Source organism: Drosophila grimshawi, unplaced genomic scaffold (assembly GCF_018153295.1).
Source record: "Drosophila grimshawi isolate 15287-2541.00 unplaced genomic scaffold, ASM1815329v1 contig_44, whole genome shotgun sequence".
NCBI lineage: Eukaryota > Metazoa > Arthropoda > Insecta > Diptera > Drosophilidae > Drosophila > Drosophila grimshawi.
In genome coordinates, this window is record NW_025063240.1 from 15,173,429 (window position 1) to 15,317,204 (window position 143,776).

General features: G+C 41.0%; 9 protein-coding genes across 12 annotated transcripts; 5 read left to right on the forward strand and 4 right to left on the reverse strand.

Annotated features, from left to right (window-relative positions):
* The first annotated feature begins 10,416 nt into the window (after window positions 1-10,416).
* On the forward strand, window positions 10,417-32,731 carry LOC6557577 (bifunctional heparan sulfate N-deacetylase/N-sulfotransferase). The gene is made up of 6 exons (XM_043215378.1): window positions 10,417-10,442; window positions 10,485-11,126; window positions 18,227-18,436; window positions 28,187-30,071; window positions 30,955-31,307; window positions 32,410-32,731. The coding sequence occupies exons 1-6, from the start codon at window positions 10,417-10,419 to the stop codon at window positions 32,510-32,512; spliced, it is 3,219 nt and encodes a 1,072-aa protein (XP_043071313.1). The 3' UTR covers window positions 32,513-32,731.
* A 1,631-nt stretch (window positions 32,732-34,362) lies between these two features.
* LOC6557423 (calcium uniporter protein, mitochondrial) lies at window positions 34,363-76,555 on the forward strand. 3 transcript variants are annotated; one of them, XM_043215622.1, is made up of 9 exons: window positions 34,403-34,724; window positions 35,257-35,534; window positions 46,316-46,436; window positions 71,259-71,576; window positions 74,862-75,093; window positions 75,160-75,265; window positions 75,325-75,426; window positions 75,490-75,693; window positions 75,765-76,555. In XM_043215622.1, the coding sequence occupies exons 2-9, from the start codon at window positions 35,412-35,414 to the stop codon at window positions 76,017-76,019; spliced, it is 1,461 nt and encodes a 486-aa protein (XP_043071557.1). In that variant the 5' UTR covers window positions 34,403-34,724; window positions 35,257-35,411; the 3' UTR covers window positions 76,020-76,555. The 3 variants fall into 3 exon arrangements, with proteins under 3 accessions (XP_032599192.1, XP_043071557.1, XP_043071558.1); XM_032743301.1 differs by lacking the exon at window positions 71,259-71,576 and having other exon boundaries at window positions 34,363-34,724; XM_043215623.1 differs by lacking the exons at window positions 34,403-34,724; window positions 35,257-35,534; window positions 46,316-46,436 and adding an exon at window positions 65,772-65,788.
* On the reverse strand, window positions 47,485-61,082 carry LOC6557574 (protein javelin). The gene is made up of 7 exons (XM_043215587.1): window positions 61,050-61,082; window positions 60,569-60,774; window positions 55,275-55,798; window positions 54,866-55,199; window positions 49,200-53,007; window positions 48,798-49,074; window positions 47,485-48,735 (listed from the first exon to the last, which is right to left on the reverse strand). The coding sequence occupies exons 1-7, from the start codon at window positions 61,080-61,082 to the stop codon at window positions 47,786-47,788; spliced, it is 6,132 nt and encodes a 2,043-aa protein (XP_043071522.1). The 3' UTR covers window positions 47,485-47,785.
* A 2,155-nt stretch (window positions 76,556-78,710) lies between the features above and the next one.
* Window positions 78,711-88,346, reverse strand: LOC6557583 (serine protease nudel). The gene is made up of 15 exons (XM_001984105.2): window positions 88,280-88,346; window positions 87,603-87,749; window positions 85,670-87,541; window positions 84,528-85,606; window positions 83,993-84,469; window positions 83,599-83,932; window positions 82,233-83,541; window positions 81,817-81,986; window positions 81,648-81,761; window positions 80,799-81,588; window positions 80,543-80,734; window positions 80,014-80,483; window positions 79,605-79,896; window positions 79,442-79,549; window positions 78,711-79,384 (listed from the first exon to the last, which is right to left on the reverse strand). The coding sequence occupies exons 1-15, from the start codon at window positions 88,296-88,298 to the stop codon at window positions 78,823-78,825; spliced, it is 7,935 nt and encodes a 2,644-aa protein (XP_001984141.2). The 5' UTR covers window positions 88,299-88,346; the 3' UTR covers window positions 78,711-78,822.
* A 601-nt stretch (window positions 88,347-88,947) lies between these two features.
* Window positions 88,948-93,904, forward strand: LOC6557584. The gene is made up of 4 exons (XM_001984103.2): window positions 88,948-89,101; window positions 89,160-89,282; window positions 91,289-92,069; window positions 92,177-93,904. The coding sequence occupies exons 1-4, from the start codon at window positions 89,043-89,045 to the stop codon at window positions 93,509-93,511; spliced, it is 2,298 nt and encodes a 765-aa protein (XP_001984139.2). The 5' UTR covers window positions 88,948-89,042; the 3' UTR covers window positions 93,512-93,904.
* On the reverse strand, window positions 89,122-90,876 carry LOC6557007 (innexin inx4). Its single transcript, XM_001984104.2, has 2 exons — window positions 90,139-90,876; window positions 89,122-90,082 (listed from the first exon to the last, which is right to left on the reverse strand). Exons 1-2 carry the CDS (start codon window positions 90,781-90,783, stop codon window positions 89,552-89,554), a joined length of 1,176 nt encoding a protein of 391 aa, XP_001984140.1. The 5' UTR covers window positions 90,784-90,876; the 3' UTR covers window positions 89,122-89,551.
* A 1,245-nt stretch (window positions 93,905-95,149) lies between the features above and the next one.
* Window positions 95,150-104,127, forward strand: LOC6571814. 2 transcript variants are annotated; one of them, XM_043215516.1, is made up of 4 exons: window positions 95,150-95,221; window positions 102,250-102,957; window positions 103,095-103,740; window positions 103,810-104,127. In XM_043215516.1, exons 1-4 carry the CDS (start codon window positions 95,183-95,185, stop codon window positions 104,034-104,036), a joined length of 1,620 nt encoding a protein of 539 aa, XP_043071451.1. In that variant the 5' UTR covers window positions 95,150-95,182; the 3' UTR covers window positions 104,037-104,127. The 2 variants fall into 2 exon arrangements, with proteins under 2 accessions (XP_043071451.1, XP_043071452.1); XM_043215517.1 differs by lacking the exon at window positions 95,150-95,221 and adding an exon at window positions 101,907-101,957.
* A 6,946-nt stretch (window positions 104,128-111,073) lies between these two features.
* Window positions 111,074-123,983, forward strand: LOC6556732 (glutamate receptor 1). Its single transcript, XM_001984101.3, has 14 exons — window positions 111,074-111,499; window positions 112,767-112,919; window positions 113,398-113,525; window positions 116,009-116,138; window positions 119,829-120,082; window positions 120,310-120,486; window positions 120,605-120,841; window positions 121,436-121,805; window positions 121,873-121,967; window positions 122,054-122,221; window positions 122,296-122,751; window positions 122,875-123,119; window positions 123,194-123,584; window positions 123,655-123,983. Exons 1-14 carry the CDS (start codon window positions 111,355-111,357, stop codon window positions 123,688-123,690), a joined length of 2,985 nt encoding a protein of 994 aa, XP_001984137.1. The 5' UTR covers window positions 111,074-111,354; the 3' UTR covers window positions 123,691-123,983.
* An 18,136-nt stretch (window positions 123,984-142,119) lies between these two features.
* LOC6557491 lies at window positions 142,120-143,300 on the reverse strand. The gene has a single exon (XM_032742445.1). It carries the CDS (start codon window positions 142,997-142,999, stop codon window positions 142,151-142,153), a length of 849 nt encoding a protein of 282 aa, XP_032598336.1. The 5' UTR covers window positions 143,000-143,300; the 3' UTR covers window positions 142,120-142,150.
* Window positions 143,301-143,776: the final 476 nt, after the last annotated feature.

A 143,776-nucleotide genomic window follows, 5' to 3' on the forward strand; every position in this document is an offset into this window, starting at 1 on the left:
ATCTTTTCTTGGAGTCTCATTTGTCCTTGTTGTAGATGGTAACTGCTAGTCGAGCTCTTCACGGGAGCACTTTCAGTGTGTTCATTTACACTGTCCACCCGCTAGTTGCCCCCTTGCCTGCATGTTTGCTGTTGCCGCAGTGTCAACAACGCTCTATTGTTTGGCGTTGGTGGAATAAACAACGCGGCGTGTCCAGCGCAGGCAAAACGAAAAGTGCAGAGTGCTTCTGTGGGAGCGGTTACGGCAGATCGGGTGGAGGGGTTGACGTAGACAGTCAAAACCCGCAAAGTTTTAGTTCAGCCTGTGCAGCGAGTGCTGGCGAGTTCCGCGCTACCATCGCCTCCCTCGTTATGCACGCGCATAAATCAAAACAATAAAGTTCAAGCGAAAACAATGATGTTGAGCAGCATGATGACGATAATGATGATGATGATGGGGATCAACATCAAAATATATAATGACGTTGTTGACGTGGATGCCTGGGACAAACGTGGATACCATTGGAGGAGCTTCTGGTGCTGCACCGGTATCCTGTTGTTGGCTCTGTCCACTCTATTGATGGCACTGCGACAAATTATGTCATTGAACTATGTTGTTTGCTGCTCCAATTGTTGTTGTTGCTTTTTATATTGCTGCTGGTGAAAATGAAATATGGGTGTGTGTGGCAACAGTTCGTGAATGATGATGTTGGCTTGCTCATGAATAATATTTATTTGATGTATTTGTTTACTTGATTTGCACACTGCATTCAATTTGATTTGAAAAAGTCTTAAAATGAGGGCAGCAAAAGAGGCGAGAATTACCAGACGCTCGAACAATTTTCAGTCAAGATTGTTTGAAAATTGTGCGTGTTGTTTAGATTGATATAATTCCGAAATTTGGGTTACAAAATTACTTTATAAATCATAATGAGTTGAATGTTTATTTTTGAAAATGAAAAGTCTATTTAAGAGAATTTTCAAAAATGTGCAACCAAAATAGTTGAACATTGATAAAAATTATGCTTGCAAATGAAAAATAATTATTTGTAGATATTGAAGCTTAAAATAAATACACATAATACATATTTATTTGCTTTTAAAAAAGGAATTAATTAAAATAAATGCACCATATTTATGATACGCAATTAAAGAGCTTAAGCTGCAGCCTCTATATAGACCACGACTACATTTATCAAGTATACGCCGCATTGTACGCTATTCTATAGAACTTTGAACCGCTTCACAGTTAACATAAATTTAACGATTATTAATGGCCATTAAACAAGGCCACAAGCCAACTAAAATGAGACAATAGCTAATGGATAAAATATTTTTATGTGATAGACAGTGCCGCACGACGACAACGACAACGGCGACTCTGTCATGGCTTTGGGCTAGTGTATTTAATGAAGGCGTATCGTGGCCAGGCCTCGACGTAAACTGGGCCATTATTTATTGCTTTTACATGAGTGAAAGGCCAAAGGCCGTATAATATACGTGGTGGTTGCGCTGAGCATAAAGCAGGACCAACTCACAGAAAGCATGAAATGCCCCCAAAATAAGAGATGGAACAGAACAGGACGACGACTAGCGCTGCGGCCAGCGCATGACGAACACTTTGCTAGTGGCCCAGGCCCGCATTCAATTTCAGGCTGTTTCTTTTCTCTTTTTTTTTTTTGCTGTATTAATGAGATGGGAGGCAAATGTATGGTAGTGGGGGCTGGAGGGGTGCGATGGACTAAAATACAGTCATGCTCCCGATTATGCGGCGTGTCGTGGACAAACAGATGGACAGACGAGACGCACGGACCACTTAACCAGCTAGTGGCCTGGACCCTGTGGGTGGCTTAGGGTTGGTTTTGGTTTATCTTTACTCACACTACTTGGCCATCGTGTCATTAAAGTCGCGTCGTTGGCGTTGATGTTGATGTTCATTATGATAATAAGATTGTTGTTGTTGCCTGTTGGCTTGTTGCCTGTCCGGCATTGTTGGGTTAACGTTGCGTGCTGAAATGTCGCCAATTGCGTGTATCTCAATGTTTGCCACAACATGTGTGTGTGTGTGCGATACACACATAGTATATATTTGCGCCCAACTGCAGGTGTGTGTGGGTGTGTGCATGTTGCTGTGGCTATCATAATTATGCAGCTGGCTTAATTATAAAATGTTGCTCTGTAGTTAATCTGGGGAATTAATTTATACACACACGACAACAACAAAGAGAACCACACGGGTACTTTGTAAGTCTTGCCAGTTCAATCACAACTCGCTGTACAGTTAACTGGGCAACGTGTTGGGGATTTGTGGGGCCTTTGGCTTGGGTTCATTAACTAATTTTATCGCAGACACACACACACTAACACACATAAACAACATAATAAATTGATGATATAGGAGGCGAGTGTGTGTGTTACTGGCGCTGGGAATTACTTGGGGAGCTAAACTCTGGGAATTGCATTGGAATCCATTCCTCGGGGCGTTGTATGTAAACTATGTAGGTGTGTTGGTTAAATGATACAAACAGTGGCTGTGGAAAGCTGCAGCTTTTGGGTTAGAAGGATGCATGTAATAAATGAATGTCAGAAGCGCATCAGTTTGAATGCAAGCTGTCCAAAACTGGACAGAAAGAGAGAGAGAGAAGCAGTCAGTCAAATTGATGGAATGCTGTGGGATTTGCAGGTTGATGCAATGACATGTTGAAATTCCAAATATTTCTGTTCGTTATTTGATTCGTGTACAGAGAATGTTTCCCTACAGAAATCATTAGACAAAAGCAATTTCAGTTTGTATCTACATAATTGATTTAAGACTCGCATTTCCCAAGCAACCCAACAACGCAATCGTCATCCAGTAAAGCTCTTTTAAATGACAGATAACGTAAATTGTATTTGAGTTGACGAACCCATGTGGCACAATGGAAATGACAATAGATAAACCAGACAGCTCATGCCACAACATTTCGGATAGATTATTTGTAAATGCTTAGTCACAAATTGAATGAATACCAATGAGTACATTCACATTACCTACTAATGTGCACTAGCTTGACAAACTCTGCTTGCGTTAAGAATTTAATATAAATTCTTGCAATATTAAAGCAACAATGTATTCACACATGAGTACTATGCAATACTACTGTTCGTATGAGCACTTTTTAAAACACTCATTCATAGTTTCAGTTTAAGCTCACTCCCTCGCTCTCTCTCTCTCTCTCCCTCTCTCTGTATTGTGATAGTATTTTCAAAGAATGAATGCACGAGTGTATTCCATGAAAACATTCACAACAAGCACAGATGTTGGATATAAATAAGCTCCCATCATCTTTAAACCAGACGCACAAGCACATTCAAACCGCATTGCTGCAACAGCTCATCCTTTTAACAGCCAGCTGAGTGTCCATACTACAAATACTCCAGTACCATTGGTATGTTCTCTCCTCCTTAACTATCCTCTGGCATGGAAATGCTTTTGTAGGTCAGATATGAAAGCAACTTTTACGTTACACAATTGTTTGTTGTATTTTGCATTTACTGGCCCCCATAATCGGTAACTACAATATATGCAATGGCAACCACTGAGCGCTCAGCTGGGACTGCAACAACAATTCAAAACCAGTTACACGCCTAGTCAATTACACAAAGAACCAGCAACGTAAGGCAACACCAACGCATCGTTAGCATCAGCAGCAGCAGCAACAGCAACAGAATCATGACTTTGGGTTGCCCTCCCACTGAAATTACCCTTAACTGCACGCTTGTCTGCAATTTGAGGCTTTACTGTCACTCACCAAAGCAAACAACAAAAACAATATACGTGGGCAGCCCCAGCTAGACACTGGAGCTCATACACTTGGAAAAATTGGCAGACACTGATACACGTATCAAATACAAATATTGTCAAATCTTTATGTACTTGAGTCAAGAATGATGTACACATTTTCAGGAAGGGATTGTGGCTTAATGAGAAAACTTTTGTGAATTGTTGTTTTTTTTTTTTCTGAGTGCTCACCAAAATGCCCACGCGAAAATCTTAACCAAATGGTTTGGCTGCACTTGCCCTCCTGTCCTGTCGGGGTGTGGCAATTGCAAGTTGCAAGCCACAAGACGCCAAGCAATCTGCCAAGGCAATGCCTTGTGGTCGAAAAACAAAAAATCGGTTCAGTCAGCCAGAATCATATACAGAGACAAAGCCGCACAGCTGCAGTTAGTCGAGATAGTCGACATTGACACAGACCATGACAATAGCAACAACAACAGCAGCAGCTGAAGCAGCTGGAGCAACTGGAGCCGAAGTAGATGTGAATGTGGAGGTGAATTTACAGATAGCGTGGCAACTGTGGCAACGTGGGCGTCCATTTAAATGTAGCGTTGGCCCAATTTGTGCGCCGCTGGAGACTTGACGAGTTGTCTGGCAAATGTTGCTCCGTCATCTAAATAAACATATATATAAATATATATATATAAATATATATATATATATATATATATATATGTGTGTATATATTACGGCATAATTATAAACATTGAATACTCGCTGCGCAATCAACTGGAACTCGAGATAAGCGTTCAACGGCTTAGAAATAAAATTCAATGCCATGCCGTGACTTTGTGGCAATATTACCTTGCCCCTTGTGGTGGTAGCTGGCCCCCACTGTGACTTTAATTGAATTTATTATTGAAGCGCACAGAATTGTATATAGAATATGGTTTCCATTGTCAGCACATCAAACAGCGGCGCTGCTCTTCTTAACTCATCCTCCATCGACTGGCAAACTGTTTACCACATGTCAGCGAATTGCAGTCTGCTGCCTCAAGTGGCAAGCCCCGTCCCCGCTACCCCAATCCATTGAATCCCTTACCTCACTTGAGGGCCCAAATGAAATAAAATCAAAGTGATGTAAAATAAAATTCAAACACTTTGGCACTGCTTTATTGCTACTACTGCTGCAGTATTTTTAGAAACTGGGTCACTCTGACGAGACCGAAACAGGGGCCACCTGTCCGCCCCTAACCATAGACTATCCTTCAGTTCGCCCTCCCCTCGCTGAAATCAGCAGAGAAAAATCTACAAATGAACACTTTGCTAGTGTCTCCTTGAACTGAGCTGACTGAAGCAATTGGCAAACCATACACGATTTCTGTTTTAAGCACGCTTCGAACTGGAGTGGCAAATGTGGAATGTGTGTTTGGGGTAACCGAGAAGGGGGGGCAGAGAGGGCGGATTCGAACTGTCTGTAGTGCATAAAAGTTTTTGTTGCGTTCATAGTCTAGTGGTTTAATTAATCAACCAAAATGGAACAAATATATTTGTATATGCCATTTTAATGGAAATCTTGTGGTTATATTGAAATATATATATCTGAAATTGAAATATATACATCCAATTAAGAATATTTTCGCAAATTGCGGCTGATGTTAACCAGGGCACTAAAAACAACATTAGAAGAACCACAGCACAAGTATTCAGCCATTCCATTATAAAGTCGCAGCGTGTAATTGACAGCAACAGCAGGAATAAATGCCAGTGTGACATCTCTTAAGTGATATGTGTCTCATCTATAGAAAAGTTCAGGCAGTTTCAACAACAACAACAACAACAACAACAACAGCAGCAGCCATTCAGACACACTTTGTAAAACACTTTAAAAAACACTTCGTATTGCATGCATCTAGGGAATTGTCGAGCAACTCCCAAACACGAAATGTTTTTGGAGATATGTAATTTCTAATTGCCACAGAAATTTTCTAATGTGCTTGTAATTGTTCCAAATTGGAGTTCACAAAACTTTTATAGAGACTTCTTAATGCTGATTAGCTGGAAATGTGCAATAATAATGCTTAAAAGCAAAATACTCAGGAGAAAACTTCAGAGAGGGGCTTCTAATCTTATCTTTGCTTCACATGAAGAGTTTCGGTTTTCTGATATGGATAAATGTTTGAAATAACTTTAAATTATCAGAAAGAGTTTTCCCATGAGCTATCTGACAATAATTGAAAACTTGTGCTCCTCGGAAATTATTCCAAACAGAAACTCAATCACCTGGTAGCCGCCCACGAACTTTGAGTTCTAATATAAATGTAGACAAACCTCAGCACATGCAGCGATCGATGTCAGTCCAATTGATTTATGACAACATAAAAGATGAGAGACAAACACACAAAAAGCAAATAGGGGGGCATTAGAAAGACCCCGCAAGTCTTAAAGAGAAGACAGACGCAGGCGTTAAAGTGTGAAAACTCATTAGATGCACACAAATTGTTTATAGAGGCAACATTGACTCCGAATCGTGCAACATGGGAAAATTCCGCCGCAGCCGCCTGCAGCCGACGCCTACGCAAAGTAAAAGACAAAATAGATTCTCGGATTCCGGGGAATCAACAGTGCATGGCATATGTGTGGCAAATAGTGCATAATGCTCAAGACACATTCATCAGTCAAATGGTTTGGGGGACACACCAGTCCAGACACTCGTCTGGCCAATGAGTCGCTCGCTTGGGCGTCAGTGGGTTAGGTTAAATGATTTGTGCAAGTCATTGGAGTGGGGGGAAAGGGGGCAAAATAACTCTCGGAAAATGTTGGTGCTGCATTCAATTTACTATAGACAATTGATTGTTTTCCCGTTTACCCATTTTTCCCCACTTTTGTTTGTTGTTGTTGCCGTGGCAGCAGCAACAAAAACAACACAAATTGAAAACGATTATCAATATGTCTGGCCTGACAGGCGGCTCTCTGGGACTGGCATCTACTATATATATTTATATATATATATATATATATATATATTTATCTATATATATATATGTTCATTCAGTGGGTTTGGCAGCTCGTGACGCGAACGCGCGAAAAGCTAACAAAAAAGACAAAGGGCCAGACAAACAAACATCACATAACAAAGCATACAACAACTAAAAAACAATAACAAGAACAACAAATGCTGACTGATAAATGGGCAACCAACAGAAAAAAAACACCAGTAAAATCCAAAAAAAATATAGACAACAACAACAAAGAATGATGAGGGTGGCCGTGGGGGGCGTGTAGGTTACTAGGCATCTCTGGGGCACACTTCAATGTTGTTATTGCTGCAATTGTTGTTTATACACTTCTACACATGGGGTATAATCGATTTTTCTTTTGTTTTTGTAAAGTCTTCTTTTTTTTTTTTGTTTTGTGGGTCACTCTCATTAAGTTGGAAATATTATGCAATCTTTCTCTGGATAAATATTTATAAAAATTATTTAACTTTTATGGGTAGGGTTGAAAGATGATATATATTGGGAATAATAAATATTTAAATTAAAAACATTTTCTTTATAGTAGGCCTTATTGATGATTGGTAATTAATGCGTTCCGAACTTAACACACAATGTAGTTGGTCTTTTTGAAATAATAATTTAAAGTAAATACATTGTAATCTGATTCTTAATCAAATTTAAACGTATATAATTGTTTCTACGTAATGGTAGAGCTCCAGCATCAGCTGCTATTGTAGTTGTTGTTGCACCGTCAGCAACACGCCTCGATGCAATTTAGAGAAATATGCTGAGGGTGTGCCCCAGGGTGTTGGGTGGCAAATTGCCGAGTGCGACGGGGATAGAGAGCGAGTGAGTGAGCACCGTAAACGATGCCCCAGCAGAACTCAAACAATGTAAACAAAATGTATCGTAAAATAAATAGTTTTCAAAACCATTAACAGTAGCGGAAAAAGGCCAAGAACAAAACTTGGATGCCATGTGAAGCTGCGATGAGGTCTGGGGTCTTAAAGAGCCAGGCGCGAAGTTTGTGGCATTAAGTTTTCAACATGCTCAGCAAATTGTTTAATGGCCGTGCATACACCTATCTCCTGCTGTTGCTGCCCCAGTCCCCATGCTATTTAGGAGAAACACGATGCCGTATAAATGCATACATACGTATAAACATCGGTATAAACAGAAATGCCAGAAAATGAATTTTTGTCGGTGCAAGCAAATTGAAAGCTAGCAAACAGAAATAACTCAACGTGAAACTTTAGAGACATGTGTTATTAGCCAGAATATACATGACCATTACAATAGTGTGAGTGACTGGGAAGAAAATAGAGACCTGCATAAATATTTGATGCAAATTGAAAAGTGCAAGCCACATGCATTGTTATTGCTGGCAACCTGCAGAGAGACAAAGATACAAGAGCTTAAATATATATATATATAAATGCAGACAGAGTCAGAGATAGAAAGATCGAGTTGTAGGACAAGCAAATCAGCAACAACAACAAGCAGCAGCAACAAAAACTGATGCAAAAGTTTAGATAAGGTATTTATGCCACAGAAACGAAAGCAGTCGAGCGGGCCGAATCAGTCGTTGCTGTTGCTGCTGCTGCTGCTGCGGGTGAGTGGGTAAGGAGAAGGAAATTAAACAAGTTTGTCTAACGAAGAAAGCAAAGTTTCGAGCGCGCCTTAAAGTATGCAGCCAGCAAACAGCCACACAAACAAACAGCAGCCGCACAAGCACCACCAAAAAAAAAATGAAAGAAATAAATAAATGAAAAAAAAACAAACTTCTGCCTAAGCGACAATGCAACCAACTGCGAGTGGTAAAAGCAAGAGGCAGAAGGCAGGAGTAGGAGTGGCTGCGGTAAGTGGCAGGGCGGAGCATGGCATTGTCGTGACATTGCTAGCTTGCCCCATAGCTAAGGGAAGTTGCGATGCGGTCGCCCACCGCCACCGACAGCCATTTGCACACTTCCTTTGCGAACGCCGGCTAAACTTTTTGAATCAATTTAAGTTCTGACATTTTAATGATAAATTTGTAAGAGAGCCAACAAACGAGGCCAAAAATGTGCAGAGACTGCGTTGTTGTTAGCCTGTCTAACAGCATTCTGCTGCTAGTCGGCCCATAACTGATGCTGTTTATACGTCATTGCTGTTATGGCTGAGTTAGAAAAATGATCTGTGTAAGTTATTGCAAGTGTCCTAAAGTGGTTTCTGATGCCCAGCTGTTCGAGAAAATTTAAACCACAGTCAAATACGCTCTCGGACTATCTATCAGCAAGCTGTGGCCCATTTTCCTCCAGTAGATAGTAATAATTGTCGCTGAAGAAATATGATTACGATGATAGGATAATATTTCTAATAAAGTATAAGTAATATTTTGCAAGTCTGTATATCACAATGCTGTCTTCGGGGAAACGCTTTAAAATAGTTGCATATTAAAGATATGATAGATAAAACTGAACTCACCAATCCGAAATACCAACTATTTCTTGTTCTTGCTAAATAATAAAGTATCTTTTGCAAAGCTTATGTTTTTCCTTTTTTTCTTTTTACGCTTGCCTGCTTTCCAGCGCACACGTGTCGACAAATGTTTATGTAGACAAGAAAAAGAGCTTGGCAAATATTGTTGCTCATCTAAACCTCATTATTGACTCATTTGGCTTGGCCATAAAGCGCCTGAAAGCATGTTGTCATTATGTGGCTGACAGCCGCAGCCATTTGCAATTAAAGTAATCCACATATGCAGTCAATGGCAAAGCTTACGCACACATATATAGAGAGAGCGCATTTTGTATCTATGAGCAAATGTTTGCGGCTTATATTGCCGAATTATCAGCATTGTATTTATTTTTATATTCAAGTTGCCAACCAAATGAAATAACATCTTATCATGGGCTTATAGAGAGCAGTAGACTGTTATTTATTGTCCCCAAGGGCACATTCGCAAAGCTTTCATAAATGTCAATAGAATGTAAACTGAACGAGTCATCAATTAGTTTTGAAAGTTTGCCAGCTACATATAAAATTATTAAATCATAGAGTTATAGTCTCATGAATACTCTACAATATAGTGTGTTTGACTTCTCATATTTAAGTTAACAAACCAAAGAGCATTTATTAGCTGCAACATCCATAAGACTGTTATTACTATTTGTTTACTATTTATTTATTCAATGTGTTTTCATTTAATTATTGCAGATAAGACGACCCAGTCAATGCCTGATAATGTACAGCAACTGAAAGTGGGTCTGTTGTCATCTAACTGATAATGGCAGTCAACACAGTCAGCTACAGCAACAACAACAGGAACAGCACTTGTAGCCACAATGGCCCAACAAAATGAATATTTGAAAATTTGGAAACATATCAAATGGCGAATTGAATAGTGAGCACTAAACAATTCAAACTCAATGAAATTATAGAAAAAACATTTATTCGCGACTAAGAAATTGTAACAAGTGCCATAACAAAATAGAAAAACGCGAGTGTTGACTTCATATATAAAGACATAGTTCCAACTAACGAATAACACATATCCCCAAAGTAACGCTGCCAATTAGAGAGCAATCTTTACACAAGCATACATATATATTCATATATATATACCTAAATATATATATATATATATATAAATATAGACAACTTGTAGTCGCACACCACCGAGCGGAAGTCCAACAACAATATGACAATATCAGCAGCAGCCGCAGCAGCAAGAACAACAACAACAGCAGCGGCAGCAGCAACAACAACAACAACAACAATTGGATTAACAACATCAACAACAACAACAACAATACACAACAATATTGCAAATCGCTTGCCAGGCAAATCGCTGAAATATGAAAAACTCATTAAACAGCCGCAAATGCAGTCGGGCACGACGAGCGTGACCGGCACCCAAACGGATGGGGATGCGGATGCGAATGCGGATGCTGATGCATACTCGAATGGGGATGTGGATGCGGATGGGGATGGAGACGCAGGCTTCGTCGATTGCGGCCATCTCAGCAAGCATTTCGACAATGACCATGCAACGTCCCCCGACCTGCTTGCAACAACAAATACAACCATTATCACAGACCACAGTCCGCTGCTGCCGTTCGAGCACACATCCAACGGGTTTTTGGCTAGCGGCATTGTCACGTACAAGGCCAAAACAAATGGCAGCAACTACGACTTCAACTCTACCTCATCAGCGACCATTGGCAGCAGCAGTTCTGGCAATGGAAATGGCAGCTCGTCCATTTCTAATTCGCTGTGCCATTGTTGTAATTTAATTGCACGCCGCTGCATTGGCATCAATGTACGACGATGTGTCCTCGCCCTGTTTGCCATCACCGTGATTAGCATTTTCTACTACACGCATTACGTGGGCACCGATGTGTTCGATGGGTGAGTAGCCAAACAGTGATTAAAAATATACACAAAAAAACACAACCCCAAAGTCTGCTCGTGTCTGCCACACGGTGTTACGGATGTGGCACCGTATGTAAATGCGCTTCATTCGCAGCGCTCTTTTTTTTCTTGCTTATTTGCTCGGAATTTTCTGCTTTTTTAAAGAAGTCATAACGTTTTTTTTTTTTCAATATGCTGCACATTTGATTAACAGGTGCAGCCAAGTTGCAAACAACAGCAGGGTGCTTGAGAACTGTTTATTTTTTCCTCCTTTCCTGTTGTTGCTTTATTTATATATATTTTTTGTCCCATTTCGTTCATGATGCATTGTGTGTCGCGTGAAGTTGTTGCACAACAAAAGAAATAAATTGTGCAAAAATATTCATGAATGCATTCCTTGGCATTGCTTCACCAATTTTATAAGGGTGTCACCCTCAAACAAATAGGAATTTAAGCAACTAAGTCGACTTTAAGTAATGATTTTATCTAGGATTTGTTATGTTTTTGCCTGCAAATTTCTGTTAAGCTTATGAATCATGAAAGTGACGAATAGCTTAACTAGCTTATGTTCCCAAGGTATTTATTCATATTAAATAAATATTATATTTAACTAAAAAGTACAATATTTTACACAGTCTGTAGATCAATTTGTAAACGTTTTCAAAGCTGGGAAAACAATATTTGATGGCCTTTCATATTTAAACTTGAACAATAAATATAAAATTCAGCTTGAGCTCTTTGTATCAATTTTCAATTTCATACAGCCCAGGAAATAAAATAATTCGTATTAAATCTGTCATCCTTTATTGATTACATTTGTGTCTAATCTCCTTTAAATTATTTTTAGCTGGGTAATTTCTCGAAAGGTTTGCAGCCGAAGCTATTGAGAACTGAGGCCAGCCCTGCTCAGCTCATACCCCTAATCTGGTTAGATTTTAAAGCTTTTTGGGTCTCTTAAGATGTGTTCAACTGTTTTATTTATAAACTTCCTGGAAGTTTAATTCAGCTTGCGTGTATCATTCAATGCTTTTCAAAGTTTTACGACTATTTAGTTCGTCTTTTATTTATTTGGCAAAATCATCGACGATGTTTCTGTGACTTGTTTTTAAAGTTTGCTCCCCAAAATGACCTGCCGAAGACACGACACACGGAAGTTTACACCTTTTGTTAGCTTGCACCAAAAAGTTGCGTCCTGCGTGGGTGGAGCACGTAGTTATTTTGGGATTACACGTACCGGATAAAAATACTTTATATTGCTCATAATCTATAATTTTGCGCGTAACTACAAATAAGGAATGTGAGAAGTTTTTTTTTTTTTATTTTTGCTTTGCGCACAGTTTTTTTCGTCAATTTTTCCTTTGTGTATTTTAATTTGTGCATTTTTCGCACAGTTGGTGGGCGTGGCATTTGCCGGCCCTTTATATGCTTGTATTCTCGGAATTCTAATTAACAAACATTTGAGGCGAGATTCCCGCCCCGCACAGCTCTCCCCTTTTCTAGTGTAACAACAAAGTGCAACACGACTGCAGTTGCACAAATAACGCACAAAGTTTTGATTACTTTCATCAGTTACTAAAGCAGCAGCAGGAGGAGCTGCAGTAGTTGCAGCCAGCAGCAGGTGCTGGTGAGGCCTTGACTTGATTTTTGGATGCCAACTCATCGGTCTTGTTACCAAATAAACTTATTTATTTAGCCCAGAAAGCCAAGTTGATTATTAAATATTTACTTGGCTAGTGCACTTTAAATTTAATTTACGAGCTTAGCAAGGCCAAAGTTCATCAATTATTTAACTCCCAGTCATCCATCAGATAGTCAAAACAGTATGCAGAGCAGCAGCACCACCACAACAGCAGCGCAGCAGCTGCACATGGGATGTGGCAATTTAAGGGGTTCAAGTCAAATTACTTGTGCGTCAAATCTGTTGAATTTTAATGAATTCAAACACTTGTCCCTCCTCTCTCTCTCTCTGTGTCTCTCGCTCTTTCTCTGCTGTTCTGTGCATGTGCGTATATCCTGCATGTCCTGCCCATGTCCATAAGCCCCGTTACGTGCTAAAGGCGGAAACATGTGACGTGTCAGCCGCTGTCGACGTCAACGCCGACGCAGACGCAGACGCCGCTGTCTTTCTTCTGCCTCGATGAACCTGCTGCCTTTTGTGGTTAGCACACAGCGATAGGCAGCCGTCAGTTGCTGATGTGCGTGTTTGCTTATGCTCTCTGTCATTATTTGCACTAACACAAACACACACACACACACAGTGGTACACACACACACATGCACAGTGGTACACACACACATGCACAGTGATACACACACACACACGCACAGTGGTACACACAAACGCATATGCAGCAATTACTTGATTCATTTGTTGTTGCTGTAGTTGCAGCTGTCGTTGTAGGTGCAAAATGTATTTTGCCAAAATGCAAAGCAACGTGATTTGCATGCAGTCATAACACGAACTCGCACTAACACAACAACAACAACACACACACACTCACGCACACACATAGACATACAACATCGTCTGACAGGCTGCAATAATTGATATGTAATGCTAAACATGCAATAAACACGACAAAAATGTCAAAATCGTTATGTCGCTTTATATGCGCCTACGCTGACTTTATATTACATATTTCATTTATTACCATAACAGCTCATTTGATATTTATTTAAGCATAATAAAATTGATTATAAAAGTTGCAATCTTGCAACTGATCTAAATTCTTATAAATTATATTTTCATATTTATCGCCTGCACATTTATTATGGATGTTTGTTTATTAAGTTGAATGCGTTATTTGCTTTGCGTGTTGTGGGCGATAAATGCAATTTGATGTTTGAGTTTTTGCAGCATACAAGAGTGCTGGGCCTAAGGGGGCACGTTGCATGTCAGCGCTTATAACATTAACTAACTGAAACACTAAATGCGCGTCTGCCTTACTCGATAATGAACACATAAATTACTTTACCATTTCTGTGCACTGAGCAAATATTTGTGCTGTATGTGACTGCGTGTTGAGTGCGCAACATGATGTATACGTCATGCTATTCACATTGCGTGCATTAATTGACTAAACATTTAAATTGAAAATGCGATTATAAATAACAATTGCCGCCAGGCTCTCAATAATGCATTATTTATAATTTTGAAAATGTGATTATATGCCTGATGCCGCCAGGTAAAAGCAACAACAGCAAACATCTGCATCGCTGTCCGAAGCGCTTCCTGAATAACTTTCATTGAGCCAGAGCGCCAAAGTGCTGGTCCAGTGGTTGAAACGCGTGTCAACTGGCGCCCAACTGCAATAAATAATTACATTTATTTGCTTTAAATGTAATTACAAACAAACAAACAGACGCAGGTCTTGTTGGTGCCGCTGATGCTGCTGGTACCTGTACAGCTGCTGATGCCGATGCTGCTGCACGTGCAGGCATGCCCTTTGCATATCCTGACACATCCTGTGCGCCGTTCACACTGTCGTCGTCACGCAGTCGGCCATTTCTCTCCACTGGACGCGTTCACAGTTCATTTGGTCTGCACAACTTGCCACACAGCCAGCACAGGCCTCTGCTGGGATTTTCCCTCTCATTTCCGCTGCAATCCCATTGAACTTGGTTTGCTTGATTTATTTAATTAACATTTTCTTTTTTTACCCATCTCTGTGGATGTTGTCGTAGCAAGCGAATGGCGAATGCCAATAAAATTGGTAGCATCTGCACCGCAAACGCTTTTTTTTTTTGTTTTTTATTTCAGATTAATCAAGTGCTTGAGCTGCGGCTTTCTTTGTGATTCTCATTGTGCTTAAGTGGCGGCAATTTCCTTTTATTGCGTACTATAATATGGCCCGAGCAGAGCGCTTCAGCACATTGCATTTTAATTTATGCGACAAAAAAAAAGCACACTTAAAGTCTCTTGCTGATATATGGAGTATTATTTGTATCCTGGCCGATGGACATAAGCCAAAATTTTGCATTAAATTTTAGCTAAAGCTAGATGTATCTTTAATAGCTTTTTAGTTATTTTTAGCCATTTCTATTTAAAATGTGTCCGAGATACAAACTATTTGCCTTTTAAATCCCCCAAGAACTTTGGTAATACTTTTCTGTGTCTTCGCGCGCTTTTCAATTTAAGCAACTGACTCGCATTGTCTTTCGTTTGCTATTTTGCATTTGCCTCGCTGCCTTTGCTTTTGTTATATTTTAGTTTTTTTTTTTTTCTAGCCCAGCGTATTCCTTGATAGCGATGGCACCACAAATCCATGTAGTACTTTTTTTTTTTTATTATTTTTGGTATGCTACGTTATCCCAGCTGCATTACGTATGCGCTCCGTTGTCTGCGTCGCACTTTGTGGCTGCTGCATTTGCTGCTTTGCAAATTTATTACAAATTCTTACATACGATTTATTGTTGGAGCGTGCCGCCCATTCCCAATTGGGCGGGGGGCAGGTTGCGGGCGGTTTTTCTATTATGCCCTAGGCTAGCTACATAAACTGTTACTGAACTGTGAGTCCCTGAGTAGGAGGAGTGTGTGTGGTTTTATGCGATCACGGATTTCAATAAAAGTTGCCCGCATAGCGTCTTCGACTTGACTAATAAGCTTTGGCCACGATGATTGTGGCCGCCAGTTGTTGTTGTAGCTGCAGCAACTCCTTCGTTGACAGTGCAACATTTGCGTGTTTGGCGCTTCTGGGCAAGTTTGTTGCACGCCCGCATATATAACACGTCGCAAATGCATAAAATCACTTTTTGTTGCCTAATTTATGCGGCACAAAATACGAAAAGACCACACCCAAACAACTCACAACCTCCTCCTACTACAAATAGCACACGGCCAAAGATGGAAACGGAAACGGAAATTTTGTGCTGTGCACAAATAAATCAGCGAGTACACCAACAACGTCTCAAAATACAGGCCAGGTTGAGCGCCGACTGTTTGGGCTGTCTGTTGCTTGCCTCGCCTTGCCTTCTGGCATGCCACGCAAATGTTGCACGGAATGCAAACAAGCCTGTTTGCAACAACAACAACTACAATTTCTTCATCATCGTTGTTTGCTGCTCGAGGCAAATGAAAGAGAGCCCACAGACAAAAAGCGCTTAACAAGTAAAAAGTAGCATGAGTTTTTGATTTTACATATTAGCTAGCATCTGGATTGCCCTGCAAAACTTGCATACACTACTGAAATATTTCAGCTGAAGAGATTTAAAAGTGGTATTAAGTGAATACAACTTGAATGCTGAAATTTAAAGAGCAACCTCAAAAAACTGTATGCAACTTAAAATCACAAATAAGTTTTTAACAGTATTAAATATATTAATAAAGAAATTAAATTAAGCTTTAAAGCTAAACTTGTATGTGTATTTTTCATCGAAGGCAAAAGATTTGCTGTTTAAACAAGCAACATGATTAAGTACTCAAAGCTTATACCACAAATCCAATAGATGTTTTTGTTTTTTCATGCCAACTTGGACAAAAGTTTAGTGAAACTGATATCGGTTATAGTCGCATATCCCTCGGGCATTTGGAAAATGCTTTGCTTGATTTATAGCTTCTAAAACGACTTGTGTTCCAAATGTAGATATTCAAGGATTACAGGGTATTTCCGAAAAATAAAAGTTTTGGTCGATTATTTCGTGTGGGAGACTCTTATATTTGTTCACTCTATAAGTGTGTGTTTGCGTATGTGTGGGTGTGGGTATTTCTGGGTGTGTTTGCAATCTAAATATTTTGTTTTGGCAGCGCCAAAGTTTTGCCAGTTGAGGTCCTGCAATGGGGCCATCCCTGTTGTTTATGCCAGTTTCGGTTTGTCCTTCCACTTTGCAGCATGCTAAAAGTATTTACATTTTTCATTGCATCAAGAAGGAGGGCGGAGGCAGGCAGGCGGACAGGAGCTATGAAAAGCGAGCCTGTTGGCCAGAAAGGATACTGGACCAAAAGCCTTTACATTGCATTTGTACGCTTGGCCTATTAGGTTTTTGTTAATTTTTGGGCATTGTTACTTGAAACGGGCTTAAAGGGGCTTCAGCACATGTTTTAGTTGGTTGTTGTTGTTGTTGTTGTGGTGGCTGCACCTCGTAAATGAATTGGAGGCAGGTTGCAGGATATGAGAAAATTGCACAAGTCCCCATATACATTATAAAATAGTTTACCGGTCGACAAAATGGCTTAAAATCGTGAAAGGAAAAGTTGTACAGGTCAAAGGTGAGGCAAGGCTTGAACTATGAGTTAGTTAGAGAGTAGAAAACTTTTTGCCGAATGAGTAAAGTTTCGCCTACACTCGTACTTTATCTTACTTAACTACTGACAACTCAACTCAGATGGCAGTTTGCTGTTGTTGCCGTTGTTGTTGCTGTTGTTGCTGGCTTGCTAATGAGCCGCATTGGTACCACAAAGCGAACAACGCAGCGAAAACAATGCAAATGAAGATATGAACGATATGACACAACAGCAGCCGCTACAAGAACAACAACAGCTGCAGCAGCCAAGAACAACAAAAGGAGTAACAACAGTAACATTGCTGGCTTGGCTCATTGTATTGGCAGCAGCAGTAGCAACAGCAACAGCAGCAGCAGCAGCTGCTTTTGTTTCTTTGTCGCAGTTTTGCATATTGCGCATACGCAACGTTGCTGCGGCTTTCAATTTGGCTGACTGCCTGCAAGAGCAACGTGGCACAAATTATTTGTGTCTTGTTCATGCCGTTGCTGCTGCTGCTGCTGCTTCTGCTGTTGCGGCTTCTTACGTTTGCGGTTGTGGCATATTTTGCCGATTCCTTGCCTCAGTAAATACAAGAACTGAATGCCGCGAAGTTTGTCTTATGCTTTTCAATGGGTTTATTTCTTTTTTTCTTCCTTATCGCCACATAATGTGTGTGTGGCAGCCTTTGGCTTATATTTGCAAGTAAATGTTGTGGAAATTCTTAGTTTTCCCTTGTAGCTTGAGGCATTCAACATATATTTCATCTTGGAGTAATTTAAATTTGACTTTAATAAATCTCATACTTTTCCAGCTATTTCATGTTTAAGCTGAACGCATTTATGTATAGCATACTTCTCAGGATAACTCAATTACTCACATTACTGACTTTCTTTTACAGCCTCATACAGCGCGATACGCATCCGGCGCCCATTGTCAACTGTCGTATGATGAACGCAGCTGGGAAACACATAAGGGATGCATCGCCAGCACCAGATCATCGGTCGGAGGCGCGTCTACGCATCGATCCCAAGGTGCTGGTTTTTGTGGAGACAACGTATTCGGGTCTGGGGCGGGACATTGCCGAGCTGCTCGTATACAATCGAATCAAGTAAGTTGCCTTAAAGAGGAACCATAGACAATTATATCCGACAAATTTGCATAATTGCAAAAGGCAACGATGCAATTATTACGCGCAAAGTAACTGCAAACGGAAGTGCCAGCGTAACCGACACCAGAAATGAATTGTGAATGCAGCCAAGTGCCAAGTTGCCCAAGCGGCTGTCCTTGTTGGGGCAGGATGCCAGTCAGCCAACCAGCCAGCCAAGCTGCCATATATATCAGCTCACTCGCTTCCTCCCCCCCGTCTCGCTGTCTCTCTCTCACCCTCTGTCTGTCTCCCGCTCTGGCTATTGTCAATGTTGACCCAATTTGGGCAGCTGGCCATAAAAAGGCAGGTTATGAAATTAATGCAGCTCTCTGACCGTCTGCTGTCTGTTGGCGACTGGCGACTGGCGAGCTGCAGCAAGCTAAGGATTCCAGTTTAATTGGCAACTTATGCTTTTGTGGTCGAGTGTTCTTCACCCGCCGCCAGCGCCACTCTTAGCATCCTCTTTTTCTATCTTCACATTTTACCTGCATCAGTGGTGCTAGCCTAATATTTTATACTCTATCCGAGGGAGGCATTTGAGCTAGATTTTATCTTAAAATCATTGTTTATGGCTTGAGTGTTTCTCTCGCATATAAAGTGCTTTCAAAATTCCAATTTTCAATTGCTTTTAATCCTAATTTTATTGCAGAAACCCAATTTAAAATATGAACTGCATATTTTAAAGAGCATTTCTTATGCAAGTCCGACATGAATTCATATAAATTACTTTGAAAAGCATTCGGTTACTTTTCTAATTAATCGTATTTCAACAAACTGAGCTGAAACCGTTGTTATAATAAGCTTGGCATGTTGAGCAAGCTGTGATTATGTGTGATTACTTCTGTTTGGACACTGTCAAAAGGAGAAGTGAAGCTTAACTATTTGTAATCCCATTGTTCAGAGCATGTAAGCTTCGTTCTGCACCATTATTCCAATTATGACACTCAGCAGCCCCATCTCCATCGTCATTCCCATGGTCATCGCCATCACCATTCAGCATCCCCGTTCGCTTACTCCCCTTTGTAGTTACTCACACTTGTGCGCTGGCTGCCTTTTGCCTGACAGGCACAAAAAGCAATTCTTTTGCCATGGCATGCTTTGTGTATCCTGGCCACAATGACCGCAGGATGCAGCCTCCTGCAAAACCGCAATTATAAAACACGAGTGGGCAGCATCAGCAGCAGCAGCAGCAACAACCACATCGATGGCAGTTGAAGAGGATGAAAGGTGTGGCGGATAGCGTCAGGTTTCTTTACCAACTTTTCAATAACATTTTATTTTATTTTTATACAGTACACATATGTTTTTTTTCTTCGTTACGTTCACACTCTCCAGTTGAACATGAGAAATTAAGGGCACGTGTGCAAATTGCGGTTATAAGGTAAAACTAGGTAAGCTAAATTGTAGCTGATCTTATTGCCCGCTTTGACTGGATTCCTTGTGGCCGGAAGGAGGTTACAAAAGTCAAAAGGCCAAAAGAATTTTCAATTTGCCGTTGGCTCTTGTTGATGTTTTCGGTGCTCTTGGATACTTGGGCACTGTGAACCCAGCTCGAGCTTTGCTTTGTGTTATATAATTAAATTTTCGTCGTTATGCCAAACTAGCAAGGATGGGAATGTGCCGATTCTGCTGCATGCTGCTGCTGCTGCTGTTGCTGTTGCTTTTCTTGCTCTGCAGCTGTCAGGCAAGTGCTTCAACTCTAATGAGATTTCAAGTACAAATAGCTAGAGTCACAGACAAAGTCACTCAGTTAGTTAGTTGTGTGGGCGTCGAAGGGTGCAAAAGCGGAGTTGCGCCACACAAATGTCTCGCCATCTCTGTCTCAACCATTGTCATTGTAACAGAATATATGCAACTGACTCGATGCTTCAAAAGCTAATCAGTGCGCTCATGTGTGTGCTACTACATACGTCTATGTGTGTATGTGTGTGTGTGGTGTGTGTGTGTGTGTGTGTGCCTTGTTGTGCGCTTATCAATGACTTCATTAGAGCACTTGACTTGACTTGCAGAGCCAAGTACATGCCACGACTTGCCAGCAAAACTTTGCTAAAGCAGCTAACAAATTTCATTAACATTACCATCTCATTATAGTTGATGGCTTCAGTGTATCTCTCTCTGTGTGTGTGCTGTGTGTGTGTGTGGTGTATTTGTCTGAAGTGGCTGTGGTATGTTGTATATGCATTACTGAAACAGCCTGAAATCAGAGCTGTGTCCAAACGCAGACTGCATTGTCATATTTTATGCGCAGGTGCTGCATTGACTCCACTTAATTATCAATTATTTATGCTGCACATACGCGTGTCGCTGCTGCCAGCAAATTGCGCCCAAGTTGCCACTCAATTAGCCATGAAAAATTCACTTGCTGAATATCAAGCGTGTGTGTGTGTGTGTGAGTGTGTGTGTGTGTCATACAATAGATGTAACTTTTATATGAGCTAGAATCTACCTACGAGAGTTGCCAGCTCTAACTCTTTCTCTCATTGTCTCTCTCTTTCTCTCTCTCTCTCGCTCTGTCTCTCTACATACTGCTTCAATTAGCTGTTGGCCAAAAACCTGATGTTGACTCAATTGATTGATTGCCAACTTTTGCCCGACTATGCCCATTTTCTCTCTCTTTCTGTCTCTCCTTCTCTCTTTCTCTCTCTCTCTGTCTCTGACATTGCCTCATGCCACGCAATTTTGTGCTTGAGCAGCGCAGACAAATGGCATTTTGCCCCCAGCAAAATGGCTGCCAGCTGCAAAAAGTATGCAAAACTTTTGCAAAGTTTTTACGCCCGAAAGGTCGGCTTTGGCCGGCTATAACGCAGCCTCGGCTCCACCATTTTGTCCGGTCTTTAAGTTGCCCAAAAAGAATTAACACGCCAAGTTGGCTGCCGCTGCTGCTGTCAATGTTGGCATCTAATGCGCCGTGAAATTCTAATGGAATTTCCAACGTAATTACGCGATACCAGAGTACAAAACAAAATAGAATAAAAAAAAAACACACACACACACACACAGAGGCGTCGTCGTTGTGCGTTTATTAAATTGGCATAGCCACGCCCGCGTCTACTAGTGCTGGCATGCCACACGCTGACTCCGCATTATGCGGGTAATAGCTACTTAACCTTATTTTCAATTTTTGATTTGGCTTTGTACTGGAGTGCTAATAAAATCAGTCAGTGAGTCGAACCGAGCCGAATCAGCTGGCGCCAACTCAGCTGGCAAACGGCAGCCGGAACGGCAGCAGTAGCAACAGCAGCGGGAGTCAGCCAACTTAGCACACGGAAGTCATCAGCAGCCTTGTTATCATTGGGCTGCATGCTCTTGCCACACCCACCCACACACTCACTCATGCACGTGTGTGTGTGTTTGTGTGTGTGTGTCCTAGTCTGAATAAAATAGCATGCTTTGTGGCGCTGGCAACCTTCGCTCATGCTTTGGTTGGGGTTCCGTTTTGGCGCTGATTGCGCCACTGGGAGCCCCTAAAACTTTTAAAACGCGAAATGGCGAAAAGCAGCAGCAGCAGCTGGAGCTGGAGCAGGAGTAGCCAAAAACAACAATAACAACTACTACACCTACAACACCGCATCCCCGTAGCTTCTTCTATGCGCTGACGTCAATTTACAGACACATGGCAAACGCCATAAACAGCCACCACAATTGGATGCTTGCCATGGCAACAACACGCGACTTGGTCTGCAGACTGCTGTGTTGCCTGCCTGGCAGCTACTGCCTCCCCTTCCTTCCTGCTCTTGTCTTCATCCTGGCTTTCTTTCGCGATGGCAGCTGCCAGAACTCCTTGGCTCGTCATAATCACACCCTTTTGCGCCAATGTTTACTTTAATAATGTCGCGGAAAATTTTTATTTTCAATATTTCACAAGTCAATGGAGTTAACCTGCCACATTTTATGGCACCGTGGCACAGCAGATTCTATTTTTCAAATCCAGCAAACTGCCTAAGTAGATGGGTGGAAGAAAAGCTCGACTAACCTTTTAATAAGTTTCTGGTTCAATTAATTGTAAAATATTTATTTATTAATATCTATTCTATATCTGGAAAACTATACTCAGTATAAGGTGAGCACACACAGCCTTTAAAGCGTTGAGTCAATCACTAATAATATTGATATATAAATAAATTGACAGCTATCTAAAAGTACATTCTATTCCACTGTGGCATGTCGCAGTGGCAACGACAATGTAGCGCTAAAGGTCGACTCTAGCAAATATGGCTATACAATATAGTCCATACAGTGCACACATACTTATGTATATATATGTCTGTGTGTGTGTGTGTGTGTGTGTGTCGTATAAATAAAAAATATTTTTGCTCTAGTGCTCGGTACGTGTTGGAGCATCATTGGCTGCTACTGCCACTGTTGCTGCAGCTTGTGTTGCTGTCGCAGCTATTCTCAGATTGTTGCCTCATCCTTGTTGACTGCGAACCCTTGCCCCATCCTTGTTCGGTGTGACAAGTTGGCTGGGCTGACTTTTGTGCGCTGTTGCCGCTTGTTGTTATTTTTCAACAAATTGGTTATTTTATTGAATTACTCAAGCAGCAGGCAGTCTGCCCCACTCAACCCCTCTATATACCTCTACCTATGCCCCGCCAGTTGCCCACGCCCACGTCCTTGACTTGTGTGATTATATTGGCCCAAGCAGGCGGCGCTGTGGGGAAGTCACAAAGTCGCGACTCTAGCTCGAACCTAGGGATGCCACAATGCCAGGACATTGCCTTTGCGTGTCCTGGCTGACTTTCTGCTTGCCTGACAGCCAGCCTTGCCTGCCTGCCTGCCTGCCTTCTTGCCTAACTGCTATGTATGCTTTGGGTTCTGCCGTTCACTTAAGTAGTTTTGCCGCGTATAATAAATTTTCTAGTTTAAACTCATTTATTGCCCACGACTGGCTGCGCTCCTTCTTCAACTCTCTCCCGTGTATGTATATAAATGTGAAGGCGACGAGACGCCGCCCCAAACCAGCCGATCCCCATATAATGGCCATTTGTTGTATAATTTTCACATTGTTTAGTGTCCTGGGCAAAAGTAAATGTAGCTGCCTTTGGGGGTCTACTTTTATTTATGACATATAGATTGCCAGCAAAGTTGCCACGGATAAAACGTGGCAAGGAAGGAGTGCATTGCGGGTGAGCAGGAATAGGAACTGATTAACCAAGCTTAATAACAAAAGGGGGGAAATTGTATACCATGTTAATAGCCAAAATGTCTTAATTCGTGCTACGAGCTAAGGCTACAATGTGGCTTAAAGGTGAAACGGCATTTACCTGGCTACACACAAAAGTTGCCATTGATTTTTGGTTTTATAGGCAAACAGTGCGCCAGCAAAAATATACTAATTGTCGGACATTACTGCGTTTCCATTCGCGCCTTATAAATTGCTTAATTACAAGAATTAATTAGGATTTGTTTGTTGCTTGGCCATTTCAACAAATAATTGAGACAAATACTATACATAAAAGCGGCATTGATTTTTTATTTGAGATGCAACTCGCACACATTTTTGTATTTATCAGGCAATCAATGCCCAATTGTATCTTTCTTGAAATGAAAATGAAGCCTATCGAAAGTTGAATACCATATTTATATCGATTTCCCCTGCGGCTACGTGTTGAAATTGGCTGATGTTCGCTTGGTACATTTATTGAGGTTAAAGTTGTGCGGCTCAGCAGCTGCCAGATGTGTTCACAACTATTTGCAACACGTGTCGTGTGACCCCCAAAAGTGTGTGCGGACAATTAGCAAAGTTGCTCGAACTACGCTATATTCCCAAGAACTATGCCAAAATATTCAAGCTAATTGCGACATTTCTCGCAGCTAATCAGCTGAACTTTTGGGCCAAAGTTTCATGGGCAGCATTTGAGGCTTTTGATGCACCAGTTTATGCGGCAAAGATCAAATCTGCTGCGTTGGCCACATTGAAGCTGGTGGCAAGAAAAGTCATCAAGGACATTATGCTAAGGATACGACATTGTGTCAGCTAAAGTAAATATTGCGGATTTTTCGATTAGCGAGAACGTTCTCCATCTCAAGCCCTGCAGCTTAATTTCCTGACGCAAATATCAACAAGGCGGCAAGCCAACGAAGATGCCAAACAAACTGAAGCTTTGCCCCTAAAGCGCTCTAATGAAATTACAACATGAATGGAACGAAACTGGGAGACAGAGATCGAGGGGAGGGGGTCAGGGAAGCTGGGCGGTTGTGAAGTTGTGGCCATGGGGCGGGACACTCAGTTGGCTAGAAAGTGTAAGCCAAAGTGGCAGTGGGAAGTCAACTAAAACTAAGCTCATTTAATGCGCTGCATAAGCGACAGTCAGCGAGCGAGACTGTGAACTGCAGACAGAGACAGGGGCAGAGGTAGCGTTGGGGCATGGGCATGGCAATGGGGTAATGTTGTATGCAGGAAGGTGACACGTTCAACACCTACAACAGAAAATAACTGCTGCAACAACTGGAACAACAACAGCAGCGAACAACAAACAAGCAGCTCATGACGGCATTTGCCGGTTTACGTGCATCCTGAGGATAATTTAACGCCTCGTACAAATGCAAACAAATGAGCGGGAGCTCCACAGCACAGCACACACGACACGCACACACAAACAGACACACACACACACAAACACATACACATTTGCTTCAAAAAAAAACACAACATTTATTTACTTGCAAGTAATACTCGTTAATGGGTTTTTAAAACAAATCCGCTGCGGGCCTGTAAATTAAGTTCCAACACATTCTGAAATCTTCTCAGCTTGTCTCTTTTTCACATTCATATCCGGTCTCTGACTCTCTCTCTTTCGCTCTGTTTCTTTGCCTGTTCAGTTTATCTCGTCAGGCAATTAAATTTCAAGTTTTAACACACCCAAAAAAAAAAAAAGAGTGTAAGATAAGCAGAGTGCGAGAAGCATAAACAGAAAGCGATAGAGAGAGATATATATATAGAGAGAGAGAGAGAGGGAGATACAGAGACAGCTAACGGCAAGTGTCATTTTATAGTTAATTAAACAAACATTTACTGTTAATAAAACGTTTTAATTAATGTTGCTGGTGCTGGCTAACGAGGCAACGTTTAAAGTGCCACCACCTTAAAAGCATGCAAGCAAAATATTTTTAATACTCTAATAAAAAGGACACCAATGAGTTTGTAATTAAGTTAGTAACATGACAGAGAGAGAGAGAGAGAGTCAATGAAAATGTAAATAGAAGAAATTGTTGAATATTTTCATTAAGCTTTCATACTTGTTGTGGAGGACTATATAATTATGTGCCAGACAATTTTAAATGGTAAAATATCGTGCAATGCAATAATTAATTCATTCTGTGCTTTCGATAGAGTTTTGATAAATATTTATAAGCTGAAATAAAGCAACATATAAACATTTATCGATATACTCTCGCTCAATATGGTAATTCCATTTAATTTATGGAGTACCTATTAAGAGCAACCCATGCGAATATGTGCTCCATATTCAATTTATTATAGAAGTTAATTTACGTTTAACCCTGTATAGCAATATAAATTGATTATGTCGTCGGTGCATTCATCTAGTGTATTTCTATTTGGGTCTATCCGAATCCCGGCGCGCTTCAGTTAATTTTTCATTATTTTTCTTTGCGTGGCGAGCGCTCAGCGTGTGATTTTTCAATATCCCGTTGGACAAACGCCCCGTTTTGAACGGTGAATCTGCCGATGAGCTCCGGTCCGGCTGGGTTCCTTTGCCATGTGACACATGGTCTCGTGTTGACGCGCCATAAAATATGCAATGCATGCAGTATGTCAGCGCTGTTCGCATTTTTCATTCAGCCATAACCGACAGTACCACCAGACTCACCTCCAGCTCCCATCCCTCCCCAATCCAGTCAAATATAGTTTACTCTACGGGTGGTGGAGAGAAGTCATTCCGCTCTTCTTTTTTTTTATCCCTTACTTCTTTTTTTTTTTTCGTTAAGCCCATCGTACGTAAAAACTATCAATAATGTGTCACACCCACACGCAGAGCCAACCACACAGCCACCCACAGAAGCATATACATATAGATGAGCATAAAATGTTTCGCCTTATGACTTTTTATGCAGAGTCGCGCACATCGAACATCGGGCCACCTGCAAATATTTTAATATGCTTCGCCGAATGCGCTCGCCCAAATAAAATACAAGCAATAAACCAAAAAAAAAAAAAAATAATACACAAATTTTTTTTTGAGAATTCAGAACAAAAAATGTTTACAACATGAACCCGCAGCGGGTTTCAAGCAATGTCAGCCATCACCGTCATTCCCCATTCGCTGTGCCCCTAACCCTTCAGTCGATATGTTTTTACGGTTTTACTGGGATTTTTACGTGGTTTCGCATATTCCATAAAGTGGCCAAGTTTTTTAGCTCTTCACTTTTTTTTTTGGTAGACGGCTGTTTAGCTTTAAGGTGAAATCAAGCTGTGGCATATAGAATACAGGTTAAGCTTTAGATAGCTGGCTTGTTCAGCTCTGGCCAGGTATACCATAACCAGGACTAAAAAGTATCAACTACACACACACACACACAAAGAGCTATTCAATCAATTGGAATTTCCATATCACTGGAAATATTTTAATATGTACGCAAAACCAAAACGTGGCCCAGAGCCAAATTAAGCAGACGGGTTTGGGAATGCATTTGGGATTTTACGTGGAATTGCAGATCAGCACATTGACCAAATGTGGCGGTTTTAGCCAGGTCGCATGTGACACATAAAGAGGATACAGGTGGATAAATAATAAAATTGAAAATTCACATTATTTGTATATTTATTTTATGTCTGTCGGTTGTTTGCCGAAAATGTGCAATGCAATTATTGTTGAGTTTTTTTTTCTCCATTCAATGCAATATGTAAATGCCAATGAACTAAAACAAGTGAGCGACTGGCAGATACCCTGCAAGCAAGCCAGACAATACTTGCACAATAAATGAATAACTTCTATTTTTTTGCTATTGATGTCAAGGCACATTACATATTATATCTTACAGAGTTCTAAATAAATTCGAAATGTGTTCATCTTTTCTTAGGGTATACCAGTAATTGAGAATTATTGTGAATGAGTGCAATATTTATGAATATAATTTTTGTGAATGCCTTGAAATCAATGCAAATATTTGCCCAAAGTACTTAATCGATTATGATGCTTGGAATATTTATTTAGATGTACAGCACTTACAAACATTTTATTATTTATTTTGCTGATCGATTTGCTTGTAATATATATTCTATGTATTTTTATTTGCTTTTGTGGAGTTTCAAACAGACACTTTCACATATTCACATATTCATGGCTCAAATGCGACTTGATTGCCGCTCTGCGGGTTGCGTGCAGTAGCAAACAGCTTTTGACAGCTGGTGTCAAAGGCAACACTGACTGGCAACATTTTACACTTTCTCTCTCCCTTTCCCTTTCCATCTCCATCTCTTGTCTTTGTATTGGAGTCAGTCTTGAAGCACAGCTGGGCAACCTTCTATGGCGTCCCTGCTTTTGACAGCTTCTGACAGAGTTGATCCAACAAATTCCAGCAGATTGAGTTTCCCTTTCTCTCACTTCTGATTGTCATGTTAGTTTGCTGTATACACACACACACTCACACACACACACACACACTCAGAGACATACATTTGTGCATCTCAAGTTTATCAAGCATTTTTGCTGTTATCTAAAACTTGAACTTGTCTTTTGCCATTTGCAGATACAAAATCGAAGTAGCTGGCAAAAGTTTGCCGGTGCTGACAAATCTGGACAAGGGTCGCTATGGCGTAATTGTCTTTGAGAATCTGGACAAGTACCTCAATATGGACAAGTGGAATCGTGAACTGCTGGACAAATACTGTCGCGAGTACTCCGTGGGCATTGTGGGCTTTGTCAGTCCCAGCGAGGAGACCCTTGTCGGTGCCCAGCTGCGCGACTTTCCGCTCTTCGTGCACACCAATCTGCGACTGCGAGATGCCAGTCTCAATCCCGGCTCGTCGGTGCTGCGACTGACGCGTGCCGGGGAAACGGCTTGGGGTGCCTTGCCCGGCGATGATTGGGCCGTATTCCAGCACAATCACAGCACCTATGAGCCGGTGGAGTGGGCACAGCGCAACACGCAGGAGTATCCAGCGGATAGTGTGGGCCAGGTGCAGCTGCCACTGACCACAGTGCTTCAGGATCGGGGTCAACTGGATGGCATACAGCGTGTGTTGTTTGGCAGCAGTCTGCGCTTTTGGTTGCATCGTTTGGTCTTTCTGGATGCGCTCAGCTATCTCAGTCATGGTCAGCTGAGTCTCAGTTTGGAGCGCATGATCCTGGTGGACATTGACGACATCTTTGTGGGTGAGAAGAGCACGCGCCTGCGGCCGGACGATGTGCGTGCTCTGATTGCCACACAGAAGATTATTGCCGGCATGGTGCCCGGTTTCCGTTTCAATTTGGGCTTCTCCGGCAAGTATTATCACCATGGCACTCGCGAGGAGAATCTGGGCGATGATTTTCTGCTGCAGAATGTGCAGGAGTTCAACTGGTTCTCGCACATGTGGAAGCACCAGCAGCCGCATCTGTACGACAATCTCACCATGCTCACCGCCGAGATGCAGCTAAATTTTGCCTTCGCCAAGGAGCATAATATACCCACCAATTCGGGGTATTCCATATCGCCGCATCACTCGGGTGTCTATCCGGCCCATGAGCTGCTGTATCTTGCCTGGAAGCAGGTGTGGAACGTGAAGGTCACCTCGACGGAGGAGTATCCACATTTGCGACCCGCACGCCTGCGTCATGGCTTCATCCATCGGAACATTATGGTACTGCCCAGGCAGACATGTGGCCTATTTACCCATACGATGTATATAGATCGCTATCCGGGCGGACGGGACAAACTGGATGAGTCGATACAGGGCGGCGAACTGTTCCAGACTATCGTCTATAATCCCATCAACATATTTATGACGCACATGTCCAACTATGGCTCCGATCGCCTGGCGCTGTACACATTCCAATCGGTCATCAAGTTCCTGCAGTGCTGGACCAATCTGAAGCTGGCCTCCGCACCGCCCATTCAATTGGCCGAAATGTACTTTCGCCTACATCCTGAGGAGGTTGATCCCGTCTGGGGCAATCCCTGTGACGATCTGCGTCACAGGAAGATCTGGTCCAAGAACAAGAACTGTGACTCTCTGCCCAAATTCCTGGTGATCGGGCCACAGAAAACGGGCACCACCGCCCTCTACACATTCCTCTCCATGCACGGCAGCATTGCCAGCAATATTCCCAGTCCCGACACCTTCGAGGAGGTGCAGTTCTTCAATGGCAACAACTACTATCGTGGCCTCGACTGGTACATGGACTTCTTTCCAGCGGACACGCTGCCCAACACCAGCTCCCCGATGCCAACCACAGTGGGCTCCCCGCGCTACATGTTCGAGAAGAGCGCCACCTATTTCGATGGCGAGGCGGTGCCAAAGCGGGCTCATGCCCTGCTCCCCCATGCCAAAATCGTCACCATACTGATATCGCCAGCGAAGCGTGCCTATTCCTGGTATCAGCATCAGCGCGCTCATGGCGATGTCATTGCCAACAACTACAGTTTCTATCAGGTGAGTGAAATGTGCTAAACTGTTATCGGTTTAGAAGTATAAAGTATATATATTCTTGATCAGTCGAGTCGATATGTGTCGTGTTCCTCTGTCTATCTGTTGCTGTGCGAAATTTAATAATAATCTGATTTTTGCTTAAGCTTTCTAGACTTTCTACGAATCCAAACATAATCCCATTTTATTCAAGCTTTACTTGGAATTACTCGTATTTTCCATTCACACTTATTGCCAACTTTAAACAGTTTGTCGAGAATTGTTATCTATGCTTTTGGCACAATTTGTGTTCAATTCATTAGTCAATCAGCAACTGCAACTGCAACTGAATTACAAATCTAATGAACTGTCCAATCCAACCGAATTCACTTAGAGCAAAGACAAAAAACAAAAAAGTATAACAAAAAACAGATTATTCAATCCATCAACTTGACAACCACATTCAGATATATGTACTGTGTTTAATAGCTCTTAAAACTGGTTGCTGTTGACGGCATTCATTCCATGCAGCAATTGCAAAAATGAAAGCACATTTTGAATTGCATGCCACCACCACACCCCCCACACCCCCAATCCACACTTGTGGCAGCAAGTGGTGAGCCTTTAATAAACAACTTGTCGATGCATCGATTTGCATACAGATTCCTTTTCTTTTTTCAAAATTGCATTCATTGTGCATTTAGCTCAATGCCAAATTGCAGCATATTTAGTTGCACCTGCAGCTGAACACGTGTTTGTCTCGTTGTTCTTTGTGCCCCAAATCATGCTTTTAAGCTCCGCAGACTCGACGCAACTTTTCAAATGTAGATTGGATTCGTTTCTGGTGTGTTTCTCTAACTTTTGACATTTGTGTGTTTGTTTTATTCATTTTTTGTTTCCATTCGCATAGGTCATCACGGCTAGCGATTCGGCGCCGCGTGCATTGAAGGATTTGAGGAATAGGTGCTTGAATCCGGGTAAATATGCACAGCATTTGGAGCACTGGCTGGCTTACTATCCAGCCCAGCAGCTGCATATCATCGATGGCGACCAATTGCGGCTGAATCCCATCGATGTGATGAACGAGCTGCAGCGCTTCCTGAAAATCCAACCACTGCTCGACTATTCGAATCACCTTCGCTACGATGTGAAGAAGGGCTTCTACTGTCAGGCTGTCAGCGAGAAGCGCAATAAATGCCTCGGCAAGTCCAAGGGGCGACAATATCCTCAAATGGATGAGCGCAGTGCCAAGCTGTTGCAGCGGTAAGTAAAACTACTGCCACGACAGACACAAAAAATACAGCAACAGAAACAACAGCACCAAAATCCAAATCCATCCAACTCAAAAGAAGAAAAAAAAGAAAATGAAAGAAAAAAACGGGTCGTATGAGTGATTTGGGTTGGTTTTGGGGCGACAGACAGATGACGACGTCGACAACGGAACGATGCTTTGAGTGAAGGATTAATGAACACACAAGTGTGTGTCTGTGTGGGTGTGTGTATGTGTTTGTGTGCCACACGGCAGATAGAATAGTTGTGTGAATTGTGCTGAATTTGAGCTACAACAAGGGGTAGAGACTGGAGAGAAGCGGGCAGGCAGGCAGGCAGGCTTGTGGTGGGTGGGTGGTTGCTTGGCATCGTGTGGCATTTTGTGGCCGTGGCAAGTGCACTTTGCTGTACTACGATTTTCGAATGGGAATGGAAAAAAAATATATATGGATATGGAAATAGGGTGGGGCTGGCAGCTGTCAGTTGCGTCGGTTAGTAGTAGTAGTAGTCAGTCAGCCCCGTTTTACATTTCGAGTTAAACGAGCCTGTTTTATTAGACATCGAAATGAACAGTTGCGGATGGTTGGGGGCGGAGGATGCGGGTGATATGCGTATGAATATGGACCAGCAAATATGAAAAGCAACTTGATGCTAGCAACGGCTGCTGCCACAGTTGGAAGCAGCTTAGGCAAGTTTATTATGCTGCTGCAAGAGGATGCAGCAATAAACCACTCAAGCATCTTTCAAAAAGTGAACAGTTTTGCTTAATTAAAAATTAAACAATAATTTAACGAGAAGCACTAATAGGCATTAAGAGTGTTTCTAATAAAGGTAGCAGAGCAAAAAGAGCTATAATTAACAAGTTAAAATAAGTAAAAGGCTGCTAGAGTTTGCTCACACAAATATTTACCAGAATTTCATACGAAATGTGCAATTTTCAGACGCATTCAATCGAAAGCAAAGCAGCCGAAGCCAATTTGAATGAAACCCTTCAAAACGCAAATGTCAAATTTGAATTTCATATTCATTTTCAACATAACCAAACTTATTTCTCTCTCTCTCTCTCTCTCTCTCTCTCTCTCTCTCGCTCTTGCAGATATTATATGAATCACAATACGGCGCTGGTGAAGCTGCTGAAGAAGCTCGGCTCGCGTCCAATACCGCAATGGCTCAAGGATGATTTGTCAACGGGCACGTGATAGCAGCTGTTTGGGGGCGTAGCCATTGGAATTGGCATTGGGATTGGCATCGGCAACAGCAAATATCGCAAATTACGTGCGAAACTCAGGAAACAAATGTATTGCCTGCAATTGGCGGCGACAGCAGCAGCGACGTTGACAGCGACAGCGACAACAACAGCACCTCAAACTATGCCAAGCAGTAAAGCAAGCAGTGCAACTGGCAGCAGCAGCAGCAGCAGCAACAGAATAAATGACAGCAGCAGGCAGCGACGTCAGCGTCAGCGTCAACGTCAACGTTAACATGCACAGTTAAATGGCAATGGAACAAAAGCAAAAGCCGAAGCAAAAATGAAATTGAAAAGAGGAAAACACACACATTTGAACATAATTAGCAGCTTTGAACATGCATAAATCTTATTTGTTTGTGGTTTTTGTTGTTGTTCTTTTTGTTGTTGCAGCTGTTTAATGATGTCGCTGCAGTTGTCAGCTGAATACAAAAACGGTTAACTAACGTGTGCATGCGTGTGTCTGTGTGTGTGTGAGGATAATATTGTGTAAATAATATAATGGCATGTTACAAAATATGTGTTTGTGGATGTATGTATTTGTGGATGTATGTGGATGTGTGTGTGCGTGTGCTTTATAATATATGGGGCAAGCATAATAAATAAATGCATAAATAAATGCGTAAATGCATTCAGGCGCTTTGTTAGTTGTTTAAATGTTAAAAAGAAACGAAAAACGAGAAATTACAATATTTAATGAGAGAAAAAAAGCAATAAAAATCACAGCCAATTATTATTATTATTATTATGCATGTCCATTTTGACACTGGTGACAAATTAGCTTTCGACTTGATTCATTTTCGTTTTTACCTCGAGAGAAAAAAATAACTGTTATGTAAAATTCATTTTGTGTGTTACTAAAAACTACTCCACGCAATTGCAGCAATAACTATCATATTAATTAATATTATAATCTGATTGTATTTTCAGTTGAATATTTAATTAGCCTTTCTCAATCCATGCCAAAACTGTAAAGCCTGTTTTTTTTTTTTTTGTATTTTTTCTTTTTGCAGTTGCGAGTGCTATAAATATGTTACATATATTTAATATATAGAAATATATGAATAAGGCTGCTATTTGTATTAAGTGTATGATAAATGTTTTTATGTGTAAAACGATAAAACAATAGAAAACAAAAAAACCGCAGCGAACGAAGAGAAAAATGCTTAAAAATGAAACCTTCTAATTTAAATGTATGTTTACACTAAGCACTAAGCAAAGCTCTACATATATAGTATATAGTTATATTGTATAGTTGGACATATATATATAAACTAGTTAAAGTTTAGATTCGTAATGCGACAATAATAAAAGCGAAAAACTTAAATGCACTCGACCAATGATTTTTTATTCGAAATTTCGTTGAATGCAGCTAGTACACCAATCATGGTGTGTGTCTTGAATAATCCCATAGAGCTGCCATATTTTGCGACACGAGAGTTCTCATTCAACGAAAGTATCAACTCAACGAACCCACTCACTTAACGACGTGTTAACAGTTTGCTCACCTAACTACATGTTATGCTCAAGTTCTCTGCTACATAACATTTTGAATGTTTAATTTAAAGTGCATATCACATATATTCATATTTTTGTTGTAGGCTATACAGATTTACTTATATAGCTTTGAAAGTATGTGCTTACAATATGCTCTTCGAAAATTGTGCCTGCATACTAGCCCTGGTGGATTAGCAGCCCAGACAGCACAGCTGATTTCGAATTTTCGAACTGCCTGCATGCGTTTGCGCCAAAAGGGGTTCTAACAGCACGAGTGAATGTTAACAGCAGTCTGTTATCAAACTTAATCGCGCGCGGTTCGGTGTTCGGCGTTCGGCGTGTTGCGGCTGCTTTCCTTTAGACATTAAGCTTTATATTTAGAACTCTCTAATAAATCAAATAAATCTATGAAGTGAAGCGAAAATCCGCCGCCCATCTCACATTTGTGTATTTGTCTCATTCGCAAGTGCAACTCAAGCCGAGAGCAAAGTCTGATTGGAAACGACGCCGCTTAACAGCTTCATCAAATTACATACAAAATTGTATATGTAAAGAGAGAAAAGAAAAGCAAAAAAAAAGAAAAAAAACATCTGTGTTTTTAGCAGTGTTTAACATGTGCCGCGCGTAAAAAGAGAACCCCAGTGAAGTTTAGCAAACAACAACAACCGGTAAATCTCTTTTTTAACCTTTGCGCATTCTCATCCCATTCTCGTCTTTCCACCTTTTATTTTATTTTTTGGCGCCGCCGTTGCTGTTGTTGTTACTGTTGTTGTTGACACTGTTGCATTTTGCTTAAGCACAAGCAACTTAAATGTTACATTTCATTTCATTTCATTTCGTTTTTCGTTTCGGCAGCAGCAAAATGTGTAATTGTTTCAAGTCAAAATTCAAATAAATTTAGACTAAATTCGCTTGTTTTAATTTTTCGCGTAATTTTCACCAACATATTTGATTTGTCATAATTTCGGTTAGCAAAATTAAGCATAGAAGCTCGTCTCACGGCACATACGAAGAACGACAAGAAATTCGAATTTTCTGTGATATTGTTGACAACCAATAAAAAATGAGATTTTAGGCAGTGTTTGCTTTGCTTTTGTCAGCTGAGCAAAATAACAACAACAACAGCAACAACAACCTTAACAGTAACAAGTGCAACATACTCATTACTCATTGGCCGGCTTGTTTTATTGTCTTTCGCAGCTGTGATTCACAAGTAGCGAATTGTTTTTCTTGCCGTTGTTGTTGTTGTTGTTGCTGTGCTCTCGCGTTCGGCAAGTTCGCGTGTGTTTTTGCCACCAACTTCAGCTCCAGCTCCAGCTACGACTCAAGCAGCTAATCCGCACTTCATCAGCAGAATGTCCAAACACGGCGCTGTCATTCTGAGCATTCGCAACATGCTCCAGGGCCGCTCCAATGTGCGTCAGTTTGAGCGCTGCGGACTGCGCTTAACGCCGACGTCGACGTCATTTGCAAGGCGGGTAAGTGGAACGTCCTCCAACTAAGTATATATATATATATGTATGTATTTGTGTATGCGTGTGTCGCTCCGGGAGGGAAAATGCCAGCTGCCGGTGGCAATGTGGAATTTATAAAAATATACACACTTATTCTTATACGAATTGAGCAGCATAGCAAATAACATAAATACATAAATACAAATATATATAGCATATGTTATATATGCCTGAGTTGGTTAACGCGTGTGGGCATTTTTTTTTAACTTATTAAAATTTATGCGGCAACAGAAACAAAAAACACAAATACAATTTTATATATATATATATATACATACATACACATACACACTTGTGCATAAATACATAGTTTACATTCTACTTTGTTATTCTAAGCTTTCTTATTGGCAGCCCTTTTTGTTTGCTGTTTCTTTTCTTTGTTTTTGTTTTACCTTGCTTACTTTTCCGCACAGCAGCCGCTCTCTGAACGAACATATTTGCTGCCTGTCCAAATCTCCCACTCTCTCTCTCTCTCTCTGTCCTCTCCCTGCCTAGAACTTCAGCTGAAGTTCGCTCTCAATGAGTCACATGTACAGGTAATGTTAAATTACATTTGTGCTTGTATGTGTAATAAGTACACATTGTTCGAATCAAGCACCTGTGAGCCGTCACCCTCCCTCCTCCTTAACAGAGCCACAACAGCTGTCAATAATTGTTTATCATTTTGTATATCTGTCAGTAGGAAACGATGGGAAATGAAACACAGTTTGTTGCTGTGTGAAAGCAATTAATTAAATAGACAGTGAGAGAACATTAGTCGGCTTTAAGAGGCGATTATCTACACACGCTCTCTGTCTCTCTGTAGTGACACAAAAACCGTGCGACTCGCTTGAATTGCCAATTTTGCCAATAATATTAATGTCTCAAGTGAAAGAAGCAGTCAGCTGTGAATCATCTTGTGACCCCTTGACCGCACAATTGTGTGTGTGTGTTTGTGTGTGTGGCAGCTTTATCAGCTGATTGTCTCAGGTGAGACATTTTGGTCCCCAAACGCAACAATGGGAAGAGTCAAGAATAAAATTGCTAACAACTCTGAGGACTAACAATAACATGTTCCTTTTTTATGGCAAACGCGATTTGCATACGAAATGATAAAATTCCCTGCTATTTGAAGGATAAGAGGAAGGAAGAGCGACGAGGCCATACACAACAAAATATATGGATATAGAATGAGAGAGAGAGAGAGAGAGAGAGGCACAAAGAGTAGCTTTTGTTTGGCTTGCCTATGTAAATGGGAGAGAAGAAGAAGAATGCAAACAAACCAAGACAGTAAAAAATGTTGAAAAAAAAAGTTTTTATCTGACAATGCGAGGGGCGAGGGTCGCACACCCTCTTTAAATGTCAACGTCAATTGATACACATGCCACACAGAAGGCACTTTATTTGTTGTTGTTTCTCTCACATTCCACCTTGCCACTCAATTCTCACTTGCTTTGCACTCGCCGAGTGCTGATTAAAGTCAGAAAGGCAAATGCAACAAAATCAAATTTAACATTTTATTGCATTGAAGAAATTTGGCACACTCCTCGTCCCCCTTTTCCCCATTCTCCTACTGCAGTGTGTGTCTGTCATAAGTCTGCTTGGGGCACGTTCTTGTTGCCATTTTCGGCTGCTGCTGCTTTCCGCACATATTGACAGCCTTGTCCCCCAAAAACAGTAACTAAAGTCGTTTTCCTGTACAAAATTTTTTGTTTGTTTTTTTTTGAGTAAAGTTTTATTGGCGCCATTCGGTCTGCAGCACAACACAAAATGTGTGTTAAAGAGGACATCCCAACACCATTTCCTGCGTGTCTGTGTGTGTGTGTGTGTAAGTGGACTATTGGTTTTGTTATTTTGCACATTTGTTGTAGCATTGTTATTGTCTCTCTGGGTGTTGTGGGTCATAGCAGATGCGGTTCTGACCTCGGTCAGATTCTTTTATTTATTTTTTGCTGGGCCGCATATAAATTTTGCACATGCAACCGCAGAGAAAGCGTTGAAATTGATATGTGATTATGGCACCGCTCGGCACGGACTGTTTGCCCAATTTTGTTTTCATTTTTGCACAAATTCAAAAAACAAAGGCAGGTTGAGCGGAAAACAAAATCGAAAAACAACAAAATGTATGCAAATTTCATTCAAGGCATTGTTTTGGCACTTCAAATTTATGTGTGCTTAATTAATGATACTTGAAACCAATCAATATATACTATACCATATATATACCAAACGCTTATCAGTTGCTATGAACACGAAGCTTCTCAGTTTTGAAGAGCTTTTCGCTGTTGATGCTTAGCCAGTGATTAGAAGACTCGAGATATCGAACGTGTGAAGGAAATGTGTTGAGAAGCTTTCACATTTGCTATCTTAATATTTATATATTGATGGTACTACAAAAATGCATAGATAGCTTGTCTAATCTAAGTTTTAATCCACAGCCTTTGAGCATTTGCTTTGTTTTTGTAGACTTGTTATAATTACAAAAGAGTAATCGAGAAACCTATATAATTTTTAATTATGATTCATAAGTCACAATATTTTACTTCATGGGAATTTTTCCCGCAAAACATATATATAATTTTTGCGTATGATTCATAATTAAGAATATTTTTGTTTTATGGGAATCGAGTCCATAAAAATGTTTGTTTTTCGGGAGCGGCATAGATAAAATTTTATATGATTAAATTTGATTATTTGCACTCTTATTTTGTTTGTTTTTAAGCATAGAGTGTTATAATTAACAAAAAAAAAAAGGTGTCCAGAAAAACATATTATTTTATCTTGACAATTTAACTCACACCTTATGATAACCACATATTTTTTGTGTATATATAAATATATTGTACATATTTTAAGTGCATTTAAACTTTGACAATTTGAAAATAACTCGTAGCTACTTTTTAAACTATTTATCTAAGAGAGACAGAATAGTTTTACGCATTTGCTCAGCTATTATCTGTTGAAGTTTGTCTTTTTATCTGCACAACTCAAACACGTTGCAGACGAGCGATAAGTGTACCAATTAGCAAATTTGTTAGGTTGACTGCAACTTTTTCATAATCTTCTGCAACGCGACGCTTTTTCATTTGTTTGGATCATCAAGTTTCGGCTTTACTGCTCCTCTCTATCCGCGGAAAGCTTTTGGCTTAACCAGTTCACAAACAGCAGCCACAGCATATTTGAATTTTATACGACCTACCTCATACCATAGACCTACCTCTCCTCCACCCACTCCACCCTCGAATGCTCTCCTGAGTATCCTGACCTCAAGCGGATTGCTTGTTGCAAACTTCTGCACGTTTTCCCACATTTATCAGAACACCAAAATCTTTCACGTGGCTGTACCAAAGGGATGTATTTGCAGGTTGTTTGCATATGCTGAAATGGATGTGGCAGGAATATATGTGTATAAATACCACTGCGCTATATACTATCTACCTGCAGCCTGAGCATACGTTTCCAATTAACACTAACCAGAACTGTCTGGGCCATTAGTATCATTAGAAAATGTGGAACAACATCCCCTATTGGTTAGCTGAATATCTGACATATATTTAAATATATATATATTTGAATATATTTTGTTCGCTCTCATTTCAATTTACCTTTTGGCCAATTGTTTTAGCTCAGTTTATCCTTACGAGTTATCGCCATTGCTTTTGCTCTTGACATTCGCTACGCGTCAAACACCCAACACCCAACAAGAACCACAGCCCCAACAACAACTTGTCTGACCCGCATGAAATGGTATTTCTACTGTTAACTACCAGCACCACCAGCCAAGCCACCCACCCACAAAACTAGTTCGTTTGGTTTTTATTCGTACTTGACTTGTTTATCCTGCCCTCCATCGGGTGGGAGGGGGTCTATAAAAACACATGTTGAACTAACTATAATTGTGCGAGTATCCGACAGATGGACAAGCCCATTTGTAGCTCGTTGCAGTGCTTGTTAAACTGCAAAGAGCTTTGTGTCAGCTGCTTCTGATAAGTGTTATCAACAAATGCTATTTCTTGAATTCTTTATGATTTATACTTTGCGCAGCAAATGCAAATATTTTTCCACTTGATGAATTGAGGGTAATTAAATTCTGAGCTCTGAGTGGCCAATAGCTAACCTCGACATTTAATACCATGCATAATTTATAACCCCTATCACAAATGTTCCCCCTTTAGGGCACCCTTTGAGCACTTGGCTGTGATTTAAAGTCAATTTATTGGTTCGCTGCTGATAATGCATTGTCCAAACAAACAGCGCACAACACAACAAAACACCCAAGAATTGTGCCACTGGTCTTTAATTCATATAGCAAATATTTAGATTGTGAGTTCGACGCGAGGGACCAGACAAACAACTTGTGGCCCCCTCTCTCTTTTCAAGAGCTACTGCTTGAGACAGAAATCTTTGCATAAATTTTCCAACAATTTAAAAGGTTATACACCAGAAAGAAACAGCCCAAAGTTAACTGCATAAAATGCCTGTTAATAATTCAGGGCGTGTCTTAAGACACTCAACCCCCTTCATTGGTATGTGCTGATGGCCTGGCCAGTGTACCCGAAAAGCTCTGCACCCAGATCCCAGCAGTGTCAGCTACTCTGTTTCCCCGTGTCAGGCGTGCAAATTTTGCTATTATATGCAAATGTTTTACTCTAAAAGTAACTTGCCACAAAATGAGCAACATAAATTGTTCTGGCGCTGCTGTGGTTTTTCTTTCGTGGCTCCCTTCTTGTTTATCAAGTTTGGCTACATGAGATAAGGCAGTCAATTTGGCGTGGGCTTTGACTGCATTAGTACTACTAATATTAAAATTACGGCTGCTTTTAAGAAGTGGAGTGTTATTTTTTTAATTAGATATTGTGTCTTAAGAAGTCAATTGCAACAAAGTTCGGCAAATTTAGTAACAAAAGATTTCAAATTACCAAGTTGTCCATGTGCAGAAGATACAAATTCCATAATGCTAATTAATTAGTGTATTCAGAATAAATTTGAAATATAAACATTATGAATGGGTTAGCAAAATAAATATGAAAGGTTAAACATTGCTCATAATTGCTAAATTTAGTATTTGATTAAAATTTAAATGACTACTACATTTATTGATTTTGTTGCAATGCATAATTGGAAATGATGGACAAATTTGTTTTTGCAATAGCAACGTTAATATTATTTGTTGGCGAGTGCATATGTTATTAAGAGCATTTCGGAAGCGTTCTCAACATTTTTGGCCCCAGACTGTTTATTACGTTAAACTCCCTGAATTATGTCGTTTGCATGTCCTTTTAGGCGACATCGCAGCTTGAGGGCCACTTAACGCAGCCACGTCGCAGTTTTGCTGGCATCTTCGGTTTTTATTTTTATTAGAATTTCGTTTTTTTTTTCTCTTTGCCTGTCGTTAATAATCACGCGCTGTTGACTGCCTTGAGAAGCTGTAGGGCGTGTCCTTTCTTTTGGCTAGCGTTTCGTGTGGAAATTCAAGGTCCCGAGTGTGCCTAATGCTGCCCTTTCTAATTGTAAGCAAATTAAAATCGTTCGTGCTTCCCGAGCAGCTGCCTGTGCCAACTTCGCATGCATATCCCAAGACGAGGACAAAAAGAAAAGTCAAAGGTTTTATGTGGCTACACATATTTTTTGCTTCGCTTTTGGCTGCCACAAAGCTGCACATATTTTTCGTACAGATTTTCAAGGCGTTGGCAGCTGGCTTTTGCGGTATTTTCTTATCTTTTTCTCGTAGTAAAAATTGAATCATTTTATACACATACAAAAATATTTTTACTCAGTCAAGGTTTTTTAATGCGAATTTTTTATGCTCTGCTTTCAAGATAAAGTATGATTTTTTATTTGTTATAATTGTTATCCGGCAAACTTTAGAGAATGCAAATTTTGCTGGCACTTCGTTATAGCTTCACATAGCTAAACTTTGACGAGTATTTGAGTGATTAATGCTATTACCCAGTTCATCTTATGGTTATCGTATAAATGGATACTCTGGAGGCAGAATGTTTGCTATGTTTGTGTTACTTGGTACGCAGTTGCTATTTTATCCCGTATCATGTGCCGAGCGTCGAGTTTATGTTGCTCCCTTTTTAACATCCTTCAAATTGTTGGCAAGTTTAATGCCTCAATTTGCTTGGCGCTCTCCTATTGCAGAGCACTTAGTTTCACTCGTAATTCATCCACACAGTTACTCAGTTGAGGGCTTAACGCTTTTTATTTGGCCATGGACAGGGCGCTAGGAAAATTATATTGACATTTGCCACTGGCCAAGTTGTGCCTTTACACACACACTCAGACACGCACACAACCAAACTTGGGTCAAAACATAAAACGAGTGGTCTTCATCACGTCTGCGTCTCGTCTCTAATTAGAATTTGACTTTAATTAACTTGCATTTCCAATTAGTTGAATATTTAATTAATCAGGGCTTTTTTCCCCCGCTCTCTCTCTCTATCTCTCTCTCTCTAGCTGCTTAACTCTATAAATAATTTGCATTTAAACGCCTTTATTGCAATAGTTGAGTTATCAATGACCACGTGACGTATGCGTAACTTTGTGTATTATTACGCATACGTAGCGCTGGCCATGAGACACTTCATTAGAACAATAATTCAAATGTGCTTAGCTGAATGCGTCGCACAATTCCCATAACGTGCATTCTGGCCCGAAACATTCCAAAATGGGCCATAAAACATGCCCTACATAACAATATACAAAGGGGCGAAGAGGGTAGAGAGGAATGGGTTTCTCTGAGCATAGCTTAACTTTCGTAGAGTCTGTGCTTTTTGCATACTTGCTGCCCGCCAGCCATATGGGACATCCGTAATGCTAGCCATGTTTGTAACTTGTAACACAGACAGCCAAATGGCCATTTTATCTAGCCCAACCCTTTCCTCCGCACACACAGCCAACGAACTGTTTTTCCATCTATGTAAAATATGAGTTTGCGACAAATTGTGGAAGCATATTGCTCTTTTTCATTTTTGTTCTTTTTGATTTGTTCTCAGAAATCCATTTCAATTTCAAATACCTATCTGCGTACATGAGTTTCTATATCTACACGCCTGTCAATATATATAGTTATATATATGTACATATGTGCGTTGGTGTATATCGCATACTAATTTTAGTCTGTCTGCTTTTCGTATTTCGTTGCTTTTTATCTGCTGTTTGCTTTTGGTTGTTGGTGCAAAACATTTCTCTAACATTTTCGTTGATATTTTTGATAGTCGCGTCTGGCGAATTTGGCTGCCTCTTTTCTTCTTCTACTGCCACATCTTGATGTTTACCCATTTCATTTACCTGCTCTGTAGACACAGAAATGTTTACTCGTTAGCTAATGTTTTCTTGTATTTTTATTTACCCATTGCATGAAAGCAACAACAATTATTTTTTCCCACTGTGCTCATGATTCTAATTTATTATATTTTTTGTCGGTTTTTTTTGCGGCAAACATATTTATAGATTTTGATAGACACAGCTTTCATTATGCCGATGTATATATACGACTGATATCGTATTTTTATTTGGGCTATAGCTTCAAGTTTAATTTTTATCGCAGAATGCTGTTTGATATCTCAGCTTAAATGAATAATCGCTTATGTGATTTATTATACTCAATTCGTAGGAGAGCGTGAAAATGTGCCATTTAATCGGGGAAAGTCCAAGGTCATTTTAATGAAATTTCATATCATGACGTACACGTGTTTACATTACGTATACGTATCGTTTTTATTGCACAATATTTTCATGTCTCAATTTTTATAGCTCATAAATGTACGGTTTGAAGCTCATTTAAGCTTTGTTGACGTAGAGTGTTATTCGCGAATTATTGAATTATGTTTTCTTTATTTGTTGACATTAAGTACGTACATTCAATGGCAATCAGAAGCGTTAACATCAACAACAATGGCTGCCTGATCAACAATGACTCTCGGCCAGAGTTCTTCCCTCGCATGAGACACTTGACACGCGACTTTGTCAGCGACAAATGAAACAAAGGCAAGTCGTCGAGCTATGCAAATTGCAAGAGCCGGTTGGCACATGACTGTGTTGGATGGCAGAGGGAGGCATAAGTGATGCAGTGAACCGAGCTATGCAGTTTTAATTCAAACGCTGCCTGCAGCCCCTCGACTAACGTTTATTGTATTCCATGAAAGAAAGTCGCCATCTCGCTTGGCAAACTTTTCAATGGTTAATGAAAACTTGAGCTTACGTCTAAAGAACTCTTAAGCTCAAGCATAAAATTCTGCAAATAAGTAAATAGTTTATAAAATTACTAAAGCATTAAAAAAATATTTATGATAAAAGAGGGAAAATTAAAATTGAAATTTATACGATGATGAAAGTTTTATCAAGAATATCTTGTTTTATATGCGACTTGAAAAATGATTTCTCTGAGTAGAGTAAAATAAATGCTGAGGGTGACTAAATTGTGGCGAAAAAGTTTGTGGGAACATATACCTAACTTTGTATGTTTATTATTATAGTCTAAACTCTTTGGCAGCGCAATTTCTGTGATGGGCTCTCCCTGCTCCGCTTACCCTCTCGCAGCCCCTAGCGAGAAGCTCTTTTGTCAGCTCGTCTCAGTTGAGTTAGTTCTTCTATGCCGCTTATTTGTGTGTTGCTTGTTTGTATGTTTTGCTTGGTTAGTCCTGAATTAGCTCATCTCCTTGCCAAAGGGGGCGCACGTGGCCGCATTGTTGTGCTCATTATGAAGCGATTCCTGCAACATGTCGCAGCACTCGGATAAGACAACGCCCCATGCTGCCTTAGTCGGTTTTTGCCTTTGTGACTGCTCTCGACATTTGCTGGCCTTTAAAGCTGCCCCTGAACACGAATTAATTTTAAGTGAGTAGCTCAAGTTGCGAAAGATGGCGCCACCAGGCAGGTGTATTTTATGAAATAACATTTTCATTTACGTTTTCATTTTCATTTAAAGCCATAAGATGAGCAGACGGCACCGCTTCCTTCGCATTCTCGGCGCGCCTGTGATTTCAATTTACTTGGATGATCATAAAAACTTTTGGCATTCTGCTTCAGCCAGCAACAGAAGTAGAAGTCAAAATGTGTGGCATACTTTTGGGGTGTGTAGTATCTGGCTGTGGGTCGTTGCCATTCAGAGCTTGTTAAATTTATGCCCCTCGAACGAGCGTTTCATTTGTTCACTTCAAATATTGGCTGACAGTTGCGGCCACACTTGCTAACTCAATTTGCCAACTTTGGAATTTTATTAAGGCATCCGGGTGGTATTTGAAATTAGAAAGTTAGCTGCCACCTTTAGTCATTGCTCATGCTGTCATTTATTGAATGGATGTGTCGCAGTTGTCAGACCGTTCTATCAAAATGGCATTCCGCTCCCAATCGCAGCTGTATCGGTTCTTCATATATATAGTCCACACAGACCAGACACCAAATAATCTCAAATCATAAAAATAGAGCGAAATATGGTGCATGCGAATGTGATTTATGTTGCCGTTGCTGGCATCTGAGATACTTTCACTTTAATATATGCCTCACGCACTTGTCTTCCACCATGTCCCATTTATTTACTATTTAAATTTCAATTACTTAGCCCTGCCTCCCCTAAATTGCTAGCCTGCTGAATTATTGAAACGCTTGATTGAAGCTGAGCGCAAAATCCAATCAAAACACACACACGCTGCACACACCCACCCACATTTATACACTGCCATATACGAACCGCAGTGGGATGCATTCGATTTTTAGTATTATGCAACAGCATTCATTAAAAGCAGACGAGCAAACGCGACACGAGCATGGCTTTCGAGCATAAGTCATGTGCAAGAGTTTTAAATAGAATTGGAATTTCTCAAACTACACTTTGCAGCAAAAAATGTGTACCATTCAACTTATTGTCAGGCTTAAGGTGATTTAAGAAAACATCATTGTTTTTTATGTCTTCCGTGATGGCTATTATTTTTCTTGTTATCTTGATTTGCGCTCTCAGTACGGCTCTGTGTCCTGAGTCCGTTGTGAGTAGAGTTCGGTAGTCTTTCGCTGCTTAAATTTGAATGTGTTTGTGTCTGTTTATGAGTGTGTGTGTGTGGCACAATGACAAGGTAAACAGTTTCAGTTTCGATTTGGATTGCGCATTTTATTTCCCAGGTGAATTGAAATGAAAAATAAAACTTTTCATTTGAGCTTCCCGACCAGTGTGCGTGAGATTGCTCATACGCAACGTTGGCCGCCGTCAAACGCAAGTTGTGAGCGTGTGGCAGGGAAACTGGGCGTGAACATGATGCGTTGTTGCTGCTGTAGTTGTTGTTGTTGCCTATCCCCTGACCCATAAAAGCCATTTACTCTTTTGCCATACCTGGAATAACGCATGGAATGGCATGGAATTGGAACGGTTTCTTCATTTTGTGGCATTTGCTCCCTCTCTGAAACCCATTTGATGTTCGTTATGACAGGCACGTGATTTCGCTGGGGAGCATTTTAACTTAATTAGGAACGCTTTTGGCATGCAAGACAGACATCACTCGCCATATATATTTTTATATATATATTTATATATATATATTTATATATATATATATTAATATAGGTAGATATTAATGTAATCCACATTATAAAAATATACTAAAGTTATATATATGTGCATTACTAATGAATGCTTTTGACAGCCGGCAGATGGATGGCCAATTTAATTCACATTCAATAAGCCGACCTATCATCATTAATGTTCATTTAACCTTTTGTTCTTTTTCTTATCTTCTTTCTCTCTTTCTGTTTGTCTCTTTGGCCTGCAGCATTTTTGGCCTGGCCTTTTATTACAACACCATCACAGAACTTTCGCCTCGTCGACGCCTTGGAATGATGACGGGAGTCCGCAGAGCACGAGCAACAAGCACAAAAACCAACCGGCCACGGGTAAGTAAATTCCTTAAATATTTAGTCAATGGCAATTTTAGGAAATAATTGGCATAAGTACAAAAATTAATTCGAGGGCTCTGCTTGTTAGCATAGTTGCGTGAACATTTAATCAATTTTATTCAGTAGCCGCAAATCAAGAATGCTTTGCGAATATTAGATCAAAAAGGTGTTCACTTTACCAAAGAAACGCAACCATTTGGGCAAATATAATAATATCCCTATCGAACAACAAAGGGAACGACAATTATCTGGCACATACAACACATACAGAGTTCCGAAGAAACAGAGAGCTTCTAAAAAGAGTACAAAATCGCGTTGCCTATAATATGCTGAAAGATAAAGAACGCAAAAATCACGTAATCAACACGAATCTGCATTGTAAATTAGATGATTGTTTCAACGGAAATGGCGGTAAAAGAACTAAAATGGACCTAGCTACCCTTGCAGCCGCTATTCAAACAACTAAGCGTCAACAAATGCAGCTCAAAAAGATTCCCTCAAAGTTATACAAATTACAAATATCGAAGAATGTGAAATCAGGTTGGAATGCAGAGAAACAGAAACCAAACTACTAAACCAGATAAGTCAGATGACGTTTAATATGGCAACCAGCAATTGCCAAGAAGAAAATGGGAGAGTTAGATTCTATTCAGATTGAATAACTATAGATGAATTAAATTATGAAGCCTAATTAAATATCAGTTTAACTTAGTTGAATTGCTTTCATTTCTTTTCTTTCATTCAGTCTTAGTCAGCTCTTAAACTCCACTCCAGTCAAAATTGTGCTCGCATCTTTCAATTCGAAAATGTTTCTAATGAAAAGTGATAATTGGTTATGGTATTTTAAATAGAAATTGCCAAAAGTTGTCATTTAGCTTAGCTCATTTGTAATTTATAACCAGCACCAGTCTACGCAGCTTCCAACAGATAACCGCAATGCCAGCTATAATTATTAAACCCACCCACTCGCTGCTTGACAGTTTCCAACTTTTACAGCGTGAATAAATTATAAATAAATTTTGCAGCTGGCAGCTGACAAAGCTCATTAAATAAATGGTATATTTATTTGGCCATTAAATGGTAAACTACAAGTAGAGTGGTCCATAGAATTTGAGCTCAAATTGATTAACATATTGTTGCAGTGTATAACATAATTTTTGGATAGTTCAATTCTTTTCTTTGCGTGTGTGTGTGTGTGTGTGTTTTTTTGGCTTTACCTGTAAAGCTATGGGGGACTTACAAAATGTCTAGTTGTATAGATTATAGATATTTATATATTTTTAGCTTATGCGTGTCGATAACCCGAACCACAAAAAGTCGTTGATTGGATTCCATTGAGCATTGTTCTACATTCTATCATCCAGGCTGTCATAGAGCTCCCCATCTGTATGCCGTTTATCTATAGAGTCACTGGACTGCTCCGTGTGCTCGTTTGATTGCTCCTGTTCCTGCTGCTGGCGCTCCAACTCTTTGGCCGGATCGTATATCTCGAATTCCTCGAACTCGATATCATCGTATTTGCGTCGCTCGTAGATACTCTTGTCATTGGCCACATAGTGTCGCACCACGGTCTTGTCTACAATGGACGCACTGCTGCTGGCATTGCTCAGACGACGTTCCTGGCTAGCTGCAGGATGTTGTTGCTGCTGCTGCTGCTGCTGATTTGTTTGATGTATCTCAATGGGCACTATGATTTGCTCACGACCATTAATTTCTGGCTGTCGCATCAGCTTTTTGGTCTCAATTTGCTGCTCATCCGGAGCTTTCAGTTGTGACCACTGATTGGCATTGGGCGTGCCTGGATTGACAATGGACTTGGCTTCGGAATGTGGCAACTGTTTGACCAGCGTATAAGCTAGATCCACATTCTTATTGCGACACACTTTTCCGTTATTGCTGGGCTTATCAGCGCTGCTGCCACGCCCCGTACTTAAATCAAGGCGTATGTTCATGGCTTGGCTTTGATAAGTTTTCGTTGTTGCCACATCATTCGGATTATCATGCACATCTTGGCTTTCACCCGGTTCCCGGAGCACATTGATGTGATTATTTACTGTCACTTGTCGTCGAGCTGTTGCTTGGTCAATTTTGGCAGCGGTACTTTGACTGTTGATGGTCAGATTGATATCGTTGGTCGTTGCCATTGGCTGATTGCACTCAAAATGATGAACCATTTTGCGGACCATTTCACTGTCCCCATGCAGCATGGAGTCGCCATCTCCATCACCATCGTTGGCCCCTGCCAGCTCCAGTCGACTGCTGCAGCTGTTCGACTTGACCAGCTTAAATTTAATACCTGTAAAAACCACAAAATACGAGTCATGATTTGCATGTTTGTCACTAGGAATTAATGCTTACCCTGATACGAGTCCTGTTGCTCCTGCATCTGCTGCTGCTTCTGTTGCTCGGTTTGTTCATGCTCACAGCCCTGTATTGTGGGCGGGCAGACGTTGCAGGATTCAATTTGACGCACACGTGAGCGTGTGGAGAGGGCGTTGCCTGCATTGCCATTAATCAGCTGCTGATTCGTCTGCATTGTTGCTGCCGCCATTCTCTCGGGCGTCTGTCGCTCCAGTACTCTGCCACCATAGTAGGTGACCGTGGAACCACATTCGCGTATTTTGGCCAGTACATCCTGTCAAATATACATCAAAAGAGAGAGAGAGAGAAAGAGAGTTGGGTTGTAGTTGCGGGCAGCTTAATGGGATGCCATCAAAGCGTAATGGTCCATAAAGCAGTTGGACATTTGCTTCAACTTACATTGCTCACATAATACGACTCGCACATGTCCGCCTCCACATCGTCGTCATCATCATCATCCACATCCCTATCGTCATCATCATCATCAGCATGATTATGATCATGGGCATCATCTCCACTGTTATGTGGCTGCCCCAAATTGTGCTCATAAATTTGTCGGTAGCGTGAATCAGCAGCTGCTATTGCTCCACCCACGCACCAGGTGCGTCGGCTGGCAAGCTTGGCTCTGGCCTTGGCATTTGCCGCATTGCTATTGTGTCGTCGCACCACATCGAGCACATGAACACCCTTGCAGGCCAGAACTGGTGATTTCTTTATTATGCTTTCCGGCTGGTTGTGACACTCGCCGCAGGGCGATGATAAATCACCGCTTGAGATACCGCTCGATAAACTCGCATTGTCCCAGTGCTTGATCTTGTGCTCCTCGAGCAGCTCCATGCCCTTAGGCTGCTCTTCAACAGCAGCAGCAGCTGCTTCGCCATAACTCGTGTCAATAGTCAGATAGCGGTAGCCACGTGCTCGTCGACTCTTCGGACTCAGCTGGCAAGCGGAGCCGCCAAACTTCTGCTGCGATTGCACGAGAATGCCCTGGCCAGGCGTGGGAAGAATGTGCTGCTCAAAGAAGCGACGAACATTACGCACCGTATCCGGATCCGGCAGCTCATCCTCATACAGCTCCCGGTTGACTCTCACTGGCTGATAGAAGAAGTGTCGCTTTGCTCCAGTTCCACCCACTTGGCGCTGTCGTACCTTCTTCGGCGCTGCTGTCGTCTTCTGTACTGTGCTTGCCAGCCTGGGAGGTTTTGTTGGGGCCGTATTTACACCGACTGTGAGGGGTCGCTCAATTTTGGTTCTAACCGGCTCTACAATGACCACATTGTTATTGCTCAGCAGCTCCTGAAAACTGTAGTCCTGCAGGTATTGTATGAGTCCATCGAATTGTGCCTCCTTCTTGTTGCGTGTCGTCAGAATACTGTTGCGAATGAGCTGCTGTGACTTTAATACCTTGTAGCGTATATGATCAAACTGTGCACCATCCTCATCATCATCATCGTCTCCCCCATTCGCAGGCAGCTCCTGCTGTGCAGCACTCACAATTGTTGCCTTCTGGGACCCATCGCCCAGCTCGACAATTTCAATGGAGGGCGGCATTATGCTACAGTAGTCCAAACTGTTGCTAGCAGGTTTCTCGCCATTGCTTGGCGTCACTTTATTGCCCAGCTGGAAGTGCAGACGCGACACCTTGTCCGGCTCCTCGTCTGGCTTTTCAGCTGGCTCATTGCCGGCCAGCTTATTCCAGTAGCACTTTACAGCGTCCACTTTTTGTAGATATTCGGTGGCAACTTCACCGCTCACATTGCTAGCAATGCTGCGCGCACTGCTGCGGCGCCGCAAGTTGCTGTTGCTGTTGTTGCTACTACCGCTGCTGCTGCTGGTGCTGCTATCCACAACATGCAAAATCTGTGGACGTGACATCTTTTGGCGTCCAAGCGAATCGCTGCCTGCTGTTGCTAGCACCTTAATGGGTCGAGCTTTGTAAATTGATGCTCCCGCACTGAGCACGCGACGTTCCGGCGGTTTGCCACACGCTGAGCTATTCGAGCGTCTCAACGAACGCTGCGAATGAGTGTGTCCGAAATTTGTAAGCACTTTTGATGCTGCTGAGCTGCTGCTGCTGACGGAAGTTGTTGTTGACGTTGGTGTAACTGGCTTCGTTTGCTCCTCGTGAATTGCTTCCGTTTGGATGATGTTGTTGTGCGCGTCAGTGACAATAATACGAAATGATTGAGTCTGTTGCTGATGCTGCTGCTGCTTTTCCAGCTCCTCTGTTTGCTCTTTTGTGCGTTGCCTTAACTCCTGTGCGCGTCGCTCGATTAGTTTGCTAAAGTTTGCTATCTCGATGACAGGCGCTTCCCTTGGCTGTTCCGGATGTGATAGGGACACTGATTGGTTATCGTTGGCGTTACCGTTATCGTTATCGTTTTGGCTATCGTTAAACTCGTCCTCTGTGATGGGAGGCGGCGGTGGTGGTAGAGGTTGCTCTTCCTCCTCTTCCTCGTTCTCCTCCTCTTTCCCTTCCTGTACTTCCACTTGGATAACAACTACTTCCGATTCAATCGACTCAGATTTTTCCGTTTTCTTTTTCGCCACTTGATTTTGCTCCGGCTGCTGTTTAGTTTCCTTTTCCACCACTTGAGTGGCCTCTTCCTTTTCGCGCTGCTTCTCACGCTCCTCGTTTTCCTTCTGCCTGGCCTTCTGATGGGCACGTCCAAAGCGTCTTATTGAGTCGTAGGTCTCCGCTCGGGTTACTTCGCCTTTTTGTCGCTTGGATTCCTTGCGCTGCTGCTGTCGCTGCAAATTATAGGAAGTCCTCAGCTCCTTGTCAATGGTCTCGCTCGCCTTGAGGCTAACGCTAATGTTCACATCTGGCAAACTGTGATATTGGTTCTCTGTGAGATTTGATTTGTGTGACGATGAATCCACAAAGATGTCGGTTGCCTGTCGCTTTAGTTCCGGCGGCGCAGGTTGCTTCAGTTCCTCCTGCCTCAGTTTCCGTTTCTCAACCACAGTCAGAATTCGCGGCTTGCTGGCTACACTGGACGTTACGCCCACATTTATGTGGCTACTGGACGTGGCAGGCTCGATTTTCAGAACCTGTGTAAAGACCTGTGTGTCTACTTTCGCGGAGGTCAGCAGCTGCTCTTTCTCCTTCTGCCGCTCCTCTTCCTCCTTTTTGTGCTGCTTGGGCTGTGGTTCGTAAACCGTGTCCTCAATGGAAATTTGCAGTAGACTTCGTGCTTCCAGCTCTCCGCTATCCGTGCAGCTGTTGAATGTGTGCTGCTCAAAGGACTCGCTGCTCTCACCAACCAAGGTGCATTCGGAGCTATCCTCGGAGGATAAATAAACGGAATCGTAGGCAATAAACTTATCTAGCTGCTCGCTGTGTGTCCGCTTCAAAGTGGCATCACTATCGCTGGCTGTTGTCTCAGTGAGCGTGGTCAGACTATCCTCGGCGCCAGCTAAAACATCCACAGCTTGCTCAACGCCCACCTCTTCGTCGTCCTCGCTGCTCTCGAAACGTGTCCGTGTTGTTGTTGTTAAGCTGATCAACTCGTAACTCTCCTCAACTTCACCAGCGTCGCTCTGCTGGAAGATCTGCTCAATATGTGTTAGATCGTATTCCTGTTCCGACAGTGATGGTGTGTCCGTCTGATCGTCCGAGTTGCTGGTCGTCGTCTCCGGGAAGACGCTGCTCTGGCTGTGCTCCGGACAGGATTCACCGCCCAGATCAATGTGTCGCTGCTGCTGCTGTTGACAGTAATGATGTGATCTATGCTGATGGTTTTGCTGTTGCTGTCGTCGCGACTGATAGATTCGTGGCCTTTCGCTCAGCAGGGTGACCGCCTGTTCGAGTGCATCAAACTCTAGTGAGGAATGCTGTTGCTCCGTGTGATTCTGATGCAGCGAGTTCTTAAAGTAGTCCGAGTTTAAACTCTCCAAGTCACTTTTGTCGTTGTGCCACGGATGCAATTGCTCGCTGAGGCCCAATGCCAAGGCGTCCAAGCGTTTTAGATTATCGTAGTAGACGTCAAAGTCATGTGAGTCACGTTGAAGTCGCTGTGGGCAATGATGATGTCTGTGTTGTTGTTTTTGCAATTGCTGCTGCTGTTGTTGTTGCTTCTGCAACTGTTGCTGCTGCTGCTCATGCGAATCGCAAGTTTTTACACCGCTACTAGTGCTCTGTGTGTCCTCCGTCGGCTCAGTTGGCTGCTCACTGTGCACTTGTTGCTGCTGTTTGCTGTTTAGTCTGTTTTAGTGGGAGTAAATGGGAGATTGAGTTTATAATTATGCTATTGTTATGCATTTGTGTCGGCAGTTATCAAAAGTAAATTATAGCCAAGCTCATCGTTTGTGTGTTTGTTTGTGTATTTGTTGGTTTGGCCTTGTTTGGGCATAACGATAGACTTGCCAGCTAAACAATTGCATTGACATTGGCAACAACTGTGCATGCAATCAATATGCACAAAGCATGTGATTTGTCTGTCAGTAAAGCAATTAAACAAAACTGAAAGGGAGGCAAGGGATTTAGTATTCAAATGGCAGCTTAAGTTGCTGCCATTTACGGCAGGATATTGTCAACCCACTGAGCTCGGCTGAGCTGAGCTTAGCTATTGTATGTTTGTAAAAACAGATTTGATTCTTAATTGCAATCCGTTTCAATTGATACTATTTTGTCTAGCCTTAACACTTAATCTGGAATTAATTACGGTTCTGATCGATTACGACTCTAACTTCCAGACGATTCGTATAATTTGTAGCTATAATTTCAGAGCAGCAACAGCAAAAAGTGTTTACTATTCAAGCTCGACCACTAACAAATTAGTTTAATAGCTTTAACTTTTTATCGGAGTTGAGCTTAACTCGACAACTGTGATGCAAGTCAGGCGTCTATCTAATCTTCCATTCCGACACATTTAACGGATTCGAAACGTGCAAAACGCTGTTGCCTGGCTTATCGCTTCAAGTGCTTAACCTTCGATCTTAACAATGACACAAGCGCTCTCCTCGTGCCCCGTCTCTATGTACGCCTCACATTGCACTTTGTCGGTTGTTTACGCAATCACTTGGCGCGACAATTTGCGGCAAGTTAAATGTAAGACGAGCACTAAGCAGCGATGTGACTGTCGGACAGAAAGTTGGAGTAGAATCAGGAGCTCAGCTCAGCTGAGCAGAGCTGTCATCGGCAGGACGAGCTTCAGCCATAATGGATGTTCTGGCTAAAAGCATCTGGCTGCGCCATAAATCAAAGAACATGTTGTTAACTGTTGAACGTGACCAGATTCCCTGGAGCTAGTGCGCCAGCTTTGAGCAGGCAAACTGAAGTTAACTTTTGTTTGATTTTTTGACTTTTCGATTTTTGTTTAGCACATTGAACACAATTTGTTATGCAATAGTTTTGCGGTTCTGCAAAACAGACACATAAGCCACAGAAACTCAGTGCGCATAAATCATTGGTAATGTTTGCACGCAGGGCCATAACAACATCAATAACCACAACACCAACGAATATCCCCTAGACAATAACAATGCCCAACAATAGGCAGACAAAAGCCGCCATTAAAATCGACCACAACACAATTGCCAAGCCAACAAATTAAATTGCGCCAACCTGTTGAGCTGGCCGCGAGCGTCGCGTTACAACTGAAAAGATGCCTGACTCAAATGTTGTCTTGACTTGGCGTTTACGTGGCGTATGCGTGTTGTGCTTTCTAGCTATACACTAGGCAACACAATAATTAAGTCGTCGTCATTATGCGATGTAATTATGAGATGGCTCTGAGGCTGAGGCACTATTATAGATTTTGACATAATAATAATTACTGTGTCACGGGGCTTCAGTTCACACGTGCCAGTTAACTGGGAAAATAATAGTATTGAATTTGATTATGGGAAATACTAGTTTGTGTATCATCAGTATTTAAGTAAGCTTCAGCTTGTATTTCTTTGAATATTTTCCTCAAATATTCGTTTTAGTTAAACGAAACAAATCAATTGAATCTAATTGTGAGAGTTTCATTGAGCTATATACGTAGACACTAAGCTTTTCCCTCACTTTTGCTGTCAAGTGTAGTGAGTTTTTGTTTTTGGCAATGTGTCTCACTTACCGGGGCGATTCGCGGAAAAAACCGTGATTAACTAGTCGCGCACGCGGAATTAGCTGCGATCGTCGCCGACTGCTGTTTGCCGAGCCAATTTGCAGATCGCTAAATGTCTCCTCACGTATCACGGCCAAACTGCGCGATCTTCGCAAGCTGCATGAGTCGCTGCCAAAGTCAAGGAACGTGGCAGTAACTGTGCCGCCCACTGCTGCCGCTACTGCTGCTGCTGCTGTCGAAGTTGTGCCAGCTGCTGTAGCTGTTGCTGCTACTGGCGCTGTGGCAGTTGATGATGTTGCTTTTGCTGCTGCAGCTGCTGCTGCTGGCTCAAAGTTATCATTAACTGAAAGCAATTCAATAATTGCAATGTTTATGCTTCAGTGCATCCGACTCAAGGCTGCCAAGGCAGCTAACTCACCCGCGTAGTTGTCGAGCTGCTCAAGCGGCGCTTCCGCATCGAAACGCCAATAGAACTCGGCTATGTCCAAAGCGTTCTCCTCACGCTCCAGCTGCGTGTAGTCCAAGGAGCGAGCGTTTCTCAGCTGACCCTGTCCGCCAGCTGGTGCCGTTGCAATCCCAACGCGACACTGCGTCCAATGGGGCTGTGCGTGTGGTGTCAGCGGCGGCTGTGGATGATGCTGCGGGTGGTGGTGCGTCTGGTGGTGATGATGATGCAGTTGCACTTGCAGTTGCCTGCGTTGCCGATCTATGCCAGCGCCAGCTGCACCATGGCAGCTGGTGGCCAAATCGAGATGCGATACGGATTTGTGCGTGTGCCGCCAGCCAGCGGCTCGCAGCTGTGGACAGTGCGGATCGTGTGTGGTTTTCGGATAGTGGTGCGCCGGTTGCTGGTGCTGCTGCTGCTTATAATGATTACCATTCGTATCTTCAAGACGCACGCGGTCCACGTAATTGTGCTGATAGCTATAGCTGTCCTTGCCACTGTGGATTAAAGAGGAACTTAAGCTCTCAAGCAATACCATTTCATTTAATTTAATCAGAGACTGAAAGTGTCCTGCTCCAGTGATTATTAATTATCTAATTAACCCTTCAACTAAATGCCATTTGTGACATTCCTTGTGTAGAATTTGCTTTAAAATTACTTCATTTTTTTAGCTACCAAATAGCCAACTTTGTTTTTATCAACACGTTTTCATATTAGCAAATACACTTAAGCGTTCCCCTATTATCCGTTATGGCCACCTGACCGCTAAATGAATTAAGCCTAAAATGTCTGGGCCGATAATCGTAAATTGTAGCCATTCAGTTGAGTACTTAAGTCCACACACGAATACACACAGAAGAGTCAAAGTGCCTTACGAATGGACAGAAACAGCAGCAGCAGAAACACTTTGCTCATCGAAGCATTTAAGCCAAGCAATTTCTTATTGCCTCTTTGCCTTTTGCTCGGTTTACCCCGGTATTTTAGCCAGCTTTTGCTTGCAGCTTTGCGCTGACTTAAAAAGGTTGCGGCACTTTGACGCACATAGTCACCCCTTCTGCAGTCGTTGTTAAATGAAGCGTGGGATCTGCAGCAACCTGCGGGGCAATCATTGCAAAAACTGAATTGTTTTTGTAGTTCTGGGAAAACCAATGGCATTTGCTAGCTGTAAATGTTGGATTCAGCTGCGAATTGCATGATTGATTGCTGGAAGTTCGCTTAACCATGAACTACAAAATGAAATGCCTCTGCTTTGAAATTGAACAGAAGGCTAAACTAATAATTGCTTAACATTTAATACTTTTCTTGTTTATGCCACAAGCATCTATCATTCACCTTGATCAACACAAAGTTATTTCCAGTGTGGAAATATTTTCTTTCACGTTGTAAACTTTTTAAATACATCTCAATGAGCTTTTCGCAAACAGACTTTGCACTTCGACAAACCATTTGCATAGAGAGCAAGCTATTTGCAATAACAACAACTTGAACTGGCAATCAACCCGTTTAATTTCCAGTATTTGCTTTAGTTTTACCTGAATACTATAAGTAAATTCTTTTGAATCGACAACGCTTGCGTTTATGCAACATTTTGATGGTGTAAGTATGTTAATTGTCTCAACCCGCAAAAGTTTAGTTGCCCTGACCTTAATGCCTCTACTAGCAGATAAACTAGGGTGACAGACTGCTTATGTATGGGGATGCTGCCAACTTAGGCCGGTTCCATTACAATTGCAAATGTTGCCATCCAAATGCTTAACTATGTGAAATGCCAACGTCAGGATTCTGGCGCGACATCCTGGCGACGCCTGCCGTTGACTGTCTGCTGGTGCTGCTGCTGCTGCTGCAGCTGTTGCCCTTGTTTTATGCTCGACACTCTACATTTTACGAGTGCTGGTGCGAAAGCAAGATGCCGACGCCTGGCTAAAAGTTTCTGTAACAGCCACACACAAATATGTCAGCAAATTGCATGAGGCTCGACTCTGAGATAACTTATATAGAAATTCACTATATACCATATAAATTATATACATATATATCTGGGCGAACTGACCTAGAAGAACTTATGTACATTATGCCCAAAAGTGTGCAACAAAACTTTCCTTTCTTTCGTTCTTAAACAATTATCACAATATCACCCAGAATTGTTTCTCTGTTCTCTTTAATGTTGACTATTAGAATAACTTACCACACAACCAACCTCAATTATCGTTGGTTTTACATACAATTACGCTAGGGGCATAGTAGTCGGGGTTGTGGCAAAGGCTAATGTATAAACATAATACTTGCCTTTGCAATTTGTAACGTTTTTGAGACGCGTTTTTGTTGCGCAATTCAATGAAAATTTAATTAGGTGACTTGTCATTAGCGGTGCCAGCCCACGCAGTCATCTCTGCCACCCTTCACCTCTTTCATTTGCCATTTTCCAGCTTTTTGCCTCTAAGAAGCATCTTTCACATTTCGCACATTTCACTTCTGTTTGTCTAGCTATTATTATGTGCCTAATATCTACATAAGACGCTGTTCATGATTTTTTTTTGCTTATATACATATATTTATTTTGTGGTTGCGGTTTGATACCTCGTAACTATGGGTTAGGATTGGGTATAATGCGGGGAAGAGTAGGTGACAATCAAAAGATGACATATATGACACAATTAAGTATATCTATTCTTGTTTCTTTATTAAATGTTTCTTATGGTTCTCTAAACCGGACAGGGTAGCTGCTTGTCGAGCAGACTCATCAAGCACATTATCATTTTATTTATCTAATGACTTTGCAGCTGTATTTTTTTAGATGTATTTATTTTCTGCGCTGTTTGCTTGCAGCTTTGTGTTTTAATTGCTCTCGAATACAACAAATACTACGAATGTTTATAGATGTATATAATGTAAGAGTGTTCATATAGATAGATATAAAGTATCTTTGTATACCTAGTTGAGATAATTACATTTTTGGCGTTTTATGATTGCCGCTGTCAGCATTTGAGATACTTAGCAGCTGTTAAATCGTCAATTAAATTCGGTCTCAAGTCACGTGTTTGCCGTTATTGGCATTTTACACGCAATTTAACTTATTTTAATACGTGTGCAGCATTTCAATTTATCACTTTTAGCACGTAAATAAAAATGATCTGAACTGTTTTTACCGGAGCGTATGTAAATTTTATCTATAAGTGACAAAAAATGTGAATTGAACTTAATTCGAATGGAAATTTAATTAAAAATGCAAACGCCGTCAGCAGCTAATTGAAATGGAATAATTTATGCAGCTGTGAGCAGTAAAAATAATCAATAAATAAGAAAAAAGTAAATATGACAATCGATAAGTAAAATAAAGTCAATGAAAATGTAAAACAATTGAATGCCACTCATCATTCTGCCTTAATACAAATGGCACACGAAAGACACGCACAAAAAATGAAGTAACGCTCATCATTAAAGAGAGGCTAATTTAATTATATGCCACACACTAGAAAAAAAAACATAACATGTTGGCGGAAAAGTTTCGTGCCAAAATGTAAATGGGCAACTCGCATGGCAGCCTTAAATTAATTAGCACAGAAAACTATTGGGCGAATAAAAAAAAATTCCAAAAAACAATAAGCAACAGCAAACAATTTACATGAAAAGCAACAATAAACGAAGCATAAACTCAAAAAAAAAAAATATATATATATATATGTATATATATAACTATATATAATATGCAGCCAGAAAAAATAGAACTGTTAAAACTAAGATAAAATATTTGCAATGGCGCTTTTCACATTGCATTTTTTTTCGAATTACACAACTAGAATTAATATTGAAGAAAAAAAAACTGAACGCGCAACTTGAACAATCAACAATCAGAGCATACACATTGAAGTGCAGAAAAGCCGCAGCACTCTAAGCGCCACCATCGGAGAGAGAACGGTAGTCGCTGCGAGGTGGCAGCAGCGCCAGGGGCAAGTCTGTCAGAAATGAATTGGCTAAAGCGTAGCTGCCAAAAATCTGATGACAACACCGCAGGCAACCGAGCAACAGCAACAGCAACAACAGCCACAAGCGACATTTGGAATGGCATTTTCGAAAATTTGGCAATTTCCACGATGAACTCCATCGGCGAGGCAAAGCCAAACAGGCGCATGCTTCCCATGGCGCCATAAAGCCACCAAATTGGGAATATATAAAGATCGAGATAGAATTAGAGAGGGAGGGAAAGAGGACGCTGGTATAGTACAGTTAGTAATAGTTGGCGCACGTCGCTCACTAATAAATGCTAAATCACTTTACTTGCCTTCACCCCACAGCCACATAAATCGCGATTGCAGTTTAGCCATGACACAAATCCCATGGCAACTCAGTTGCAATTGCTGTCATATATATATTATATAGAAATCGTTGCAACTGCCAAAAACACAAAAAGAATAATTATTGTGCAACTGTCAGGAGAACAGTGAAAGCTGCTGCACAGTCGACCACAAATAGCAAACCATTCCAACTAGCCATAAATGTCAACTAAGAAATAATAAACAGTACCGATTGCAGCAACTATAAGTTACCAAATGCCAAATCTTTTTATATATTGCTGCGAAAAATACGCTGTTTCTCTCATGCAGGATGCAGGTGGCACGCAAATGAGCTTCCCCATCCACCAGCTTCATCCATCCACTTGCCTCAATCATTTTCACATTATGCTAGCCGTAATTAATGAGCGCCAGAATGAGGCTAATGCTTGTTCACAATTACCTTTATCTAAGCGTTAATCCTTAAAGTTGGCCTTATGCGCAGGCTAATGACCGCATTAATCCACTCATTGATTACTGCAGAGGCGAAGATGATGACGCTGGGAATATTGTTAATGATGCTGCGGGGCTGTTTGCCATAAACGCAAATATTGACTAATTGTGTATGTGTGTGTGCGTGTGTGCGTATGTTAACTTGTATTGTGGTTGGCCCACATTGAGGCCGGCTTCGTGGCCAAGTGCAAATAAATAAACAATTGAGCTTCTTCTTTTTTTTATTTGCACAAGCCCACATCCATACAGATCTGTTGATTGTTTAAGGGGAATGGATTGGATGCGAGGGAGCGGTGGGGCAGGCTGGCTGCCTGCAGCTTTCTATTGGTGGCGCCGCCTCTTGCACAGTTTGTTGATTTTTGTGGTTAAGACTAAAAATGCTTTTATTGTGCATGAAATTGGCCAAAAAGCAACAGAAACAACAGAAACAACAAACACACAAACACGTCAAGTGGCAGTAATAACAGAAAAAATCAAGCAACGCACACTTTGAATTTCTCTCCCTGTCCCGCTCTTGCTCTCTCTCTCTCTCTCTTTCTCTCTTGTACACTTATTTGTATGTCGCCGTCTCGCTTCGCGGCGCGTTCGTTGTTTGTGTTGTGCGCGCTTTTGCGTCCCGCGATAGACTGACGCCAAGCGACGGCGTCTGCTGAGCGCAAGCTCCGCGGCCAACTCCGATGCGGCGACTGCGACTGCGCGGCGTCAGCGTCAGCGTTGTCGCTTCAAACTTTGCAGCTCTGCTTTTTTCACTGCCAAGCACTCATCTCTCTCCCTCTCTCTCTGTCTCTCGTGCTTGCCCCTTGGGTGCTGCTGCTGCTGCTTAAGGTTAACAAAATTACATGCCACAGTTGCCACAGCAACAACGTAAACAACAACAGCAACAAACAATGAAGTAATTTTGTTTGGTTCGGTTTTCAGAAATTTCTCAAGATTTACGATTATTTTGTACAATTTTGCCGTTTCGCACTCTTAATGCAATTTTTGAACTTAGGCGCGACATTTTGCTGTTGCTGTGATTTTCTCACATTTTTTTTTATCTTCATTGAATTTATTGCATTAATTGAGTTTCGCTCGTGGAGCACAATTGAAAAGTAAAAGTTATTTAGAGACCAATTACACTGGCGCAACTGTTATTGCCCATTAAAATGCTCTTAACGCTTTCAGAATTGCCAGCAGCAGCAGCGTTTCACATTTGTTGCCAAAAAGTTCCGATTTACTGGCACTCAAAACCCAATTTGAACCCACATGCAACCAAACACAACGTCCAGTGAAAGGTTTGCCCCAAAAATACTGTGGTCGGTCCACTGCCAGCTAAAATTTAACTTTAGATGAATCTGTTGTTGGGATTAGTTTTGCAGCTCGAATTTCATATTTCGTAAGTGCTCTTCGATGTGCTAGTTTTGGAATACCAATTAGAATGTATGGTTGTTGAGCTTTACTGTGCAAAGTGCTGCAGATAACGTAGTAAATGTAAAATATTTGGCAAATATCAGCGGTTTGTGTACGACTTGAATTGTTATTTGGTTTGGGTTTACTTTAAACTAGCATTTAGATGGGTCCTGGACAGAAATGTACTGCGTGAATTTACTTTTAATAAGCACAAACATATAAGCGAAAATAAAATAAACTGACAGTTTAATATAAATTAGCCCTATTTAGTTTCGAGCCACTGCAATGTAGTAATGCGAAAAATGCTTGAAAATGAAATGAAATTATGGTTAAGTAAAAAGTCGGGTTAGGTTGCCTATGCCAATGGGTCGCTCTGTTGGGTGCCAAGCGATGAACTCGTCTGAACTGTTCGGAGCACAACAACAAACACGTTAATTGAACTCTTGACGTTGGTTTGTTGAATATTTCGTCATCAGACACAACGTCACCTAGTTAAATATTGTGCCGCGAGTGTCAGTGTGTGAGTGTGCGAGTCTTTTGTGCCCGACCTGGCGCACAGCAACAATAGCAACGGAAATGCGTTACTCACACAAGTGCAGCGCTGCCGGAAGTGCGGGAACAGCTCATAAAACCTTATGAAAAACTAGCATGCAACACTTGTAGTCGCACTCAGTGCTGTGGCAGCTCTATGCGCGCTGTGGTGTGTGTGTGTGTGGAGTGTGTGTGTCGCCAGATGAAAAGAGTTTTCGGATGCACTGAAGCGTGAACACATTAAAATGACGCAAAACTGAACTACCAAAGGCAGCCGCGAGACCACCTATACATATATGGGTCTCAAAAGTCAGTGCTCCATCCCATCCATATGTTTGGTCAGCGAGTTGACTGGAAATTCAGTTTGGGTACTATGCGAAATGAGTTGAAAATGTTTTGACGTGTGACGACGCATGAATATGGCATGAAAAGCATTTTGGACACCCGCTGCGAAGGTCGGTCTCCAGGGATGGCAGACTGGACTGGTGCTGGTGGGGTCTTTGAAGTGGGGGGGTTTGGTCCCAATTTTGTGAGCTTTTTGTGTGTGCCTTTTGTTTTCTCAATGCTCTCATTCTCTCAGCAGCTCAGCAGAGCATATCGAATGAAGTGGTTGCTTTTTGCTCTTCGGGCCATTTTCAGTTTTTAATGCTCCCAAACGGCAACACAAGAATATTTATAAATATATTTTTACGACAAAAATAAAAAACAAGTCAACTGTGACCAGTTTTTTTTTCTTCAAAAATTTGTATACAGTTAAGTATTTATTTGCATGTGCGACGCGGAGTGGGTTGGTTGTCACAGCGTGGACACATTTGGAGCTATCAGATAAAGAGGACGGCAATACAGATTTATAGCGTGCAGGATTTGCCAGGCAGACTGCAGCAGGAACAGAAAAGGACAACAGCACAGAGATACTCAAAAGCGCTTTAAGCTAAAGAACTTTACTACCACCTATAATCTCAACAGGAAAACAGTTTAAGATTAAAATAATTGGATACTAAACTAAGAGAGCAAACATTTTAATTTGTTAAACTGACAGACAAAACGGTTGAGTGTGAGTGAAATGCTGATTAAAGATACGCTTTAAAATAGAAAAGGAAGTCTGCTGCTGGCAGTGGCATATAATGCCCAAATTTAATATGAATTATGCACCCAGTACGCTTGGGGCATCAAAAACGAATATTTCAACATGAAAACTGTTAAACTGAGCTGCGTTTTTTAGTTTTATCTGTGGCTATCAAATGAGACTTTCCCCCAGTGACTTTTAATGCTTGCACGTGTGGAAATGTGTTAGGATCTCAACACTGTCCAGATGAGACAGTCTGTCGCCCAGGTCTGCACCTGGTGCTGTGTACTTTCAGGCGCTCGACAATGTTTCAGTCTGCTCGGGTGATTGGTGTGCATATAATGTGAAAACTACTTAGAACTGTAAGTGTTTTTCTTGCCCGGCGCACGTAAGTCTGCAAGTATTTTTTTTATTAAACAAAAAAACTCTGAACAAATGTCTGAGAGTGCACATTGTAAATGCAACCAGCCGGAAAGAATTTTGCACTGCTCAAATCTTACAAATGTTGCGCCAATTTTCATCTTACAATGCAGCAGTCAGTCTTGCATATCCTCTTCCCTCCCCTCGCCCCTTCCCGTTGCTGACTATCTTTAAATATTGAATGCTAAGCAAATTATGCCGCATGCCTCCTCAAGGCTTATTCCTTGCCTTGACTCCATTCGCTTTTATTCCTTAGTTGGCCTGTTATGTATAGGTAATGGTGCATCAGATCTACGTGGCAGTGTCTTGGGCAACTATTGCATTTTTCACTTCAGACACAAAACACACCACCCTGCTCTGACGTGTTTTTTCCTTTCAAGTTGCGAGTAGCAAGTTGCAACAACGAACAACGAAGTGGAATATTCCAATAAAGCGGCAAACTGAGCACATTACGAAAAGAGGAATGTGAAACAAAGCAACAACAAATATACTAAATTCTCTTCTGTACTCTTCTTCACGACTAACGAGTAACTAAATAAAAAATAAAGCAGGAAAAATACCAAACATCAACATCACGCCCAACCTTTGTCAGACTTTTCAAACCACCTTTTTTGCACTGTCCATATGCATGTGAAGGGAGACTTTTTGCTGGTCTTTGTTTTTCTTGTTTGCCATGGAGTGATTCAAAATGATGGCAAAGTTATTTACCATGGTTTTTTTTTCATTTCTCTTTGAGGTCTTGGGTGTTAACTACAAACAGGATACCATTTCTTTAACACAAACTCTTTTGGACAATTGGTTGCGGTTCATATAAAGTACTAAGTACTAAACTTTTATCAACGCAATATTTCATCTGAAAAGTCTTAAGGGGAAAATGTTGTTAAGCTGTAAAGTGTGTCAAGAGTTGGGGAATCAATTAGTAAATTTGCAAATCAAGTTAAAATCAAGATATTCTGAAATTTTGTATATAAATTGTAGTTTCACTCAGTTTTCATATAGAATAGCAGACAAAGTCGCTCTTTTATTAAAAAGCTAGTTTGTCTAAAAACATTTGCAACATATGTCGGCCAAGTTTCGCTACTGGCAAATATGGTTGAGTATTTACTTATGTTTTTTTTATTTTTCATATAAATGCAGTCTCTGTCTCTGTATCTGTTGGCCCGCCGGCAACTTATGAATATAAATAAGGCAGACAACCCAATGAAGGATGTGAATGCAAGTGGAGAAAGACAGACACGAAAAAAGTAAAATATTTACGTATGAAAAACTGTGCACGTATCTGTGTGAGTGTGTGTGTGTGTGTGTGTGTGTGTGTGTGTGTGTGTTACCATCGTGCTGACTCACATTAAATTATGAATGAACGAAATTGATTTTCAATTTGAAAGTCGCAACGATAATCAAGCATTGAAAGGAAATGGCAGACAGCGAAATTGAGACAAGGGAAACTGTCAACCGAAAGGAAACAAGTGTTGACAAGGAGACTCGAGCAATGTAATGCGCTTCGTTGGCATTGACATTGTGGATGGGGAGGGGGGTGTGAATATATTTTGTGGGGTGACGATAACTAGTTACGCCTTTTGTCTGTTGTAGACAATTTGTGAAGCATGCTTTCAGGCATTTCGTCACTAAACGGAAATTGTTGCAAGAGATGTTCTTTTACGGAGTGTGTTTTTCTTTCGCTTTTTATCGCTGCCTGGCAGGCAATTTGTAGGAACAACTTGTCCAACCGTCCTACGCTGCTTCATTTGAGCTTGTCTCTCTTGGCTTGGTTCATTTCTCCCTCTGTTTCTGTCTCTCTCGGTCTGCTTCTCACCATAAACGACTGGCAAATGCAATTATTTTCTGTTTTTGCGGCAATTTGCATAACATTTTGTTTATGTGTGCTCGTAAAAGTTTTCTATCCGCAACTAATTGGGAAAGTTTCCGTTGGCCCCTTTTTACTCCTTTGAATACACTTTGTGCTCATTCGTGCTAGTATTCCGTTTGTCAACATTTATTATTTCTAAGCCTTATTACCAGATTCACAAAGTTTCGGAGCCGGCTGTTGCATTATTGATATTTCAAAATTAATTCTGGTCCATTGCAAACTTTTTTTTTAATGAATATCGATTGTTGAGCTTTTGAGCATTTACAAAATTTGTGCACACATTTGTTACATTCATTTATGCCAATTGCCATTTCGACAATTGCCTCTTAAATACATACATATCTAATACACAATTTTCTCCTTCTGCCTTCACATTTCTTTGCAGGTAAGTTGACACATAAAACAAAGCTGCGAAACACACATAACATGATAAGTATGTACACATTCTAAATATTTCACACTCTGGAGAGAGGGATCTTTCACACACACACACACGCACACGCACACACAAACACACACCTCTTTTAAGCAGACATTTCAGATATTTCAAGATATTTTTTTGCCAATTTCGATATACATTTTCGGAACGTGACAAAATATCTGAGAAATGCCACTGTCACTGCCTCTGTCTCCTAACCAACCTAACCCAACACAATCCAACCCCAACCCACCCACAGAGCTGAGCCTGTGCTCATCTGTGGCTGTAGTTGTTGATGTAGATGTGAATGTTGATGTAGATGTAGATGTATATGTATTTTATATGCATAAATCGATTTGTTTATGTCATACCCAGTGCCCCAGAAGTACTAGTCACCAATATATCGTATCTAACATCTCTATGTTCACCATAAATATGCTCCACATACTTCACATTCCCAATTTGGCCCATATCGTTAACAGTCTGTCAGTAAAAAGACAAACTGCTTACTTCATTGCCAACACCGTATATCTATGCAAATGAAGCGTTTCTGGTTGCCGGTTGCCGTGAAGCGGATAAAATAACGAACAATTCAATTTTCGGGAGTCAAACAGAACTAAATTTGTGGTCAAATGCCTGCATGACAGAAACCAGTTGACTTGTTTTCCACGCTTTTGACGGATATTGCAAAAATTGCATTACTTTGCGGCGCTTCCATTACAAATTTCAGGAGTGTGAGCTGTGCTGTGTGGTTAATAAAGTGCGAATGCAGAATGCAGCTTATTAGAAATAACTAGGGCAATATTACAATAAAGTTACCCCAATAAATGTCCCCAATCTTAATAAAAATTAATATTCATTTTTGTTGCAACTTAGTCGAACATGTCTTCCATTTTGAATTAGAATGCAAGCAAAAGCACATTCATTAAAGTGCTGTGTAATCATTATGAATGTGGAACTCAGACAACAGAAAATTGCCATATGAAACTGTTTCGAATGAAAATAGTACACAAACTAAAGCAAATTCTTGATTAGCATTTAACATTTGGATTCCAATTTCACAACGAACAGAATTTCTGTAGAATGCAGAGCTGCAGTCCATCAGATAAGTAATCCATAACTTTATTATTATAATATTATACTGTGATAGATGTTTGAAGCAATCCTTTAAGTTATTTAAGCCCGATTGGTATTTGAGCTTTGCCAGTGGCGGGGCAGTTAGTAAATGGCTTCTGCTCCGATAGTGGTTCATGTTACGGGCACGCCTCAATCATCTGTGTCAGACAATATCTCTCTTGTATGGGTGAGCGCGCTGTAAGCCATTTTAATTGTCATTCTTGCGATTGTGTTCCATATTGCAGAGCCGCCTCCCATGGCGCCCCAATTTGCTAGCACTTTATTAATTGGAAAAATGTTCCAAGCCCTCCACATCTAAGGCATCTTCGGTGTTTAAATGAAATTGACAGCCGCTAAGTGTAGCTACGGCAAAAAAATACTCAACGGATTTAATTGGCTTGCCTTCTGTTTCAATTTGGAGTTCGTCGCATGTTTGTGGTCCAGGCAATTTAATTTCACAGCACATGGCTCTCAAATGAACGCAAAGAAAGTGGTAAAGTTTCCCCTTTGGCCCTACTCAGTGTCCGAAAACTGGACCTCTTCAAAGTTTTGTTCTTCCGGCATTCAAATTTTTTTCTTCGGCTCAATTTACACGCTCAACACACATGGAGAGCCTTTAAAGTGAATGTAAAACGGAAGCCAAAGAAGTTTTGACCGATGAACTTTATCAAATTATTTTTAATTAGGTATTTTTGACCTAAGGCGTTAAAAGTGCCCTGATGCCTTTAACAAATTTAAAGACTCAAGTCTAATTTAGTGGCTTATGAAACTTGTTCGATGCAAAGTTACGAACAAAATGTTGTCAACTTAAATCTATCTAGCTTATTTTCTATTATCTTGGTTTATAAATTTATATTGGTTTCACTTGGATTAGAAATGAAATTCACACTTAATTAAGGGTGCTACTGTTTGACCTTAGGGTATGAAATCAGTTTTCAGATGGCTTCTCGCCTTGTTACCCGTTTTGCGTTGGTCAATCTCTTAAATTGGTTGGGCAAACTTTAGACCCTGCCATAAATATTGATGGCCAGTTGAAGCTTATTATCTGAAGGTGACTTTTATTCGACTTGCTGCATACGTCATTGACTTTTATAGCCTACATCTGTCGGAGGGCTAAAAAAGGGTCACTCGAAGATTCAATACATATACTTAAATGTTGACCCAGTGCCGGAGTTATACAAAGTTTGGACTTACCGCTTGTCCCGTTGGCGCGAGGTTGTGGAAGTTTGTGACGTTCGAAAATATCCGTTGCCCATCGTGCCGCCATAGCAGAGGCTGTGACTCTGTCCGGAGCCTATTTTGACGCGCAAAATTTGCCGGACTCAGCGTCAAACCAATATATTAAAAACGACGCCCTCTTCCGGCGCAGCCAACAACAATTTCAAATGATGATGTTGATGAGGTTGAGCAGCGTCTGCAAGTGGTAGATATAATATGCTTGAAAATTTTCTTTGACAAAGTTGGCGCAATTAATTTAACGGGTGGCAGCCCTCTCAGCAAACACACACACACACACATGAGCTGCATACACGCTGAGGGTTTGGGTCTGTAGATCGTATAATGGGCGCCCAAGAGGAGCACTTCAGGGCAACACTTGAGGCAATCACAAGCACCGCAACACAGCTGCTGCTGTTGAAAATGTCGTGGCCAGGTGAAGTGCTTAACAGGTTTCTCACGAGCTTACACTTTGTTGCCTTGTTTGTTTTTCACTGGGCCAGTTAAAAAGGAAGCGCATCCAAATGGGATTACACATTGTGCAATTTCCGCTGTGTGCACACTTCAAGGCCAAGTGAAGCATGCACCTCACTCAGATCGATTATGGATATTATAAGGCACTGCAAGTGATGCAAGCATACTGTAAAATTCTGAAGCAGAATTCCGAGAAAATAAAGAAAATTCAGTTTGTGGGATTAACAGCAGCTCAACAGTATTTTAAGTACTGCACATGAAGTTGAATATGTGTACATAATACACACACACATATATACATATATGCATGTATGCTTGGGTATTATATTTCAAGTGCTTCAAGCAGCAAATTAATTTCCTGCTGTTGAAGAAGACTTTGAGCCAACAGATCTATGCGCAAAATTGCCTGCTAGCATGTCTATAATGTAATAATGGCCAAGTCTCTAACCAAACTTTCAGCTTCCCTATGTGTATGGGTTGAATTTACAATTTAACAGCTGTAAGAGTATATAATTAAAGCGATTCCCTGGAAATTCAAACCGTGACTCCAAAATGTGTACAAAGTAAACATGCAACGCACAGTTGACCTACACTCCAAACTCTGTCCGCTGTGGTTGCATTCTCTAAGCCAGACGGAAAGAAAAGCAAAAACATTGCCTACTTTTGCGCGCATTCAATTTTTGTTTAGCTTTGTTTACATTTTTTAGCTCGCTTTAATTTAAGTTTATTGTGCCAATGGCGTAGTTGCTCTGACTGTTTGCGCAAACACACGCGATGCTTGCGAGTAGATGAAGAAAAGAAGTACACAGAAGTAAAGCCCTCAACACGAAAAGCCAACGCAACTAAAATATTAAAAGCCTAAGCAGAATGGATAATACAATGGCCAGCGCTGCGGTTGCTGCGGCTTTGCTGCAAACACACCCAAACAGAAGCAGCAGCAACCCTCAAACACACACACAAAGAGGAAAAGTGGTCGTTTCTCTTGCTGCATTTTCCCACATCTTTGAAAGACATGCGGTTTAAATGCTCTCTCTCTCTCTGTGTGTATGTGGCCAACTCAGAATTTTTCATTAATTAAATGCATTTTTCGATCTGTATTTAAAATTAGTTTGCGAAAATTAAAATTTGCTGTCAGAGTTTGGCCGTGATTTATGTTGCCACAAACTGATTTCAACTTGATAGCATCATAAAATGCGATTTATTTAATGCCCTCGGTCTTCAAAATCTGCCCAGAAATTTATTTCCACGCATGTAATAAATAAATAAACAAAAAGAAAAAACTTGCATAAATTTATTCAAGAGCTCTTATAAAAGGTTGTTTATATTTTGCGTAGCTATATTAAAGAATAAAGCATGAAAAACCTCTGCAATTTCATAAATATTTGATTAACTTAAGGGCATATTGGAAATATATTTTACTGCTGTTTTTGCCAGTTGTGATTTTCTGTTCTAAAGTTGTCTTTCAGCTGCTTTGGTGCGTAGCGCTTGCAGATTTGTTGCCGTGATTAAATTCAAAGCATTTTAAGAGCTCTTTTAAATGGGCTAACGAACTGCTCTCATTTTACTGAATTTAAACAGATTAAAGTATTTCAACAAGCTATATCTAAAGCAAAAGGCTTTTGAGGGAAACCAATATAAGAAAATCAAGCGGATTATGGACCAAATTCAGAAGCAGACCTAATTCAAGTAAAGGTTTTTATTACGCAAATAAAATATACTTGCCAAAGTTGGAATAAATACAAATCATCAGTTTGAAAACAAAAGAGAACATTTCTAAATGATGAATCAGAAACAGATTAACTAAGCATTCAATCGACAAATTACTTAAGGCAATAAATTGTTAAATGCCAACAAAAAAAAATGGTGAATCAAGATTTATATATTCATGCTCAAACAAAAATAAACAAAACAACCAACTTAACTCCATTGAAATTTCCATTTTTATTTCTGAAAATATTCGTGACATATTTTGAGGCCGACAACTTAACAACTTGTCGTCCTTCAATGTGGAGCTCATAATGTGGCTGACAAAGGCATTAGAACCGCCTGCCACATCGCCAACAGAGTCCGTCAGCAAACACCCACACAACACAACACCCACTTTTCATCTCTCCTCTGCATTAATGTGTCGCGTTGTGCGTGTCATTTCCAGGTTTTGATAAAACACAAAACCAGAAATGCCATAGGCCTTTGGTCCTGCCATCGTCCACGACGCGTGTCTTCATCAACATTTTTTGTACATTCACATTTTTTTTTCTGTTCTTTTTTTTTTAACACATTTCCTTGAGTTTGTTGATGTTTTTTATGTGCATTTTGCGTGGCGTTAACTGCACGTGCCATCAATTTTAACTGCGCTTTTTGTCTCTCCTGCTGCTGCATACTCTATTTAACGCTTTCCCCCTTTATGATTCTTTTTTTTTTTGTTTTTTACTTTGCACGCTGTTTGTTTTTGATTCATTATGCAGAAGCCAAGAAGGTGCCGTCGAGGAGCAGCAGAAGCTGCTCCTGCATTTTTTGCTTTAGTGCTTTACCTTTAACTCCTTTTTTTCTCTTTGGCCTCTGCTAACACCTTTCAATGGAAAATTTTAATTTTGTTTTACTTATTTTCTGGCACGCCTATTTTTCTTTTTTATATATTTTTCTTTGGGTTTGTGTTTTTATTGCTGCGCTCCGTAACCAGGCGAAGACATTGGGAGCCTCAATTTGAGCGATTTGAAGGCGCGTCTCCGAGCTCGTGGACTTAGTGTGACGGGCAAAAAGCAGACTCTAGTTGAACGTTTAATGAATACAACAACAGCAACAGCAGCAAACGCAACAACAATAGCAGCAGCAGAAGCTACAACACCAACAACAACAAGAGCAACCACAGAAGCAGCAACAACAAGCTCCAATTTGTCGTCGTGTAACCCTTGGGAGCAGCCCTCGCTCGTTAATCAAATTGCCACCAACGAGTCACCGTCGTCGTGTGGCAACTCCGAGACCCTGTCGCCACACAATGGTAGGTAGCCATCCAGTTGGTCAGGTGTACAAATAAAGGAGTCACAGTCGCTCGCAGCAACCTTTGTCGTCGGTTCGCGTATTCGTCATTCAAAGCAGATATCGTTTTATTGCTGCCCTGCCTCTTTTACACCCAAATAAACCGCTTGGGAACAGAACTTTCCACGCTAATAGCTCTTGTAAATTGCATTTGCTGGGCTACGCGCTTTTCTTTTTTGTGTGTTTTTCACTCTTTTTCACAGATTTGTGCATAACGAGAAAAGCGTGTTTTTAAATGTTTAATGCATGAAATTGTTTGTTTTTTTTTTGTGATTTTTTTCCTCTGCGCTTTGGCCAAATTTTTATAATTTAATTTAAATGTTGAATCGTTAAACACGCACACTGAAAATGTATTCAAAACGAAATCACAGGAAAATTGCACAGCGCGGAATTATAAATAATGCATCAGAGGACTTTTTACATGATGAGAATGTTGGTTTATTTGAAACTGCCAAACAAATGAAAATTTGCACAGACGCCACTCTCTTATAATCATAAAATGCTCATACGCCACGTTGCAACGTTGAAATGCGAACAGCCTCTAGGTATGCAACACAATTTCGCAGCTATTTTGATTGGCTGCACCAGCTGACAAGAACTGGACGGAGCAGAACGTAACTGACATCAAATTTAATATCCCTGCATCAATAAATATGCTTATTAGCATTTAAAGCACGTATTTGAAAATTTGGAGCGAATCCGAACTTCATTTTTTGGTATACAGTTTTCACATGAACTCCATCCACAGATCGTGTTGCAGCATAAATCAAAATGCCAAACCATTACTAAAAGTGTATTCATTTTTTAAATCAATGTAGTTTTGAGGATTATTTCTGTGATCGTAGCGAGTAATTTGATCATTATCAAGTGAACTTTTGAATATTAACTTCACACTGCGAAGGTCATTCAAGGTCCTGTCGGCCTAAACCAACAAATGCCTTACACAGAATTGTTGTTTTGTTAGCGCTGCTCGCATAGTAAATTTATATAACAGTTAATTGCACGTGTCAACTAGCAACACACAGCGAACATCAGATACAAACACACACACACACACACAAGCACAACACAACAACATAGACACAACAGCAACAAAAGCTGATTGTTACAAATTTGTGGGCTGATTGCTGCATTGCATTTCCGCTTGCTACGCTTTGACCTCATTTCGTTATCCAGCCTCGAGTAAGGTGGTGTGTGTGTGTGTGTGTGTGTGTGTGTGTGTCTGTGTTTGGCACTGGTTAACCTTGGAATGGAGGAAACCGCACGTTAAGTTTTGATGAGACCAAAGCCCCAAAAGTTATGGGCAAAGACCTGACACACTCCTTGCTGGAAAACATGAATTTAATCAATGTTTGCACGTTTGCTCTCTTGCTGCGGCTTCTGATGTGGTGTCGAAAACTCTTATAGTGTGTGTGTGTGTGTGTGAGTGTGTGTGTGTGTGTGTGTATATTTAAGTAACACCAATATAAATAGCACGGGTGACAACAACAAATTCAATGACAGCACAGCCAACGTATGTATGAGTGTGTGGCATGTGTGCTTGTGTCATGTTTCCTGTGGTCTGGTTATCTACAACCGACTGCCGCTCGCCGCTTGTCAAAATACAACTTTTTGCGCAGGTAGGCCAAGTTATCAGCATAGAAATGCATATGTGAGCACATGTGTGTGTGTGTGTGATTGTGGCAGGCAGCAAACATGGTAATTGCGAATGATAAAAACGACGTAATATGGCAGCACTTTGACACGACAGCAGGAACACAAGCAAAAGTTCATAGAACTTTTGTTTTGGCCATTTTCTTATTGTGGCTTATTTAGTTTGTTAGTTAGTTGAGTATATCTTATATCACATATGGTTTTTATTATTTTTAGTTTTTTTTAGTTTTTTTTTTTTTGTTTTTTCTTTTATAGCTTCTTGCCACGTACACGTACAACAAACAACAAAGCACAATTACAGAGTGTGTGTGTGTGTGTGTTTGTGTGTGCGTTTAATACTCAAGTCGGCGACCAACAAACCGAGACACACGTCTGCAAGCGCGAAAATCTGAAAGTTAACTGAAAATTAACACAAAAGTCTTAAACTATCAATAATCAAGCAGAAGCCGCAAACAGCAAAAATAAAATAGAAGAGGCAAAAGAAGTAGAAAACAAAAAACAAAAAAGAAAACATAAAACATAAAACACACACAGTACACATCAAATGTGTTTAAAATCCCAAAAAATCAAAGTGCATGAAAATAATAATCACAACAACAGCTAGCATCGAGCTATATGGTCGATGGTTGGGCGCAGTTAGCGAACCAACAGCAACAACACTAGTTACCCACATTTCAGTGGCGCCGCCAACAACAACAACAACAACAGCAACTAATAATCTCTAACTCCAACTAAGACCCAGTAAACGCGCTTAAACAGAGGCAAATCTCTTATTAGAAGCTGCTCAGTAGTTTGTTACTTGCTTCGTTGGCCACTTGGCGTGTTGCATGTGCCACACCGATACATATATACATATAATATACATATACGATATGCATTTAAGTTTTGTGCTACTTCAGAGCTGCTGCACAAAATTGCAGCCCACACATGCGACAAAGTGAAAACTTCAACACGCAAGCTCACAACAAATTTTTTAGAGTTGTGTGTAAACACACACAGAGTATGTAGCTGCAGCAGCAGCAGCAGCAGCAGCAACAGTTGCAGCAGTAGCAGCTAATTGAAATGTTGCCACTGTCATTTGTGTGTCATCGTACGCTTATTTGTAGTAGTTGGCAGTCTTTGCCACAACAAACGTTAGGTGCAGCATGCGTCAGTGCGTCATGCATCAGCGATTAATTCGTACGACTAACTGCATTCAACAACCTTGAGTAGCTCTGCGGGCAATTAAAATATAATAGAAATAACTGCAACGCAATCTGGCACAAAATTACTTACTACAACCACTACTTGGAAGCCAAAGCAAAAGAAAACAACTTTTGCGTTAGGTTAGAATTGTTTTCACAACATGACTCGACACGTTAAACAAATTTGTGCTGAGTGTTGAGCTAAGTACTCGTAATCTTTTCAAAAATAAAAAGATAATAGTAATTTTCAGCATTTTCTCAAAAGCATCAGTTTATAAAAGTCACTTTTACTCATAGTTTCAGCAGACTCTTTATGTAGTACTTCTATGTATATGAAACTTAAAGACAACATTTAAGAAAATTGAAGGTTTGCACTTATTTGAATTTCCCTGTCTTTCCTATGTCTGTAGATGATGTTAGTCTGGAGTATGTGAATGGTATGCCCCATTTGACAGTTCGCCTGCCCAGTCGCAATGAGCTGTGCCAGTTCGCACTGAAGCCAATATCGCACACCGTGGGGCATCTGCTGGCGATGCTGAGGGAGGAGGATCGTGGCATAGATCGCGCTGCGATTATCAACAAGCATGGCGTGCGTATTGCCTCTTCCTGCACCATCGAAAGATTGCTGGACGATAAATTTAGGTGGCTGCCTAGCATAGCAGAATATTCCAAATTGATATCAAACTAACCTAATCAACTCTTTGACAGCATACAAATTAACAATCGTAGTTTGGATGTGAGGCCGCCGGAACGTGAAAAGATTACGCTGGAAAAGATTGACAAGATGGACGATGTGCGCAAGATCATAGCGCAGGTGAGTGAATTTCTTCAAATTGAAAACAATCTTTTTATCGCATACCTCAATTCATGCAGCTCTACGAGGCCTTCAATGTGGGCGAGTATCAGCTGGAGAAGAGCAATCAATTGGCCAAGGAACTGGAAAACCTGCGTTACGAGCTGGAACCGCTCGAGGAGGTTGGTTCTACAGTGAATATAGATAACTTCAAATAACATTAAAAATTATTTTCATTCTGTTAGAGAAAAATGGAGCTCACCAAAAAGGCGGAACGTCGAACCAATATGATGACTTGGGTAGGCCTGGGTCTAATGTCCGTGCAGTTTGGCATTCTGGCTCGTCTAACTTGGTGGGAGTACTCCTGGGATATCATGGAGCCGGTGACTTATTTCGTAACATATGGCACGACAATGGCCATGTACGCCTACTATTGTGTGACCAAACGCGTAAGTTCAAAGATAATATAATTGCAATGTGAACTACATATTTGATATGCCTGCAAATCCATCTCCTTTAGGAATACATCATGGAGAACGTGTATAATCGCGAGTACTCGCTAAACCTCTACAAAAATGCCAAGAAAGTGCAGTTTGATGTGGAGCACTATAATCGTCTGAAGCGCAAATCGGCGGAATTAGAATACAATCTGAGCCGACTGAATGATCCCATCAATATGCAGCTGCCAGCTCATTTGGTGCGCACCCAACTTGACTCGCCACCCATTGATGAGAACAACAATGCGCTCGAAAAGAGTAAAGACAAAAGTACTTAAGAACCTCGTGGCCTCCACACCACTCCTCCCACCAGACGTCGTAGCAAGCAGTTGCGAGAAGATTGTGCAGGGAGGGGGGGATGAGGAACAGCTAACGTTGCCACCTATTTAAAATGAAACTCAAATCTACACTTAAAAACTCGCACGCTCTCAATCAATCAACTCGTCATTAAGCCAATGTTATCGTAAAGTGATCGAAATTATAGTCAAACTTTTTATGTATATTTAAATATGATTTTTATACGTTTTGGCTAACTTAATGTTGCATTCTTTTGTTGAATGCAGTGTGTTTTTCTGTTAAATGAATGTTTAGTTAGTGATGTTAAATTTGTAGACTAAGTCAATGTTTCTACGGGCCAACAAGCGCACAACAACCACAAATGACGTAATCTGATAAAGGTGTTTGCTAAACATTTGTTTAGCTACTATTATTTTTATTATTATTTTATTATTTAGTAAAAGAGATTTGTTCTTAAGCCTATACTCCTTATGTGCGTTGTGAAAGTTCTAGTAAAATATATGAATTATTTATTGAATTTTAGTTTTTTATTTTAATTTTAGTATGAAAATGGTTTGCCAATCCATACTAGAGATGGAATGGAATTAACAATTTCTTAAGTTTAAATTTCATTATGGTGCATGACAGTATTTAATACTCTTAAGAAACAGATTCTCTCAACAAGCCGGGAAACATCAGCAAAATCTATTTATTTACATGCTCAATGTTTTTGATAAACAAATGTAGAGAAAAATACGATTTGTACCATTAACGGCTGGACAATGTAACATGCTTTTAGGTCTACTTGTGCCATTCCCTCGGTCTAAATTCAACAAAAAAATCTGTGGCATACGTTTGGGGTGCAAAACAAATTAAATATAATTTAATTTTTTTTTTCGGTTCTCGTAGCTAATGGAATATAAAAGTGACAGCGTTAAGTCCTGGAATTAAGAGGGCTTTAATACTTAAGCCACACATGCGCCACAACTAGCAGATAAAATATGCATAAAAAAAGAACAATTTAAGGTATTACTGAAGTAAGAACGACATATTCTTAACCACCTATGATAAATGTACTTAGATTTCAACAATCTCTTGAGTTAGGAACCGCATCTGAGTGGAAAACGTGAGAACTTGCAGTGAAATTTACTAACTTCTTAAGCTTTAATATACTAACTAAGCATATACTACAACTAACTATGTACTTACGTTAACAACTACTAGATACATATATGAAAATTGTAAATAAAAACGCACCAACTATTCCATTAAGAATTTTAGCAAGAAACAACATTTACCACACAACATATGTAGTTAGTAAAGTTAACGGAATTCTTAAAATTAATTGAAAATGAATGTAATGCCATAATATTAGTAAAAGTAACTAATTTGGTAGGTATATACATTTATATACAAATAGGTATATGTAAATATATGAGCTGCTGTGTTTCATGACAACGTAAAGGATATTTAAGATTACAAACTTGTTTGGCAAAAAGGCAACAAACGAATGATTGAAATGGGTGCAAGTATAGCCTAATATTAGTTTAATATTAGCAAGTAGGCTTTGAAATTTGGTCGTTTATTTTATTATTTGTAATCATTTACGCTTTTTGAAACTATAAAACGCTGAACTTAGAATCGCGAAAAAAGGTTGTGTTGAAAACTTTATGCCTGTATCTACTATGTACTATACACATTTCAAACCCCCAAAATCCAATCAGTAACATCCACACTGGGAAGCTTATAGGCCACACTCTAGCATAGCTTTTCGATGCGCTCACTACACTAAAAATAAAATTCGCACATTTTAAATACACAACTAACCAACAACAAAATTTAAATAATACACATACTAACATTAGCCTTAGCGTTACTCATTACATACTCAAAAAATATTTTGAAAACATTTGTGATTCAATTTGAAATTAAAAACTAAACATTGTTTTTTGTACAAGAAACAAAAAAATAAAAATAAAAATAAAAAAACTAAAAGCTACACCACTCTTAACTTTACTTAAAAATCAAACTCACCTAAATAGCTTAAAAAGTATTTACCTAAAGTTCCCTAAAATTAATTTATGTTTATCTATTTAATTAAACTATTAAGAGTATTCCTATACTTATTGCATTGTTGTAATCAACTCCAAAGACTTATAAAAAAAATACTTATAACATGTTATAACAAAATTATACCCAGCCTTCTTTAAAAGTTGAACAATTTATAACCCCTATGATGCTTGTTAAATAATTATACATATTTATATTTAAACCTTAACTATTGTTAACTTAACTTATAATGCCAAATGGTGTTTAACTGCTCTAAAGATACTTACATTCATAATTCTCAAGTACCTTTATTTCGAAAACAAACCAATCTTAAATCTTTTTAACGAATTTATACTAAACAAATAAACTAAAAAAGATAAACAGAAATTATGATAAGTGCTTTAAGTATTAAATTGTTTGAATTTCGACTAAACAAAAAAAAAAACGATTTTTTACATTTATAAAACCAGAAATATGATTGTTAAATATAATAAATTCCAAGAACCCAGTTAACAAAATATATTAAAAACAAACGGAAATGAAATTAAACAATTTAAAAAATATGCAGCAAACTAGACAACTGATTAAAAATAATAAATAAATAAAAGAAATACAATTTACAAAAAAAGAAGAAAACTGTTTAATATTTAATTAAAAAGTGACGAATCTCGTTTTTATTTGCTACTAAAACGTACAAAAAAGACAATCACGAAATTTTGGTTCGGATAGGTTGAGATACTACCAGACTACTACAGCTCAAGCACAGCGTATTTCCAGCCTGAAACAGCGATTCGAGTCTGTTGTATTCCATCTGACGAGCTCTGCTATCGATCGACTAGGCTTTAGGAACAGCGTCAGGCGCTCGTTCAGCTCCAGTGGCGAGAATTTGCTGATGATTACCGCCTTGGTGGACTCACGATATTTGCCCACCAAGGAGTCATTGCTGAAGCTGCGCCCAAGGTGATCAGCTACTTCAAAGGTATGCTTTGCCTCATTTGTAGTGTCATCTATTAAGCGATAACTCGGCATTCGATCTGGATGGTAGCCAAGCTTCTTGCATATATCACGCACTTCCGCTACGCTGGGTGGCGAGCTCTTGGGAAAGCATTTGGTGTGCCAAATGCCGTAGGATTGTTCAATCACCTGGCCATACTTCGACACTGTTGCTTTGTGACTGTGTCCACTATGCGACCAATAATCGTCTTGCTGCTCGTGAAGCGGTTGCTCAATGCCAAAGCAGAAGCGCTCATCCTCGCCATTGGGACAATCGGGCTGCTTATCGCACACAAAATCACGCGGTATGCAATCCTCAGGAGAACTAAAGATGACATAGATTAAGCCCAATTCATTGGTGATCTTCACTCGATTCACTTACGAGCTGCACTGAAAGTGATCCGCAGTGCAGTTGCACAGCACCGAACTCTCATCGCTCTTGTCCCAGCAGTTGCGCTTGCCATCGCATATCTTAGAAGGATCCGTGGCTCTAAATGCAATTAGATTAATTAGATATGTTTTGTATTTCGTATTAAATGACTCACTGTAGGTAGGTAAAGCAGCTGCATATCGTTGGCTCATCTGTCATATCCTCACAGTCTGGCACATGATCACAAAACTTGCTCTTAGCCACACATTTGGAGCTCGTGCGGCATTTCATTTCACCCGGCGCACAGCGCTGCTTGAGTTCACGGCACTTGGACTCCACTTCATCACTGCCATCATGACAATCGCTGTGACCGTCACACAGCGCCGTCTGTTCCAAACAGGTACCGAGTGGACAACGATGTGTGGTGCAAGGTGGCATCGATTGCACATTACTGCAGTGTGGTTGATCTGTGGAGAAACCAAAAACGTTACAGTTTTTTCTACAAACTAAATAAGTCCCAGATATGACAATGGACTAGTATCTTCATCTGAATAATTGATCAAATAAATGCTTTGAATCGGTACCCATAATATCCTGCAGAGATTTGTAGGCCTGCTCCAGTGTCCTAATGCCAAAAGGCGTATTAAAGCTCTGACAGTTGGTATTGTTGTAGCTGAAGAGGGCGGTGGGAAACCAGCCGGTATGCGAATCCCGGCAAACAAGAACGCCCTGATTACTGGGACTGACTTGAGCATCAGTGTGATTCTTCTGCCCAAACTGCGTGCAGCTGGTGAATTTTGTGAGTGCTGGCATCTCTCTGGCGGTCACACCGCTAACCAATTCAACTTCCTCCGATATGGAAGCCATATCCTCGGCACTAACGTTTAGCATACGCATCAAATTGCCAGACGGCTGCCTCTGCTGTAGTTGATAACAGGAAATGCAGCTGGTATCATTTTTGATTTCTGTAATTGCCACCGTTTTGATGCGTCCAGTGTAGTCATCTTGCAGCACGCCGATGCATTCATGTGGTGGGCTCTCCTTCTCAGAGGAACTGGAAATGAATTGGTAGTTAATCAACTTGAGCTTGAGGATAAGTTTTGCGTGACTAACATATCTGGCAAGAAGGTGGGCAACACGTAGTGCGTAAATCTTGCTGGCTGCTCCAGATGATACAGCAGCACATTCGACTTGGGCACCGCCTCAAAGCAGTCAACGCGACGAACCTGCTCGTGAGTGCTGCGATGCAAGGAGTGCTTGGTCTTTCCACCGCCCAGCAATGTGCTGATGTAGTGCGTCTCGAAGCTGCACGGAATTAAGACTGACATATATATTGGAGCTTAAACACACACATTTACTTAATACTCACCTTATGCCTGAAAGGCAACTCTCGTGCACCAGCAGCCAGTGCTTGTCCAAGAGCACGCCCAGACACCAGAGTTCACCATTCGCATAGACATCGGCCAGCCAGGGCCAGTGTAGATCCTCAATGGCCTCGTGTAGCTGGTCCTGCACCAGCAGCGTCTTGTTATTCTTGCTCTTGATCAGCATATCCAAGCGATCCATGATCTCATCCTTCTTGTTGACCAGCTGCGCGGGCAACTGCGGCTTGAAGTGCACATTCGGCCTCTTGTGCGTTTCGATGGTGGGCAGCAGCTCTGGCAGATGTTCGCTTGGACGATGTTTAATTGGCTGGCCAGCGCTAAACGTTTTCATTGGCAACGTTGCATTGGAACGTGGATTGCATTCCACATAGATGCCCACACACTTATCGGCCAAGACGTGAGCTTTATGCTGCCCAAGCAACATGTGAGGGATATCCAGGGGCAATCTTCTCTCGCCGCTGGACAACTGTCCATTGTCTCGCATCAGCGTTTGAAGCTCTGAGCCCGATTGTGACTTCTTCGCCAGCTCCGGTGTAATTGGATGCATCTCCTGCTGGTTGACGAACTCTGTGCTATTGTAGTGATGGGCACCCTTGAAGCCCAGCAAGGCGCACACAGTGTCCGCTGTTTTGGCCTGGTGTTCATGGAAGCCAGTCTCATGGGCGCAAACCACCCGCCACAAGCCATGCGCATTCTTCGAAAAGATGCCAACACTGCTGAACTTGGGTTGCTGATGCGCATCAAAGTGCACATCGTGTCCATTGGTCAAGGCAACTACAAAGAGAGCGGATTAATTAATGAAAAGCCTCAAATTGATCCTGATTACAACTTACAGCAATCCTTCTCATCCTCATTGAACTTGCAATCGACGATATTGTCACAGCGCTTGGCCAGTGGCAGGCAAGTCTTGGACAAAGCACAATGATACTCATTCTCCTGGCAGCCACCTGCAAATGAAATCAATTAAGTGACTATGCTGCTTTGATCCATGCGTTCACTTACCACAGTCTTTCTCATCGCTCAAATCCTCACAGTCCGCTTTGCCGTCGCAGATGAGCACGCTCAGGCGGCCCTTTAGATATTCACGACAGGTGCAGTCGAGCTCATCGGTACCATCCTCGCAGTCCACATTGCGATCACAGCGATGCAGCATATCCACAATTTGAGGCATTCTACAATGAAAACGATAATCAATATTATTATACAGCAATTATGAATTACTTTAAAGTTGACTGCCTAATTTTTTGGATTAAGGAGGCTTTAGCTAGTTCTACAATAAAATCTATATCTTCAACAGTTTAATAAGTTTTACTGTTTTAAACTCACAACTTGTTAAAAAAAAAGGCTATATTTTTTTCCAAGCGAGTACTGAGTACTGTAAAATCGGAAGATTCCAATGGTCTTTGAATTAAACTTACTTCTGACAGATAAACTTATCTGGCAGCTGCGGCTTTGAGATTCCCTTGCTGCTTTTTGTTGTTGGGATTGAGTTGGTGCGTGTTGTTGTTGTTGGTGGTGTTGTTGTTGTTGGTGGTGTTGTTGTTGTTCGCGTTGTTGTTGTCTGCATGGTGGTTGTAGTTGTAGTTGGCGCTTTTGCTGTTGGCAGAGTTGTTGTGGTTGGCAAAGTAATTGTTGTTTTGACAGAATCAGTTGTTGTGTTGTCGCCAGTAGTTGGAGTCATAAAAGTTGTGGTCTCAACATCAGTTGTTGTTGTTTCCGCAACTGTTGCTAATGTGGTAATTGTTGTTGTAGCCAAGCTGGGCGCATCAGTTGTAAAAGTAAACAGCGTTGTGTTTGCCAACCCTTCGCCGGAAGTTGTGGCTATTGTTGTCGACTCCTCCAAAAGTTGGTTAATCAAATCGGTAAGTTTCATGAAATCCTCCGTTGATGTAGGCCAAGTTGTGGGCAGTGTGCTTGGCCCTGTTGTCGTCGTTTGTAAGGAATCTTTTTGTAAAGTTGTCGTAGTTTCAGAGCTTGTTGCTGTTGTCAATTCCAGTTCCGTTTCTGTTTGAGTTATTTCTTTGCTATTTTCCCCAGTTGTTTTCAAGTCATCACTTTCTGTTGTTGCAATTATTGTTGTTGCATTTATCTGCCCTGTTTCGCTTTCAGCTGGTGGCACTTTCATAATCTCAGCAGACAAATTGGCATCTTCAAGGGACACATCTTGGCGTTGTTTGCTCTCTGTCTGTTGTGCTTCTTGATCCTGTGGAACATTTTTGCGAATTGTTGGTGGATGATAGTCGCTCTCGGTGGTGCTGCTGATGTTCTGTTTGCTGGTGCCCACCATGTCCGGTATGAAGTTGTAGGCACAGCCGACTTCATCCTCGCCGCCCAAACAGTCCACGTTGCGGTCACAGCGCTTTCGCTGGGCAATGCACCGCTTGCCGCCCCAGACGCACAAGAAGCCCGGACAGAGTTGCAATGGTTGCCGCGCTGGGAGTAGATGAGGCTCCACCGCCAACTCCAGCCAGTCCAGATAGAGGGCGACGCGCGTATAGACTCCAAATTCCTTGGGACGGGCACAACCATTGCCATGGCTGACGACGCCCGCCAAATACCATTGATCCGGCTGACTTACGCTGCGGCAGAACAGCGGTCCGCCTGAATCACCTTGGCAGGCATCGCGACCACCGTCCGGCTCGCCGGCACAAACATCTTCCGATGCCCTATCTTCGGGATCCGTGCAACCCTTGCGTATGGGCAGAATAACCTGGCGCATGGGATCACCTTAAATACACAGCAAATGTGGATGAGGACTTTTAGATGTAAGCCACAAATACTTACTACTTGGACCCTTCTCTCTGATGGCACCCCAGCCAACGACTGTGCACAGTGTGTGCTCCTCTGGACCCCAGATCCAGTCCTGGCCAAACGTGGTCCGTCCCATATCCGGCATGCAGATGGGCTTCACCCAGCGATTGAACTGCAACGGCGCCGCAACGCGCACCAACGAAAGATCATTGCGCATGGTGCGCCGCTCGTAAGCCTGATGCACCACCACATGGGAAACGGTTTGGATCTGCGTAGCCGGCGAGTAGCTGGTGCGGCGCAAGAGTCCTGCGCGTACCTCATAATAATACTTGCCAAAATTAATGACACAATGCGCCGCGCTGATGATCTGTGGGGAGGCAATGAAAGTGAGAATAAAAACTTACAGTATTCGACTCTAAAGACTTACCCAATGCTCCGAGTAGATGGTGCCGCCACAGTGAAAGTTGCCATCGCGATAGATGGCCACCACGAAGGGCCATTGCAATTGTGTTGCATAGCTGCCGCCAACGATGCGAGTCTTCGCCGCATCCGTGCGATCCTCAATCGGTGCTCTTCTCGTGCGCTTCTTGTTCTCACTCTGACTGGGCTTGCTGGGCAGACCACACTGTGGTGATGGGCACTTGACATAGGCAACATGGTTGACTAGCGTATCTTGGTCGTTGCGACCATGGCAGGCTTGGGCAAAATGAATTCCCGCATGCAATGACGGCTCAATGAACGGACCCGTCAGCGTCAACTCCTTGAAGGTAACATTTGTGGTTTGATTGAGTTCCTGCAACTCGCAGGCATCGGACGCCCACTTTGCACCATTGTTGCACACAGGATACCAATCGCCGCGATGATTGTGAAACAGATAACCCTCCGATGAGGTAGCCGCATGCGACTAAGGGATATAAAATGCAATAACTACTGATATTTGCAAGACAAATGCCATTGCTTACCATATGATGCGTGACATCTGTAATCAGCATGCTGCACTGCAGCTCGTCGCGTCCGTTGAAGCAGTTGCGGAAGCCATCGCAGCGTTCGAGGCGACTGTAGCACATGGACAACTTGGAGCGATTGTGTCGCGCATATTCCTCGGCATTCTCATAGCAAGAGTGTGCCAAGGACTCGCAGCCAAAGCAGCCCAGCTCATCCTCGCCCATGGGGCAATCCGCATAGCCATCACACAAGCGATCCTCATCCAAACGATCGGCACAGGTGCAGGCGGACTCATCGCTGCCATCGGAGCAGTCGACGACATTATCGCACCATCTCGACGTAGGAATGCACTGTTTTTGGCCATAGCAGGCCGACTGATCAGCTTCCGGGCACTTGAAACGTTCCAACGGCTGTTGCGGCTCACCCACATAGGAGGCATAGATGATCTGACTCTGCTGTGGTCCACTTGTCTGATTCGCACCATGTCGCATCTTAAAGTTGGCATTGGAGAAGCCCGCCTGGCTGCCAGGCGAGAGATTACCTTGTATTGATTGTCCCTGTGACTGCGCATGTCCCTGCTGGTTCTGCATGTATGTGCAGTAGACCTGCTGCTGCTGTCCATTGCCGCCCTGCTTCAGCGGCGATGCATTCTTCGAAAATATGTTCGGCAGTTGATTCTGTGCACCACCACCGCCCGCTGTACCGCCACTGCCACCAAAGAAGTTGGCCGACGGCCCAAACGTTTGTTGCGGCACAAAGAAGATGCCGCCAGCATTCGAGGAGCCACCAAAGTGTCCGGCCTGCATGCCCATAAACGTGGGCGTCGGCGACCACATGGGCATGCGGAAATTGGCCGGGGTCATGTAGAAGCACACGGGTATACTGGGCATGCCAAAGTTCGGATTGAACATGAACTGGGCGGAGGCTTTCATTGTCTCGCCGGAGACGGGAAAGCCGCCAGGTGCGCGGCTGGTAAACTGTACGCTTGGCGACGCCGTGAATGTGTCCGACTCCGTCGAGGCAACCTCCGAGGCTGCCTGTTGGCGCAGCTTTCGTGATATGTGTGCACATATCGTCATCAGCTGTGCATCGGCAGCTGGAAAATAAATGGATTAAATACAGGGTTTGGTCATTTTAAGCTAACTTCGTTTACACTTACCATTTAATTGTTTGCCACTGGCCGGATTGAGCTTGGGTCCCAGCTGCTGCAGACTTTTCACATCCTGCTCCGTGCCAAAGGTTTCGATTAGTTCATCCTGTGATGCCTGCTGCTCGAACTGATGCAGCCAGTGATTCCGATCATAGACACTGTCATTTTTGGAGTTTTCGGGTAATGTGGTCTCATTTTTGGCGGGCAGCACTTTGATTAGCGGCTTCTCCTGCCCATGTCGCTCGGAGCTATCCAGCATGTTCTCAATGCTGCTGGGATTATCCAAAGGATGCATCGCACGTGCGCTTTCAGTGGTGGATTCAATGGTGGTTTCTGTGCGGGTATCCGTTGAGGTTTCAGTGGTGCCTGCCACTTGTGTTGTGATCCGTTCTTCAATGCTGCCATCATCGCCATCAATGATCCAACTGAATTTGATTGGCTTGAGCTTGGTGGGAATGGCGGTTTGGTTTGCGGCGTCCACAACATCGGTCGATGTGCTTGGACTGAACGTAGTACTAATAATAGGCGGTGTAGTGACTGGATGTACAATGGGCTCCACCTCCTGCTCCTCTACATCCAGAATCCAGTCGTGTTGCAGCTTGCGTGGCAATGTCTCACTTTCTGCCGTGTTTGTAGTTGTTGTGAGTGGTGCTGGTGCATCTGTTGTGAGCTCTGTGGTTGTTGAATGAAAGCTAGCATTGGTCATATGGTCATCGGAGTGAAGTGGACCTGACTTAAAATCAAAACTTGGCAAAGTTGTTGTCTGTTGGACTTCAGTAGTAATCTCTATTGTTGTTGCTTTCTCATTTGTTGGCACTGTGGTTCGCCGAATTTCCTTGGGCTTATCGAAGCGATCAAGAAACCATGTGATTGGATCTATGATGTCATCCACGTCAGGTCCCTCAGTGGTATGAACTAATAAGTGATTGCCAGTGGTTGTGGTGGCTGTGAACGAGCTATTGCTATTGCTGCTACTTGTTGCGGTGCTCACAGTTGTTGTCGTGGGTATTGTGCTATCCACTGTTGTCGTTGGGGTGGTGTTCCCAACTGTTGTCGTGGCTGTTGTGCTCTCTGCTGTTGTCGTGAATGTTGAGCTCTCCACTGTTGTCGTGAGTGTTGTGCTCTCTACTGTTGTCGTAGCCAACGTTGTTGTCGTGCCATAATCTAGCTCTGTAGTAGTTAAAGCTCTTGGCGTATTTTCCACATATGCCTCCTGCTCATCGTGCCCGTGTCCATCGATAATCCAACTGATTTTTGCTGGCGTTATCTTAACTCTTGTGGGCTTAAGTGTTGTCTCCTCATCGCTTGAAGTTGAAGTAGTCAGCTCCTCTAATGGCGGCACAGTCGTTTTCTTGGTCTTGGTCTTTGCTGGTGCGTCAGACTCGGAGTCTTGCGATTCCATGCTGCTGGACTCCAGATGATCCTTGATGATCTCCTTCATCTTGTCCATCTTCTCGGTGATTTCCTTGGCCATCTTGTACATGCGCATAAAGGCCAACATGCAATCCTCTGGCGTCTGCACCTTGCAGCGCACATATTCGTTCTCCAGCTGACTCAGCGCAGCCTTGGCGCGTTTGTTGCGCAATTTTGTATACAGATGCTGCATCTTCAGCTCTAGCTGCAACGGATCGAGTAGATCCACAGATTGAATACTACGCCGTGGTCGAAATCTACGCTTCATACGGAACTTGAATCGAAGATGCTTCAGGCGCAATGCTTTCTCCTCGCTTTTGGTAGCCACTGCCATTGTTGCATCGTCGTTCATTAGCTGAATGCGAAAGGGCTGCGGTTGTGGGCTTATCACAAAGGCATCATTCTCATTGAAGGGTTGCATGTGCCGCGCGTGTTTCCTATTCAAGGCCATTAATTGTCGTAGGTGATCTATTAAAGATTATCCAATTATACTACAGCGTATGAGGATAATTCCTGTAACCCAGCTTACCCATGCGCTCCAGCACAATGCCATGATAGATCAGAGAGACCAGCAATGTGATGAGCACCAATACCGATATGATTAGGATGCGGGTGCAGGGCAGACGTGGAAAGCAATTGCGGCGAGGAATACGGTGAAAGCGCATCGCTTCCACTTCTATGAAAGTCAAAAGTGTCTCATATTAAAATAGATATCGTTAAGTCTATATAGAACTAAGCCAGTTACTTTAGATGTTTATATTTTATTAGATTATCTTTTGGAATTTTATTAATCCATTCAGTTGTAATGAAAAAAAGCTTAGTATTGATTTTCTTTCTCATTTATATTACATTGTAAGAGTTCAGATTATTGATTTTAGTGTAGCTATGCAAAAATGTATGTTTACATGTTATTAACTTTAACACAATTAAACATTTTTTTTGTTTTTCATAAAAAAAAGTTTCAACTTTTTTTAAAAATTTTTATTTTGGTCAGCGAGTTCTTTGCCGAACACTTTCGCAATATGTTGAATTGCTGATGCACTAAAATATTGAACAGCACAAAATGAAAACTTAAGCTTAAATGTCTGGCTAAAGTTTCGATGTGGCACTTAATAAATACATTATTTTAATTGAAGATGTATGTTATATTTTCTAAGAATTATAATTGATATACGATATTTATAGGTAAACAGTGCAGTCAATTACCATTCAAACTTAGTTTCATTTTATAGAAATTTTCTTGATGTCACTTTAGTTTATAATTATTTGTAACATATCCTTAAGACAGCATTTATTTCATGGTGCTCAAACAATTAATATTTGTTTGACTTTCACTTGGCGGCACTTATTAATTATACAATGTGCTGCCCAACAAGGAGCATCAGATTACACCAATTCACTCAAAGAGAACAACACAAAATCACAAAAAAAAAAAACAATCAGCAACAAGTGCTTGTTGTAATCCAAAGGGCTGGTCGGGTATAAGATATCACACGATTACGACGAACTACTTCCACGCGATTTCAACCGGCACCGAACGGCAACTGAAGACACTGTCGGCAGCGGGCGCGCTTATGAAGCTTTCGGAAAGTGGATCAGTTTGGGTTTGACGACGACGTCGACCCAGTTCCGCGCTGCATTTGTGCTGTGCTCTGTACAAAATGTTTTGAACTTTACAATATTTGGTTAATGAAAATGGCAGCGAAATTGCGGGCACAGCAATTAAATGCGTTAAGAGTGCAAGTTGAAGGGAATTACAGAGCAACGAACCACCCACCACTCAATGCAACAACTTATCAATATATTCACTTGGATGGGTGGCAATGCCCTTAGTTGGGGTCGAGCATGCCTTGACTTTGTGCTTTTTAAATTGTGTACAATCAAAACGTACACAAATATTTATTTTTAGTTAGATACCCTCAAAAAACTAGATACGAAAATAAACGTAATCGTTCATAAAGAAACCTCCATGAAAACTTCCGAGGAAATAGTTCGGACTTTTATCCAAATTTTTTTATCCGATTTAATGTAAGTAAATAGACACAAGATGTTTTTAAAGTTGTTGATTAACTGTTTCACTTTATAGAAATCACTTACAAAAAATTGATACAAAATTCAGTAGTGTCTTATCAACTACTCCAAACAATTCACCTCGGGTGAGCAAGATGTGCGCTACAATTATATATTCTCAGCAGAGACAGACCGAGTGGTGAGTATCATTTACAAGATAGATGTTCAAGATAGTAATCCGATGGTTTGTAATTCTATAATCTAGAGTAATATATTCGTTGTTCAAATTAGGGTGTCGATAATTCGTTCATATCGATTAGTTAAATAATAATGATTGGTTTCAGTTCAAAATTCACAAAAACTTAAGATAAATAATGGTCATCTCTTATGACAGTTTTTTTTTTTTTTTTTTAGCTATATAACGCTTGGATTGCTTTGTAAATATAAGTTTTTTTATGAGGTCCAAGTTTAGCAGGCGTCCGCGTCACGAGTTATCGGCTTGCTAGTGGGACATAGCTCATCATGGATTAGCTTCATCAGTTGATGAAATAGCTCGTAGCTCATATTGTTGCTGACACGCATCAGCATAAACCAATCACCGCAGCTAAATTCGCACAGGGCACGCTTCAATGATGAGAATGGCATGAAGCGAGACTTTGCACGCAGGAGCTGAAAGCGTAGTCCACGATGAAAAACGATAGCTAGACGATACATGAGCTTGAGGCCCGCCAGCAGAGCCATAAGTAGGAACCAGACCCACAAGAATAAAAAGATTTTCTCATTCAAATTGTTTAGGGGCAGCAGACACAGATTATCCACAGATTCCAATGTGCCACTGCCGCCAAATTTAAATATCTCGCATTTGGCAATCTTAGGGAACATGTGCGTCGTAATACGATTCCATTCGTCCCAATTATATGCAGGCACTGCGGACAATGCCTTCACATAGTGCGACCAGAAGCCATCCAGGAACACATTCAGCAACAGAATGTTGATAATCTGAAAACAAAACTCTAGTTATAAAAAGATTTTAACTTGAAGATGTCGTTGCTTACGCTTATGCCAAAGTTAGAGATTTCGCAGAATATGTAGGAGGCAAAGTATCGCAGATGTGTTTCCTTGTAATCCCTGGCAAAGTATTTTGCCACCTTGCGTAGATGCGCAGTTGTCTTTTCGGTCCCAGCTAGCACATCGTCCAGATTGGCGCACAGATTCTTTAGCCTGCCACCCTCCCAGATCTTCCAGAGAAATGCCGGCAGGTAGAAGATGAACGACTGCAACAACAGAACTGGCACTACCCATTGATAGTAGCGCAGGAACACACGCTCCTGCTGCTTACCGTTTCTTATTGACTTCAGCGCCGCATGATTATTTAGCAAATTATTATCAATTTTAAGATTATAGAAGGATTTGTTCAAGTCGTCAAGAATTAGTTTCGTTCTGTTAGCCATCAGGTTGTTGTCGTCGTAGTCCATTATGAACATTCCCATGGTCCAGCAGTGGGTGTTCACGAAATCCATATCCTTCATGTCGGATATGCAAACGAGAGGATCGCCAAAATATTGCTTTGCGGATAGCAGAAAAGTAAAGGCTAACAACAAAGCGCATGTAACTTTTGCGTGGAGAGTGAAAATGCCATCGTAGATGCGAACCGACTTCAGTTGCAAGTACTTGGACAACGGCTTTACTGCAGTGTACATTATTTTACAAAACTATTGCGCGAATAATTGATAAACGTTCAATTTTTCCAAGATACATTTAACAAAATTCCTCGAAAGCACGCGGGATCCTAACGGTTAATGTTTCGTACATAGTTGAGCACAATGTATGAAGTAACTCTGTTAAGTGAGGAGTAATTCTGTTAAGTACTATAGTGGGTATTTGTCTCTGTTGAGACTGTGAGCAGCTGTTAAGTTAAAAAATAACCTCTCTCCATTACATTTATTTGCTAGCTAGATTTTGAATATGAAATTGTTAATTCTGCCTTTCATTAACTAATCAATATTTTATTGAAAAATTAAACAACTGTTTTATTTTTTTTTCGTAAAACGTATGCTGTTAATAGCAGCTAGGTAACATATGAGACTTATCGAGAACGTGCTGTTGCTGGTTCATTTGAGTGAATCGTTGAACTTGTTTTAAACGATAACGATTCGATTAAACAGTAAAACTCACATGTGTTTTCATTCTCATCGCGTTGTGCAGTTTAACCAACAGACGAATAATGAAGATGAAAGAACAACAATCCTCCTCAAAGCAGCAAGAGCGCAGTGACAAAAAAAAGAAAAAACTGGCCGCGCTGGCAAATCTAATACAGCTCAACGACAAGGATCGCATACACGAAGCAGAGCAGTCAAAGCAACGTAACGACAGTGACAATCAAAACGAGGACGAGGGCTTCATTACCGTTTGCAGCAAACGAAAGCCCCGAAATCGTCTAACTATTATGACAGACAGCAGCAGCAGTGAGACAATCATCAGAGCCGCCACTGCTGGCGAGGCGGACTCCGATGAGCCCGTAATCAAACGTAGCCGCAACAATTTAGCTGGCGGCGATACACACACACTGAACGATTTACCTGGCACACTAACCCATGAGCAGTACAAATCTCTGTCCATGGAGCTGCGCCGCCGCAAGCGGGAGCTGGAGAGCGTGCCCGAAGTGCATCTGCGAGACATGGGCAGGCGTGCTTTGCTGGAGATACCGCAGCAGGACCGTACGCCCATCTTTCTGGCAGACATTCAGCATCTGCTGATGGCGGCCCTCATTGGCAAGAAAAGCCCCTGTGCCCCCGATCGCTGGTGCAGTGCGGATAAGTTTCAGAGTCTCTCGCACAGCGTTGTCCTCATACTGGATGGATTGTCGCTTTATCATTACGTTTCCAATGAGAGCCGATTCGAGGCCACAAATCGAATATTTGATATGAAGCTGGAGGTGGTTCTGCCTCCGCACGATGAGGGCAAAATTATCGATTCCATTGCCCAGGTGAGAGTTGAAATATATTTAAGTGCTCACTGGCTAAAAAACAGAATTTACTGAAATGAATGTCGCTTGTTGTAATGTATTAAATCCTTACCTCTTGACTATTTCAGATTCCACTGACGAATGTGCAGGCCCAGAAATTAATTAACGAGCATGGTTCTCTCGAATCGGCCGTGGAGCTAAACAAGGATCCGACCCTATTTGTAAAGGTACTTTTCCCCATTGAGAAGCAGTCGCCTTCTCCGTCGCCTTCGACTCAAACGGAGTCGATTGATTTACATCCAGATGACAAGTTTCCCCGCACAAAGCTGCTGCTCTCGGCACTACAATTGGTTGACGAGGGCTATCCAATACCGCTGCAGGGCGAGCTGCACTCGCGCTTCAGTTCGTTTAAGTTCACGAAGAAATCATATGCACCTGTAAACGATCGCAGTCCCATGTACGGTGTGGATTGTGAGATGTGTCGGACCATATCAGGCGCAAATGAATTGACGCGTATTTCCATTGTGGACGAGAAATATCAGACAGTGTACGAGACCTTGGTTCGTCCTGCTAACAAAATCACCGACTATCTGACACAATACTCGGGCATAACGCCAGAAATAATGAAGACGGTGACAAAGAGTTTGGCGGATGTGCAGCGTGAGGTGTCCGCATTGCTTCCGACAGATGCGATACTTGTGGGTCAGTCGCTCAACTCCGATCTGAATGCCATGCGAATGATGCATCCATATGTGATAGACACCAGTGTCTGTTTCAACATTAGTGGAGTGCGCAAGCGCAAGAGTAAACTGAAGCATTTGGCCAAGACGTTCCTGCAGGAGAGCATACAGGAGAATGAAGATGGCCATGACTCCATTGAGGATTCGCTTGCCACACTAAAGCTGGTCAAAATGAAGCTGGCTAATAGCATTGAGTTCGGTGACGAAATTCTGACACAACGCAAACGCATTCATGATGTGATACGTGCCGCCAGCGGCGACGGGCTCCAAAATAACCTATTTGCCCACGCAGCGAAGCGGGACAAGCGCACTGCCATTGTGACTGTCGGGGACATGCAGCCGTGTCTCAAAGAGGTCATTACAAAGGCGGAACAGGCGGCATCCAGCGACAGCAGCAAATCGGTTTATGTGCACGAAGTCCCCAGCACCAAGGAGGCAGTGCGTAAGGTCAACGAGATTGCGCTGGAGAATGCACTGACCATTGCCAATCTGATGGTGCCCGAAAAGGATTTTATGCTGGAAACCGCTGAGCGTACAGCCACAAAATTGGATAATTTAATCGAGCGTGTCTGGAACACAATGGCTCACAATGGGCTCCTTATGGTACTGATGGGTGGCTCTTCTGAGTGCCAAAAGGGAGTGGCCAAAATTGCCATCAAGCGTCGTAATGGTAGCATCCCTGCTAGTGCTCTCTTAACCACATCTCTATCGTCCGACTCATGAACAAACAATGAAAAACACACACACATACTCTCACACACATGTACAATATGTACATACCCGCCTACATAGAATTAGCAATTCATACAAGATTCAATCCTTGAATCCAAAATACAAATTAATCAATCAACACAAAAGAAATTGCGAAATTCATTTCTAACTTTCGACAAAACTTTTTTGGTTATTTTTTTGAAACAGCGCAATGGAAAATTTGTTGTAATTTTCATCTTGATTTAAAAAAAAAACGAAAAATACCTTTTAACAGCTTAAAAGTAGTATTTAAGTACAACTAAATTATCGCAAAAAAAAAGTTACATTATGGAAATTTTGTTGAAAAAAGCCAATAAATCCACATTGTTTGTAAATCACAAATAAATATAGCCAAGTCCATTGTTATCTGCAGTTTATCTTTTTACATAGTGCTTGTTGCGCTGCTTGCGTGAAGTATTCAGTCTATTTTCGTTATATTCGAGAAAATGATATGATTCAACCTAAAAGCGAACAGTGCTTTTCACTGAGTAAGAAAATAAGTTCGTTTTGATTTTGTTGGTCAGCCTGAAAGTATGTGCAAAATATTTCGTTCCATTTATTTAGAAATGTTTTTCCGTTACCAAATCTTTTTTGCGTGTTCTGTAAAGAAAAAAATGTTAACATTTTTTTAAAAATATATATTAATATGCATGTACATCTTAGCATCCTGAGCGTACACGATATGTCAATATATATATGTACATAGAATATTTTATATATAATACCGACAAGGGATCATTGATCCCGACAGCAACTGATTATGAAAAACAATTATTCTATAAATATTAAAAAATAATCGGTACTCACTCCTATTATTCTGTATACTCATATCAGGAAAAAATCACAGGGAACAAGTACTGAGAAATAAATATGCGGTTCATAGTCATTTAATTTCGGAAAAAAATGCAATTATGAAATTTAGTAGAAGAATTTAGAGTAGACGATGGAGCTAGACTGCTGGTGTTGGTGATTTATTGGTGATTTTTTGGGTGCTGCGATTTGACCTAGTTTCTGTTCCCGAATTTTTGTTTGTTTTGCCTGCCCGCGGGAAATGTTTGCTTGTGTGCCTGTGCATACTTGTCTGATAGCAGCAATAAATTTCCTACCTCACTCAACGCAGCGCTCAGTTGTCTAGGGCCTACCTCCTCCCCCAAATTTCCTTGGCACCCACGCGAGAGCGTTCACCCACTCTCTCCCAAATGCCCTAGCTCCATTTCTCTCTCTTCATCTCGCTGCCTCTCACTCTTTCACATATCGCTCGGAAAAGTGAAAGTATTGAATAGTTGTGCGTAGGCCCTTTGTCTGTTTGTCATCTGTAACATTGCGTCTTATCACACGCTCGAAAATGTTGCGACTTGCACTGAGCAACTGCCGATTGCTCATACGACCTGTGGTCGGCTCAGAGCGTAAAATCGAAAAGATGTCGCAGTGCGCATGTCCGAAAAGCGGAAAAACGGAGAGAGTTTTCCACAGACAATGCTGCCAGATAAATGCTTATGTGAAAAATGTCAAATATCATTTATTCAATTACTCAAAAATCAGACAATTATTCAAAAAATATATATTACATTCTGTAATAATATTCAAACGATTTTTAATATTAGTTAAACATTGCGAGCCTTATTCAGATGTGGAAAGTTTAGCATGGAGGAAAACAGTGGCAACGCCAATTTGGGAAATTTGGTATGTTTTACAACTGATTGTTTTTGGTCGCGGATTGCTCAACTCTTGTGTGTCTGTCTGTGTGTGTTTGTGTGTGTGTGTGCAATCCTCACAATGGCACACCAAATATTTTGTTGTATATACGCTTTTCGGCTCTCGAGCAGAAACGTTGTCGTAGCTGCCTTTCAATTTGCTTGGCACGTCGCGCGTAAAAACTTGCTCGATAAATACGCGAAGCTATATGTTTTAACATATATGTATACATATATAAATGTATATAGAACGTTGTGTGTAAACATGAAATTGTTATAAATAAATGCAATAAGCTATAATTGATTAGATACGGTGCGGAAATTGGCGGTTCAAGTTTATAGGTTTTTGGAAAACAGCTAAAGGCATTGTTTCAATATACCAACTATAAAATTTGCTGCCAAAAACTGGGGTAAGTTTTTCTCTGGCTGTGCAATTGGCAGCCGCAATCATAATAAATGCGTTTAATATAAACATAAGCGAGCAATTGGCAATCATAAATTGTGTATCCATTAAATATATCTATATATACAGATATACACGGAGACACAAGTGCCGTTCGAAATGGAAGCAAGCGAGAGTTTCCTTTTTTTCCTTTTCTTTCTGTATGTGTGTGACTGGCTCAGTGTGTATTTGTTTTTGTCTCTGTCGGGGTGTGTGTGCTTTTGTGTATTTGCGTGTATGTATGTGTGTGTGTGTGTGTAGAAAACTCGTTCAGTGTGTCAGTGTTTCAGGCAGTGACAAGAACAACATCAGCTGAGATCGCACATCGCATCGCTTCGCATCGCATCGCGCATACGCCGCGTTGTCAATTGTTACTGTTTCTGTTGTTTTTCTGCCCATTTGGTTTGCATCGCCCTTGGCACCAGTTGCCCCCTTGTCGCAGTCACTGCCAGCTGCCAGCGACCCCAATCCCCGAAGCAAATCCTAACGGCCATCGTCGCGCACTTGATATTGGCTATTGGCCTAGCCAGTTACACCCGCATCAGTCATCACCTCCCAATCCACTCGCTCCCTTCCTGCGCATTGCAATTCATTCGCTGCTGGCGTTGACTTTTTTGTTGCGTTTGTATTTGGCGCCGTTGCAAATGAAAATTTGTTCATTTGCTTTATTTCGCTTATTGTTTCAGCAAGAACGTGCTCCACTTTCAGCCCAATCCACCCGCCAACCCACTCAAAATGCACCCCATGCTGAACATGGAACATGTTGCGTAGGGTTTGCTTTCAATAGGGTGAGTTATTCGGTTTTCGTTTTCCATTTGTCGTTTTTCCTTATGCCATGTTTTGTTTGCCTTTTCGGGTGGGCGATTCGGTGCGATTCTTTTGTTAGCGCCAGATGAAAGTTTTTGGCCAAAAACTCAATTTGTTTTTGCTGTTTTTTTTATATTCATTTTAATTATTTTACCCGAATATTTAAGTATTTTTCATTGATTAATTTTTTTGTATTTTCGTATGTTTGCTTCAATTGGGGCTAATTTAGCTAATGACTCAATTGGAACACCCGCAGCGCATAAGTTCTTGACTGATTGAACTGACACATACCACTGACGTCTTCTGTTGTTTCGGATGCTTTTGTTTTGGTTTTAGGCTGGCTCTTTAATTTCTGAATTTTTGGCACACGGCCAGCAGTGATAGCAAGACAACTTTTGCCTGAACTTGCAGCTCGTATTTTTTTTTTTTTTTGGTTTGCTGTTCTGGAATCTGATTACTCATCGTTGTCGAAAATGCAGCAGAGTAATATTGTTGTCTTTATTGGTGGGCCGAGTGACTCTAGAGTGATTATGTATTGTGGACTGGATATGTAAGCGTGTGTGTGCCAGACGGCTCTCCATGATGTCATTGTGAAATCCTGTCGTAGTCGGTGTATATTTTGAACTGCGGCGTTGTTATCTGTTATGAGTCAGCCGGATTGACTTTGTAGGTGCCACCGAGTCGCAGTTGTGACCATTGCAAATCAAATTACCGCATGCAATAGCATTTTGCAGGCTTCAAAGAAGAAAACAAAGTCGTCATATACGGTTCAACTGAGTTATCTCATTTGTGTTGCATAGAGTCATAAATATAATATATATGAAATACAAAGGTAAATCAAGCAATTCAGTTTGAATAATTTTTTCTAGTGTCGCACCACGTATTTGCTGACAAATTAACTTCCCCTTTTCTTCGAATTTAAATATTATATTTATAGAACTCTGAGCTTATGCACGTGCTGAACTTTTTTAATGTTACGTAGTTTTGGGGAGATTCTCTTAATCTATTTTGTTGTACAATTAAGACACATTTGAATGTAACTTTTTTATAAATAGAGTTGTTTGCAAGTTTCCTAAGTTTTTACTTTCTCTTTGGAATTCTTGTATTTTTTATAACAACAGCGTGCATTAGCTATACAATTCTGCTGTCATTAATTTACATTCGCTTTTTATTTTTGGCAATATTCGAATGCAACTTTGTTATAAATAGAGAACTCTGGGCCATCGCACTCGGCCAGAATATGCTGAACTTTTCTGGCTGGCCAAGTGTTTTATTTTTGGGACTATTGGACGCCAAATTCTCTGGCTCCCAGTGCGCAGAGTACAGGTACATAGACACTCTCATTGATCATTAGGTCGGTTTTCGAAATTTGCTACGCATTTTCCAAGCGTATTTTTCTTGCCCAATGTTTTGGTTGTTTTTCGCTTTGTTTGTTTGTTTATTTGCTTTTGTAGCGGCTGTTACTTAGAAATACTTGAGAATTTATTTACGCTTTGCCGCCTTGTCCATAATTATGTTTAATTAAACTAATTAAATGGCTTTTCATCTGTAGCAGCTGTTCAGCTGATTGTGTGTTGTTGTTTTTTTGTCGCGCTTTGCTAATTAATTTTCTTTATGAATACAAATATTTGAACTGTTCATTTTGTCAGCAAATTACGATCGTAAACGGGTTTTAATGCTTAACATCTGCTGGCATTTTACATGTACCCCCCATAAGAGGAAGGAAATGCTGCTGCTGAATTGCTGCCTGCCCACAAAGCTTGCCACTCAGTTGGGCGTTGCTTTTGCGCCCAGTGTCAAGGTAGTGCGTGAGCTTAACAAAGCGGCTTTTAACTGTTAACTGTTTCGGATCGGCTTCCGCGGAATCGAAACGGTGACGACTCATTAGCATGCAGCGCATTTCCAACAGCCCCATCGTCATAATACACATATGAGTAAACATAACTAGAGATGAATTAACATGGCGAGGGCTGCTCGACGAGCATTTAGTGTGAGTCATTATACAAATTTGAGCTTATATATGAATGATTGAGCACAAATACTATGACTGCCAGACAACTTGCTTTAAAGAAATAATTTGGCTGCGTGCGTATTAATATTTGCAGACAAAGCTAATAAGTTAATTGGGTAGAACTTTTAGCTACCAGCTTAAATAAGTCTGTTAGAAAGGGCAATAAGAGTTGTACATTTAAAACTAATTGGAATACTATACACTTATAAATATAACAATATATTTGTGTGAAGTTAAATACTACTTTTAAATGTACCATCATCTAATAGATTTGTGACCTTATCGCAATTGGGTCACCAACTTGTAGCGCTACTCTCGTTTATGTGTGTATTTAAACTTAGGCAGATGCAGCTCTGAAGCGGCCTTGGCTGCTTATACTTATGCTCTTTTGTGGGATTTGTTACTTTTGAGTCTTCGACTTTGCTTCAGATTGCTCTGCATATTGTATAGATCTACATTCTGTTGTACTACTTATCAATAAAATACGTAATTCGTGCGCAAACAGAACGCCACGACAACAATAACAGCTGTCAAAATATCAGCGAGACAGTCACCCACACCGTAACCTATGCCCAGAATCAAAGCCACGCCCAGCACCATCACGCACACAGCCACAGATTTATGCCCACATACACCCACAACCCTCATACCCAGATCCCTATGCGAAGGCCTCTGCTCTGCAATCGGTTTGCTAATTTCAAAATCAAACATTGATTGTGTCTGTCACAAACATATATTTTTTTTATTTATTTGCCGTTGGTTGTTTGTTGAATAAATTAAATTGATAATTGAGTTGTCGACTTCCAAACCGAAGTATTCGAGCGCATTTCCGTTGCGGCTCTACGAATGAACTTATCTCTTGGTTCTTGTTATTTCAGAAACATTGCTATCACGTTTTGCAACTCGAGAGAGTTGCAGTTAAGAGTGTAGCAAAATGGAAATGCTTAGGATTATGTTTAATTTATAAAAAATATGAAATAAAAATATGTACAGTATAATAAATTGAACTGCAGCTTAACTAATACATCTATTTTCAGTTACTTAATCATGTGTAGCTCGATAAACATAAGAGTGCGTTTGAAAAAGAAAGTTCTCTTATATTAAATATAAAAATAGAAATTATAAAAATTATAATCTAATAGAGCTTAGTCATATCATCTAATCAAATTATGAATTATGTTAAAGCCAAATTTCGTTCGTTAAATTCGCCGTCATCAATCGCGTCGTCGTCGACGTTGTCGCCAGCAACGGCGTCGCCGTCTGCGTTTGCCGGCCAAGCATCAGTCGAAGTTCTTAACTTGCCGCGTGCGGTTCGCACTCCAAACACAAAAAAAAAAAAAATCGAACCGAATAGTGCAAAAATAAGCTTAGATACAATAATACGATTTTACAAGAGTTAATACTAAATATGTTTCGAATAGATAAACACATACACATGTATCTAAAGTCAGTGGCAAACGAAATTAAGTCACGTTTGATTGATTGATAGCAAGAGCCTTCGATAGTGATAAGCGACAAATAAACACAACAACAAATAAACAATAAAATGTAAGCAGTGCAAACATTGATAGCTAGACCTGTGTGCTGTAAAGTTCAAGTACATGCGTGCCATGCAATTAATTTTGAATCACTTTCGAAGTGGTTATCATCTCGCACCACCTCATCCCACACCGACGAATAGAATACCATAAACCGACCACGCCATGTGGCAGGTTAACGCACGGGGAGGGTTTGCTATAAACAAAGGCAACCGCTTCAGATTATGACTATGAGACTGATGTTAATTCAATGCATTGTGATCCGCATAAAAATAGTCTGTGGTCAGCAGCTGTGCGCTGATTGATGGGACGTCGACGGGGTCGGGGCGTTAGCTGCTGCAGATAAAGACGCGTCGTGAAAAACGCGCTAAACGCCATAAATTTATTTGCATACGATAATTTCTTTATGGCACACACACTCAACTGGATGCGCCTGCTCGTGTAATACATACATATGTATTTGCTGTGGAGCAAATGTTTACGATATATTCCCCCCCAACCCCCGTCACCCTGCAGAATTGCTCGAGTTAGTCACAGTGGAATGAGTGTGGGGAGTAGGGCAGTGTTTTCGATTTCGACATTCGTCTCGGCATCAACATTTTGTCTTCCTTACAACTGTTCAAATATTGCTGTTTTTTTTATATAATTTTTTTTCTGTACTTTAATAATATTTGAACATTATTTTTTTTTTTTTCGCTTTCGCCAACTTCTTTACAATAGTGGCGTGCCATAATTAATTTTGTTTGCATTGTACTTATGGCAGTAATAACAACAACAGTACACACCAAGCGAATGTGAATCAATCGGTGATAAAATTGTGGACTAAGACTCGTTAGGGTTTGGGTCTACCAGAGTTCTATAGGGTACACAATGCGGTAATTGTAGTGTGGCAGCAGAGGTCTACTAATCAGATACCTACATATGGGTATTTAAGACAGTTTTAAGGAACTCTATGATTTTCTTAAACAGCCAACAACTTTTTGCTATAACACGAGAAATTAAATAAAATTGATCACTTTAAGAATAAGATTTTCTTAAACCACACTCATTTTTCCAGTGGCTATCTTTTAAATAAACTTCTTTAGGCAAGATGCTACATTAGCAAGTTTATTTTTAACAGTCAATCAAAAGTAATAAAGACTTTGTTTCCAAATCTATATTAGGTTAACTTAAGCGTTAGACACACTTGGCATCTAATAATAAATCGATTTAGTTTTATATGACATAATCTATCAGTTCTATATTAATACATGGGTTGACCATATCCGATGGTTTCGCTATAGCTTTGTAGTTGAGACTAGTGAAAATGAGGCAGGGTTCTACATTTGTGTAGTGAGACTGCTGATGATGGGTCTGTTTATCTGACACTATCAATGGTTTTTTCGGGGACATTATACAATTTATGGGGTGTCACGCGCTTTGGTGGATCGGACACATTGCGATTTGGTAGAGCGCGATTGTGGGCCATATGATTTATGGGCATTCGATGATGAATTGCAACCAAGTTGCTGGCAATCAAACGATTCAATGTTTGAAATCAATTGATCCCTGTCCAAAAATTATGAACGCATCTCTTAAGTCACATTCGTTGAATGACTTAATTTATAGTCACGTGAAAAAATCAGCAATTATGCTCATAAAGCGAAATTAAACGATTTGTGAGTGCTCAAGCACAGCAATTGAAAGATAAAGCCAAAGTGATAAAGTAAAGGTGGGGGAAGCACACATAATGTTAACACTCATATTGGTACAAACGCGTGTTGCTTAATATGGTGAAATATTGAATGATAGAGCTGACTAATTGAAAAATCAAAGGGATGTTTTATCGTTAAATATAAGGTGCTTTCCTTGTCGATACAAGTTTAGTACTCATTTTGTTGTCTTAACAGAAAGAGTAAGTAATACTTATGCTTGGCTTATCTACAGTGTAAGTTTGTGTTATATTGTGGTAGCTACAATCAATTTTGTTAAAAAATATTGTTCGTAGATAAGCGCGAATGTCTATTATAGTGTCAAGCAGAAGCTAATTAACATAGATAAGAAATTATCACAGATAATATTACGATTCCTTCTCCTTATCTATATGTGCGTGGGAATGATTTTATTGCAAATACAATTGGCTATTTAAAATTTCATATTGCTGATAGTAGTCACGTTGAATTGTTAACTCTATTAATGATGGTTAAACTAATTTCATTTTCTTCTATTTACATTTGCAGTTGCCCAACAAACGACCTGGCAACAAGAATCGCCAGAGACGCTTACCCAGCCGCTTGGAGCAGCAGCTGACCAAGCGGGAGCGCACCACAAAGTTGCCGCTAGTTGGCGCTTTGGTGCACAAGGCGCTGCAAGCACGCGAAGCGGAAGCAGAAACTAAAGCCTCTACTACGAAGATACCACAGCAGCCAGACACAAACAACCAAGACAACAACAGCAACAGTAACAACAACAACAACGACCCCACATACGGCAAGGAGAGTTTAAACTGTAGCATGGTTCTGCCGTTCGGTCTGGGCCCCGATGGCCACCATGTGGATGCCATACAGAGCGCACCGGCGCCAAGTGCACCACCCGCTCATATGGTGGTGCCCCCACTCTATTCACGGGGCCAGACAAACATATACACCGGTGTGCCCATCATTGTGAATCCCTACATCGATTTCATTGTCGTCAATGGCGATGATCGTTATATGATACGCTGTGAGCGAAAATCGGTGCTTGAACGCAGCGTCGAGTTGGCCAAATTAATACATGCCGGCCCGAACAGTGGCCGTAAGAGCGACAACCACTTTCAGATATCCAATGTGGATAAGAACGATTTTGAGCTAATCGTGCGCTATATGGAAAAGCATTTTATACCCTATCGTGATCACAAGCATCTGCTGAAGATACTCGAACTGGCGGATCGCTTCAATGTGCCCGATTTGGTGAGTTACAAGAAAATCTCACAAGACACAACACAAATATAAAATGTATTTCAATTGAAATCTGTTCTTTCTTTGTAATTATTTTATACACAGATCAATAAGTATATTTGTGCTCTTTTTCCCTGTCATTCGCACAGATAATTTATTGTATTCGTGAACTTGATCTCAGCATTTCGAGTGCGACCGCATTGGACATATTCAAGGCGCTGTGGTTCTACCAGGGCATTGCGCTGACCAATCAGCACCAGACGGTGATCACCACTCAAGAGACTGCACAACAGTTGGCTCGCAAGCAGGCGACCAAGGCGAAGGCGGCCAAACAATTGGCCGCCGCTCAGGCGGCCCAGACGAACGAGAATGGTGCCGATGGAGATGCCGCTCAGGTGAATCTCATACCCAATCCGAATCCGTTTACCACCGAGGACTATGGTGTGGCGCTGCTGCACAACACCCTACAGCTGATCGATATGCATGCCGAGCTGCTGCTCTCCATGTCGGCGATCAATGAGCTGCGCTTCGAGGAGCTCGAGACGCTGGCCAAGCGTGACACGCTCCAGTTGCGCTCCGAGTTGACCCTCTTCGAGTGCCTGGCCAACTGGAGTCTGGCGGAGTGTGCGCGCAAGAATCTCGATGGTACGCTCGACAATCGCCGCATGGTGCTCGGTCCGCTGTGCTTAACGCCGCGCTATCTTTGCATGACTGCCACAGAATTTCGACGCTGTTGCGAACGCATCGAAATGCTGCCGCCGCTGGAGACATCCCTAGTCAGCGATGCCCTCGAGGGTGAGTTAATCAACATCAATTTGCACGATTGAATAAACTTGAAATGTGTCTAAAATGTGTTTCATGCAGGCAAAAAGCTAAAGAACCTCACGGACCAGCAAACGGAACTGCTGGAGAAGTTTCGCACACCACGCGCCGAATACGCCCGCATGCCTGTGTATCTGAGCGACCGGAGCAGTCCAAAGAACTATCCAAAGAAGATGCGGTTGGCCCACGAGGGTCGAGCCACCGAGGAGGGCTGCTGGGAGAAGGTGGGCATTAACTGCCTGCGCGTGTTTGTCTGCATTTTCGATTGATCCGATGGCGATGATCCCACATAGACTTGTTGCATTAACGAATATTAGCGCTTATGAATTACATATATACATACATATACACACACACATATATATATATACATATAAATATACATATATATATATATATATATATATATATATATATCTATATAGAGTTATTGAATATGATTGTTAGTCTTATGGGCAATACGTTTACACAGTTACCAAAATGCTAGCCTAGGCTGGCAGTGATTTTATAGCATCTGTTTCTAACATACGATATATACTATATAATATATATAGAGTATATATAATATATAGTGTTAAATATATAGCGAATGTAGGTTTAATTGTCATCGCCAACAGATTGATTGGGTTTTTGTATTTACTAGTCAAAGATATATGAAAAAAACAAAACAGAAATCTAACTATAGAAAAAAGAAAGAAAAAACCAACAGGAAAACAAAATGAACAACAACTTTTATACAAACTTTATGCAACGTTTTGTAGCTGGACTCAAAAATACAACCAAATACATACAAATTACTTACCTATAGGTATAAAATTACAACATACTGATAAGCATTTATCACTGCTGGTCTATAAACAGCAAATGAAAATAAAACACAAAATAATATGTATACATACATATATTATTAATCAATCATCAATTGATAAATCGCAAAAATAGTGCAAATTATGAGTATTGAGCCGTTCATTTGGGCCTGGCCATAGCTAAAATAATTTATTATCTGGAAGTGTAATTTTAATTGTTGTGCGTGTGTCTGGAATGGAAAATGAAATTGATAAAATGTGTGTTTTTTTTTATATTTTAAATGTTGCTCGGTTTTTGGCTTTAAATCCTGTTACAACGTGCTATAGCAAAAATCGCATTAATGAAAAGAAAAAGAAAAACAATCTGATTAGCTTTAATCATAGTCAAATACTTAAGTCAATATAACACACAAAACACACACAAATTGTTAACAGAACAATGCATTTTATAAGTTAATATTCAAACACACTCAAATGCAAAAGCAGTGCTTTATCTTAAGATTCATTGATTCCAAACAATTATTTATGCCTTTGTTGCGCATGTCTTTCGATCAACTTGGCAAAATGTTCTAGAGCCCTAAACATCAAAGAAACGCAACGTACATTAAACAAAAGTAGTTAAATAAAGTATGTACACAATTTTCTAAAAATATTCAATGTTTTATTCTTCCCCATGCAACCAGCTCTGTTAAACTTAACAGAAAGCTTTAGAAAAGCTGAAGCGTGCAGCAACCATCAACACTGCACTTAGCCAAGTTGCAAACCTATTGAAAGCACATATGCGAATTTGCTAAAGCATTTATTTGCCATTTTAATTTAGCTTTACTTGAATTCCTCGAAATTAAATATTTGTGTGTCTATTTGGTGTTTGTTATATTTAAATAGGTTTGTTGTTTTTTTTTAATTGAAACATTCATCCAAATTTGATCAAATTAAGCATATTTTTCTACTTTTCTTTGCTTGAATTTAAAGTCCGAAATATGTTAGTTGGAATATATGGTTGGATTTACTATTAGCTACTTGGCCTTAATACAGATTGGATTAGCAAGCTCTCTTGCCCCCGATGCATAACAAGCTGAGTACCAAGGACATCACCGCCCACATGTTCTTGTCATTTCCCCAAGCAGATGTTTTGGGAGCACTTTTAGTTCCGTTGCAGCATCTAAGTTGGGAGAACCTTAACACCCCCACATACTGGGATATACACTAAGCTGACCACTGCTGGCCAAATGTAGTCTAGATGTTGCACAGTGTTGCCAGTTAATGTCGAGCCACTTACACACAGATACCCTCTCACCTACACACACACACACAACTGCAGATCTTTCCACTCTCAGCATTAATGTGGCATACATTTGGGGGCAGACCGCAAATGCACTTGTCCAAGCAACCGTCTGTCCAAATACACACACATATAAACACACACGTGCGCACATTTTCATACAAATGCAAAGCAAAAATAACAGCTTAAGTACACACACTCGCACACACACACATACACACACAGTGACACTCGCACACACTTGCAAACTGGCATTTTCCACTGGTTGTCGTGTCGTGCAAGCGCTGCAAAATTTATGATTTTATTTCACGCTTGCTTTTCATTAACGTTCCCTTTTGTAGTTATTCTTGTTGCTCTTGTTGTTTGTTGTTGTTGTAGTTGTTGTTTTCGTTGCAGTTGCCTGCCAAAAATTATAACTTCTTTTTGTTGCTGGTCGCTATTCCCTGTTTGGTGGTACCTCGTCGCTCTGCCGCTTGTTAACCTTTTTTAAGTTGCTTCTACCAAGCACATTTTTTTATCCACCATGCTTCTTCTTTTCGACTAATTTTTGCGCACAGACGCTGACAGTGGTCTGGACGGTGAAGAGGAGGCGTGGCTGCAGCGCCCCAGAGTCAAATTTCCGCAAAAGTTATGCAGCAGTCGACACGGAACAAGGAACACCGAACATGTAGCAGTAGCACATTTTGTAGAATTATTTTTATTTTTTTTTGGCTCTCTATTTTGCAACATTTTTATTTAATTTTTTTTAAATTATTTTTTTTTTTGCCATTGGCTAAGCGAAAAGCAAATTGCACAGGGAAGAAGCGTGCTGAAGGGATCGGTATAGAAGAATTTGGGTAGGAGGATGGTATGGGGCAGATGTCGGGGTGGACAGGGTCAGACATGATGCTGCACTGCCTGCAGCCAGTCGGCTGACCGCATATATAATTATTTCATATGAAACATGTATGAAAATCCGCCAGTGCCACATACCTCAAACCATCGCTTGCCCCATGCCCCGTGCTCCTTCAACTCGTTTGCCAAGGCGCCAACTCCAAGGCAGCATTCGCATATTTTTGTACAAAAATCAGCAAAAGTGAATTAGTGCACGGCGTGAGAAGAGAGAGAGAGAGAGAGAGAGAGAGAGATAGGGGGGAGAGAAGTTAACGAGGTGGACAGTAAGGGTGTGGTAGAAACCTGCAATGCAGTTGGTCGTCTAATGAAAATTGTTGTGAAATAAATCATTTTAAATAATTTTCATTTCTATATGTGGCTACACACACAGCCACACACACACACCAACAGTCAGCCACACACACATTGGTGTGAGTGTGTGTGTGTGTGTGTTTGCTTTTTAAAGTTTAAATTGAAATGAAAGCCAAGTAGCTGCATTGGACTTTGCACTTTGCCTGTTACTTCAGCCGTATCTAACTTTTTTGCAGCTTGCTAAATTGCGCTAACTGACCAAAGCGGAAGTTTCAATTACACACACAGTGGCACACACACACACACACACACACACACACGCATACTGCTTGGCTGGCATGCATAGAATGAAAGACGGGGGATTGTGAGATCTCCATCAGCATTGACCTACACTGCGTATGCGTGCTCTGATATGAGGCATACGCCCCCAGCGTCCTTGCCCCGCTTTGGGGCAGTCGCAAGGCCACAAATCTGTGTTAGACCAACAACGAGCAGCACAAAAGCGACTGCAGCTCGTTGGGAGCAAATTATAGCATAAAGTTTTGGGCACCATTACTTGCAGCAAATACTCCCCCCACACCTTATCCTGAAAAACAGCAAAAATGATATTTAATACGATTTCATTTAGCCGCTTATTTTACATTCATGGACTAGATGAGTGGGCATCAAAGAGATGAAACCTAATTTGATATAAACGGCGCTGCACTTGTTAATATATGTATGTTGCATGTATATGCACGCCACAGGGCATCAAATGGCCAAATTATGCTTGGGGTGCACCCACCCAGTGTCGAGAAAAACAAAGTATACCTAAAACGGATATTACTTTATCAAGCGGCATAAAAAATGAGGCAGTCGGCCAAATCGCAGTCGAGGTTAGATTGGGACGACTCCTAGTCACGGGACGGGCGGCGGGTCGGCCAAAGAGCGGAAGCAATCAGCGAAATTTATTGCACAGTCTCCTTTTTGGCGTAACTGATGAAGTGAGAAACTGAAAGACAGTCGAGGCTAAGTCACAGCAGCAGCAGCAGCGGAGCTGGCGGGGCAATCAGGCGGGCAGTCGGTAATACAAATGCCGAGCGAATGGATGGGTGAGGGCAGAAGTGGGTGGACGGAAACGACAGCTGCTACTAACTGTACGAAGTGCCGCCTTTGCCTCCCCCTTTGCTTAAAAGCGACGTTCGTTGGGTCGTCCTCCTTCCACTTCGCCTCTCCCATCGTCTACTTCTACTTTTTCTTGTGGCGTGCTGCTTTTTATTGCTTTATTTTTGTGCTTTTAGCCGCGCAGCGCTTAAATCTAAAAAGCTGTTGGAAATGTGCTTATATACCGCTTACAAGCACACACACACACACATAAACACACACACACACACACACATACAGCCATATATTTACACTCATTCACTCCCACAGCCATTTGAATGCAAATGCAACAACCGGAAATGAAACCGACAATGCCACTTATTTATCTTTTATACTTGCGGCTCTGATTTTGTTGCGGCTTCAAGCAATATCAGTTTTGTTGCCGTTGCAAGTTTTTGTTGTTGACTGTAACAATTTTGTTGTTTCATTTGTGTGCCAGCGGCTTTTTAATTAAACGATTTAGTTTGTTGATTTAGGCAGCCGCATAAATTTTAATTGTAAATAATTAGCACCACCTAAAAAATATACACTTTTCAATTTACATATTTATGAAAAAGGGCAATTAAAATTTTTATTAGAGTTTGCATTAAATAATTGCACTTAAAAAAAAGATAATTTTGATTTTTGTTTTGTATATTGCAATGCCGCCATCTGGCTGCGTAATGAATAAATAGGAGCGAGAGGGAAAGGGAGAGGACAATTTAATTATGATATGAAATTGTTTCAGTTTGCTCATTTATTAATATATTTGTTTGTTTTGTGGTTGATAGTTAGTTGGCTTGTTTGTTGACCGCCGGCAAAGTTAAAGAACTGTCCTTATTTATTAAATAGATATTTAAAGTTTGTGTTGCATAGAAAGCAATTAGAGCTTTTAGTTAGTTTTAGTTGAGAAACATTTGTATACTTTCGAGTAGAAGAAATCAATTTGCTGCGTGAAGATACTTCGGATAATTGACAGTGCTTATTAAGCTCGTTGAGTTTGAGAATGTAAAGGCTTCAAAAGACAAAAACCAGCAAAGTATATAAAACTGAAGTCTGCTTCGGCTTCTTAGCATCTTTATGCCAGACAACTTAGTATAATGAATTCTAATTCAATGAAAACCCATTTTTTTTTCTTAATCTTCATAAAACTCTAGACTATAAATGATTTAAATCATCAAAGTAACCCTGAGTTACATTCATTAGTAATTTCTCTCTCTCTCTCTGTCTATCCCACTCTATTCCTTTATCGCTCTGTTTGCCATTCGCCATTCCTCTTACATGTTACAAACTGCATATGAAAGTTGTTAAAACCTATTAGCGAGCATTAAAAGCGCTCGCTGTGAAGAAGGGGAAAAGAAAGGAGCTGCAAAAAAGCAAATATAGAAGCAATGGCGGCGAGTACAATGTTAAAATGAAATGATGAAAAAAATATTCATTGATTTTCTTAATTAAAAAATTTTGCCATTAACTTTTATGGTTATTGGCTTGACTTTGCCCATTTGTTGTTGTTCACTGCCAAATCCACCTTACTGCCCCAACTTCTCAGCATATACTTATTATATTGAATACTGCTTTTGTTCTTGTACTGGTTCATGTTGTTGTTGAAGTTAAGCGCAGTCAACTGTCCTGACTGTCACTCGGACTAACTGCTTTTTGTCAGTGCTTTCCGTGCGCATTATAAACTAATTACAAATTATGATGAAATCATACGCCGCAACGTCGACAATATGCAAGGCGTCCTTGCTGGGCGTGGCAAATGGCACAGCGTTCGTTCACTTGCCATTTAAGTTTTATGTTTGAAAGAAATTCAATTCAATTAATGAGATTTCATTACACTGCGCTCTAACGACAATGTCACATAATTGACAGCCTAATGAGATTTGTTAAAAGGATTGTCACAGCATCGCTAATAGAACGCAAAGAATGCAAATAAAGCAGAAAAGAATCAACATCAAGTAAAAACTGAAAGGAATACAAGCTGCGAACAAAATGTGCGATGGTTGAAAAAACGATTTGAGCGCAATCGAGCAGAGCAGTGCCGCCTGCAGTTGTTGCCTTTCTTGTTGCTGTTGTCCGTATCAATTATGCAGCCAAAAATGCAAGGCAGAATGTAAACAAACATTCTACAAAGAGCAGCAGCAACAACCATATGTAGCAGCACAAACAACAACATCAATTTCCAACTTGTGTAGTCCTAAACATAGTAGGTCAGTAATTGGCGATGCTGAAGCGCTTTGCAGACAAGAGAGCCCAAGCGAGAGAGCGAGAGCGAGCAGTAAATTGAGAGTGAGTGGATTTTTAGTACAAAGAGCACAGCAGCCAGCATCCAGCTGATACGAGAGTCGAGAGACGAGAGAAAATTGTAACATGGGCGACAAAACGACAGATTTGGATTGTGGTCGGAGCGAAGCATTGTCGCTTGCTCTGCTCTCGCGTTACTGGGCAGCTTAGGCGTTTTTAGTGCTGATTACAACGCGTTGCCGTTTGGTTCATGTGCGCGGACAAAAGAAGTGAACTGCAGAGCAGCTCCTGTTTCTCCTCCTGCGTGTGCGTGTGTGTGCGACCTGAGGCTGGTCTGCTCTATTGTGGTGTGGTGTGGTGTGGTGTGCGAGTGAGTGTGCGAGTGAGTGAGTGAGTGAGTGAGGGCATCGAATGACTCGCTCGAGGGTTGAGGGTTGAGGGTAGCGTGTGCTTTTAGTTAAAGTCAAGCGTGCTCAAGACTTAAAGTGCGCCTATAAGCAACTTACTTGGTGGGACTACTCCAACAACATAGCTAGACTTACTCAAATTAAATTACTACGGCATTTAGTTAAGTGTTAAAATTAACCAATAAGCATACAAATAGCACATCAATAAATACATAATTAAAAAAATGCTCATCGTATCAACTAATTATAAATTATTATAAAAATTAAATTAAGTCAAGCAATAAATGACAAAGAGTCAACTTTTAGCTAATCGAAACGCGCGCTCAAAAGTAGGCAATAAATTCGGTGCAACAATGAACAACAAGTAATTCCGGTAGTTGCAACAAATTGATCTCACAAATACCCGAAAAGAAAAACGCATAGTGACAAAAAAAAAAAAAACAAACAACAACAACAAGAAAAATTTACAAGTGGCAAATTCTCAACGTATTTGTAGCAAGAGCAACAGCGGCAAATAGCAAATAACAAATAGCAATACAAAATGCATTCGAGGCTAAAATTCTTGGCATATTTACATTTAATGTGCGCTGCCAGCATTTGCTGCTTGGAATTTAGCGCAGCTCAGCAGCAGCAACAGCAGTTGCAGCAACAACAATCTGCATCGTTAACCGAGAAAATACCATTAGGTGAGTATCAAAAGCAACGCCCAAGGCACACTCAAGCAACCAGCAACCAGCAGCTAAGCAAGCAAGCAAAATGCAAAATGCAAGCGGCATCAGGACGAAAAGGACTCTGCTGCAGTTGTCGCCAAAATTGTGCTACAATGTGTAATGGCAATGGTTATGGGTGTGATTGTATTTCTGTGAATTCATCCAGGCGTGTGTATGTCTATTTGTATGGAATGTGTTCCTACAATCCTTTTCAGTTTACAAGTAGGATTCATTTCAAAAATGCAAATCATAAAATTGGAGTGCACTTATAGCAAAAGTTTCGGAAGCCAAATAATTATTGGCATCCAAATTGTGTTTTTCCTTTATTGGCTTCCTTTCCGCCAAGATTTATGATTTTGCTCTTCTCTTTTAATTTGGCTAATAATTTTAAAATATTTAAATTTATTAAAATGATAACTTTAAAAGTAGATTGCTTTGTGCCTTGTTTAAATATTTGCACATTAATTATAACACAATATGATTTTTATAATTAGCACATGTATTTTTTAAATTATACTTTCATTTTAAAAATGTATATGGATTCCAATCAATTTTTCAATTTAACTAATTTGCATCTGCATTGCCAGAAAAATAATTGAAATTGTGGCGAAATAGCCGACAGGAACATATACAATACAATTTGGTGTTGTTTTCTTTATTTTTTTTTACGAATTTCACGAAATTGTGTTCAGCTGCTTTATTTTTTTATTATGCTGTGGCGCTTTAGTCACAGTGCCTGCAGTCATTTTGTGCCAATGTGTGTTGGTTTGTGTGTGTGTGTGTGTGTGCTTGGATGCATACTCCAGTTCGCTGTGCTAATGTGACAGTCATGCTGACTGGCTTTGGCTTTAGCACACGAAGCCATTCACCTGCTCCTGTTGCAGGACGATTGCTTGTTGTCAGCTGCCAGCTGCCTGCTGTCAGCCGTGCAAAAGCGCAGCGAGCAAAATTGCTGCATCAACACTTCGCTCGGCATTAGAGTGACTGTGTGTATGTGTGTGTGTGGGTTTGTGTTTGTGTGTTAGCATATGTATGAGTGTCCTTGTGGGCCATACTATCATTTCTGTAAATATTTATTCAGTGCGCTTTCGTTTAATATTAAGAGGACTGTGTCAAAAGCCGCCTAAATATTTAATGAAGCAAAAATATATTGTAGATGGCCTAACACACTCACTGTCTCCCTCTCCCTCTCTCTCTCTCTCTCTCTCTCTCTAACTGCCTCTCGCTATTTCTATTCTCACAGGCGCCATCTTCGAGCAGGGCACGGACGATGTGCAATCAGCCTTTAAATATGCAATGCTCAATCACAATCTGAATGTCAGCGCACGGCGTTTCGAGTTGCAGGCTTACGTTGATGTCATCAATACGGCGGATGCATTTAAATTATCGCGCTTGAGTAGGTGTTGCCACGCCCATCAGCCCAATCCATAGCCCACACGTACCCTATACTCTGCCACACAACAAAATATAACAATTACAATAAAGTGAAATCACTCAACAGTTGCCTGTCTCTCTTAACCCCTTCCCTCCTGTAAATAAATAAAAAAAAAAAACCATCCACTTGTCCACATTAATTATGCGCATTTTTATTGAAAATTGCACCAGCTTACTCCCAATGCCACCATCCCCTATCCCAGCAGCACTTTAATTGTGCACATTCATTTGCATCACGACCTAGACACTGCTCATACACATAGACATACACACACAAGCACACACACACTGACACATATATAAATTCATCCCCTTGGGCAACCTACCCCAATACCCAAAGACTACTGTAACTGTTGCCTTGTTGCCGCGTTCTTTCCCGTCTCTTTTCTGGTCGTTTCTCTCACGTTGCCAAAAACGAAATTTATTGCTTTAACCTGCAGTTTGCAATCAATTCTCGCGCGGAGTCTACTCAATGCTGGGCGCCGTATCGCCGGACTCCTTTGACACATTGCACTCCTATTCGAATACGTTCCAAATGCCATTCGTGACGCCCTGGTTTCCGGAAAAGGTAAGTTACAAAAGACCCATCCCAAAAACCCAACCACCCACCCCACACACTACAGTACATCGCAGCACACCACAATAAAAAAGAATGTCATACGTAATTGATTTTGTGTGCAGTTATTTACATTTGATGTGGTTTGTTGCCAGTCAGCCAGAGAGTCATGCTACTGTGAGCCTGGCACAGAGAAGAGTCAATAAACTAAGTAACGCGCACATAGACACACACACTCACGTATAAGTATATGTATGTCTCTGTGTGTGTGTGTGTGTGTGTGTGTGTGTGTGTGCGTGTTGACGAGTAATGAAGTTGCCAGAGGGTCTGGAAAAAAGGGCAAAGATCGTAACGGAACAAAGCGAATATGTGGAATGCGTATTTGTTGTGTGTGGAATGCTGTCGTGAGTAGGAGAAATTATAATTAAAGCTCTTCATCAGCCCTTGCGAAACTCTGTAGATATGCAAAATAAATTTTAATAATAAAACAGATTTGCCTAAGAATGTTTTGTGTTATTTATATGGTCGAAAAGTCAATTAACAAATATTTCAGCAAATGTCAGGCAAGCGGAATGTACAACAAAAGTTTGACGAACAAAACTGAAATCATGCAGGGTGACCTGGTCTAACCAAAACAGCTAATGAACTAACTGACCAAGAGTCGACTAATCTACTGGAAAATATTATGTAGAAAAGTTTCGATTGACAATTGCATATCTGAAATGAACATGAGCGAATGCAATGAACATATGATTAAATGGCAACAGTGCGAACATTTCTGAAAAAAGGTCAAACTTTCGGAATGCTTTGCTTCCTTTATCAGTTGAGACAATTTTCGACAAAGCAGTTGTTAAGTGTTCTTCCAATTATTTTTTATTTTATTGCAACATTGAATTTACATATTTAAAATAAAAGAGTTTGATATGCCGACTAACAGTAATCAGAGTAGCAGCCCAATGCAATTATTCTGGCAACTCTGTAGAATGGCAGCTTAATGGCAAACGCATATCCAAATGCAAATATCAAAACTAGTTTCATTTCGCCCCGACAACAGATAGAACAACTCTTTTCTGTCGACACATTTTTGTGTTTTTGGCAGCAGACTGTGAAATTTCAAACCATTTAATTCAGGTCAAAAGCTTGTTATATTTTGAATGACAGTGTTTACAAACATAGAGTAAAATAGGAAATGTGACTGACAAGCGCAACAAAAACATGAAACACTTTTCACTCTACTGTCAATTGAAAAGGTTTGCATTAAGCCATTAGATTTGAAGTGCATCACATTCGACATATAGTATAGAATAGTATATATATATATACATATATATATATATATATTTTCTTAGCCATAACTTTTCATACAGTTCACTTAACAGCTTAAGCTATAGTTTATGGGGTGTGCAAAGGTGGTGGTTAGTGGGTTAACATTTCTAATTTAAACATCAAGCTGCAGTTTTGCTTGCTTGCTGCTGGGGACAGCCAAGTGGGGACAAACACACAAACACAAGAACAAAAACTCATAGCTGGAGTTTATAAAAATGAAGCCATCGCATAAAGTGGCCATAAGCACACACACACACACAGAGAAAGCTGTTGTTGTTGTGGCTGGCAGACGACTGCACTAAATCAAAAGCAAAGCACAAATCATAATAATTGTAATTTGAAGAAAATTTACTACCAACAACAAGTCGCTTGTTGTTGCGGCACTGTTGTTGTCACTGTGCCTGCCACTTCACAAAACAAAAAGCCAAAGAGACCCAAGCTGGAGAGCCGCAGCCGGAAGACAATGCCAAACAAGCGCCCCCAATGTGCGCTCCACCACACAGCTCTCTCTGTCTCTGTCTCTCTCTCCCCCCATCTCTGCACCACCGCACCACCCAGCAGTGAGCGCACAAAAAAAATTTATGATGCGCTCTTGGCCTCTTTTATTTCAATCACTATAAATCAAGATATGGCGTCGGCAAGCAGCAGTAACAACAACAGCTCTCTCTCTCTTTCACACACACACACACACACACACAAACGACAGACTGCGCATTTGCGTGCGCCTTCAGGCTGTGTGTGTGCGTGTGTGTGTGTGTGTGTCCGTATTTATAGAGCTAAACGGAAACGGGTCTCTGTGTACATATCTCTTGTTGTACCATATACATATCGTGCATATACTCGTACTAACTTACTTGGCTGCCAGGCAAAAGACAGGGCTTATATGTTCTTCACCCCCACCACCCACACTCCCGCCTGTCAGTCAGCCACCGCTCGTCTCTCCAAGCTCTGCCTGGCAGCGTTAAAGCGGAAACGCGTTTCATTTTATTATTGCTTCATGTAGCGTACACATTACATTGTTAGATTCAAAGGGTGGTGGGCTGACACATACGCACACACACACACACACATACACACAGACACGAAGACACTCCCCGCTCGGTCTTAATGCTTAGCGAACTGAGAGCTGTTGTTCCACTCATGGATCGCTTTGTTTTGCATACTTCTAGGTGCTTACCCCGTCATCGGGCCTGTTGGATTTTGCAATCAGCATGCGTCCGGATTATCATCAGGCAATTATTGATACCATACACTACTACGGCTGGCAAAGCATTATTTATCTATACGATTCGCATGATGGTGAGTATGAGAGATAATCCAAAAAGGGGGGTTCGAGTTGCATGGGTAGCGGCTCTAAATGTGCGCCACATTATCCCATTGTTTACTGCGTGTATTTTGATTTCATTTCATTTTCGCTTTCGTTAGCGCTAAACAAATGGGGCCTCAGCTCATTCCTCTTGTTGTTTTTATTGTTATTGTGTGTGTGTGTGTGTGTTTTTTTTTTTAGTAGTCTGACATTTTGTTGTTGTAGTTGTGTCACAGCGAAGCTAACGTAACGAGGGCTGTAACAAACCAATGTCAATTATTTGAGATTATTTCGTTTATTAAGCAAAAGTGTTTGGAACAGAGTCGTATGGAAAAATTACAACTATTAACGGAATATGTTTGCCAGGGCATTTGTATACATATAGTTCATAATTGAGTTTCAATTTACCTGCATGAAAAACATATTTTAATTGAATAACATTGCAACTATAAATTTATAAAATTTCAATTTTTCATTATTGAACGCTAACATGAAAATTCATTTCGAGTGGAACGAAGGTTAAATGCCATTACAATTTATTTATTCAATTATGCGAGAAAAAACAAGTAGATGGGTTTAAAAATTACTATTCTATTAAATGAGTGCTTTTTATAACAAAAAAGGGCTTTTTGATGCAATTTACTTAATGTTAAGCATTCAACGAATTGCAAATTAAGTCTGACAAGGCAGAAAAATTTATAGAATTAGTAAGAGCGCACTTAAAAGAATACCAAATAGAAGCAAATTGTCTGAACTTCTTATGATTCTTCTCAGAATCTCCATCTCTCGCTCTCACTGCACCTCAAACGGCGTAATGTAAACAGAAATCAAACATCAAACACATGTCTATAATATGCTTGTGCTTGTGCCACTTAACAGGACTTCTTCATCAGCCTCTTCTTTTTCTTACGGTTTTCTGCAACGTTTTCTTCCCATTTTGGCTTTTTTTTTTTTTTTTTTTTTTTGCTAATATGTAATTAAATAAGCGGCACAAAGAGGCCGCGCCTTCCTGCTAAAAGTAAAAGTAAAAGGACGCGCAAACAGACTGAGGGACAGCGAGACAGACAGGCATTCTGTGACTTGAGTGCTCTCAAGTTCTTAGAAGGGCTGCTTGAGCAGGGACAAGTAGACATGGAGAGGAGCAGACGGACTGTACACATATGGTTGAATCTTGGCTACATGCTACATACATACATACATGCCACATAATGTTGTTGTTGTTGTTGTTGCTGTTGTTGTCGTCGTAGGCTGCCTGGTGCCTGCTTATTCTGTTGCTTCTTGTTATTGTATTGAAATTTATTTCAAAGCAATTTCCTGCAGTCTACGTGCGATGTCGAATACGACGACGACGACGACGACAGCAATTACGGCCAAAGATGAAGACATCAGGCACACAGACACATACACACACACACACACACACACACACACGCAGATAGACACGGATAATACACATTCGTATTCTTTTTACCCACACAATGGCACACAGTTGAACGAACGACTTCCAGTTGGGTAAAAATTTCAGATGATATTACGTATACGTTGTCGCAGTGATTTCTGCGTGTATTATTTGAGCATATTTCCATACGGCGACGCCTTTTTGCGCCTTTTGTAATGAGTTCACAGGCTGTCGTTATGGCACTGCTTCCATTGTGTGTACATATGTGTGAGAGTGTGTGTGTGTGTCATGTGTTAATGACTCTGTGTGAAATAAAATTTATGACTTTATGCAACTGCTGGCAGCGCTTGGTCGTCTTTTTTTTTTTGCCTGCTGCCTGCAGACTGGTGCTTGAACAATTTTTGGCCGTTTTTTAATATTTGTGCTGTTTGCCGAAAAGTAGGCCGACATTGTTGCCGCTGGCAAACGGCAGAGGAAACGGAAATACCGCACCAGCGACACCAACAGCAGCAGTAGCAGCAGCAGCAGCAGTAGTAGCAGCAGCAGGAGCAGGAGCAGCAGTAGCAGCAGCTTGGGCCATGTCACAGTTGCTGCTGCCTGCCACTGCTGGTTGCTGTTGGCTGCTGCTGTTATTGTTCGTATTGTTGTTATTGTTGTGGTGTTTTGGCATTTTTGGCCGACTTCAGCTCAATACACGTTGCCAGGCTTCGTTTACATTGTTAACGAAAGGCACCATAGCGAGACTTTATATTTTAATGCCTCTGTCAGCAGTTTGTTGTTATTGCTTTGTTCTTTACTAGACCCGGAACGCTGTTATCTCCAATCGTTCTTGTTATTGTTGTTTTTCTCCTTTTTCGGTTGTTTTCCTCCCTTTTTTTGTTGTTGCCATTTGGTCGGTAAACGAACATCGCACACGGCGACAAATTGGTAGCATATTTTTTGGCGCATTCATGAATACAAAAGTTGCAGAAAAAGCAATACGCGACTACATAGGAAGCATTCAATAAAACATCATCGCACACACAAACAGAAAAAGACAAACAAGAAGAGAACGGCAACCAACCAAATGGCTGAACAAACAGCAGCACGCACCCAATTTTATTATTGAAATGTTACCAGCGTGCCACAAAAAAAGTACTTCAATTGTCTGTGCACTTCCGTTTCCTCTTTGGTCTGAGTGAGTGTAGACGTTATTGTTGTTGATCTTGTTGTTGTTGTTGTTTTGTGGCCAATGCCAACAAATCATGCAGCCAGAAATCAATGACAATAACAACAGCACCAACATCAGCAACAGCAGTAACAACAAAAACGGCAACAGCAACATGAGCATCTGTGACAACAACGACGTGCAACAAATGGCGTGTGAAAATGTTTTTTTGCGGCCTGGGAATGAGAGATTGAGGTAGTGATTGAGTGTGACTGAGTGACTGAATGGGTATATAAAGTATTCATAAGCAGACAAAGCTACTGCAATCACCACCCCTGTCGAACAGAAAAAAAAAGAAAATATACCAAACAATATGGAACAATAACAAATAGCGATAAGAGATAAATAAACATTTTATAGTGTGTTGGTTCACTTTTCCGGCAACTTGGCCAAAATCATCAAATCCATATTCAAAGTCTGTGAAATCCAATTCACATGCAACAGTTTCACAACATAAATAATATGGTTTGCTCACGCACTGATTCAAGTTATTTTTTATGGGTATTTGATACATTGGATTTAATAAATACTAGATTCTGGCAGAATGGGAGAAGTACTTGGTTGGCTAAAGTAGCATCGCGGAGAGATGGATTTTTATAAGTTAAGAATATAGCTGCTTTTAATTAGTTATTAAAGTTTTACATTAATTTATTAATGGATTGAGAAAGTTAAGTTGTTAATCACTGAATCTCATAAGCTTATCATGAGCTTATCGTAAGCTTATCTCACAAAAGTTGTAGTCTTCACAACATAAACTCGTTTTTCCAATAGTTCTTTTGAACATGTCTCGTTCTTCATGCAGATTGTTATTTTTGTTGTTGGCCGGCAACAGTTGAGTTCATCTCTTAAATCGCGTTTATCTGGCGTTTTACTTTTGATTGCCATCCTCATATCCCCTCACACACACACACACATACAGGCGCACAGGCAGACCAGAGTATGCAACATATATATGGCTTATATGGCACTCAATAATACTCGTACGCCATCGGGCGCTGTTTGTTGGCATGTTTTTTTTTGTTGTGTATTTCTCTCGTTTGCGCCCCCGCCTCCCTATTTTTTTTTTTTTGTTCGTAGGCTTACTGCGCTTGCAGCAAATCTATCAAGAACTGAAGCCCGGAAATGAAACATTTCGTGTGCAAATGGTCAAACGCATCGCCAACGTAACGATGGCCATTGAATTTTTGCACACGATGGAGGATTTGGGGCGGTTCAGCAAAAAGCGCATCGTGCTCGACTGCCCGGCGGAAATGGCCAAAGAGATCATCATACAGCATGTGCGGGATGTAAAGCTCGGCAGGCGCACCTATCATTACCTGCTCAGCGGCCTGGTGAGTGCAAAATACCAAAATATCCGACTCCGGCTCCTCCTCCTTCACTCCCTTGCCCACCTATCCACCACCCTACCAACTTCACAACTTTCCGTTTTCCGTTTCCCGCTGCGCGCCTTTAATAAGCAATTATTGCCAGCATCCGCTGGGCTTTGTTATCCTTTCTCTCCCTCGCTGAGTTTTATTTTTTGGTAATGTGTGTGTTTTTTTTACGTTTTTGTGCGTAGGTCATGGATAACCATTGGCCCAGCGATGTGGTGGAGTTTGGAGCCATCAACATCACCGGCTTTCGTATTGTGGACACTAATCGGCGAGCATTGCGTGATTTTCACGACAGCCGGAAGCGATTGGAGCCAGCAAGTGTTCCCAACACAGCGGGAGGTGGCAACCTGCCAGCCATTTCGGTAAATTTTCACCCGAGCCAACGCTTCTGATTTTTTTGTTTGGTTAATACAACTGTGTAGCTAGTCGATTTAACGCACCTTCATATTTGCTCCCCACTTCATCTCCTACTATTTGCAGGCACAAGCAGCGCTCATGTACGATGCGGTATTTGTGCTTGTCGAGGCCTTCAATCGCATTCTGCGCAAGAAACCAGATCAGTTCCGTGCCAATCACCTGCAGCGACGTAGTCATGCGGGCGGCTCTGGTGCCTCCGGTGCATTGAACGAGTCCAGCGCATTGCTGGACTGCAATACATCCAAGGGCTGGGTGACGCCTTGGGAGCAGGGAGAAAAAATATCCCGAGTTCTGCGCAAGGTAAGATAAATATATATACATATATTTTGCTGTGCAGGCACAAAAATGTTGATGAAATTCTTTTGCAGGCAAAAATTGTTGAATTCTTTAAAAACATTGCAATGAAAACAATTTATTTTAAATCATTAATATCGAGACGAGTGAGAAGCAACTATAGATATTGATAGGTGTTTTTTATCACAACAAGTAAACATCCTGCACCAATTCTCTCAACTTATACTACCTTTCTTATCCCGAGTTTAAGCACTTAATAGGAAAAAGAAAAAGAAACAACAAACTCTAAGTATATATTGGCAAAACTTTTACTTCGAAAGAAGGTGTCTGCACGAATAAACTTCAGAAAGTTGAAAATTGCAAATATTTATCTATAAAAATTAAAAACAAATTTTACTGCAACATAGGAAAAGGAGAAACATCCTTTCAATGCTGCGAATGCTTAATTCAATTTTCCCGTGTAGATTGCAGCGATTTTCTCCCACTCTCCAGTTAGTTGAAAATCTTGATTCTCGTTTTATTTTATTTGTTTTTTTTTTTGGTTTTCACAGTGATTCCCAATTCCCAATGCTAATCTCACTGTTCACATTTGCTTTGTAGGTGGAAATCGATGGATTAACGGGTGCTGTGCGCTTTGATGATGATGGCCGGCGTGTCAACTACACCTTGCAGGTGGTCGAAATGTCCGTGAACAGCACCCTGCAACAGGTGGCCGAGTGGCGTGATGATACTGGCTTTCTGCCGTTCCATGGACAACGTGGCGGCTATAGCCATAGCAGCAATTCGCGCTCGTCGGTCGCCAGCAATGGGGATTATACACGCAATCACACGTACATTGTGACAAGTGTACTGGAGGAGCCATATCTAATGCATAAGGCTGGCTACGGCCAGCAGCTGGTTGGCAACGAACGCTTTGAGGGATACTGCAAGGATCTGGCTGAGCTGATTGCCACCCGGCTGGGAATCAAAAGTGAGTTTCCTGTTCTCAATCTGGATAAGTCAATGCATGCAGTTATCCTTTTGCATTTTCTTGCCAGTTGAGCTGCGTCTGGTGCAGGATGGCAGCTATGGTGCCGAGAATCAGTTTGCCCCAGGTGGATGGGATGGCATGGTGGGTGAACTGTTACGTAAGGTGAGAGAAACACACACACACACACAAGCCTCACAACATTTTGTAAACTGCTTCTTTGTCATTCGGGATGGGTGTGGCTTAACCAGGAGGCAGACATTGCAATTGCAGCCATGACGATTACAGCGGAACGGGAGCGTGTCATAGATTTTACCAAGCCTTTTATGTCGCTGGGCATAAGTATAATGATCAAAAAGCCGGTGAAACAAACTCCAGGTGTTTTCAGTTTTCTCAATCCGCTCTCACAGGAGATTTGGGTAGGTCAAAGAAAAGGACTTTTCTTAAGAAAAAACAACTCTTGCTAGTATTCCGCCTCTTTTTTGTTGTGCAGATGAGCGTCATCTTTAGCTATGTGGGCGTAAGCATTGTGCTCTACTTTGTCACCCGATTGCCGCCACACGAGTGGCGCATTGTGCGTCGTAATGCTGGTGATGCGAATTCCCAGCAGCCACCGGGCATTATTGGTGGTGCACCGATGACTGAGCCACAGGAGCAACAGGCATTGGCCCCCAATGAATTCAGTTTACTCAACTCATTTTGGTATTCGCTGGCAGCATTTATGCAGCAGGGCTGCGATATGACACCACCATCGGTAGCCGGACGTATTGCAGCCGCCGTCTGGTGGTTCTTTACCATCATATTGATATCATCCTATACAGCCAATTTGGCTGCCTTTCTTACCGTGGAGCGCATGGTGGCGCCCATTAAATCGCCCGAGGATCTCGCCATGCAAACCGATGTTCAATATGGCACTTTGCTGCACGGCTCCACATGGGATTTCTTTCATGTGAGTGGCTATCTAAATAAATATTAAATATTTATATGTTGAAATGCCTATTTTCGTTTAAATTACATTTAATTTGAAAAAATTGTTTACATATTGAATTTCAATCAATTGCTTGTCCCACAGCGCTCAAAGATTGGTTTGCATAGCAAAATGTGGGAGTACATGAATGCCAATCCGCATCTGTCCGTGCACACCTACGACGAGGGCATCCGACGAGTGCGCACCTCCAAGGGCAAGTATGCGCTGCTTGTGGAGTCACCGAAGAATGAATATGTTAACGCGCGGGCGCCGTGTGATACCATGAAAGTGGGTCGCAATATCGATACCAAGGGTTTTGGCATAGCCACGCCAATTGGTTCGCCGCTTAGGTAATTGATTGATGCAGCTGCTTTTACTGTACTGAGAGTACCTTATCACTTTATGCTCCCTGTGCGTTATTTAGAAACCGTCTCAACTTGGCGGTGCTGTCACTCAAGGAGAACGGCGAGCTGCTCAAGCTGCGCAACAAATGGTGGTTTGATCAAACCGAATGTAATCCCAATTTGGATAGCCAGGAGACCGCCACACCCAATGAGCTCTCACTTAGCAATGTGGCGGGCATCTATTATATATTGATTGGTGGTCTGCTGCTCTCCGTCATCGTGGCCATCCTGGAGTTCTTTTGTCGCAGCAAAAATTCACAGCTGAAGGTGCCGGCGAATGGCAATGCTGGCGGCATGTTGGGCTCCTCTACATATCAGCGGGATTCACTATCGGATGCCATCATGCAGTCCCAGGCCAAGCTGGCCATGCAGGCCGGCAGCGATTACGACGAGCGCCTTGTGGGCGTCGAGGTGCGTGAAACAAGCCTTTCGGCAATCACAAAATGGAATCCTAACACTTTATTCCTTTATCTTCAAATAGCTGGCCTCCAATGTGCGCTATCAGTACAGCATGTAAGGGACTGAAGCCCCAAATTTAACTTGTACATAGTATTACTTAGAAGCGAGACGCATTCGAAAAACTTAACTAAACGACGCTGGCAATCAAATGAGGAGAAGCGAGCAGGACGAAGGGGCAGAGTTGGTGGCAATGCAGGCGGCGTTCTAAAACTGTACAGCATAATTATTTGTATTTTTGATAAATGTATACAAAATGGGATTGCATGTAATACTTAATAATAATGAAAATTAGCTGTAATTAGGGCTTAAGTGAAAATTATTCCAAATAATAAAGCATACATTTTAAGCAGAGATGCGAACACACTGAGTATATTTTATATGTGAAGGATGGAGGAAAATACACTTATTTTTGCCCCATGTGGCGCATGAGGCACACAAAATGTGCGCACCTGTGCGTGTGTCTGCTGGCCTCTCTCTCTGTGTGGGTGTGTGTGCGAGTGTGTGATTGTGTGGTATGTAAGCCGCTTAGCTGACTTAAAGTTTTAACAAAGCAGCCACGGCGACTGCTGCACAACCTAAGCGGCTTTCAATGTAAACTTTGCGTTTAGCGTCGCACACGGATTGCACGCGCCATCATTCTGCTGAAAAGGAGGATGGGTGCGGGGGGTGTGGCGTTTCATGACTGGGCGCAGAGAAAACCTCTAAATTATGCATGTGCGCCAAGTTAACACAAACACGTCAACACAGCTCACGCTACTCAGGTTAACCCAGCTTGCCCACCTCAATTCCCACTTTCTACCATTTTTTATTTGCGCCTAGTTGGAATTTGTAATTGAGACCAATTAATACAAATTACTAAAAGTAATGGACAGCGAAATGTACTCGTTTCAATTCTTATCAATCTGTCTGGACGCTAACTTTTGAGGTTTTGTGCATTCAATTAGATAATGGATATCAATTTAATTGCAATTGGAATTGAATTTCATGTTTCACTTGAATGCCTTGCAAATTATCTGTTACTGCATCGAGTTGCTGCAAATCAGCTTTTGTAAGAATTAGCCAGATTTAATATCGATGGTTTAATCGAACATGTTATTTTCCAAACAATTTTTGCTTTTAATTTCTGGTTTTTTGTTGACCCTCATTTTTTTGGATAATTTGTTATGCAATTTCTGCGGTCAAATTTAATTAAATGGCTGTTGATGTTGAATATTTCAGTGATTAATTCAAGCGCTAATTGATTGCATTGTTTACAAAATTTTGGTCAAATATCGAGTTGAAAATGATTGGACTATTAAAGAGCTTAAGCGTTTTACAAAGGATTATTTAATAAAAATGGTATATTGACGCAATAATTTAAAAAGCTAGACAAATAAATAATAATAAATATTCAACTAATACAAGTAAAATGGCAGATCATGAAATAAATGTTTCTTTATATATAATAATGAACAGAAAACAAACAAAAATAATAAAATATTGGTTATTGAATTTTCAACTTGAATCTTGTCTCTTAAAAAAATGTTTAAGTTTCTAACTGCACTAATCGTGCTTCTCGCAGTTTTAAGTTACTCAAAAGAGTTCTGAGACACCCTTCCAAGTAATGCACAAATTCGCTGACAGCTTTTGCGAATAGACGACAAATCGCCTGCTTCTCCACAGCCCCCAAACGTTCCATAGAACAGGCAACAAAAAACTTATCTTATTCGCACTGGCTCGTTCTACAATACTTATACATCACGCTCTGGCACTTTGGTAACCTTAGACAAACTCAAAGTTTCACCTTTAACCCTTAACAAGTAGCAACCTCAGCTTACGAGTCTCAATTTTTGGCCCATTCTCGAGCGTTGTGAAAAACTAGCAGCAGCTTTGGCTTTACTTAAAGTAACTCGCAGCGCTTTGCATAAATTTTTACTTTTTTTTCTTGGGTTTTATACTTGGGATGGCTATGTTTTTTTTTCATTCGGTTTTTTCTTTTTTTTTGTTCTTTGGGACAGCAAAGTTCGACAGAGTCACGCGTTGAGTTGCGAGCTACTGATGCAGATTGAGGGTTAGAGGTTGAAAGGAGGTTCCGCTGCTGCTGCTGCTTCTGCCTCGGCTTCTTGGCTTCTGGCTTGAGGCAACGGGTGTTTCAAGCCGTGTTGATTTGCTGAAAAGCCGCAGGATTTGTGGGACTGTAAGCAGGCTGACTTTTTGCTGGGGCACATTTAATGCTTAAAAATCGATTTTTCAATAAATTGTGAAACAGCAGAAGCAGCAGCAGCAGCAGCGGCAGCAGCATCAAAAGTTCAAGCCGTTGTTGCCCAGCACACACAATTCCCCCTCACTCAAAACAGTTTTAAGTGAACTGCCAAAATACAAAAAACTTTTGCCGTAAATTTTCATATTTATTTATTTTGTCAATCCGCCATGCTTTGCATTTTGCGTAATATGGCGTATGTGGTAGAAACTTTCGCAGGACCAAAAATGAAAGCGAACACAAAACTCGTAGTCATCGCAGCAGCAGCAGCAGCAGCAGCAGGAGCAGCAGCAGGAACTGAAGTTAGAGTTGGGTGACAGTTGCTGGGATGCCGGGAGCTAGCTAACGCGAGAGAGCATGAGGAATGCGTTTGAGAAATGAATGTGTGTCGCAGATCTCTGTCGTGCGATATGTGCATAGATATGGCTTCATATGTAGTACCATGTGTATTCCATGCGAATTCCATGTGTGTTCCATGCTTTGTTGCCAGAGATAAGCGTCGCTCCCTGGTAATGGCCAAAAATCACAGCGGATTCTCCATTCTTTCCCCTTTTTTTTCTTTTTTTTTCATTTTTGTGTGTGCGTGTGTGTGTTTAACTCGTGCAAAATGACACACAGATCAAGTGGAGCAATGGGGGGCGTAGCCATGGAGTTGTCACTAAAGGGAATATGGTAGGGTGGGGGGAGAGGGTTGGAGTCGAGTTTGGTTTGCTTTGGAGCGTGTCAGCGTGTGGGCCACGCATTTGCAATAAAAAATATGATGCTACCCATATGCATGTTCAACACTCTTAACAAATTCAAGAGTTTGGGTCGCACGAAATCTCATAATATTTGCAAATGACGAACGTGAAAGTTTTTGATAAGTTGACACCCATTGCGGTCGGTAGAACCTTACCAAAAACTTTTATCATAGACTTATCATAGGACTCACATAAAAAATAAAAAAAACAACCAAAAAATACAATACTATAATTTCATTATTCGAAAAGTGCTAAGTTGCAGCTTAATAATTCCAAACAGGTACAAAAAGTCATCTGCATATATGTATTATAAATATAGAAATATGTGTATATATAAATAGATGTTGTAAATGTGGATATGGAGAAAAGCTTTCGCAGGAGATTTATACGTAATGCCTGCGTTTGTTTGGTAAACTATGCAGTCAAAACAATCCATTTATATGTACTTTTTAATTGTTTTTCGTTATGAAATATGACAAAACATGCAACTAAAAGTAATTAAGCATTGGGATTTGCTGTGCTGTGAATGTATTTCGGCACATGGGGCTCGCATGTGAACAGTAATTGTTTGCGATGGTTTTCTTTCAATGGCTTTATTATTATTATTTGTATTACTACGATAATAATTAATATTTATTGATTTTTTATATTATGCTTTTGCTTGATGCCCTTAATTAGTCGACCAGGATTTTGACAGTTTCAATTAGTTACAAACTTGTTTGCGCTTTTCTATTTGCTAACTTGTCAAATTGGCATATTAATTAAACGGAAAAAATTATATTAAAAGGAAGTTAGGCAACCAAAAACAAATAATATATGTATGCAATATTTCAGCAAAAAAGGAGCACACATTGAATGCCCTCAAGCGCAGCAGATGGCAATGTGTAACAATTTGTGAACACTTTTTATACACATGTACAAACATATCTGCATGTGTGTATGCGTGTGTATGTGTGTATGTTTGCCGATTGCAACCACATAAATGTAATCCACAGTTAGCGAACCCAGCCCAATACAACCCAAGGCAACCCCTGACATATCAAATCCACCCAATGTAACCGCAAACATTTGCCCACATGTAGGCAGCACTTTGAAGAGCCATTTTTAATACTTTTCTGTTTGATGCGGCGGGGACAGGGTGAGAAGTAGGGGAAATTGGCGTCACTGCTCCACATTTTTGCAGCACACACACTCACACAAAATGAAATTCATGCATCGTTGCGTACAATTCGCCATAAATGTTGCTGAAACTTACTACCAACTGCCATTACCTGGCTTACAGCATGCTAGATGTATCTGTGCCTGTGCATATACATACATACAACATATACATTTGTATATAGTCGAATATATTTTCAAGGCAATGTCTTCATAAATTACAAATAACATCTCTGGATTCGCTGCTCATAGACTTTTCTGTACACTACTCCCTACCCACAACACTATTGGGCAATCAATGTAAATGATAAATGTCATGGCCCCCCATTGAGTGCGTTTGTGTCAATAAAAGTTTTTACTAGTATATGTAAGGTTTTTCAATTTTCACAATTTTCCAATGATTTTATGATATTTTTGCATAGTCAAATTTGCCTTGTCTTGACTTTATTGGATGCAGTTATTGCAATTTCTTCATTGCTTTTTATCAAGCCAATAAATTACAACTAAGTTCGGCACAACAGGGAAAGGGTACTGTGCAGGTTGTAGTTAGTTCAACAATTTGTAATCTGCAGACTTTTGCATACATAAGCGGCTTAGACTTGGCCTACATAAAATGCCAAACAATGTATGCATGTTATATAAAGCTTTGCGGAAAATCAACAAATCAAAACCAAAATATCGCTTAGAGCAATGCAGCAAAGTTGATTGCCAAGAAATGAGAAAAATTCCAATTTCACGTAAACTTCCAAATCTGCCCCATTTAATTGCACTTTAATGATAGAATTTTGTAGATTTTGCATAACTCTGAAAACTATACTACAACGTCACACACAAACACACACACACACACATTTTTTGATGAGCACCAGAAATGAAGGGTTTCTGCAAATGGGGTGCTAAGTAAATAGGAAATTAAATGTAAACATCTAATTTTTCATTAGCAGCATAAAATGTGTGTTTAATTATTACGAGCGAGACGGAGTCGCTTTGGGGTCGTGTTTAATGTTCTCTACACATAAACTTACCTAAATAAAAAGTTTAGTTTTCAGACACACACACACACACAAACACACACACTCGCGCGAGCGCACACAACCACATACGCAATTAACTTTGACTATGTGTGCAGTTTTCTATGGTCAACTTTTGTTGTGCATTTCGCCTGAACTTTTTCGCAAATAAAATATAAAAAAAAAACTAAGAAAGAATAGTAACTTTTCGACTGACGAACACAAAATACTCTAACAAGGATAACAAGGATGCCGTAGGGTATTTACCACTGCTACAGTAGTCCAATTTTATTTATTTTATTTAAGCATCATATTTTTTTGGCATGTAAGCCAAGTCCCCAGCCACTTCTTTGGATAAGGAACAGAAGAACCGAAATTTCAATCAAAACTCAATATTTGATAGGTGTCTCATAATGTAAAAAAGGTGTAGAATATTCTGTAAAAGTAAAAAGAAAGTAAAGTAAAGTACTTTTACATATTTTTAACTATTTGCAGGCAGAGATCATCCACCGCATCGCTCTGGTATTGAGTGAGAACTTTATCTGCGCAAATGTGCAACGCTTTGTTTGCCAGCTAACCGCATTGAAAAGTGGCTGCTAATGGTGAATGCGGATTGAAATTGGGGGAGGAACGGACGGTGAAGGGGTGCGCAGAGTTGGGTGTTTGAGATAGAACTACGCCCAAGTTGTAATAAACTTTATAAATTGCCAAAGGCAACTTTTACAAAATAAGCCCTATTAAACAGCTGACCAGGGAACAGAGGCAACAGCCGGAAGGAGGGGGCTAAAAACTAAAATGAATTAGTTGGCAGTTGAAATCCGACATATGAGAAACTGTCGGATCGGATTTGAATGCCGAACAAAAGAATTGATAGATGAATATAAATTTGATTAGCTTGTGCTCAGTACTTAAATGATTAATAGGCTCTGCAAATATTAAATTGGATGACTGCAATTGCGATGCAAGCGATTACTCTTATGTGTTTTAACAGCTATTGGACTGTTGCGAAGCGTTTAAACGCGTTTTATGTTCAACGTTTTTAATATGAATGACTCCATAAATATGCATGAAGTTTTAACACTATGCAGAAACAGCTGCAACCAAACTGCCTCGTTTGTCCTCGCCCCAGCCTGTGTCCTCGTCCTCGTCCTCGTCCTCGTCCTCGGCCTCGTCGTCCTTTTGCTTGTTGCTGTTGTTGTTGTTGTCGCCCGTTGTTCGCGCTAAACGAGAAAACGGCCCTTTAAATAACCGAAACAGAATCCAATTCATGAAACTGAAAAACCGAGTCAACTTCAACAACTCCAACAAGTCCAACAAGTCCGGCCAACTGCACCAGCAGCCGCTCCAACAATTTCAATGACCATTTCTCGCAATATTTATGCGTATGGCCTCTTCTGCTCCTTTACTGCTGCCGTTGTTCTTATTATTGTTGTTGCAAATTTTGGGGGTGTGCGTCGGGTGACGGTACTTGTGTGCCCATTTCATTATAACATTGTTCATACGCCGCGATGCACATAATTGAAATGGCAAACAGTGAAACGCAAAGATTTTAACCAAATATGCAGACTCGAGCGCGAAAGCAAATGCGAATGCGAATGCGGATGCGGATGCGAATGTGAAAAGCGAATACGAGCTTTGTTTTGTTTCGTTTCGTATCGTTTCGTTTCGTTTCATGTTCGTCTTTGTTTCGCTTTGTTTTGGTTGACGACAACGAAACCAATTGAATTTTCATAAAATGCAACACGACAGCACGCTGGTATCAACAATAATAACGACAACCGCAACGACAATAACAGCAACAGCAACAGCAACAATATTCGAACAAAGCGCTGCGTTTAAACAAAACGCTGCAATATGAAACAAATTAAAAGGCAACGCTCGGATGTGCGAGCGAGATAGCAGCTGCCGTGCAGGCAGAGCGAGAGTCTGTGAGTGGGCGGGAGGGGTGGTTTTGTGGAGAGGATAGGCAAAGATTTAATGCCAACACAAAAGATTTGCACATGGCAAACAATTCTCTTTATGCCCCCAATTCCAATGGCAATCATCATGCCAAGCACATCAGCTGCCTGCAACACTTGGTGATTGTCAGAAATTATGGAACAGTCCATGCAAAGTGCTTAAAATGCGCACAAAAGCCTTAAGCCTGATGAGAATTGCAAATAAAATTAATCAGTTCTAGTTTATATCTAAATAAATATATATTGTAGAATGTCGGCAATATCTTGACAAAGCAGATGATTAAGAAGCTCAAAAATCTCATTAATATTTTAAGTTGGCTTCAGCACATTAATTTTATGATTTTGTCATTTGACAAATACAGAACTTTTTGCTAACTGTGCACTGAATTAATACTGCTCAAGATTCAGGAATAACTCTTTATTTATTCGAATAATTTAGATCTCACTTATATCTACAGTCAACTAGCTGATATTACAGCAAATTTCAATTATGTTTGCTTGCCATTGGCAGAGCATTTCCACAGCCGTGCACAGATACGCTGCCAACGTCTCCCTGGCGTCATTTTTAAATAATTGCGCATACGCCGCGTTGGCTTTTGTGTGTCTGCGCCTCAATGCATTTCAGTGCAAGTTTCATTGCTGCAATTTTACATTGAAATTATGCAAGGCGTCGACGATGGAGCAGACAAAAAAAGAAATAATAAGAAAGAAACGAAAAAAGTCAGAAAAAAGCTATAGAAGAAGAGTAATAGCTCCCTCGCTGAAAGTCCTTTGCTTTTGTTGCGCAAACAGACAAAACCTCAATAAAAATGTTGCTACAATATTTGCAGCTGGCGCTGAGAAGAATCTTGTACAATGCAAGTACATCTAAAGAGTATATATAGATATATGCACATACATATATTTATATATACTTATTCATGCACTCTTTTATACGGACGTCGCTGTTCGTATTTTATTGTATTTTTGCGCGCTGTATGCAAGTCTCTTTTTTCTGTGAATTTCTTTATTATTTTTATTTTATTTATTTTTTACCAGCTTCTTTTCGTAGCTGGCAGCCAAAAACCTGAGCCATCGTTTTCACATTAACAGCCAAAGCGAAACGTATGCACTTGCCAAGACGACTGCTCCTGCTGCATGCTGCCTGCCTGCTTGACTGCCTGCTGCTGCTACTGCTACTGCTGCTGCTGTTGGTCCTGCTGAGCGGAATGTCCTTGTATATGTATATGTATATATATATATATATATATGTGTCTGTGTGTGTGCCATTTTGTGCAGCGATGCCGCGTTGCGATGAGAGAGCGCGCGCGAAATTTCCCAGCAGGCAAATATATTTTTCAATAGCGTCGCCAGCGACGTGATTAATGCAAATAAAATAAAATAAAATGCCAGCTAGCGTCCAGGACTCTCGCGTCCTGGCAGCTGCATAAATTTAAACTGCACACGAAGCCCCCACAAAATGTTACACTCGAGACAAGGCTGGGCTGTCCAAGCGGGCGCTGGGGGTAGGAAATCGGGTGCAATCGGGCGTATGCGTGATAAGCGTAAACTCGGCCCCGTCCACTATTAAAGCGCCGCACGTAGCTCATAAAGTTAATCAGAGTGCAGGTGGCTTTTCCTTAACCTTTTTGTAGCTGAGCTTTAGTAGTTAGCCAACAACTACAAAGGACCAATGCCCACATTGCGTTCATATTTGCGGTTGAGTTGAATGCGGTCGCTGGATCTCTCAATGTCTGCTTCTCTGTACGTTTGTCCGTCCATCTGTTCATCTGTCTGTCCGTTGCGTTGAAATCTATGCGCGGTATGCACAAATTTATCACTGGCATCCACTATGCAACCTTCACCCAAATGCCAGCACAGCTGCTTCTGCTGCTTTGGCTGGTTGGCCAATATGCTGGCCATCATGATGGCCAGGATGAGAACGTGGTTTCCCATACACATGAATCTATGTATAGCTGCTGTGTGTGATTTTGTGTGTGTGTGTTGGTGTATTCGCTTTTTGATGTTTTGGGGCTTGACGCTAAAAAATGCCTTGCCCAACAGCAACCAGCAAAAAAAAACTATTGGAAAAATGTTCCTTTTTTTTACAATTTTTGTATTTTTTCTTTTTGGGTTTGAATTTTTTTTTTAACTATGCAGTGGCATCTATGGCATGTAAAGCAATAGAGCAACGAGGACGGCTAAAGGGGAATACGCACATATGCAGCGCTGACTGCTGCTGTTGGTTTTTAGGCTTCGCATTGATTGGCGCACAAAGTGAAAATATTGAGCGAAATTTTGTAGCAGTTTCCAGCAAAGGGCCGTGAACCGAATAAAAAAGGAATATAAAAACGAAATATCTAAAATGCAGCGAGCACATGAAAAGCTAATTAGCTGGTTAAAGGCCAAAATGTTGCCTAATTGGATTTTGGATAACAAGTCGAGTTCAGTTCTGGCCTTAAATTATTGGATGTGTGTGTGCGTGTGTGTGTGTGTGTGTGCAGTGTGCCGTATACCACAAAGCGGTCCTTAGAGCAAGTATGAGCAGCATTATTTTTAATTTTAAGGATGCTCGAGTTCATCGTTTTGGTGAGCAGCACAAAGTTGCAAGCTGCAATCTCCCATGAAGTTTGCCCCGAAAAACAATTGACACTTGCGAACAATCTGCAGCAGCATCAACATTGCCAAAGTCATTGCCATTCTTAGCAGCGTACCATCTTGCCACTCCCGCCATGCCCCTTGCCTGTCAACGTTGCCATCGTCCGCATTTCCGGCTGTCTTCGAGCAAACAGTTGGGCAAAAACTGAGCAGCACGCGCACACACAGACCGAAAAAATTGCACTCGAAATCTGCGGAAAAGTCGTGATTGCAGCCAAAACGCTTAGCAAGAGGACAAAAGCAAACAAAATGAAAAAAATACCAAAATGACAACAACAAAAAACACAGCGAAAAACAAGAAAATCAAATACTAAAGGGAAGCGTAAAAACTAAAAGCGACCCATAAGAAAATAAAGTAAAATGACAAAGCAAAGAAAAACACACGCGCTCAAAGTGAAGTCAACTTGACAGACCCGACGAGTCCTTTGCGGTAGGGCGGAGAAGTGCAGAGCGGTGAGAGGGACGATTTGGATTGCGGGTCGCCTGCATAGGCTGCGCAAATAATAGTGTCATGTGTAGTAAGGGGAGAACTAAAGAGAGCGAGGGCGAGAGAGAGCGAGAGAGAGTCATGGATCAGTGGCGCTTTCCAGCCGGCTGGATGACACAAGCTTTAGCTGCAGATTTACGTGGCAGCCACCAGCTTAATATTGCAGTTCCTAACCAAACACATACAAACACATACACCCACACACACACACACACATACACACACACATACACCCACAGGCACACCCTCCACACCCAGAACCGCCTTGTTCTACGAGTTCATGCTTGCCATTCAATGCGCGTTCCACTTGAGGTCTGAGGGTCGTCTTTTGTATATATTTATTGTGTAAATTACAAGAGAGCGCAGCATAGCGCACAAATAACTGTAATGGCTTTGTTTTGGTCATGGCTCAGGTGCCAAGGCACGAGCCAAAGAACAACGCAGGACAGCGTTGACATTGTTATGCAGCCTCCCACCCACCCACTATCCACGACCCACGAACTAAGCCTGGACCTCGCTACTAATAAAAAACAAAAAGCAGTTAGATAAAAAAAATCTTTATAATAGCGTGAGCAACAAAATACAACAAAGAATATATGTATGTATGTAAGTATATACAAAAATAAAAAGAACAAAAAGAAAACAGCATCAAGGCTGCGTGTGACAACAACAAATAGGAATAGAACAAAAAATAAAACAGAAGAGGCAACGAAACGAAAAAAAAAAACATTTGGCATGTGGCTGAATGGTCGCGTAGACCCAAACGCAGAACTGGAGGATTTCCTTGCTCAGATCACACAGTGCGGTCGCCAAGGCGCATCATAAAAATGTTAATGAAGTTGGCAGGCAGCGAGCCAAGACCCACAGACCCAGAGACCCCGCGACCCACACACACACGCACACAAACACGCACTGACTGCTCCTTTTGTGGCATAGGGAAACAACAGCAGCAAAAAAAAAGGCAAGCCAATAGCAAGAAATATTTGCTGAAAATAAAATAAAAATTAAGTGTGACCTAGAAAACGGCCAAAAACATTTGTAAATTTGTCATCGCGCGGGCCAAAACAAAAAATACATTTGAAAGTCTGAACTTGGTTAAGCACAACTTCCAAATACGCTGCTTTTGGCAATCACAAAAAAATGAACTAAATGGCAGCTGAGAAAGTGAGGTAGAAATGATGTCTTAATACATTTGTGACAGAGCAGCCATATATATATATATATATTTGAAGTGTAATCCATGTTTGTATACTCCTCTTGTCATGTAGTATAAAGGGTATGCAAATTATAATAAAAATGAAATGGCAAGGCAGTCTTTTTTTTACTTCTGCCCAACTTGTCGCATTTTGTTGTTGAAAAGCGTCAAGGAAATATGGTTTTTTTTTACAGTGTTTTTTTTTTATTATATGCTTTCATTAGCTAATGTGTGCCAGATAACTATCATATATGGTTTTTACATTTAGTTTGTGTAAAAAAAAAGAAACTGTGCTATGAAAACAAATCGCGTAATTGCTAAGAAATGGATTTTTTGTTTGGGGAACACAGCTTTCAAGATTTATTTGGGAGTAAGCAAAACAAAAAAGGAAATTCGGTACAAAGTTGTGTGCAAGTTTTAAGAGTTTATATCTCAGTTGTGTGCATGTGTGGTATCTGCAGTGATTGCTGCTGCTGTCGTTGTAGCAAAGAATATGATAAATGACATTTAGCACTTGTTTTCCATGATGATAATTTATACTCCGTTCGCATCACATCGCATCGCATCGCACGAATTAGTCGCCTGCCTGCACCCCGCTGCCAGCGGCTCGATGTATGGCCCCAACAATTTGGCCAGAAAGGCTGTAAAATTGCCAACGGCTGCCATTTTCATTTTCATTTATTTTTATTTCTTTTCATTTTTTTTTTGTTTTACACATTTTTGTATTTTTTTTTATTTTTTTGAACATTTTTTTTCCTTGCACATTTGCGTGCGAAAAAAGAGAAAATTTGCAACGTTGATGGATGATGAGTAATGATTGAAGCTATTCTGCCAGCCCTTGTAACGCCCACTGTCAACTCCTCTCCCATACCAACCGACTGTCCCATACATCCTTACATACACACCACCTTGCCCCTCATCGTGATGCGGCATCGAGTTGATTGTCATTTATGTCTGTTGGCGGTTTTTACGTTTGCTTATGTCAATTTGGCTCCAGGGAAATTACATACATTTCGTTTGTATCAGAAAATTAGTAGGTAGCTGCCAGCGTAAAGCATAAAAAATGGAGAAATTTTTTTAACACAACAGAAGCAAAAGGAAGAACAAAAACAACAAGAATAATATAATTTTGAGTTTAGCTGCAAATGACCCGAAGGCTGGGACGCAGCAGCCACAATTCTTTGCGTCAGTTGCGTCAGTTGCCAACACATGAATTTCGTTTGAGCCACTTCAGACTTTGGCTTCGCAGATTGTCACAAAAAGTACTGTAGTTTGGTTGGGAAAGCAGCAGGAAAAGCTGGGAGGGTTGCACAGCTGTTGACGCTCTCATATTTGTTTATCAGTTTCAGAAATGAAACTTGCTTCATTAAGGCAAAATAAATAACATGGCCAAGTGGTTTTGGGCCATTCCAGATAAAAGCAGAAAGGCCGCCCAATTAAATATTGCTATGCGCACTCATATATATGTTTAAATTATTCAATGTGTGTGTTTGTGTGTGTGTTTGTGTGTGTGCATGTGTGTACACATGCATTTAAGGCTATAAATAATCAACACTTTAATTGAAATTGACAGTTGCACACGATTTATGATGAGAGTTCTTCGAGTTCAGTGTTAAATATCAATAAATTTCATTACCCACTCCCAGCTCTCGTCTGTCAACCAACTGCAAATTTCACTTTTAAAAATATGAATATATTTTCCCCTTTTAGATAACTATTATTGCAGCACTACGAGTGTTGCAGCCACTGTTAATAATTGTTCAAAGGTAGCTAATGGAAATAAAGCTGTAACTTACTGAGTTTATGTTCCTCCCTATTTTTAAAATTACTGTGTTTCGAGGGGAGTTCTTTAAGTAAGCAAAGTGCGACCGAGTTTTTGTTTTATTTGTTTAGGAGCACCAGAAGAAGCTTAAGGATAATCCCACACTTCATTATTCATATCCCTTTTATTATCCCTTTTTTTATGGTCCCTAAATGAAGAAATGTTCACAATTCTTAGCGAATTATTAACTTGTCTCGTATATTTAGACGTACTACATTAATTTTATAATACATTTTAAGACTCTTTTGTATCTCAGTATGTCAATTTGTTTATGTTTTTTTTCTGTTTGTAGTTCGATAAATAAAATACCCGCCAGTGTTGGCAAAATTGTTTAAAAGTCACTTCATTCAGCTTTATAAGTGGCTTTCTTATTTATACCCATTTTGTTGAATCGCAAATAATAAATGGTCAAAAACTGTGAAAAAGTGGAAAACCCAATGAGCACTGAGCAAACACAAATGGAAACTGTTGGCGGTTGCCACCTTGTTGGCAAGTTTAAAAGCTGCCCCTTTAGAGCAGCAGCTTAAGCAGCACACTCACCTGTAACTGAGTGTGTGGGTTTGTTGATGTGTGTTTCTTGTGTGCGTTTCCGGTTTTGCGCTTTCCCAGCGACGACGTCACCATCAACACAAGCGTTCACTGGCAAGCTTAAAATGCAAAAATAAATGCCACGCATGGACCAAACCAACACACATCACACTCACACACACAAACGTAGGCAACACATGCAGACAAAGCACACTTTTGCAACAGTATTTTACTGGTTCCTGCTCCCTTTTAGGTTTGCATGCTGCTCGCTTTTGAGCTCAAGTTTATATTACGCTTGGCCTGTTAACCGCAGCTGCAATAGCTGACATGAGTGTGCATGTGTGTGTGTGTGAAGTTGTGTGTGTCAGACTACCTGCTAAGCACTGCTGATTGAATTCTTTTGTGTTGTGATTTTGTAGCACTTTGGTGGCAGCCATATCCCCGATATCCCCCTACACCGTCGAACATTTAAAGTAGTAAATTTTTGCACTCTACCGTCCACGTGTATGTGTACTTTTGTGTGTATGTGTGTGTGTGTGTTAGTGTGCCACGTGATGCTGATGCAGGTGTGAAATGTGCACATAAAATTTGCACTTGTGTGTTGCCGTTTTTCTTGCCCTTTTTGTGTACGCTTTCACTTTCACCAAAGTTGCCAACAACAACGACAACAGAAACAGCAACAGCAACAAAAAACTGAGAAGCAGAATGCAAAGCACCAGCTGTAAAAATGTCGTGAGGCGCATAAAATTCACTTGAGCGCGAATGAGGCGAGGCAAGTGTTTACCCAAGACATAAAACATTTTCGCAGCGAGTGAAATTAAATGCCAGCCTGACACTGAACTGCAGCAGAAAACCATCCAGGCACCAACCGCAAAGTACGAAGCGCCATGTTCCGTATGGCAGTCGGGCTGGCAGTCGGGCTGGCAGTCGAGCAGCCAGGCAGGCAGGCAGTTAGGTAGACAGTCAGGTAGGCTGGCAGCTGGCAAGACAAAAGCCATTAAAATGCGCTAACGTCGCGTTTTTTGGCCGACGGAAGTTTGGCCCATATACGTGTTTGACGGTGTAGCTATCGTATCCTATATCTGAGAATCTGTTCTAAACTATTATTCTGTGCCAAATTTCAGAAGAGCCATTGTCTGTTTGCATAATACGCGACGGCTTATGTGATTTCAGATAAATTTGGTATTTTAATGCAATTAGAAAATAGTTTTAGGTTCATCTCATCGCTAGGATTTCATATTCAAATCATCAGCTTCATTAATATTTCTCTTACTATCTTCTCTTAATTTCGCAAAGTTTCCTACAAATTCTATTACATTGATGCAATAAGAAACTTGTTTCTGTTTCAAATCAGAACTGGTTCATTAAACTAATCCGCCTCAATTTCGCCAATGTTGGGTGACATGTTTTGAATTTAAATGTTTAAGTGTAAACATTATTATGTATCTCGAAGATATTCTGTATTGATTATGGCAAGCTTAATTAACTGAGATACTTGTTAAATATTCAAATACTCTGCGATTGATATGCACCTCAAATCCTTTAAGTCCCATCCGTCTGTCCATAAAACGTTATCGAAATGATGAGAATTGGTGTTTCAGAGCTTGGCCACCAAGAAGAAGAAGAGACAAGAAGCAGAGGTAGAAGTAGGTGGAGAAGTAGAAGAAGAAGAGTGAGCAGCTGTTATCTGCACCGATTTGCAGTGCGTAATTAAAAATGCAGGCCAAGCACGCCAAGCACTGCATACTTTGGGGCGTCGTTTAACTTTGCACTTAAGCAACAGAAGCAACAGAAGCAGTGGAAGCAGTGGAAGCTCAAGCTAAAAACGTAAATATCATTTGCATTTTTAAGTGCGTTTCGGAATTGGGCTAGCTGACTTTAGTGCGTTGGTGTTGCCGTCTTTAAGCTGTTGGAGCCAAGTCGAAGCTATAAACTGGCCCCTGGGCTCTATATAGAACCGACCGCAGCAAATCAACGCTAGCACCGCAGCAGACGCCTTTTAAGGCCATAAAATCAGCTAAAAGCAGCCACAAAACACGAAGAGGCGAGGTGGCAGACGCAGGGACCCATTGCCACAGCTATAGCCAGTGGCCGGGCCACAACCAAGTGCGAAGGCAAACTTGAAGTGAGCACGGAATTTATTTCAATAAAATGTGCATTAGCAGACCAAAAGGCAGCAACAAATAACTTAAGGCTTTTAGTGCGCACAAAAGTATGCAACGGCAGCGGCAACGGCAAAGGCGGAAACAGCGGCAAATGCAAAACAAAACCCAAACGAAACAAAACGAAATGGAAACGAAATGGAAACGGAACGAATCGTTGTTGTATAGAGTCACATATTAATATGAAAATGTCGCATTGTCGTCGTCAACTTATCAGATTTGCTAATACCCCAAAGTATGAAACATTTTACCCATGAGTAACTCTATTTGAAATCCATTACTGCCAACGAGTCCGCAACAATAAAACTGAAAAGTTTCAAATTTATGTCAAAAACGAAGACGATGACGAAGAATAAGAGTGCGCCAGTCAAAAGGAGCAGCAACAACAACAATAACAACAACAGCGACAACAACGGCGACAACAACAACAACTGAAACAGTGAAAAGAAGCCAACATTGAGCAAGCAAAAAGTAGGTTAGGGCATAAGAGGGGATAAAGGGGTGGGGGGATCGTTGGGTGTTGCGACCAAAACTTGAACAATAGCAAAATGCGTGGCATGGCAATATGGCAGACATGGGGGACTGCTGCCGCATGTGGAGAACAAGGGGAGGGCATATAAAAAGAAATATGTGTATGCCAACAGGCAACAGGAAAAAACATTCTAAACGTTTTTGATGGAGAACTTTAGGGAGCTTTTTGGCTCGCTCAAACTCCTTACGGCTACAGGCCACTCAAATTATGGAAAATTTTGTGGCTGGCAAACCAAAAAAACAAAAAAAAAAAGCAAAAAAAAACTTAGAAAAGACGGGAAAAAGGCGAAGGAAAATAGAAGCAGCAGCAGCAGCAAGAAGAAAATTTGCTGGCTGGATGCCACTAGAAGTCAATAATTTGTGCCGCGTTTTTACAGCAATTCAATTAAAGCAACAAACACAGACATACACACGAAGAACAGATGCAGACAAAAGATGCAATCGAGTTGGTTGAAGGGTTGCACAAAAGTCCATTGCACTGCCGGAAGTGGTTGCAGCAACTTTTGCCGAGTGCCATTTGGCACACAAAAGATGGATGACGCTGAATAAGGCAGTCAGTGAAAGAGACAGAGAGCGAGAGAGAGACAGAGAGAGGGAAAGAGGGAAAGAGCACTCAAATCTTTGGCTTCTGTGGAATATGTGGCAACACCACCAGCCGGAAACTGTTAATCAATAGATTGCTTAAAGCAGCACCTTTTGCAAGAAACAGAAACACAGCTCCCCCGATTTTACAGCAGCAACAGCAACAGCAGAATTAAAGGCCAACTGCTAATGAGCTTTCTAACGCTTTTGGCTAAATGCAAAAGAGTAAAACATCAAATGCCTTATGCATAAAACAATTGGTTGGAGCGAGCGAAAAATCAAGTTGCTAAAAGCTTAAGTAAGTTCAACCGAAGAGCAAACGCAAATTGGGTTAGGTTGGGAATGCTGCTCGAATTCCAGTTAGGATGTCAGTGACCTTCTGAAAACCACTGATTAACACACCCAGGTAGCCTTTTGGAACTACGCGTTTCAATTCCTCCTCCAACCCGCCCCCACTCGTCGTCGACTTTTTGTGATTATTTGCATTATATTTTCTGTTTAGGAACAATTTTGAATGCCTTTTGTTGCTGTTTTGGCTTACTTGACATAAATCTTGCTCACTTTTCAGCACGCAGCCCCGCATTTCCAGCACCTGCTCCCGCAGCAGCCCCCCCTGCCATTGGGTTCTGCCCTTAAATGGCGTTCTCGTTGACATTTTATTTAACATGCATATTTTTATTTCATTTTCCCAGAGCGACTGTCAGCGCTGCAGATGAGATTTGAACTAACTGACAGTCCGACAGAACCGAGACATTCAGCCAGCGATTTTTGCATTTGCTGCTCCTAAAAGCCATACACAAATTACGAGAGTAGATGGTTAAGCGGGTAGCTGCCTGGTATTTTTTGCCAGCGTTGGAAAAGCAAGAAAACTTGGAAATTAGATTTTTTAATATTTTATGCAGTCATCACAGCGTTTTGTGGCATTAAAGCGCAGACATACACAATATAAAATTCATGCAAAAATGTATATACATATCTCGTGTATATTTATATAAACAAATATATCTTTGAGCATTTGAATTTGCATATTGGAGCAAGTTTAAATGCTTTGCGCTTTTCTAATTTCATGTCATGTTGACAAATGCATGAAATGGATATGTGAGCGCAATTTCTGAGGGTTAATACAGGCTGCTTCCACATACCATAAATATAAAATATGCCTATGAATGCCCGCCTGGATGTCAGAATGCCTGACTTACTGTATGAATGAGAGAAGAGCTGAAATTGTAGGCATAAATTCAAATAAAAATTGCACACACTGTCGTATTTATGAGCCATGGATGTGTGTGTGTTCAGATTCTAGCCCAAAAGAAGATACGAACACCAACTGACATATGAAGAGAAGTCCGATTTTTGCCATTTGCATATTATTGCATATTTACCAGGAGGGCAAGCATATTCAATCAATCGCACAGATCTAGACAAACACAGATTAAAATATGTATTCCAACCACGACATTCCTTTATCTCTAGGTTAAGCTATCGTTATCATCATCATCATCATTGTCATCTTCATCGAATTCAATTTCTTTTTCTACCCCTTCGCCATCATGTAAAGAGGTCCTCTGTTCATTAAATGAGACTGTGCTCTCTTTTTTTGCATGCGGATTGTCTTGCAAAGGGACATCACTTGGACTGCCCAGAATGACAATGGAAGTTGGTCGTTCCAGCCTTGCCCTTTCCATGGACATCTGTGGCTGGCCGCCAGCTAGTTGGCGAAACCATTGCGATTTCAAGCGAAGCCAATGATCAACCTTTTTGCCCAAAAAGTAAACATCTGCTGTGGTCCTTGCCAATTTATCGCGCTCCTCATTATTCATAATGTTTAGCTTGGCATCCCTAATGGGCGGATCGGATACACGCCACATGGGCCGCAAGTCCTCGTTGGGTGGCGACTTGACAATAAGATCCAGCACGAGTATTGCCTGCAGCAAATAAACAGCTCCAGTTACAATACAAGCCAAACTCTGCTTCTTGCAGTAGCCAAAGTAAGCATGGTCCAGCTCCTCCCTCGGTCCCATAAACTGCAGATGAAAGTCACCCTCCGCGTATTGCATGGACACCCAGGCGCAGATAAAATGCAACAGCATGCTGCAGACGGCGATGATCAACTCCGGATGCAACACAGTCCTCTGGCCGCCAATCAGTCGAATGCAGCGAATGACCGAGAGCAGAAAAAAACTACTAAAGGTGCCACAAAAGATCAGATTGTGAGGCAATGGCTCCGCAAAGTGCAATGAGCCAGTGATGTGAATGGATATGCAGATGAGGTCCAGTACCACTTGCAACACTTTAAAGAGCAGCCAAACTTGATTCATTTCTCGGCTAACGAAAAATTGTGAAATGAAAAGCTGATTGAGAAATCTGTGGTAAATTTTTGGGTTGTGTTTGTTTTACTCAAGTCACAAACAAAATTGATTGGATTTAAGCAATTTCTTTCCACAAATTGCTTGGAAAATTCAAAATGAGCAACGGCAAAATCGGAAGGCTTATGTTAAAACAAAGATTTTATACCATCAACACAAATGTAGTGCTTAAATAGTCTGTTCAGTTCAGTTCAGCTTATATTTACATATAAATTTTTCTAAGTCCTGGATTTGGCAAATCTGTTCAGTTTGGCCGAAGCTATAGTTATGAGAAAATTACAGCCATTCCCAAGATAATTTTTAAATATATCATTTTTGCATGATTCTAGAAACGAAATTGAAATTTAGAAATTGAAAAGTATCCATTATCAAAAAGTTGTGGTTTTTGAAAATCAAGTCAGTTTTGACAAAGTTATGGTTGCAACAACTTTTGACTTTAAGTCGATTTTTTTGGGATATTGCACAAGAAACACGTTCCCAACTTTATATTTAGAATTATGTTAAAGATCAAACAACGTTCAAAAAGTCTTGGTTTTTGAAAATCTGGTGACTATTGACAAAGTTATGGCTCTGAAAAGACTTTATCCACCATTTATCCATCTTAGAAATTGTCTAGATTAAATACAAATAAATATATATAATATATATAAGGGTATTTTATGGCATATAATTTGATCATTGATCACAGAGTATTATGAAGTGATTACCTTCGAGTCTTCGGCTCTTAGC

Excerpts from the sequence above, each read along its gene's own strand:
- LOC6557577 (XM_043215378.1), top strand. The coding sequence starts at position 10,417 with ATGACAATATCAGCAGCAGCCGCAGC. Across the intron at positions 10,443-10,484 it reads ATATCAGCAGCAGCCGCAGC|AACAACAACAATTGGATTAA; the intron begins AGCAAGAACAAC and ends AGCAACAACAAC. Across the intron at positions 11,127-18,226 it reads GGCACCGATGTGTTCGATGG|CCTCATACAGCGCGATACGC; the intron begins GTGAGTAGCCAA and ends TTTCTTTTACAG.
- LOC6557423 (XM_043215622.1), top strand. The coding sequence starts at position 35,412 with ATGTCCAAACACGGCGCTGTCATTCTGAGCATTCGCAACATGCTCCAG. Across the intron at positions 46,437-71,258 it reads CAAAAACCAACCGGCCACGG|GCGAAGACATTGGGAGCCTC; the intron begins GTAAGTAAATTC and ends CTCCGTAACCAG. Across the intron at positions 75,427-75,489 it reads AGCTGGAACCGCTCGAGGAG|AGAAAAATGGAGCTCACCAA; the intron begins GTTGGTTCTACA and ends TCATTCTGTTAG.
- LOC6557574 (XM_043215587.1), bottom strand. The coding sequence starts at position 61,082 with ATGTCGCGCCTAAGTTCAAAAATTGCATTAAGA. Across the intron at positions 60,775-61,049 it reads GTTCAAAAATTGCATTAAGA|TCGCAGTCGCCGCATCGGAG; the intron begins GTGCGAAACGGC and ends GACGCCGCGCAG. Across the intron at positions 49,075-49,199 it reads AGTCGTATTATGTGAGCAAT|GATGTACTGGCCAAAATACG; the intron begins GTAAGTTGAAGC and ends TATATTTGACAG.
- LOC6557583 (XM_001984105.2), bottom strand. Across the intron at positions 84,470-84,527 it reads CAGATGTCACGCATCATATG|TCGCATGCGGCTACCTCATC; the intron begins GTAAGCAATGGC and ends TATATCCCTTAG. Across the intron at positions 79,897-80,013 it reads ATCTCTGCAGGATATTATGG|ATCAACCACACTGCAGTAAT; the intron begins GTACCGATTCAA and ends GTTTCTCCACAG.
- LOC6557584 (XM_001984103.2), top strand. The coding sequence starts at position 89,043 with ATGAAAACTTCCGAGGAAATAGTTCGGACTTTTATCCAAATTTTTTTA. Across the intron at positions 89,102-89,159 it reads ATTTTTTTATCCGATTTAAT|AAATCACTTACAAAAAATTG; the intron begins GTAAGTAAATAG and ends TTCACTTTATAG. Across the intron at positions 89,283-91,288 it reads CAGCAGAGACAGACCGAGTG|TTTAACCAACAGACGAATAA; the intron begins GTGAGTATCATT and ends CGCGTTGTGCAG.
- LOC6557007 (XM_001984104.2), bottom strand. The coding sequence starts at position 90,783 with ATGTACACTGCAGTAAAGCCGTTGTCCAAGTACTTGCAACTGAAGTCG. Across the intron at positions 90,083-90,138 it reads TCTCTAACTTTGGCATAAGC|ATTATCAACATTCTGTTGCT; the intron begins GTAAGCAACGAC and ends TTTTGTTTTCAG.
- LOC6571814 (XM_043215516.1), top strand. The coding sequence starts at position 95,183 with ATGGAGGAAAACAGTGGCAACGCCAATTTGGGAAATTTG. Across the intron at positions 95,222-102,249 it reads ACGCCAATTTGGGAAATTTG|TTGCCCAACAAACGACCTGG; the intron begins GTATGTTTTACA and ends TTACATTTGCAG. Across the intron at positions 103,741-103,809 it reads AGTCAGCGATGCCCTCGAGG|GCAAAAAGCTAAAGAACCTC; the intron begins GTGAGTTAATCA and ends TGTTTCATGCAG.
- LOC6556732 (XM_001984101.3), top strand. The coding sequence starts at position 111,355 with ATGCATTCGAGGCTAAAATTCTTGGCATATTTACATTTAATGTGCGCT. Across the intron at positions 121,968-122,053 it reads TGGGTGAACTGTTACGTAAG|GAGGCAGACATTGCAATTGC; the intron begins GTGAGAGAAACA and ends TGGCTTAACCAG. Across the intron at positions 123,585-123,654 it reads AGCGCCTTGTGGGCGTCGAG|CTGGCCTCCAATGTGCGCTA; the intron begins GTGCGTGAAACA and ends ATCTTCAAATAG.
- LOC6557491 (XM_032742445.1), bottom strand. The coding sequence starts at position 142,999 with ATGAATCAAGTTTGGCTGCTCTTTAAAGTGTTGCAAGTGGTACTGGAC.